This window comes from Alligator mississippiensis, chromosome 3 (assembly GCF_030867095.1).
Source record: "Alligator mississippiensis isolate rAllMis1 chromosome 3, rAllMis1, whole genome shotgun sequence".
Taxonomy (NCBI): domain Eukaryota; kingdom Metazoa; phylum Chordata; order Crocodylia; family Alligatoridae; genus Alligator; species Alligator mississippiensis.
This window is the reverse complement of record NC_081826.1, coordinates 290,938,009-291,051,737: the sequence shown is the minus strand read 5'-3', so window position 1 is coordinate 291,051,737 and position 113,729 is coordinate 290,938,009. Positions and strand designations below refer to the sequence as shown.

Genomic DNA, 113,729 nt, shown 5'->3' with positions numbered 1-113,729 from the left:
AAATAAATGACATGCCATCTAGTGGAGGCAGAAGATGACTCTAGCTCTGCAAAGTCTACTACATCAGTAGCAAGATGTCAGGCCAACTTCTCCTGGATCCCCTCTGCAAAGCTGTTCTCGCTGCTGCACATCCCTATTGCCCATGTTGCATTGCTTCAACGTAAAGATCCAGACTGCAGAGCTCCATATAAGAGCCAAGGTAGTATGTGTAATTGGGCTTCTCCACATGGCTCAGAGAAGCCAATATAACCCTTAAAGCAAGGATAATGCTGAGTGGCCCACTGCACCATGCATTATCCAAACCAGGAAAGAACCTGGCCCACAACCTCGAACCATGTAAAGCAACTCAAAGCTGGAGTATTCTCTCTGTTTAATCACAAGCAAAAGTGTGAAGATATCTATGCATAATCGATCTGGGGATATATTGTATGGCAACCTCCATTTTGGATTAGGACATCTATTCATACTATGTGCTGACCTTGCATCTACCTATGCCCATGGTAGCACATTATGATGATATGTAGGAACGGTGCTTGATAATCAGAGGAATGACTGTGATTGAGAAACATTCATAGAGCGATCTAGGGCCACTGACTTTGTTTCTCATCTATTGCTCCAAGCATAGGGAGCAATGGATTTGCTACAGAGGGCTGGCAGCTGTAGATCTACCGTTTCTCTGCCTGGCCCTATGTCCAACTGAAACGGGAATTAAAGAGCCAAGGGCAATCTGAAGTGGGAAAACCCTTGCCACAGGCAAGAAGACCAGGATGGAGAGAGAGAAGCAAGAGGGACTCTGCCTACCTTGACACACTGACAAGGCCTCAGACCCACCAAAGGGGTTAAATCAGACTAAGGGTAACACGGGTGATTCAGGACTTCTGTCATTTTGCAACGATCTGTAGCTCACTAGTGCTTTTTAAGAGAAAAGTGACCATGAGAAAGATATGCCTTTGCTAAGCACATGTTTTTTGCCTGCCTTCCAGGTTGTCCTTGAGGAGTTTAACCTAGAAGCCCAGAGTAACCACAGCCCAAGAAAGCAAGCAGGATGGTTGGGAAGCCTGAGACTGTCCAAGGGTCTGAGGCAGCTAGACTTCAAAATCCTACATCTCAAAGTCAGAGCTCCAGCAAGAGCCCTGAGCCTGGCAGTGTGCCCAAAAGACGACTGGAAGACTGGCCTGGCTTAGAAATGCATGGGTCCTGGCCACTACTGCCCTTACAATAGATGTCTGATGGACCAGAAGAGGGTCAGGCCAGGTTATAACAGTCCAGCCCTCCTACCACCGACATATTGGAGGGGTTTTTTGCTATAAACTACAATAAGGAGGATTGTGATTATAGATTGATCACATGCTGTAACCTACTGGGTGATCAGCTGTGTGCTTGTGAGCAGAATTCGATTAGAAAGGAAAAGAAATACCGCAGACCACGTGGGCAGTGATCTCTATTAGCACACCGCTGAGAGTTTTGGAGCAAACAGGTAAAGTACCATTTACCGTGGTAAAGTACCATTTAGATTGAATCAACCCCTAGTGACAACCCTCCAAACTTCTTCACGTGGTTTAATTCTACTCACAGGCTTTCAGGCAAAGGGATAAGAACTAGCATTTGAATCCTCCCTTATTAAGGAAAAACTTTACCTTAAATCTCACTAGCGTCAAGACCATTAATTGACTCCAAGAGGCTTTGAAAAGGGATGCTGCCTTCAGGCATGCTTTATTGTAAGACTATTTGCATTTAGTAAGAGTTTCATGAATGGTATTTTAGATTTATGGTTTCACTTGGAATCAATGAAGAAGATGGCAGGAGTGTGTAGCTCCAAGCCACCTTTTCTTATGCACTAGTATATAATTAAGGAACAATTTTAGTACACTATAACAATACATGATTCATTTTCTTGATATTCACTTAATTGTGAGTTACATTAAAGCTCAGGTATCAGTCATCCTTCTCCCCAGAGTTTGCATTTATAAATATAGCAAAATATAGATACTATTCACTGCACAAGTACAACTCACTGAGTGCAGGAGCCGGCCTGCTTTACCTATGGGATGAAGTTCTACTTAATGAACATAATTGGAAATTAAAGTCCCTAGGTGTCGCATTAAAAAAAAATCTATTAAAAGTTACAGCTGCATAACCTAATTAAGGCTTAATTTTCATGGCACTATTTATATATGCCCAATTAGGGTTATTTTTTGGGCTATGTCTGAGTTTCCATTTAAAAAAACCACCCATCCAGCTTCTCTCCTCCTTACATTCCCAATATTAATGTACTCTGAGTTTCTGTGTAGTCTACACAGCATGGCTCAAAGCTCAAAGTCAGTAACGGAGCTGACACTGGCATCCATGGGCTCTGAATCAGGCCTTTATTAAGCTCTCTGTGGGCGCATCTACACGTTCATTAATGAGTCGTAGTTACTGCGCATTTAGTTTAGTGCTTCCTTAATGAAGTACTAACTGAACGATCAGTACCTACTGTGCACTATTGTGGGGACACAGTTTTTTGTGACAGTTACTGTGCCTAATAGCCTAATAACACAGTGCAGTAGCTTCTCAGCACGGTTTTTGACCAGCGCGCTGCTGTGAAGTGTTATTAGGCTACCGCACAGTAAGCGTCTCATGTAGACGCGCCCTGTGGTGACGAACACCCTTATAGCATAATAACTCCTTTGACTCCTAATCTGTAGTGAAGTAAGTGAGAAGAAAATCAAGCACTGGATTTCCAAAATAATGTACAAATACCATATTTACTGGGATACAAGATGACGCTGATTATAAAATGACCACCCCTGCCCAAGAATTAGACTCTATATATGGAAAATGTATAAATTTGATATAATTTTCCAGGTATAGAATCTAATTATTGGAGGTCTGTCTTGAGTTTGTCCTCCTCCTACTGCTACAGCAAGGAAAATACATCTGGGTGGTCAGGTAGCCCCTGGGCCTTCTACCCCCTAACTTCTTCCTTTTGCAGTCCCTTTCCCCCTTCCTTACTGTCACACGGGTCTGCTTTATGAGTCAGAAGGTGCATCTACACATGCAATGCAATAAACTTTGATGCTTATTGCACGGATTCACAGAAGTTTAAGGTTGGAAGGGATGTCGTGAGATCATCGGTTCCAGCCCCCCTGCTCTGGGCAGAAAATACTGATGGGGTCAAATAACCCCAGCAAGGTGTGCGTTCAGTCTCCTTTTGAAGATCTCCAGGGTAGGTGCCTGCACCAGCCCTGTTGGGAGTCTACTGCTCCTGGGCACATGTTGACATGTGCATCCCAGACCGCAGCATGTTGAGCTAGGTCAAAGCAGCCCCAGCTGGCAGCCCAGGGCTGCTCCCCCAAGCTCAATGTGCTGTGGAGGGGCTGGCTGGGGCACAAGCGTACTTCAGCCTTGGGATAGCCAGCAGGCAGCCCTAACACTGAAGCACCCTCATGTTCCAGCCAGCTAGGGCAGCGTCTACACATGCGCTGCTGTGGAGCATTTTTCTCCGCAGCAGGATAGTACTTGTATTTACAACTTGTATTACAAGTACTACCCTGCTGTGGAGGAAATTAGTTTACTCCAGCCTAATAGGGGCACATGTCTAGACATGCTACGTTTACTGCGCAACTAATTAGTCTACTGCGCAGTACATGCCTTATGTAGACACGCCCAGAGACACCATCTTTCCATAGAGGAATAATCTGTCTTGCTTCTACAACATTGTCTTTTGTTCTGTCAAGTAACCGATAGGATGTGAAATGTTTATTTGTGACAAATGATATACAGCATTTAAAGGAGCTATCATGGATGACAATTTGCTTTCTAAATAATTGTCATGCTTCAGAAATGAGATTAAATAAATAGCACTGAATTACATGGCAAAAGAAGGGAAGAGGCTATTCAGAGAAAAGCACCTAACCAGGGTATAACTTTGAAATGAGGAAAAATGCTTACTATGGACAAAATTCCAATTAATGGTCTGGGTAATAGAGAAAAATATAGAAATACATTCCTTGGAATGAGTGAAACATAAAAAACTTCCGATTAAGAAAAGATTTGAAAAACATTATTATACATCAATGCCATCTATTGGATACTGAAGGCAGTAGCAGAGAAACAAAGAACTAATCAGAGCACTCATATGATAAGTATCCAATAGAAAAAAGGAGCTTTCCAATACAGCCTAAATCACAATATACCAAACTAGGTTCCCCGTGGGAGATAGCAGAATTTGCCAGACCAACCTGGATAAATAACCTCTCTTGCTAAGACATGGGGTTTTGTTAAAGCTGTGAAAGATGTTGCAAAATCTAGGACGGCTACTAGTGTTTGGAGCAGCCGTGCCCAAAGATGCTCACCAATATTCTAGTTATCAGACTAAGAAGAAAGGGCCAGATTTTGTTACAAATATATTTCTCGGTTTTGTCCTCTCAGATAAGTAAACAGGAATTCCCTGGAGAGTCTGCAGTCTTTTGCTGTGGCAGCAGGGAACCATATTTTGGGTTTTCACTGACTTGTGCTATATGGATTTTTGTCCTTTATAATCCCAAACAAGTTGGCCTAAGAAATATTTAGTCATTGTAAGCAGCAGCTAGGTATTTTATATTAGTACATGCATACCAAATAGCAAGGACCATGTTCTTAAAAGCATCTGCGGAAAAGTGCATCCTTACTCCTTGGAGAAGGACTGAAAAGTGATAAAAGTATTAGAAGCACTAAAGAATTGGTAACTAACTATAAGAAGGCAAAAAGAAACCTTCAGTATTTGTATGGCTCGGTGTTATAATTGTTCTTAGTGCTGTTTCGCAATCACTTGCATAAGGATTTTGTGTTCGGTACATGCCTAGAACATTTGCTGCATCTAAACTGCTGAACCGTTGATTGTGTACTTCTGTGTTCTTGGTGAATTAATAAACGTGTTGATTAGTAAAGAACACCAAATGTCACCATGTGAAAAATAGTGTCCAAAGGAAGATTTGGTCTGAAAAGAAACGAGCAATAAAGTGAGTAAGAAAACATTCCCTGGATGAAATAAAACCTGGGGGTCCGACTCAATGATCTGGGAGTCGGACTCGATCTGGGGGTCCCTTCTGACCCTAACATCTATGAGTCTAATCCAATGCTATCCCAATACTGGCTATAGCACATACCAAAATGGGGAAATCTGGATAGATTTCAGGTTTAAAATCTAACTGACATCTCTGCAAATTCATAGGACTGTGTAACAGGGAACCCTAGCTCTGTTACTAGAAGGCAGACAGAGGGTTCAGAAAGACCCCAGATGACAGAGAAGGGGGGGGGGTGTAACAGGGAACCCTAGTCCTGCTACTAGAAGACAGGTCCACCCCTTTGAGGCCAAAACTTTCTGGGCACAGAATGTTGGTAAGGAGGGGGTTAAATACTGAGCCTGGTCAGCTGACTAGCTGAAGGGGCAGGCCAGGACTATAAAAACCCCGGGGGAGAGCAGCAGTAAGGGCTGGCAACCAAAGGGGAAAGAATGCATCTCAGAGCTCCATGAGAGGCTTGGTAAGCAGGCCAAAGGTTGGAAGAGGGGACTATGGAAGCCCTGAGAGATGGCAGCTGCCCCAGAAGCTAACAGTGGGGAGCCAAAGCACAAATCCGGCGTGAATGTAAGCTGGCATGTGGCTTTCACATTTTTTATTTTTATTTTTTAGTGGCTGTTATTACCCATTGATAGGACTGTCTATATTTCTTTTGGTTATTGAATACCCAGTGGTTTGGGTGAGGCTATTAGGGGTAGGAGGAGGCCTTGTTTTGGGGCCCACTATGGAGTGGGGACCCTGGTGCCAGCAAAGATGTGGCTTTTGGGGGTACACTGACCCCAGTGCCTGAAGGTACAATTTTAAAAGGCCAGGAAAGTCTGGTGCACCTGTGGTGCAACTTTATTTTGTTATTTGGATTCTTTTGTGGGACTGAGCAAGTCTGTTCCCTGGCCTTGAACTGGTACCACCCTGGCTGTGGGGCTGGTGGCTAGACCTCTAGGCTAGGCTCCAGATTGGAGGAGGAAAGAGGGTTAGAGTCTCGGAGTCAAACCCTGTTTGGTGGGTTTAGATGGGGAGGCCTAGCTAGAGAGACCAGGGTCAAGGCCTGTGGAGGTGAAAGACCCCAACATACAAAATACAATAGGCAGTCTCCCGCTTTCAAGAACATCAACATAATAGTTTCCATCAAGACATGGCAGGCGAGTAAAGAGCGGGACTCAAGAAACCTTAAAGGGGATTCCAAGGGTGCCTCACATAGGGCGCAGGTAATGGGGAAGATGGTGCTGGCAAAAGCAACCTGTTACAGACTGACACATGTTTATGCTTATACCTAGAAGGGTCTCTGAGCCCACCAGTGGTGAAGCCAGCCCCATGCCCAGAAAGTATATACAGCCATTCTATCTGATCAGAGCAGAGTCTCAAGAGGATGGATCTTCTTCTGTGTACAGAACTTGAAAGATTTCCAGTGCCTTTATCTTTCCAATTCAACCCCTTGAGCTCTGAGTCTCTTAGCTCTGTCCACCATGCTGCACTCCCTCTTGGGGGCAAGAGTTCTCATGGCACAAGTGTAAGGTAAAACCTCCTCTGTGTCTTGGAAGGCTCCTTTGATCCCTGTGAAGTCCTTTGATATAATTTGTGGGTCAGTCCTGCATAAATGCAACGTTCTTCACATTCTCCCCCTTTCACTTATAGGAAAACATGATTCGTCCCCGCCCCCGCCCTTGTTTAGAATTGCAATTTTCATTTAAAAATATTATTCAGACATATGTCTGGTCATGTTTTAAAAATAAATGAATACTGTGTAAATGAAACCGCAACATACACTAAAAGTATTTGCTTTGTGGAAAATGCCATTTTCTTCCCAAAAAATAAAAGAAATTAGGATAGAAAGAAATGAGTTTACAGCACTGAAGGGCATAAAGCTCAGTAGTCTCCCTGCATGTTGAGCATGGGCCTACTTGTTCAGGGGTCTCGCATGCAGTGTGTGTGGATATGCATCAGTCTTCCCTGCCCTGTGTTGCCCTGCAGTAGCCTCACCCATGCTCCCCAAGTGCTTTCCTGGCTCTGCCTGTTTCAATATATGGATTGCTTGTATGAGCTCCCTGGTGGGAGGCTGCCTTTGTAACCTAGAATTCTCCCATTAGTCTTGTCAAATTGTCCCCGCACTTCCTGGATTCAGCCCCCTTTCCTGTGTAGCTAGCAGTGACCTGGCTTACCTTTGGAGGGAGGGATTGTGCATGAAAAGTGGGGGAATTTGTTTTTTTTGATCAGTCCTAAACAGTGGGGGAAATGCATGCCCCTGTGGAGAATCGGAACAGGGCCCATGTATAATCTGAGACTCAAAACAGGGCTGGCAAGGTGGTGCTGGCTTTATGTGGATCCTCTGCAATACCATATTTAAGGGTGGCAAATGGGGGCCAGTCCCAAGTGCCAATTTAGAAGGGGCTGTAGAATAGCAGACCTTCCTGGGGAGTCCACACCGCAGCAGCTGCCTAGTTGCCAGGGTCTTTGAGTCTCCACAGTAGATACAACTGATAATGCCTCCCCCCACCCTCCACCACTGGCCCCCTCCCTCTCCTCAGCTCTGATCCCTTCCCAGGGCACAAAACTTGCTAGTCATGCCTCTGTAACCTCCATAGAGCTGGGAATTACATCCACTGGGGGAGGACTTGGACCCCACCTACTTATTTCCTCCGAGGAAGACTCTAAATATGTGGGACATGAAAAAGCAGGAAGAAGCACATCATGTACTGGGCTTGTCAGGGGTATATTGATTCTGATCATTTTGGGTCATTTGCTTGCATTTGTATTGACGTTTGTGCGTGTGTGTTCCAGCCCTCCAGAAGGCATCCCTGCACTTAGTGCACGCAGCGGCAGAACATAACTAGCAACCTCTCCTGGATGTGACTGAAAAAATCAGTATTGTAACGTGCCAGAAAAAAAATCAGTGGGTAGTTTATATTGGATTCAAGAATGGAGTATCACTTGGAAACAGGAAATAAGATGTGGGTTATGTATCCTCAAGGGACATCTGTGAGGAATATTCAGCTGTGATTAACGTGACAGCATCTTTGCAGCGCTCGTTGGGCTGGCAGTGAAAACAGAAAACAAAACAAAAAAAGCCCAAAATAATACCGACAACTCTAGGGAGTCCAGTCAAGCCCGGGATGTGTGTGGTATCACTAGCATTAGACTTTTCAGTTATTTATTTTTCATTACACAGTCATCTTACATCATGACTTCTGCCTTTCCTACGTCTGTTTGAATGCCACATACTTCTGTCATCACCTTAAATTATCACTGAAGTCAACCAAGCGCTGAGAGATTCTCAGTTGGTAGGATTGCCTTATTACACTCAGCAATGCTTTTACCTATTTCTTTAGTGGGAGATGGCCAAGGCCCACAAGACAGTCCAATACTTAACTCCTGTTGGCTTTTATGAACGTGTAGATCTGCATCCATCCTGCAGTACTTGTGTCTCCTGTTTACATTCCCCTTAATTTTTGTACTTTCACCCACACAGATCAATTTGACTTTAAAATGCAGGCATAGCAACATTTTGAAAATTAATTCCTAGACTGTTGGGAGTTGATTAACATTTTAGAAATCCTTTATGCTAATGTAGATCAATAGCTCTTGAAGGTCTGAATAAGCAGATCAGAAAGTGCCAGGCATGAGCTGCTGGAGTTTCAGTAAGAGCAGATCAGCAGCAACCCAACTCAACCCAAATGGACAGGCAGCCATGTCCTTATCTAATTGTGATCATGCATTTACCCTCAGGGAGTAGCCTATCATGCCAGATTTCCTCTCCTTCTGTTACTCACTATATCTTCCTTTATTGGCTTTTCAAATCCCCAATCCAACCTTCACCAGTGCACCACGAGTACCTTCCACTAATGTCACGATCCAGTGCCCTCCTGACATGAAATGTTGTCCAGCCCCAGAACACGTACCCCTTGCCTTGACCACTGCACCTGTAGTGGTAGCCCCCTCCCGGCTGAGGATTCAGCAAGGGGCAAACAGAGTTACGTGGCTGTGATCCTGGTCTGTGGAAATCACTGGGAGCTTCACCACTGTCTCTGTATGAGTTAATATGAACGAGGAGCTGTCCTGCATTGTCTTCTGCCTTCCTTCAGACTAACGCACCAACTACCTCTCTCCCCTGTCTAATACCACAGTTCTCAACTATTTAGACTCTCCTTGTTAGACTCGAGGCATTCCTTGGAAAATGCCACCTCTTAGTTAAAAGTAAAAGAGCCACTCTACTGTTGAAAAGAATTCAGAAAGACCACAACCGGTCAGAAAGTTTTTAACACTATAGATTCCTATTTGAAAACCCTAGGTTTAATCTTGTGAATCATGTTTGCATATCTAACCGTATTAACAGTGCATGGCACCCTTGAATGTATCCTGGCACCCTCGTTGAGAATCACTGATCTAATAGCTACAGGCTTGGGCCTGTGCTGTTCAGGCCTCTCTCGTTTACGATTTCCTGCCTTACTGGATCTACATTATCTGACCTATTTCTTTAGGATCTTTTCATCTGCATGTGACAGCAACAGCTGTTTCTGTTGGTGCAAGCCTGCCTCTTTGAGTTATATCTCTGCTGAGTACTGGCTCCACACATGTCATCAGTGCACTGGATACCACTGCATCCAGTCAAGTCTGCTGTAGCAGCACATCTAATATTGGGCTATTTTCACTTTAAAAGGAGGTGTGTAGCCCCTGCTGGAGGCAATTTCATCCCCCTAAAATGTAAACAAATGTCTATGTCAATTCAGCCTTACATAAGGCTACATTTTGAAAGGCAAGACAGGAGATATTTTAAACTAAATTTTATTTTATGTATTTTTTATTTAGGGTTTGATCCTGCAAAGAATTACACGAATAATCTTATTCAGCCATTGACTCCATGACTACTCATGTAAATATAATTTATACATGTAAGTTAGTGTTGCCAAGGTCTGGACCTTAGACTGTAAGCAATACAGGGCAGACATTGTCCTCGATTCTTTTCCTAATACAATGCTTAGCAGCTATGATCCTGTTTGGATACTCTGGGCTTCTTGGTAATTTAATGATATGACAAGTGGATGATGATACCTGGAGAAGGCTGCCTGTTTCACCAACTCTCCCATAACATTTTGTATTGAAAACCAGCTTTGAACTTTTAAAACTAAATTGGTAAAGCACTAGCAAAGATACAATACTGGTATGAACACAACCATGCTGCTACAATGATGAGATCAAGCCAAGTTCCATTAAAACCTACCCACCCATTTTCCTAGTGTGGTTAAGGCACACAAAGGAGGGACATGGCTATTATCATATCCAGCTGCCTTTGACACTGCAGCCCAAATAACCAGGTATGTATTTACAGATGGGTCAACTGGATACTTATGTTAGAATGACTCCAGATCAGGGCTTGAATTCACATGTTTTCAGCCACCACAAGACACTATAAACACTCTGTCATCATGTCTCTTAAGATGGGATGCATGTTACACAGCACTTTTTCCACCTCTGTGGGCCCAGCTGAAAAGGTCACTCTGTTGCCCTGTGGGGTCAGGCCAACTCTCAGGATCTCAATATTGCGCTGTTAGACAGGAGGGTGCAACACAATTGCACATATACAAACACACATCAATGAGGTGCATACACACGTACACACACTCTACCAACTCAGGCACATACACATCCAAACCAGCCTAGGCACATGCATACCTATCACCAATTCAAGCACATACACTATATATGCCAAAAGGTAGACAAAAATCAATTGTCCAAAGCCGCACACTCAGTACACATACACAGATCACTGATTTGTATATCATGCACATAATGAAATATATACACACACACTCACCAGTTCATACACATACAACCCACTACACATACACACAGGTAAGTTCCTAACTTGGATGGTACGGTATGTATGTGTGTGCTTGGGATACCTGGAGGAAGGTTAAGGTGAGAGAGAGAGTTAAAGTGTAGGGAGTGAAAGTCACCAGAACTGGGATTAGAACCAGTGGACTAGAGAGAAGCTGGCTGGGGAACTGAGGCTTGGGGGTTACTTAAGGTCAAGTGGCCCCAGGGTTACTCAAGCTTATTGGTGCAAGGAAAAATGTCTGGTGGCAAGGAGGAGATGGCCAGGAAAGAAACTGAGGCAGAAACCTGGGAGCTTGGGTCTGGAAACTGACACTGACAGCTGAGAGATGGGGGGGTGTGGAACAGATAAGTGGTGGCAAGGAGGAAACAGTCAGGAACAGACAAAAACCCAACTCAGGGTTTCAAAATAAGAAGTTTATTAAACAGACAACACACTACACAGCCCCATGAAGTTATTGGTTCTCACACACACACACACACACACACACACACACACACACACACACTGGCAGCAGGAGAAAGAGACTCAGAGGAAGGGTTGGAGTCCAGGTAGGGAAGAGAAGCAGAGTCCAAGTCCTTGGTTGATGAGAGGATGGGGGTGATAGCTACCTATCCAGGCTGGAAAGGGGTCTTTGTCCAGTAGGTGGGGGTCACTGGCAGGGCCTCTGGGTGGATAGGTGGTGTGGCGTGGTGCTGGTCCAGATGAAGAGGGTGTCCCAAGAAGTCAGTCTTCACTACCCCTTTTATGGGCAGACTACCTCTGATCTCCTATGGGGAGGGCCTGTCCAGGCAATGTCAGTCCTGTCCCAGAGGGCTCCAGGTGTTCTTCCTGAGCATGTGCAGCCTTGGCACAATGGTGGGCTGCCTCATCTTTTGTTTCTTGAATGCTGAGGGCGGTTTCAAGGGCTGGGTGTTGGTCCAGGTATTGGTGTTGATGGTTCAGTCATTCAGAGGGAGCTATTTTTAGACCTACTGCCATTGTCTCTCAAGCACCTTCATTCATCCCCATTCATTCAGGAACCAAGTTACATAGGAAGGGTAGTATGAGTCATAGGTTACACAACAGGGCCTGGGAAATAAGATGGTAACTTGACAAACAAAATGGAAACTTGACATGATTAATGCTAACTTACATATTTAGGCCTAAAACAGTAATCACACAATAGAAAAGCAGTGAAATATCAATACAAACATAATAATTATCACTTATAAAACAGTGGATATCTATATCAAAATAGCAGGGCACTTATTTGCAAAGAGAGGAGAGAAAAATAAAACATACTACCTAAAATAAAATGTTAAAGCTTATCTTACATCTTAGCTTACTTATACTTATCTATATGGAATAGAGAGGGAGAGAAAAAGTCAGAAATGGTTGGGGAATGGGAGGGAATACATTTTAAAAGAAAAAAAAAAAAGAAAAACTGGGGGTTTTGCTACAATTTAATCTCTGATTTACAACTTTAAAAATCGCCAACCCAAACCTTAGGTATCCCATTTTGTTTGAAACACCCCACCACCAGTTTCTGGAATTTACAGTGTAATGAAATCCGTTGTCGAATTACCCAGGCAGGACAAACACTGCCCCTCAGACTCCAACTTCACTATCATGGGTTATCATGCAGCTCATGAAAATGCATCCCCCCTATAAGCTCTTATAAAAGGATGGGCTTTGCTGGACACCAAGAAGCTCGAATTATGCATTTCTTTCCTTGTCTTTGTCTCCCATTAAGTACTATGGATCAGCAGGAGGTGGCCAAAACGGATTGTAAAGTCCTCATAGTGACACTGCAGGAGTTTTTGGATCTTCCCCTCTAGTAGAGAGAACAACAAAAAGGAAGGGCGCGCATTTACCCAGCACATCAGAACTAGGGGGCTCTGTGAGGAATGTTATTCCAGAACTAACGGGCACAAGAACGGATAGGTCTGGAGAGCACTTCTCCTGCTGTGATATTTGGCAGTGCCCTTCTGTCTATCCACAGAGCAAAGCTTTGGAATTGCTTCCTACCTCAAAAGGTATAGAGGGCTTATTGTGGGGACAGCAAAGTGTTATTGCGTTATGGATTTTACACAGAATTATGCTACCATCTTTTCTTGCATGCAACTTGCATTACTTGTTTGCACCCTGGCTCAAACCCATGAGAGCTCAAGCCAAGGAAGTCCATGTCCGTGTATTGCTGTACATGTTACACCCTACACAACAGCATCTACGGGGCAGTTCCTTGTAGGCAGACTGGTGTATCATAGATTTTTCTATTGGCATATATAATGGAGCCTTTCTTTGAATTGGGCTGTGGTGTATTACGGGAAAACTTGTCTTTCCTTGACAGGCACAAGAGCAATATGATTTTAACTCACCATCATGTGAAGCTCTTCCATCTCTACAAGCTTCTCACTATGAGCTGCTCATACCACTTGGCCAAGTCATGGATCTATTAGAGGCATTGCTGCTGATTGGATGCATCTACAGAAGAGCATAAACTTTTGACCTGCAGAGATGCTTGATGGCTTTTCAGGCCTTATTGAATTTGGAGGGTTGATGAACTTGAAGGAGGACAATGCATTTGTGGCAGATTAAGCAGACATGATCATAGAATCATAGAAAAACAGGGCTGAAGGCATCCCAGAAGGACCTCTAGTCCAGCCCCCTGATCAAAGCAGGATGGACCCCATCTAAACCAACTCAGTCAAAAGTTTACCCTACTAGCAGTTGCTGATGAGGATTCTTGCAACTTCTGCACAGTTCGCATGTGTACAACCGCAGTTCTGGAGCACCACATGATACAATCACAATGCTTTCTATGAACTTGCAGGCCTAGGATGCAGCCTGGGAGTGGGCTCCAGAACATCTGCATGAGCCAGATGCCTTTCAGGGAGCTCTGTGAGGAGTTTGCCCTGATCCACCAGAGCTATCCTGGTGCAGAACTAAGTTGCTATCACTGGATGAAGCTTTTCAATACCATTCTTTATGTGCCTTACCAGAGGTGGTGGGCATAAGAAATATTCCTGGAATAAAAGCTGGCTTTCTGAGAATGGGGACACTGATGGACCACCTATTCCCTATAGTCTGCCATCTGGTTCTGCCAGTCTTGGTGAACTACAAGGTAAGCTTATAAACATCAATGTGAGGAGAAGAGGGAGAGTGTGTGATGCCAAGGTATTGAGAAGACTCTAGACATTTAGACAAATTGAGCTCTCATTCCCCCAATCACATTGTTTTAAATAGTGTGCTGGTGCCCTGATATTTTGAGGGACTCCACCTCCTCGTTTCTGCTGTGGCTCATGAAACTGCACCTTTCCCAGGGCCCTGAGAAAACACTTACATACTTCCCAGGTGCAGGATGGTGCTAGAGTGCACCTTTGGTGGGCTGGAGGCAAGATCATGCAGCCAAATTTGCAACGTGTGACACTGGGATTGGGGACTGGGGATGGAGGATGGGGCCGGGATTGATCGATCGGTTGATTGTTGGCTATGTTAGGATTAAAAGGCTAGGGGACTACATTTCAACCTGGAAATCTGTTTTCAAAATATGTTGTGCTCATTTGTTCAACAAATGGACATACTACAAGATGCAAGAAGAAAGGATTTAAAGGTGATTAAGAACCCCTGGATGTAAAGGCACTGATTTTCCTCTGGGGGCTCTCAGTCCTTTCTGTTCACTTTCCTGACAACACTAGATCTGGAAAGCAGAAGCACCATCCCAAATACTCAGGGTATGGTGACACTATGGCCACTGCTGTGGCTAGTGTAGGCCTAGCAGAGCTAGCTTTATATATAGTAGCTAAATTTGGGTGCTGCTGGGAGTGTAACCTGAGCTCAGCCCAAGTATTCAGTCAGCTTCCCTAGCAGGTTTTGCAGCCTGCTCTGAGCTCCCTGTCACTGCAGCTTCAAAGGAGCGAGCTGGGCTGCCTACACAGACTGTAAGCACAGAGTGACTGAAAAGCAGACGATACCCGAGGAGCAGCCTTTATCCTTCACAGAAGCAGAGAAAGTCCTGCAAGAGATACAAAACAATGAACATGAATATGAAAGCAAGAAAGGGCTTGTTCTTGTGACTCACCATCTCCCTCCCCCCCCTTTGGCATTTACTCTTTTTTTTCCATCTCTCTCAGGTCCACGTGCAATAAACTGGCTTAAAGGCTTAGAGTCCTTTCCAGGCTATTGGAAACTTTTCTTCTAATGGACTTTGTTTTTCCTCCTCTGTGGGAGAGTGGAAGCCAGTTGTGACAAGTGCAGTTCTAGCTGTGTTGGAAGAGGAAGGTGGCAAGATCATGGCTTAGTGTCATCTCACAGCCTGACCTCCCTCAATTGACACTGCCTTACCTCCAGCTTGTGTGCACTTTGCCCTGGTTTGTGGTCTCTATGAACTCAAAGGAATGCAACTTCTCTGTAGTTTGCTAATGAAGATGTAGTCTCTATTGCCTCGGGGACCTGACCTGAGATCAGGAGGTGGTCTTGGACTTGGTGATAAGAGTTGAAGACAGTGAAGAGGCTGGAGTCTAGAGCTAATAGAGGCCTAATACACATAGAAAGCGATAGCCATATTCTGTACAAGCTATAGCCTTTCCCCTTAATCTACCTCTGTTCGAGATAATAAACATTTTGATCCAGAGATGGTCAAAGAATATACGTTAGGGTCCTTGAGACTCATCTGCCCTCCCCCAACAGGTTTCCTGAGGTCCTATTTACAGCTCTTGCTCCAAGCGCAATGCTCAGGGGTACCTCCGTCCTTGGCTGTGAAGTCTAATGCCATGTCCTTTCCTTCCAGCTAGTTAAATACATATATCCTATTCCCTCATAAACAGACTTGACCTTTTCTATGCTGTGACAGCATGTCCATAACAGAGCAAAAATGTCAGAAGGCTTAATGATGGTCCTTAGTTCACATTAAAATAATACAATTCATGTTCTGTTTTCTTCATGGCATGAAGCAGGAAAACTTCATTTTTCCTTCCTCCCTTTCTATTACCCCTGCATTACTGTTCTAATCTCTATAATTACTACTTCAACTGAATAAACATTTTTCAGTGAACATTTAAATCTACCAACTTACCTGGTGTACTCCCTCTGGAAGACTCGGGAACCCTTTTCTTATCAAAACCGGTCCACTTATATCCTAGGAGGGTTTGTCTCTGGAGAACACAGGGCACAAACAGAAGTGCAGCTTCCTGCTGTAACTCATGGCGCTTCACAGAAAGAGCCATGAGTTACAGCAATCCCACCAACCCAACAGATGCTTGCTGTTGAGTCCTGGGGGTTGGGGTATCCAGCTGCAATTTGGAGTCACTGTGTGTCTGCAGACACTCTCCCCTAGCCCTGCCTCTGCCTTCCCCACTCCTGGCCCTGGCACTGTCTTCAGAATTGGGGGCAGGAAGGAGGGACTGGAAGGAGCTCAGTCTGGGTTTTTTTCAGCCGGTGCTGCAGGGTGGGGCAGGTGGATTGGAAGTAGTTGGGGATGGTCCTGCTTTGAGCAGGGAGTTGGACTAGATGACCTCCTGAGGTCCCTTTCAACCCTCATTTTCTATGATTCTATGAACTGTCTGGTCCTTTCTCTATAGACCTGGGAGAGGGGCAACTCTAGCATGCTGTTTTTCCAACAACTTACACACCTCCTCTCTCCAGCCTCCCTTTCTGGGAGCCTTTTATTTCCTGTGGCCAGCCAATTATCCATACCAGCTGGCCAGTCCTCCTAAGCAGGCTTGCAATCACCTTGCTTGCCCATAGCTGGGCTGCAGCTTCTGAGGCTTGCTGCCTGCTACACCTGGCTACATCACCACAGCCTTTGGGCTCCCCAGATTTTTCATCACCATACCTCATAAGGTAGGGAAGCATTTTTGTCTCCATTGTACAAAGGGCGAAATATGTCAGAGAGACTTAGTAGCTTAAGGTCACGCAGAAAGTCTGAGATTCATTTTCCAAGGCTAAGTCCAGTGCCTTAACCAACCTTCATCTCAAAATGGGTTTGTGTCATCCATGTTCACATCCATTTTGTATTTGCTTTGGGCAAACAAAGCACTGTTCACTACTGGGCACAAACGTTCACAGAACATGGGTTTCAGAAGTACATGGGTAGAGTTGGCAGAATGTACATTTTTAGAGCTGGACTTTTCAGAAGCTGTGTTTTTGAGCCAGACTCCAATTCTATCAAGTCAGTAACAACCAAACTCACATTGATCTCAACAAGAACAAAGTCTAGTCAACAAGGAGAACGTGCTCCTGAAAATCCCTCATCTTACTTCTGTGTGCAAGAGTCAGGGTTAGAAGTTCTTGCACATTCATCCAATCAGGAAACAGAACCAGTATTGTACAATATCCTCAACCAACCACAGTAAGTCACAATAATATTTGCAGAGAACTGTTTGCAGCCAGTCCACAGTTAAAAAAAAAATACCCCAAGAAATTAATTATTTTTTGATTTACAGAATTGTAGGGGGTTTATTTTGTTGGCTGAGATATTCTGCTCAATGACACCCATGTAAATCCCAAATTACACCTGAACTGGAGTTCAATGCATCGGTTCACTCCAGATTTACATGGATGGCACAGAGAGCAGAATCGAGCTCAACAGGTCTCAGCCCCTCAATGAGAGCAAGGGTACATGTGGGAATGGACCAAGCAAAAATAAAACTTGACATTTGCAGAACCCTGAGCAGTGGAGCATGCCATCAGCCCTGGTCACCACTGCTTCTTCTCATATACTGTTTTTTTCTTGTTAAAGAATCTGTCTTCCTCTTCTGAACACCAATAACCTCCACAGACCCGGGATCTGATTATCTGCTCCCCGAGTCTACCCAGTACAATGATAAGGAGTGCTGCTTTTTCTGTACCCAACACAGGATAAACCAGTTTCATACTCTTTCATGAGTCCTGATGCCTCCGTTTTTCCACAGAGCAAGCTGCATTTTGCTCTAATGTTGCTGTAAATTCAGAATAAATCAGTGGAACCACTTCATTTTCACACCACCTTAACTGAGAGTCAAGATGAAATGCAAACTCAGGCACAAGACTTAAGCATCACTGAAGTATCACAAAAGCCCCTAAAGTGAGGCCTGAGTGGTGGACAGGCTTTGTGCTTGGTCATTTGCACAGGCATGAATTTTATTCCTCAAAAGTGCAACTCTGTGAAGTTTGCTGAAGTTTATTTTCCAGAGGAAAGAGCAAAGAAAGAGGCATCATGGGCACTATAAAAAATACACTTACAAAAAAAAGGAGCAAGAGGAATGACTAGCAACTTGTAGGGCAATTTTTGTAATGCTGTACAAGTCAAAAGACATGGCAAAATTAACAAGTGGAGCCTGCTAATTTAGAGAATATTCTACAGACTCACATGGTCTTGTGCAAGGTCTGTTTTCCTTCAAAGCTTCATATAAGCTATGAAGGAACATTTCATATTTACAAAATGTACGAAGCCATAAAGGAAAATAAATCTAATTTATGATGGTATTTATAGAATCACTTCTGAACACCAGGCATGCAGCATGCACACATTCAAATCTGAGAGCCGTGTATGCAGCAGGCATTAAGAAAAAAAAGCTGGTTTTCTTAAAAGGCCATCAACTCTTTAGAAACAGCTCTCTGTGACAGATGCAGTGGGATTATAAATAATAAATGGAATTGTGACTCATACTTTGTCATTTCCAAAACCTTTTGCTTAAGAATTTTATCTTAGAAAACTAGCTTGGTACCTGACTGTAAAATATGGGCTTAAATGACTCAAGTGGCACACTGGCTTTGCCCTAGACCTCCGCACGTGGCTGAATTTCGGCCCAAGTACAAGAATTTAGATGACTGTTGTATAATCCTTCAGTGTAACAATCCCCTGCAGTGTCAGGCACAATCACGACAGCCAGTGAGGGATTTACTTTATATCGAGTATCTTAGGGGTTAGGGTCACGGGCCAATGGGAGGGGACAAATACAAGTACATAGGCATCCAAAGTATAACAACATACACTTCGAGGGCAAACGAACAGGTAGTGGTCCATACTGCTGGGGTACATACATTCAGCACACAGAGCCCCTGCCCACCTCTGGGGATGCCCCCAAGAACCAGCCTTTAGTCCAGAGTCGCTCTGTGCAGGTCCGTAGGTCCCGTGCAGTCAGTCTGTGGTTCATCTGTGCTGTGCAGAGGTTTCTCTCCCCTCCAGTTCAGCCCAGGGCAGCTCCAGCAGCTCTGGTACATATCCAGCCCGGACTCAGAGAGCTCCCCAGCCTCTTCCTGCTGCCCCCAAGGTCTTCCAAGATTTGCAGTCCAGGAGCAGGGCTCCGCACATTTCTCATCACTTCCTGCTTCCAGGTGCCTCTGGGATTTGTACTCTTTGGTTGGTCAGCACGCCTCCACAAGGTTGCTCCCCTTCTGTCACACACTCATATCACATTTTCGGTGCACACAATGCATTACATTACACGATGCATACATTACATTGCCCCCCCCTCTTTAAATGGATGCACCCCCACATCCTACTTGGGTCATGTCATGTAGTCACTAAGCCTGGGGGGTCTCCACTCCTGTGGTCTGCCTGGGCATTCAGGAGCAGGAGCACCCACTGGCTCTAGTGGGTTGTGGGCACTTTTGGTCATACCCAGGTCTGACCTTCCCCACTCCCCACCCACTCCTCTTCACTATCATCATCCCCTGCAGGCCGCGGGTCCCACCCAACCGTCTCTGACCTAGGAGCACCCTCTGGCAGCATGCCATTGGATGTATTTGGGGCTGTATTGGTGATGGTTTGATTAGGAGGCCTCTGGTAGTGGCTTGGTGGCAGGCGTCTTGGTTGTTGATGAACAGGCCTTCCTAGCCCCCTTGTTAGGTCCAGGGTCTCTGTTCCATGTGCATGTATAGGGTTTCATCCAATTATAGTGCACTACCAATGTTTGTCTGCTGGTCCTGTTCGCCAGCTCACATAGCACCGCTGACAATTTCTTGACAACTCTATAGGGGCCATCGAACTTCTTGCAGAGCTTCCAGCGCTGACCCCGCCGCCTTGGTTGGTTCCATACCCACACCAGCTCCCCTGGCTCGCACATCTGGCCTGAGGTCATAGTGCTCTCTTTGCCTTTGTGTAGCTGTAGCCTGATGTGTCCTGACAGCGTGGCTAATGGAGCTGAGGTACCCTGCCACTTTTGTAACGTCTTCCAAAGGATTGTTGAATTCTTCCAACACATTTGTCCTGGAGACAACATCAACAGGCAGACAAATCTCCCACCCAAACAACACCACGTACGGTGTGTACCCTGTGGACGACTGCTCTGGTAGGCCATCATGACATATGGGAGTATCTCATCCCATGTCGTCTGGTTATCTTGAATCAGAAAGGATAGCATGCCAACTAGCGTGCGGTTGAACCTCTCCACTAGTCCATCAGACCGGGGGTGATAGGGAGTGGTGTGGGTTTTAGTAATCTCTAAAAGGTCGCATATGTGATGGAATAGTTCCCACCAGGAGCCCCAATTCCTTGTTAGGCTTAGGTTCAAACAAACGCTCCTTCCTCCTCCCTCTGGCACCATCTCTTCAATATGCCCATGATCATCATTTCACTTCTAGGAGGTACTGTCCAACTCCCCTCCACTACCATTTCACACACTTCAGTTTGACTATGTGTAGTGGACAGGGGAAAACATCGTCCCAGCAAGGAACAGGAACAGTCAGCAAAGTTTATGGTGACTTGGAACTGTTTTAGGAGATCAGTTCCCAACAAGGCGTCTTGCCTGGCATCTTTCAATACAAGGAATGTGCATGGAAGCTGCAGGTCTTGGGAGCAGATGGTCATACCCCACTCCTCCAGGATTGGGAGTGTTTCCCCAGTGGCTAGCTTGACTACTAGGCTACAGGGTCGTAGGTCCCTTTTTGTCCCAGTTCTAGCTTGTGCCCATACTTGGCCATGTGCAAGGGATACCTGGCACCTGAAATTATGATAAATTGGCAAGGGACCTTTCCTAGCTTTCCTTCCAGGTAATACCCCAAACCTGCAGACCCAACGACTACTAGACCCTCCTGTGGGCCTCGGGGGGTATCAGCAGTGGATGGGCACTTAAACACTGCCTGCCTCAGTTTCCCTACCTGGGACGTCACCTTTTCTCAGGACAGTCCCTCCAGAAATGGTCACGGCCATCACAGTGCCAGCACCCACCAGCAGTCTCTTGTTGTAACCCCAACGGCCGTGGTCTAGGCGGTCCCCCACTGCCACGTCTGTTTGGGCCCCGACTTTCCAGAGGTTGGTGGAGTTTGTCCCTTCCACCCTTAAGTTTCTGCATAGTCTCCATTATTGCTTGCAGGACTGACAGTTCTGGGGTCAGGGTGTGCACTGCTGGCTCCTCTTCTTTAGTATGTACATGTACTCTGGCCTCATTTTCTTTGGGGCTTGGGCCTCACATCTGCCCTTGCCAGCTCCAAGTTAGTAGCAAGGTGTATGGCTGCCTCCAGGCTCTTGGGTCTTCCCAGCCAAAGCTGAGCCTTTATCTCCCCACTGCAAGTGTGTTCGATGAAATGGTCCCAGGCCAGTATGTCATGTATGTCTGAGCTAAACTGTGGAAGGCCTTGATAGCTAATTGTCTGAGCACTAAGCCAAAGTCCTGGACCGACTCATTGGGTGCCCTTACTCGTGTACTGAAAGCCATACTAGCCCAGCCAGGATCTGCAGCTGGTTCAAAAGCTTCCCTGAGGGCCTCTATTAAGCATTCGTGGTCCTGCTTGGTTTCACTGACGAGCCGCTAGCAGACAACAGCCCCAGCCTTCCCTGTAAGTAGCAGACCTAGGAAGTCTAGCTTGCCAGCCTCATCCCATTCATTTACCTGAGCTGCCAGTTCAAATTGTGTATGCTAGATGTCCCACTGTTGTTGTTCCCCACTATAGGGTACAGGATTGAATATGAGCCTTCAACCAGGAGATGGGGCTTCTGTGTCTCCCTTCCCCGCGTGGGGCACTCCTCCCACTCCCCCTGCTCAAAGCCCACACAATGACAAAACTATGCACTCAATACAACAGTTTGCCCGGTGCCTTATGGCCTGTGACCACCGCTGCCACCAGTGTAATAAACCCCTGCAGTGTCAGGCACAATCACTACAGCCAAATTTACTTTATATCAAGCGTCTTAGGGGTTAGAGTCACAAGCCAACAGGCCAACGGGAAGGGACAAATACAAGTACATAGGCATTAGGCCTGTGCGAAGCAGCATTTGCTTTGGATTCAGCTGATCTGGAGGGACAAGGATTCAATTCGGTGATTTGAATCACTGTCCTGATTCAATTCGGATTTGGAGATTTGGCGCCAGTTGGGAGATTCAGCCATAGACTATAATGGGGAATCACTAAAATACCTATAACTTTGCCATTTTTTCTGCAGATTCAGATGAAAACAGCAGGGATGGTCACCTCTTCTGAGGGCACGAAGCCTGCCAAGTTTCAAGGAGATAGGTTCAGGGGTTTCTGTGAAAGTGCATCTCAAACTGTTGAAAGCAAAATTTGCATCACTTGCGTGTGTTAAGGCAGAGCGGGATGAAAACAGCAGGGATGGTAGCCCTTTGTGCAGGCATGAGGCCTGCCAGGCTTCGGGCAGAGTGGTGCAGGGGTTTCTGTGAAAGTGCACCGCAAGTTTCAGAAAGCAAATTAAAAAAGCAAACAGGTGCGAAGCGAGGAGGGTGGCACTCACTCCGTCTGTACCTGGAGCTTGGGGAACCCCAGCAGCGGGAGGTTCACTTTCAAGAACGCCAGCTGCTCCACCAAAGCAGGATCCAAGCAGGTGCGGTGGGGTCTCACAACATCCCCAGCAATGCTGAACACCCTCTCGCTCGGCACGCTGGCCGGTGGACAGGACAGGTGTTCGCGGGCAACCGTGGCCAGATCCGGCCACATCTGGCTGCGGGTTGCCCAATAGGCCAAGGGGTCACAGTCCAGCGGCTCCACGTCCTCATCGAGATAGATAGTCACCGAGGCCGCCGCGCTGCCTGCCTGATGGTGGGGTCTGGTGCCTCTGGACCCCAGCATTGAAGCCACCCCCTTGGCCCACATTGGCAGCGGCTGTGGTGAAGAAGATTGGCTGGTGGTTGGAGCGCTGGCATGGGAAAGTGGATCCCCCTCTTCCACGTCCCCCTGCCTCTGCTTTTCTGCCTCCCTGACTCTGTTCACCAGCACCTCCGTCCAGTGATCGAGGGTTTGGCTGCTGCAAACGCTCCCCTTCACCCTTGGGTCACACATGGCGGCCAGCACGTGGACCGTACTGGACCGCAAGGGATCCAGCCGTCGCCTGATGCCCTCCTTCATCCGCCTCACCAGTGCCTGCACGTCTGGGGAAAGCGGCCTGCCCCAGCCAGGAACATTGATCCCCTGGAACTTCTCCATTCGATTCTCAAGCTCCTTCACTACAGGGATCACCTGGCTAAGGAGGGCATCTCCAGTGCTGAGGCTCTCGGTGGCCTCGAGGAACGGTTTGAGGACCAGCAAGATCTGGGAGATGGTATCCCACTCCGTTTTGTTAAGGGGGCCACTGATCCCAATCTCCTCAAGCAAGGCCATTTCATGGATGGCCTTCTGTTGCTCCACCAGCCTTTCCAGCATCATGTATGTGGAGCTCCACCGAGCCTCCACATCCAGCATGATTTTGTGCTGCGGGATGCTCAGCTCTGCCTGTTTTTCCTGCAGCATCTTGCCCCCCTTGATGCTCTGGTGGAAGTAGCCTGCCACCTTCCTGCATTTGGAAATAAGCTTGCTGGTGGTGCTGGCGCTGTCACCGGCACCCCTGTCCCCCTCCAAGGCGTCCCTGACTATGAGGTGGAACCTGTGTGCCACACAACAGATGCCAACAAAGTTGGCATCACGCACCGCCTTGACCATATTGGCCCCATTGTCGGTAACCATGAACCCACGGGTGAGCTCGCCCTGCCCAATGAGCCACCCCTGCACCATGCGGTTCATGGCCCCCACGATCTCCCTTGCTGTGTGGGACTCATCCAGCACCTCCGCTTGAAGGAGAGCCCATCGACGCCCTGCCTGATCGCACCAGTGCCCTGTGAGGGAAAGGTAGGCATGATCTCCACCCCAGCTGCTCCAGATGTCCGAGGTGAAGTGCAAGGTTACCTGCGGACCTGCCTTGCGCAGCTCCTCCTTCAAGTACTCCCTGCATGCCTCATACATGGAGGGCACCACCGTCCTGCTGAAAGTAGTGCATGTGGGCACTTGGTACGATGGGGCCATGAGCGCCATGAGCTGCCTAAACCCTGGACGTTCAACAAAGGAGAAGGGCTGGCCATCCAGAGCGAGCATCTCCCCAATGCTCTGGGTGAGCTCGCTCGCCTTGGGAATGCGCCCCGCTGTGTGCCCGCCTTTCCCCCACCGCTCCAGGGTGGCCAGCCTGTGCTTCTTGGGGACGGGGGCTTTGGAGCAAGAGGGGGACTTCTTTTTGGGCACATTCCCACTAGCGCCAGGCTGAGGAGGAACAAGGGCAAGGGGGTGCTTCCTCTTGAGATGCAGCAGCATTGCCGTAGTGGCAAAGTGTTTCACTTCCTTGCCCCGGCTGATCTGCCTTTGGCAGTGCTGGCAGGTAGCATACCTGGGATCCTCTCCCACCTCAAAATGATCCCACACTACACTACCCCCTCTCAGCCTTTTCCATATGTGAAAGATCACCCCATCCCCCTCCTTCTTCTCAGTTTTTGTTTGCTGCATGCCTTCCGAATCTCCAGATCTCTCCGAATCTCTCCACATTGATTCGGAGGCTTCTGATTTGATCTGGACCTTTTGATAGGTCTCCGGATTCAATTCGGATTCAGACATTTGGCCGCCAAATCGGGCCGAATCTCCTCCTAATCAAATCAGCTACTGAAGCTTCGCACAGCCCTAATAGACACCCAAAGTATAACAACATACACTTCGAGGGCAAACGAACAGGTAGTGGTCCGTACCGCTGGGGTACATACATTCAGCACACATTCAGTCCCCTGCCCACCTCTGGGGATACCCCCAGGAACCAGCCTTTAGTCCAGAGTCGCTCTGTGCAGGTCTGTAGGTCGGGGATCGTGTGCAGTCGGTTTGTGGTTCATCTGTGCTGTGCTGAGGTTTCTCTCCCCTCCAGTTCAGCCCCCGGCAGCAGCATCACCCCCAGGAGTCCTTGCATGTAGCCAGCCCGGACTCAGAGATCCCCCGCCTCTTCCTGCTGCCCCCACGGTCTTCTGAAATTTGCAGTCCAGCAACAGGGCTCTGCACATTTCTCGTCACTTCCACTTCCTGCTTCCAGGTGTCTCTGGGATTTGTATTTCTTGGTCGGTCAGCACGCCTGCACAAGGCTGCTCCCCTTCTGTCATACACTCATACCGCATTTTCGGTGCACACAATGCATTGCATTACACAGTGCATACATTACATCAGTATAGAGCAACAGTGCTCTTCCTCGCTGCTGTGACATGACCAGGTTGATTAAAGGAAGCTGCTTGGTGTCTGTTCACGACACTGCAATCGGGAAAGTAAGCTTTCATGCAAAGAGAGTTTGTCATCAAAGCGCACGATCAGATTTCCTGCTGTGCAGGGAGGTGGGATGAATATGTAAGGGATGTAAGTCATGGATGCTGAATGGCAACAACCCCTTCGTCTTCTTCTGCAGCTGAAGGACTTTGGTCAGTCAAACGGGTTTGTTGGTGGTTTCAGTTGCAGTGAGCCAGGAGATCAGAGAGCACTGTGCTTACCTTAAGGAGACAGTATTAAGGGCACAAAAACACATACTCCTGATGTGCAGGGAAGAGACAGGAAGAGGTTATTTAGCGAAAGAGTTAATTCTTCTATGACTTGGAACTTCAAAAAGAAATCTTACAAAAAATGGAAACTTGGCCTTATTGCCAAGAACAAGAATAGAATACAAGGCACAAATTGAGAGACAGCTATCAAGAGACATAAAAGGCAACAAAAGGCATATAATTAGGGATCTACCTAAATCATGCTGGAAGTGTGCTGCGCAGCAGCTTGTTTAATCTTGCTGTCTTCACTGCATACCCTCCCACCACCGCTGACTGGCAGAGGGGTCCCGGTAACCCCATCCATTGCTCCTGATTAGCCAGGAGGCAAAAACCATGGCATATTTAAAACCATGGTTTTTGGCTCCCAGCTGATCAGGGACAAGCAGCAGGGATCCTGGGGTCCCTTGGCCAATTAGCAGAGAGAGAGGTGGGGTGCACGGTGAAAAGAGCAAGATTAAAGGAGCTGCTGTGCAGTGCACTTCCAGCGTGATTTAGGTAGATGCCTACATTAATATGTAGCATATAATGAATATATTAGAAATGAGAGGACAACCAAGGAAATTAAAGTCCCTTATTAAAGGGGAGAAAGGTGCCAATAATGGATAAATGAAGAGAAGACTGAAGTGTTCAATGCCTTGTTACATCAATCTTCATAAGATCAACACCCTGATCACAGTTAGCAGCAAGCACAGGGAGGCAGACAGTCAGTCTCGAGTAGGGAATGAACAGGTTAGATATTATTCATATAAACCAAGTGTTTTCAATTCAGCAAGCTCTGATGAGATTCATCCTAAGGTACTCAAAGAATCGGCAAAAGCCATGGCAGAGCCATCAGCTATTATCTTTGAGACTCCAGTAAAGTCCCAGAAAACTTGAAAAGAGCAAACAGAGTGCCCATCTTCATTAAAAGTGTAAAAGGAGGATTTGGGGAATTACAGACTGACCAGTTCTCTGTTGATAGTGGAGAATCAAAGAATCGATTTGTAAGCATCTAGAGCTGGGTTCAGCAACCTACTGCTGCCTCTGGCCTGAGGAGGACCAAGCTGCGTTAATTCAGCCTGCTGTTAGGGAAAGGTTGCCAACCCCTGATCTAGGGAATACAAGGGTAAAAAGGAACAGCCACAACAGATTTAAAAGAGGTCGTGTTTAATCAACCTCATTTTCTACTATGCCAAGGTGATGGGCTATGAGAATATGGGGAGAGCAGTTGATGCAATATGTCTCAACTTTAACAAGACTTTTAAGTGTGGCAGGGCAGTGGGGACCTGGGAGCAGGCAGCTTTCTGCACCCCCCGCTGCGCCCTGTGCACCGGGTTGCAGCTCTCCTTTGCAGAAGTGGTGAGGGCAGCGCAGTGGGGAGCATTGCCGGTATGTGCTGCCTCCCCGGAGCCGGGAGGCAGCTGGGGCTGGGGTGGAGAAGCAGATGTTTGCAGCTGGCCCAGGTTCTGGGTAGCTACTGACAGCCACAGAGCATGGGATGGGGTGCAGGGGCTTTGAGTAGGGGGCAAGGGGCAGCAGGGTTGAGCGGCAAGGGCTTTGGCTGGGAGGCAAAGGTCATGAGCAGGGCTGGGGGGCAGGGCTTTGGGTGGGGGGCAAGGGGCACAAGCAGGGCATCCTGCCATGTACCCCCTGCCCTTATTTTGTTTTTCTGCCATGCCGGCACTCCAGCACCTTCAAAGGTAGGCATTGTGGAGTTTTTCAGCACTCCAGCCAAAAAACATTGCCTACCCTGATGTAGACGCTAAGAGGTTTACTGTGGAGCTAATTAGGCAACTCTACAGTAAACGTCTCATATAGATGTGCCCACAAAGACCTAGAAAAGTTGGGAAAAAAATAGGGTAACATTCAGTAAGGACAAGAGCAGCTCTATTCGGAACAATCAAATATACAAATGCAAGATGGAAAATGACTGATTAGGCTGAAATACCATATGAAAGCATGTGGGTTTACAATGGACCACAGGATCATAGGAAAATAAGGCTGGAAGAAACCCTATGAGGTGATCTAGTCCTGCCTGCTGCTTAAGACAAAATAATTCCCAACTATACCATCACAGCCAAGTGTCTATCTAATCTGCTCTTGAAAATTTCCAGGGATGGAAATGCCACAACTTCTGTATGTAGCTGGTTCCAGTGCTTGACTGTCCTCATAGTCGGAAAGTTCTTTCTAATCTCAAACCTAAATTTTCATCGCTGCGGTTTGAGGCTATTGCTCCTAATCCTGTCCCCTTTAGACATAGAGACATGTCCATCTCCATCCTCCTTGCACTTGCCCCTCAGGTGTCTGAAGACTGTTATCAAATCTCCCCTCAGTCTTCTCTTCTCCAGATTAAATAACTCTAGTTCTTTCAGTCTTTCCTCTTGAGCCACGCTTCATAGACCTCTAATCATATTTCATTGCTCTCCACTGGACTTCTTCCAAACTATCCACATCCTTCTTGAAATGTGGGGCCTAAAATTGGACACACAACTCCAGGTGAGGCCTCACAATGCCAAATAAAGCAGAATCACTTCCTTTAATTTGCAAGTGACCCTCCTGTTACTACAACGCAGTATTCTGTTGGCTTTTTTGTTGCAACAAGAGCTCACTGTTGGCTCATATTCAGCTTATGGTCTACTGTAACCCCCAGGTCTTTTTCTGCAGAATTTTTACCTAGCCAATCATTCCTCAGCCTGTGTTTGTACATACAAATATCCCATCCCAAGTTCAGGACTTTGCACTTGTCCTTGTTGAATCTCATCTGATTGATTGCAAACCAGTCTATTTAGGTCATTCAGGATCATAGTCCTATTTTCCAGAACACCTGTAACTCCACTCAAGTTGATGTCATCTGCCAAGTTACTGAGCGTGCACTCAATCCCATCATCCAAATCATTAATAAAGGTATTAAACAAAACCAGACCCATTAAATAAACCTCTGGGGAACCCAGCTCTTCCCATCTAGACATTGAGCTGTTGATTACCAATCATTGAGCATGCTGATTCAACTAGTTATGTATCTATCTTACAGTACTTTTGCCTAGGCTGCATCTCTTTAGCTTGTCAATGAGAATATCATGGGAGAAAGTGTCAAAAGCCTTGCTAAAGTCAAGGTATAACACATCCATTTCTGAATGAACGACTCAGTAATGTAATATTATTGCAAATTAAATAATAAGCGAATAGCATCCTGGGGCGTATTAAAAGGACTGACGTGCAAATCAGGGGAAGCAATTCTGCCATTCCATTCAATTCAGCACTGGAGAAGCCTCATCTGTAGCATCATGTCCAGTTTTGGGCACCACATCTCAAGAAGCATGTGGACGGGTTGGTAAGAGCACAGGGAAGAAGAGAGGTATTAATAAAATGACATATAGAGATAAGTTGAAAGGACTGAGATAATTTTGTCAAGAGATGACCGAGGGCAACTTAGTAACAGTTTTAAAAGACAAAAACGGGTTGTTCTAAGGAGGATAGCAATCGTCAACCATTTCCCCGCGTCTGTAAGGGACAAGCCCAGTAGGAAAGTGTTAAATGTGTGCAAGGGAGATTTAAGTTGGCTATTAAGACCTTCCTAAGTATGAGAGTGATTAAGCACAGGAACAGATTAGCTAGTGAGGTTGTGGACATGCTCCCAGGTGGAGAGGTCATTTTAATCATGAACGACTGGTGCCTCCCAAGACTTGTTGGCAGGGGGCACAATTTTTGGACGGCAGCGTCAGCGGAGTCAGTGGCAAGTGGTGACCGCCCGCAGAAGCTGGTGTCGGTGGCCAAGGGTTGTGAGCAGCGATCAGTGACCACCTGCAGAAGCTGGCTGTAGTGTTGGCAGTGGGGGGTGGTGAGCAGTGGCGGCCTGCAGAGCTGGAGTCGGCCAATCTCAGGAGGGGCTTGTGGCCACCCATGCCCCCCCCTACGAGTTGCCTATGATTTTAATTACAGCAGGTTTCAGGAGCCGCTCTAATTAAAAATGCCCGCAGTGTCTTGTGTATTCAGCGTCCCACATTTTCAAAATGATGGTGGGGCACTTTAATTAAAGCTCATTTGACATGTTTTAGTTAAAGCACTCCACTGCCGTTTTGAAATGTGGGACACTGAATACATGAGACACTGCAGCATGCACTTTTAATCAGAACGCAGCGGAGCACGTGTAAAAGTGCCCTCCATTACTACTTTTAAGTGCAGATTAGACAAAAACGTGTCTGCAATGAGCAGGGAATTAGACTAGGTGACCTTCTGAAGAGCCCTTCCAGTCCTATTTTTCTAAGGACGCTAGATTCCATAATGCACTGGATACTGTATTCTTCTTTTCCTATCTTACATTTCTGGTGTAATATTGCTTTGCAGTTTTCAGTCAGCTGTCATATTTCACCCCACTGGCTGCAATATTTCAGGATTAGGTAAAGAGCTTCAGGCACATTGTGCTTCACAGCTGAATTCATTAACATACGTAAAAGGATATTTGTGGATGAAAGAATACATTAACAACTGTAAAGTGCTGCTAGTATTTTAGCATCTTTAATAAAATAAAACAATCGTTCAAAAGCAATAGGGACCTAAAGGGAAACTGAACTTATTTAACCTACTTTAAGATTTTTTTTTAACTAACTGACAGCTATGGTCTCTAGAGTCCAAATATCTGTTCAAAGCAAGCAAATAGATCAAATCCACCACTATACCACCTAAGTTTAAAGAAAGCCTCATTTCACTGTATTTGCTGGATCAAAGCAATGCAGTATCAAAGCAATGTTTTTATCTCCCCCTGCAGGTTGTACTGCACCAGTCAACTAACATTTTTCCAAGAATTGAAACTGCTGGGAAGCCACTAATATATATATATATATATAGAGAGAGAGAGAGAGAGAGAGAGAGAGAGAGAGAGAGAATGAAATGCTGCATCTAAAATTCTTGTTAAAGGCCATTTGGATTACATGGCTATGACCTACTTGCATGGTATAAAAATCTTTGCAGCAGGCTCTGGCTTTTAGTTCTATATTAGATCTATTGTGCCAACAAAGCACAATGATAGAGGTACCTTGGTGTTATTATAATATAAGTGAAAAATAGCAACTCCTCCAGAGAACAGCTACAACAGTTGAGGGCTGGGGAGGTGTAGAGCACAGAATAATCAGGAAGCCTCAGGTCACGGCTTGTAGGTTTCCAACTTGTTGCTGACACTAGATGCTGCCTGTTGCTTGACAGCTGCTCTTCCATTACCCTTTTTTTCCACCTCCTCTCCAGCTTTTACCTACAACATCATCTATCCCCTGCTCACATTGCTGGCCCCCTCCAAAAACCCCACACTCATTTCACTTGGATTGTTCTCTTATTTTGTGAAAAGTACAAACTTTAAACATGCCACAGAATTTGTGATGCAAAACTCTAAAACTCTTGGTTCAGAGATGATACCTTTTATTAGGCCAACTAAAAAACTGCAAAAAAGAAATTATCTTTCTTTGCAAGCTTTTGGGAACACATGCCCTTCTTCAGGCGCAGGGAAACTAAAGGTGGTAAAAAGTCCCCATGGGTAGAAAATAAACTTCATTTTGCACAGAGGACGCTGAAGGTGGACGTCTGTTCTTCTGGGTCCAGGAGAGTCCCTTTGTGCAGGTTGCTCAGTTTTGTGCAGATAAGGCAGGATTTCTTCCCTGGTGGTGTCAGACAGCAGAAAGGCAGGGAGGTGTAGAAATCCTTCTTTGTTGTTTAGCAATTAAGTTTATAATTCCAAAATGGGCTAAAATTCAGCATCTTCCATGTTCCAGGGGTGTATTTGGTAACTGTGTTGGTCTAATAAAAGGTATCATCTCTGAACTAAGAGTTTTAGAGTTTTGCATTTATTTTTGTCCCAGACCAACACAGCTACCAAATACATCACCAGATTTGTGAGAATTTTCTTGAGATCCTGGAGAAATTTTGTGAAAACACCTGAAACTTTCATAACTTTTTAAAAGAAGAGACATGGACGCTCCTCATCCTCCACCTCCCCTCCAAATTCAGATCCTTAAACAACTGAGCATTTATAGGTGATCCCCAGCACTAACACGCTTCCCAAAGCAGGGAAACGCACATGAATTTCAGACAATAGAGATCTGGGATTGTCTCAGTAACTGAGTAAATCAAGACTGAGTTGCATATAGCAGGGGCGGGCAATTATTTCAGGCGGAGGGCCACTTACTGAGTTTTGGCAAGCCATCAAGGGCTGCATGACAGGCAGCCAGGGACAGATAAATATTAATTTTCTAAATTTTTTAGGGGCCCCGCGAGCCAGATAGAATGGCCTGGTGGGCTGCATGTTAACCACCCCTGATATGGAGGCATCTATTTTTTCATCATTTAATCGGAGCACATCTTTCAAGGCAGGTGGAGCAACAATTAGCACTGAGCATCGAAATTTGCGTCGTCCAGTTCTCATTCTAAGCACAACAGCTTTTAAACAAAAGTTTTAGCCAAAATGGCTTCTCATTGAAAAAAAAAATCATTTTAAAAAGATGTTCTAAATGTCTTCAAGTTTTGGTAATGACATATTTCAACAACCTTTTTTAATACAAAGATTTTGATAAAAAATCAGGTTTACTTCCAGAGAGAGAGAGAGAGAGAGAGAGAGAGAGAGAGAGAGAAGGAGATTCTGTTCAGAAGAGTTGGGAGTGGAAGGAAAGTCAGGATTAGCAATATATATATATATATATACACACATACATACACACTAGCAATATATATTCACATTAGCAAATTATATTATGCTTCCCTGCTTTATGAAGCATTTATATATATATATATATATATATATATATATATATATATATAGCTAATCCTGACTTTCCTTCTACCCCATCTCTATTCTGAACAGAATAATGTACTTTGGGGAAGGGAAGGGGTTGTTTGTTTTATACACTTCCCTAGTCTTGGCAACTACGGTCTTCTAACCATTTGTTCTGCTCACTTAAGATCATAAAAGAAGGGTACAAATTTACACCAAAATTTGCATCGTGTAAATTCACTACAGCAGGGCTTGACCTGTTTGCACAGCCCCTTGCACGAAGGAGTCGTGATCCGCAATCTGGATTCCTGGGCAAAATAATGGATTCTAACAATAAATGACTGATAACAAACATTATTACCTATATAATGACAGGTAATGCATGAAACATGAGACTGCATTATTGTCTACTAGCAAATAATAACAGCATGGGATGTTAATATAATCCCAATATAATGCAGGATCCTTTGTAATAGACAGGACACGTGTTGATCCCACATAATAGAACAGATATTCATTCTTTTACAGTGTATTATGTTAATATCATCCATCCTTATACGTCCCTCCTATCCATCCTAGCACAGTATCCTGATGCTCTGTTGGACCCATCTAAAATAACCCGAGGCTGAGGATCCCCCCACCCCTGCAATGGACGCGACCGCCTTGGGCACTAGATGGCGCAGTGCGGGGCCAGGGGGTACCACACGCTAGGCACGGCGGGGGTGCCCCCGGCTCCCCACCATAGACACGCGCGGAGCAGGAGCGCCGTCCTGCGCGGGAAGTGGGCACTCTAGCCCACCGCCAGCTCCTCTCTGTGCTCTCGCCCTATCTCGCCGGCTCTGGCCTCGTTCCAGTCCTCCTTGGTCTCGGCGGAGGCGGCGGCGGCGCTTGGGGGAGGGGGCGCAGGCAGCATCCAGAGCCATCCGCCACGATGGTGAGTGCTCCCCGCGGGAAAAGCCCCGATGCCCGCAGGGGAACGTCCCCGCTGCCAGGCCGGGCGGGTATTGATGGAGCAGCCCCGCTGCTGCCGCCGCCCCGCACCCGGGACGCGGAGGCAGGGCTCTGCCCCTGGCTGGGGGCGGCCGCCATCTTGCTGGTGGGGGCTGTCAAGGGGGCAGCTCCAGCTGGGGGAGGGGCTGCCCCTACCACCCCCCCCACCTGGAGGGGGGCTGCTCCGTGCCCTCCCTTGCCTGGGGCTGCCCCCCCAATGGGGCATGGAGCAAACCCTGCTGCTTGGGGGGGCATTCCCCCTTCCCCCCCCAATACAGGGCTCAGCTGCCTGAAGCCCCTCCTGACAGCCTCTCTCTGCTTTTCCCCTTGTCCCCAAGGCACCAGAGGGGGACGCCGTCCAGGGGGGCGGCTGCGGATCAGGACAGGACTCTCTGCATCGCCTTGACGGGTGCATTTCTCGCTCTGCCCTTGACCCCAGTGTGGGGCAGGGTGGGAGAAGCAAAGCAGGCTGCCCACAATTATGGGGGCTTATTTTGGGGGCAAAGTTGTCACCGCCGGTTTGGCTCGGGAGAGTGGTTCGCTAGAAACACGGCTGGGTATTTTTCCCTCCCCCCCCCCCCCCTTTTTTTTTTTTTTGGCAAGGCTGCCCCACACTTTAAATAGCAGCAGCTGTAATGGTGTCTCATCCCCACCGAGTCTTGTTATTGCGGTGGAGCGGAGCACGGCCGCACGTGAACGCCACCACGGTTTTTTGCTCTTTTCAGAGAGCAAATAACGTTAGGGTTAGGACCGGTCAGTTCAGCGCCTTGGGTGGGAGGGAGGGGGTGTTATTGATATTTTTACCTGGGTGATGTGTCTAGATCAGGTATTGGCTTAGAGGCACAATCTCTAGTATTGTGTGTATCTGACTGGAAGACTGTCCTCCCCGATGCGGGGGGATTTGAGTGCTTGCAAGAGAAGGGGAGGGAGGTCTCGGCTCCCTCCGTGCAGGTGTTGCTGGGAGCGCTGCAGTGTGTGCTGCCATGATGTCATGTCGTTGTCGTGTGCTGCTATGATGTCATGTCGTTGTCGAGCCCATTGTCTAACAGAGGTGGGCATGAAATTTGTGGGTCCCTTGGTGTGAGTGCTTTTGTGTGTCGTTGTGGAAGGTAGAAGCAGCCCTTTATTTCAGAGCAGGTTTCATCACTTCCATCTTTCACATGCTGTTTCACGTATGTACACACACACAAGGGCCCTCCGTTTCTTGGCAAAGCGGGACCTAAATTTTGCAATACTCATGTAGCATGCTAGAAATTCTGGAACAGATTTGTTTAACATGGATTCTAAAAATCCCTTTCTAATTAATTGCGTATAAACAATGCCTTTTATACTGTCTCTGCTTTTTTGGTTTTTATTTATGAAGTGAGGCTGGCGGTTTTGGCTGTTGGGTTGTAATTCAGGCTTTTGCAATGTGAGAAGCAATGTGGATAAATATGTCACCTGACTGTTCTTTTTAAAAATGGGTTGGTAAGGCAGTGGTTAGGATTCATATTTAAACTGAGCTCTTCCTGTTTTGAATTGAAGCAGGTCATCATAATAAGGAACTTGTTGCCTTCATTTTGATGAGATTAAAGTTTAGCTGAGAAAAAGAACTGGCATATTTAAGATGCTTCAGGGTGCTGGATTCAGTCACAGCGTTAACGGTATAGAAAACAGATGGGGAATAAAGGGGCTTCTAGAGGAGCCTTGAAGAAACCCAGTGCTGGCTATTAGCTTTTTCCATGTCCTGGAAGTACGTGTGTACTGCTTTATTTTGCTTTATCTTGCAAATGACATAATAAGCAGGCCAAGCTACTTAGGTCACTCCCAATTGCTTGGTAAGGTGGACTCATTTAAACAAATGTTTTAACAAAGGCATAGGACCTTGCATTTATCTAAAAACAAATCATGGAGGTCATGCTTCCAAGGTGAGAGGCTGTGTCATGGCATGCAGTGACACTGAAAAGAGGCTGGGGATAACAGCAGATAAGCAGTTGAATATGAACTTCCAGTGGGATGCTGTAGACCGTGGTTCTCAACCTTTTTAGACTCAAGGCACCCCTCAGAAATGCCACCTCAGTCTTCAGAGAAAAATAATAGAGACATTAATCTCTTGCAAAGAACTCAGAAAGCACATAAAAGGTCAGAATGCTTTTAACATGTAGCTTCCTATTTGAATTTTCAGGGTTTATCGTGTGAATCATATTTGCACATGTAACAGTGCTGACATTGGGTGGCAACCCACAGCACCCTTGAGAGGATCTCAAGGCACCCCAGGGTCCCACAGCACCCTAGTTGAGAATAACTGTTGGGAGAGAAAGCAAGAGCTTGTGGCAGGCTTATCTTGGAACTCTTTCTTGTATAATCTGTTGCTGTACTTCCATTAGAGAAGGGGAGATCAAAGAAATGTGCTTTGCACTTAGAGCTGAAGGTAGCAAGTTTAGGTGGTCCTTGGTTCCTGGAAGAGTTTTACACCATCCTGGCCTGGCCTGGGGGAAAGTTCTGCCTCTTGCCTAGACACGTTCTCCCCGATCATACAAGAATCCTTTTCTGGCACAAGGGAGCTGTGTTGTCGACATGGTTTTCTACCTTGAGCTTCAGGCGCTTCTAGACACCCTGGGCCCAACCTGCAGAACACCTCAAAGATAAGGATTGAAACCTTGAACTTTATATTCAGCCGCTGTAGCAAACAAAAGATTGGCTACCACAAGCACACCAAGTCTGTGTTGCTGAGACATGCTTCAGATTTCTGAACTAGTTGGAGGATCCTGAGTACTGAAGGCTTCATGCCAAATACTCTGCATTTCTATGGCATTAAAGGCATCGATAACCTAGGGCAGTTGGCCTTTTGGGTGCGTGGTGCTGGACCAGTCAGTGGGCCAGGCCCCTTATGGGGTCCATACATGGGGTTGGGGTCCCAGGCACCCAGATTGAGCCCTGAACTACCTATGCCCAGATTGGGCCTTGTGCAATGTAGCAACAGAGGTGTGGTCACCGCTTCCCCACCACCAAATTTTTAGACCTGTGGGGAGGGGAGCCCAGCGGGCTGAATGAGACAGCTCCGCAGGCCTGTTCTGGCCTGTGGGGTGAGCACCCCTGACCTAGTCGTCGTTCTCTTCTAGGATGAGATGGAGTCTTAAGAACCAGAGATGGTGGAAAGCAGGTGTTGCTTTGCGAGAGCTTAATCAGGGAGGTATCTAGGAATACTCCTGAGATATAGACTGAATTGATCACTCATGTATGCTTTCCACCAAAGGAAACTGCTCTTTGTTGGGATCTCTTCAAAATGCTTTCTTCTGCCTTGGTCAGGTTCATCTTGAGCCAGCTGTTCTTCATCCCTAAGCTGATTTTTGTCACAACTTGGCAGTAATGATACAATCCTGTGTGACCCATGGGTGTATAAGCAGTCTGTGGAGTGTCACCTCCCCAAACCCGTGTGCAGCTTAGTTGAGACCCTTCTTAGAATACTCTGTCCAGTTTGAATAAGGGATGTGAAAGGTTAAACAATTAATCATTTAACTGATATAAACCGAGTGATAATGAGGCAGCATACTGGTTATTGTTTAGCTCTGTGTGACCCAGTCTGGCAGGAAAGGAGGGGAAGGAAAGATGCAAGGTGCCCCAGCAGGCAGGCAGGAGGGAGGAAGAGGAGAGGGGAGGGGAGGGGAACTAGTACCCATAGCCTAAGAAAAAAACAACAGGCAACCTAATGACTGTTCAATTAAGCAATTAGCTGCTCCTTCACAGCAGGTGCTCTCTCCCTCCCAGAGCAAGGGCTGTGTTGTCTGCCTGGGCTTGTCACCCCTTCTTCCCCCTTTCTACCCCCTCTCAAAAGGGTCCCAGGAGCTGCTCCCAGCAGCAACCCCATCTGAGCCAGTGTGTTATTGGTTAACTATTTAACCAATATAATTAGAGGAGGTTAAACAATTATTTTTTAAATGGTATTTATATCCCTAATTTGAATGTTGGACAATTATAGAGCTCAGAGGAGAGCAAGAAAGATTTGAGTTACGGGAAATGTTCCTTACAGTGAGGGTCTAACTAGTTTATCCAAGAGAAGGCTAAGAAGTGGCTTGATCAGGGCCCACCGATACCTGCATGGTGGGGAACAGGGGAGAGACAAAGTTTGGACTCTGAAGTTAGCCAGGCTTTAGATGGGGGTGGGCAAAATCCAGCTGGCCCGCCAGCTGATTTGATACAGCCCACAGGCAGGCACCCACCAATTAATTGTATCCGCCCCGCTGGGGGCCAACCCTGCTGTGCTGTGCATGGGGCCAAGTACCACCTGCTCATGCCTAGGACAGCATGTGCTGCGCTCCCAGCCCCGGCCAGCAGGCACAGGGAACTGCTGGGCTCCCCAAGCCTCCAGCAACTCTTCCTGTCCCTGTTGTAGTGCTCTGGGCAGCAGATAGGGAGGGGAAGCTACAGCATTGAGGGGAGTAGGGTGGGCTCTGCCTGCAGCTCACTTTGGTCCTGCTTGTGCATGGCTCAGCAGAGGAGTATGGGGATGGGGGGCATGAAGAAGCTTGGCTGCTCACAAAGGCGGGCACTGGACAGGCAGGTGGGGTGGGAGCAGCAGCAGGATCCAGCGTGCACTTGGTGAAGCACCATTGAGCAGGCATGTAGGATGGAAGCAGGAGCCAGCGTAGGCTTAGCTGCAGCCCCGCTGGGCAGGTGTGGGACGGAGAGCTGGTGGTGCCAGGCTTGGCTCCCTGTCCCCCCTCCACTCTCCTAGGGGCTTCTCTTGCTGCCCGCTGGTGGCAGCTGCTTTCCTGCCCTTTGCAGCATGCTACCAGCGAGGTAGGCAATGCTGATCCCTCTCCCCACCATCCACAAAGAACAGGCAGGAGGAAGCCCCCCACACATGCACACCCAACCTACCCTCACCACGCACGCACCCCACTCCCCAGCTATACTCCCCCATACATCCACAACCACTATATCCACACCCCACACACCTATACTTCCCCACACATGCACCCACACCCCCTTGCACATCCCACCCCACCATACACACACATCCAGCAGTCCTACACATCCCATGCACTTCCACACATACACCCTACCATACCCACACACACACATCCCCAAGTACATAAAACCCCCACACAGATCCGCACATACACCCACACCCCACATCCCAGCCCAACCATACCCACAAACATCCAAGTCCCCCGTACCCACAACCACATATCCCACACCGCTCCACACACTACACCCACACCATACCCACGCGCACACCCAGCAGTACCACACACCCACCCAGAGGCAACCTGAGCAGGGTGTGGGGCCTAGGGCAAATCAGCCTGTGTGGGTCCACCCCCAGATACGAGGAAGCCAGCGGTGGATTTGGCAGTGGGGGTGGGATGGGTGCCAAGCAGCTGGACGTGAAGCCCGCAGCATTGCAGAGTTGCTGCAGCCGCTCCACCCAGCTCCATGGCGCTCAGGGTGGTTGCCTCGATTCGCCCCCCCACAGGGATGGCCCTGCACACATCCTTCCACACCCCTTCCACACCTGCATACACCCATACCCCACATACACACCTCCCACCCACCCACACCCCCCACGCATCTCCCTACCCCTCCACACACAATATACAAGCACCACCCCTGCCCTGCAAAGGAGTACTTCTTGGGCAAGGGGAAAGACTTCTGGTGGCAAAAGTCGGTGGCTAGGTTGCAGGGCTTCCGATCACAAGGTGGTGACCAGGGGGCGGGGCTACCCTTGCGGCCCTCAGTGCCTCACCAAAACTCATTAAGCAGCCCTCCAGCCAAAATAATTGCCCACCCCTGCTTTAGACAGAAGTAAAGGACAATTTTTTAAAAAATTAACCTCAGCATTCATCAAGTTTCCATTACTTGAAGTCATTTTGAAAGATACCCATTTTGATAGGGAGGTATGCTATAGCTAAAAGTAATTCATGAGACTGCTGCAGAATTTACTACGTTTTTGGTCCTGTAGTAGGCAGCAGCATGGGCTAGATGAGCGGTGGCCTGTCTCTTTTGGCAAGCATGCCACAAGTTATGTCCAAAATATGGGGCAGTGTCACTGATAATCAGGCGCCACCGCTGCCCAGCACCACAGAATCCCGGTATCACCAGGACACGGCAACACTGCCTTTGGTGTCTCCTGCAGGGCCAAACTGACCCCCAGTCCCCTTCCTCTCTCTGAGTATTGTCGCAACTCACGATGCTGGCACCCAACTCGGTGGCATCCCTTTGGAAGGGGAGTTGGGGGTGGAACTGCCCATGCCACATTTTGGTGAAAATCAGCTTTCACTAAGCTTGAAACTAATCCTTGTCACTGTTTGTTCCCTTTAAACAATTGTATACATCTTTTTTTAATTCTGAAAGTTTATATCAGTATCTACAAAGTTGCAGCTCATTGCTAACACAATTCTTGTGGTCAAATTACTCTTTAAGCTATATTTGCTACTTTTCCACTTCTCTCACTTTAAACATTTTCAGGATATTACATTCAGTGTTGTGTTAAGTCGTTTTTGGAAAGCATGTTTGATAACCTAGAATTTTATACTTCCCTGGAGATGCTGGAAAAAAGGCCCGTCTCCCCAGAAACATTCAGAATACCCAAATTTAGTTGTCTGAACCTGTACTTAGATTGCCTTAAGAGTGCTCTACAACAGATCCTCTGCTCCTTTCTCTCTATAGGCCTTGTTCCACATGTCCTGTCTGGTACATCTGACTTTATTGATGTAACATGAATGACAGAAGTTTTGGGGCCCAGTTCACTCAGAATTTGTTACCTCTGAGCAATGTAGACCTGGCTGCAGCCACCTTTATGTATCATAATTAAGGAGGTCACAATTTCAGTTTCTTTAAAAGAAAAAAGAAAAAAAAGCTCTAGACCAGTTTTAAGAGAAAATGGTGTTATCAGTTGTGGTTATATTGTCATATCTATTGCAGCTGTTCTATAGAGTTAAAAACACAGCCATGTGTTTATCAGTTTGTTTTTACTTTAAGTTTTCAAAGAATTTGAGAGCACTGAGGGCAGCATGCCCAGAAGCCTTCCTTTCATTCCCTCTGCATGTGGAGCAGCAGGAGCTAGAAAGGTTGTTTTATTTATCTATGTATTTGATTTATATGCCAGCCTTCTCAAAAAGGCTCAGGGCAGGTTGCAATAAAAGACAAAAACACAGAGGAAAAAAAGTACAGCAAAATGATCCCTCTGCCTATTCAGAAGCAGTTCACCCCTCTGCCCCTTCTGCTTCTCCTTGCCGTAGTTTAAGATTGGCATCCTTTCATCTGCGAGAGATGGTGGATATTGCATTCCTGTGATGAAGATGCTTTGCAGTGTCTCATGTGACTGAATAGGTTGATCCGAGATTTGTATGATCTATGGCAGTGCTTGCAACTGTGTGTTGTGGTTGGGTGATTCAGGAGCTCCTTGCTTCTTGCGGACTCTCTTCTCTTCAAGCTGTTGCACTGTAAGGCCTTGGTGGAGATGGTGATGCCACTTCTTCCAATCACTTGTCATGGTTTCCCATTGGTCAGGATCAGTTCCAGATTTTTTGCCTGTCGAAGTCTTGCTTTGGTGCTCTCAGTTGGCTTCTTGTTGTGTTCTGGATAGGCTGTGTTTCTGATGTTGATGAGAGGTAATAGTTCTTCTGTATTTTCTTCAAACTAGTCCATATTGCACAGTATCTTGCTCAAATGGAGTTTTAGCTAGAGGAAATTGGGGAAGGTTAAAGAACTGCAATCCATAAAACAGCTAAAGCTACATTTGGGGAAAAGAGACTGTCTAATTTAGACTGGTTTGAGGAAAATGCCTTTGTTTGTACAGGACACAAAGGAAGGGGTGACAGACATACAGCCCTCAGGCTAGATCCCGCATGTCGAGCTGTTGATCTGGCCCATGGGTTCTGGACTGACCCTACATGCTGCATGGAGCACACACCAGTTCTGGCCCCATGTACTGCACACAGCACAGAAGATCAGTCCAGGGTACATGCTGGCTCCAGTGCTGGTCCAGATTGGAGCACAAGTCCGCAGTGCAGGAGGTCAATTCTGACCTGGTCCATGGACTGGCCTCATGGGCCAGATGAGTCTGACTCCACCACACTAAGGAAATCTTCAGCCTCCTGGGTCATGTTCCCAGGCAGCACCAAACAGCCTACACACAGTCAAGTCAGGGCTTTTCATTTCTGTCCTGTTTCATCTGCTTGTAATTGCAACAGAGGGATCTGTCCACATAGTGGGTCCAGTGGCTGCTGCCCCCTTTCCTCAGGGGAAGTAGCAACCAGGTAGAGCCCTCAGCTTGCTGATATCTGCAGCCACTCAGGTCTAACTCTTGGCCTGTGAGACACCCCCATGGCACACTTACCACAGCAGTAGCATCCAGGTGGCCAGTCTGCTTGGGAATTGGCCAGCACCATGCAACCGAAAGAGGGCCTGCAGAGTGCTCTGGCCCTGGAGGACTCCTGGGATAAAATGAACTCCTTGGCGGCAGCAGAGGGGAGGGAGAAAGAGGGCACACGGGGAGTGCAACCTGAAACCCTCTCCACGGCTGGAGCGGGACCAGCACACCCCCACGGGGGTGGCCAGGCTGCAGGAGTCCTGGTTGCCGTGGGATCCCTCCTGCAGAGACGGGAAGCATACTTACCTGTGGCATCACAGCAGGGAAGCTTTCCAGGGCCAGGAGGCCCCACCAGAAAAGGAGACACTGCAGGCGACCAAGCACCCATAATAGAGAGCAGGTATTGGTACAGAAGCCATGGTGGGTGAACTCACCAGTGTAGACTCGACCTAGCCTCTGCTCATGCACTACGATGCTAAAAGGTATTGTGAGGGCAGGTGCGATGGGAGGAGGCCAGCCCGAGAGGGACTGGTATAGCCTGCCAGGGATGAAAACCTGTCCAGTGCCCCTGTAGCCTGCTGCATTTGAGCAGGCATAGACCCAAAATCTGCTCCTAGGGCAGCAATGGTCACGGAGGACCCTAGGGAGCATGAAGGGGCATTGCCTGAAGTACTGGGGTATGTGGCCGGGAGCCAGCAGGCCTAGAACCCCAGCTCACCTGGGGAATACCCACAAAGGGGAAGGCAGCAGGGGCCAGGTGAAGCCCATCTCGCTGAACGCAGAACATTGAAGTAAAGTGTTGGGTGTGGGCAGTATTGATGCCCTGCTTGCCCACACCACGTACATGTGTTTAGTTTCCTTATTAAGTTGTGTATTTGTCAGCCAAGAAAGCCTCAGCACACTCCCATGGGGACTGTGCAGGCAGGCGTGCCAGGAGAACGGGCAGCACCAGCAGCCCATCACAGACATCACCGAGACCAGAGTGGACCACCTTAGTGGAAAGGGTTGAGGTGTAGGGGTGGCGGAGCCTCATAGAAGACGTATTGGCTGAGCCACCTGGGGCCACTAAGCAGCACCTCCATCTAATCTCATATAACATCAAGTTGTGGGTGGCGAATAGGCCTCCGGGTGGCACCCAGGTGGGCAGGGCACTTGGGCCTGCCACAGCCTGCTTCTCCACTCTGGTGACTTCAGATTTACACTAGTTCTGCTCTGGTGCAGCAAATCAGAGGATCAGGCCCTGGATTATCTTCACAATTTTTTGTACTTCTCTTGGCTGTGGATTTCTTTTATCCTCCCAGCCATGCTCTGCTGCCCCTTGCACTGCTGTTTTCTGTTTCCCTCTCCTTTACTTCCTCCCTTCATTCTCACATCAACTGTTGTGTTCCCTCACAAGTAAAAATGCAATGCAGATGATTAAAAAACAAAAAAGCAAGTAAAGCCTTTGAGCTAGCAATCCATGTTGGTAGGCTGCAACTAAAATATAATAATAACAAAGTTAGAAATACAAGATGCTTCAAATCTGCAGAATGCAATTCTTGATACGTTACAACCCCTTTATTTAGCTTCAGCACCTTTTACAGGGGCATCCAGTTCTGAGAAAAAGAGAAACGAGAACTTCAATGCTTTTCAAGCTGATGCCAAGAATTCAACTAAAACAGTTATATGGACAGACTTGAGTTAAAGCCAGGCTAGAGAGAAGCTAATGTAACTTTGACTTACGGGTTGGAGAATAATACTAATATACTGTATGTGTGTGCCTACACAAAAATAATTACTTTTAATGAGCATTATATTTGTTTGAGCAAAACCACTGTTTTTTTTGAGAAAGTAAACAATGGTAAAATTGAACTGAAATAGAGATTGGTGTATTATATAAAGCACTTGGAATATTTTACTCAGGCATCTAAAGGTGATGAAGATTGGTTAAGTCCCCACAAACAGGCATACTCAGCACCTTTTCTGTACTATCCTCACAATGTGTTAAGTGTTTTAAAAGATGACAGGAGACAGCTTCCTTCTCTGAAAAGCTTCAGGATTTTGTTTGTACTAGAAACGTTTGCTGGTTCAGTACTGTTAGTTGGGGATGGGATGGGTGTCCCGTCCTTTCTCTACCAGCAGAACTCCAGCTTGTACTTAAACTAAAAGCATTTGTAAGTTGGTGTAGTTTTCGCTTGAGCGGTTGATACAAGCTGTACCGGCAAAGAGCTGATCTTGGGGGTAGATTGACCTAGATTAATATACACCTGGTCTGGATTCCTCTTGCGTAGAGGAGTAGGATTATATTCTTAAAATCACATCTCTTAAAGTTCAGTTGTGTTTTTAAATACATTTCTACACATGAATGTTGCACCTTAATTCCATTTTTCCTGAATCAAAGTTATCATGTAAAAAGCCAACTGTTTCTAGCCTTCAAGTTTCCAGTAATCTTCAAATCATAAACTGAGGTTAGACTAGAGCGGTGATATCCAGCAGTAATTCAAAGAAGTTATGAATTGCCCTATTTACTTCTTATATTTGACTCTGAAGACTACCGGAAAATATTTGAAATGCCAGCATTACAGTTGAGGCAAGAGTCTGCTGTGGTTCAGTGGTAGAATCCTTGTCTACCACACAGGAGACCTAGGTTTGATTTCCAGACACTTATACAACTACAGCCATGGAGGCACCAAACGTCTGGACTCAGTCTGGTCTTTGGTTTCTGTCTCAGTGGCCTAAAGGGAGGATGGAAGGTCTGGGCAGCCTCCACTCCTCCAAAAATTCCTGCCTAGGCATATGCATCAAAGGTCTGAGTAGCCCTCATGCATACACCATGATCCAGGAAGATCAATGGTTGCTACCATAATTGAGGCTGGCAAATTTTTTGGTATGTACATACATAATTTGCTTCATAAAGCACCGAGGTTTGGAGTAAAACTAACACTGGTGCCCTTATTTCCTTTTTCCCCTCAGGTGAACTTTACAGTAGACCAGATCCGAGCGATCATGGACAAAAAGTCCAATATCAGGAACATGTCTGTGATTGCTCATGTCGATCATGGCAAATCAACACTGACAGACTCTTTGGTATGTAAAGCAGGTATCATTGCCTCAGCCAGAGCAGGGGAAACACGATTCACAGACACACGGAAAGATGAACAGGAAAGATGCATCACAATCAAGTCTACGTAAGTATCAGGAAGTGATCTTTACATTTTAAATCCGAGCCCTGTATTCCAGTGCTGCAAATTTGTCTCGTTGAAACCTCTGTATATTAGAGCTATTTTTATAAGAATGCTTGGCATATAAAATAATGTGACTGTCCAGAAAATTAGCAGCCACGGCTGGATGCAGATCATATCTCCATATTTTGCTTAAACACAGCAAAGATTTATTTTCTGAATTTCTTATCTACCAATAAATGAAAGTTATAGTCATTGCAGTTGATAGGGCTAGCGATGTCATTAACCAAAGCCATTTTGCATCAAAGCCAGGATTTTTTATATTCTAGATGGAGATGTGTCCTTCGTGAACTGTTTCTGTCCTGTACTTTGCTGAGTCTCTAACCACAGTAGCTTTTATTTTTTAAATGAAATTAAAAAAGAACCAATTATGCTTTTTTTTTTTTTTTTTGGAAACATACCGAGTTTATTATTGTAAACACATTTAAAATGAAACCCCTTCATTGACATTTCATTTTTCAAAATATTTTGCCATTTTTTTCTTTGCTCTTGCAATTTAATTGGAAATATATCCTTAAACCAAAAGCCATCATTTTAAGGTGAACTGTTTTATATGACACTTTTTAGTTGTGGATACAATTAGCCACAATAATTTTGTTATTACAAAATGCTCTTTCAATACTCTTCAGTATCACTGTTCATCTTCTGAGTGACAGGCAGCTGTGTCTTTCTCTTTGGCCACATGCTTGTACTTTGCAGTGAGCAGTATCGTGCACAGAGTAGTTCCTTTGATTGTAACAGAATTATTTGCAGCGTAAGCTACTACTCGGTGAGCAAGGGTGGCAGAATACCAGGATTAGTATCCCTACCTATGATATTTGCAGACTCAGCTGTGACCTCATCCGTGCAGGTTAACAGCTTGAAAAGACACTTGTAGAGTCATGGCTCAAATCACTGGCTACACTGATTCTAGCATGACTTCTGTTCTACTGTGTTGATCTCATAAAAATAGAATTTGATTATAGGAAAGGAAAGTACTGGTTTCTAAGAATTTTATAAGCCAAAGAAATAATCTTCACTGCTTTCATTTTCCTTTAAGTACATCATGGTGTGGATGTTAATGATCCCTTGTAACAGATGAGCTGCAAATGGCTACATAAAGTGGATTTATAATAAAATTTCTTCTTTTATAGGGCAATTTCCCTGTACTACGAACTTTCAGAAAATGACTTGGCCTTTATCAAGCAGTCCAAAGATGGTTCGGGTTTTCTTATTAATTTAATTGATTCTCCTGGACATGTAGATTTCTCCTCTGAAGTGACAGCAGCTCTTCGTGTCACTGATGGTGCCCTTGTAGTAGTTGACTGTGTTTCAGGTAAGCGTGTTTTTATGAGAGAGACTTTGCTGTATACTTTCTAAGAAACTGAATAACTTGGTGGCAGGATAATGGCAACTTAAATACAATGGGTTTTTATAGTAAACATTTAGAGTGAACTGGGTTGTAATTGAATGGGTGGTTGTAGCCTGTTCTGTTCACATCCCCAAAGGTGAAATCCACCCCATATGTGTAGAGCCTGCGGGTGGAGTGCAGGGTAGGACAGGCGATCAAATCCATCCTTCACTCCAGAATCAACGTACGAAACTGCTACACAGACTCTTCCCCTTTCCACTATTACATCTGATATTCCAGCCGTTGAACTGCAGCTCCTGTTCCAGTTTGCCCATGCCGGTTTCATGGAGCCCTGAGGCTACGGAAGAATTCTCAGCTTGGCTTCCCTGGCTAGTTTATCTAGCACAGTGGCTTCAGTTAACTGAAGAACGTGAACCACTAACACTTTTTTTTTTTTTTAAATAGGGGTGTGTGTTCAAACTGAGACTGTTCTGCGTCAGGCAATTGCTGAGCGTATCAAGCCAGTACTGATGATGAACAAGATGGATCGGGCTTTGTTGGAGTTGCAGCTAGAGCCTGAGGAACTTTATCAGACCTTCCAGCGGATTGTGGAAAACGTCAATGTCATAATTTCTACCTATGGAGAGGGAGAAACTGGACCAATGGGTAATATTATGGTAAAGAAAACTTAAGTTTTGCTTTGAACGGCATTAAGTAACTAGATCTTGTCACAGGTGTATCTGAGAATGTCAGCTGTTCTAAAATGGATCTTTCTTCAAGACTGACTAGCCTAGAAAAGAAACTACGTTGCGTTGTTCATACGTGCAGCATATCAGGAAAGGTAGAGCAACGGGAGACCAGGCAACCAATTAGGAAAGGAAGCAACTAGAAGACAGAAGTGAAGGGGAAAGAAAAGTAGCAGAAGGGAGCCAGAGATGGAACAAAGGGAAAGTGCACTGTGCAGAAGAGAGGACAAAGGCAGATGCTTCTACATGCAACTTATGCTTTCAAAATGTTGTGGATTTGAAAATATTTGTATCGCTATCTCTTCTGCAGCTGAGTGGAAGGTATAGTCCTGAGGTCATGCCAGAAACCAGGAGTTAAGAAACTACTTTTCCTGACTCTGCTCTTAATTCATGTATGGTCTTGTGAGGATAACAGTACTTCTACGTGACAGATTCTGTAGAAGTTTTGTGGTGATAATATAGCTCTGTGAGACTGTTGGGTGGAGTATGGTAGAATTTTGGAGCATCTCTTATGGTGCATGATTAGTTCTATGCAGTTAGGTCATTGGGAGATAGTGTGTCAATGGTCTTATCCTAAATGTTTATGAATCTTCCATGAAATAGCTAACCAGAGAAGCCAAGCTGGGAATTCTTATGTAACCTCAGGCCTCCATGGACAAGTTATTTCATCTTTCACGGAATAGCTAGACACAGAAAGAGGAAATAACTTGACAAGATCACAAGCAGTCAATATGAAAGAGCTTAAAATATAGTAGTCGCCAACAATCCCTTCTTCTAAGTGTAATTCCCTGTTTGTTTCTGTGGCAACTGTACTTCCAACCTCTGCTTCACTGTTCTAATTGGAAACTACTGCTCTAACAGAGAAACTGCACTGTCACAGGCATATAATCAGTTTTATACATTAACTGCAAGATATACTGATTCCCCATAGCCACATTTTCAAATCTGCCTGCCTAAAGTTTGACCTGGGAATCGATATCTAGTTTTTGCTTTGTCTGTCAGCTGTGGTTGCATTCTAGGCTGTGCACATTGAGGTTATTGAGGCTGAGGATACTTGAATCAGCCCACTTTGAGACATGCGCTGAACTTCAGGCACCCAGGTTTCAGTTCCCAGGGGAACTTCAAAACCAAAAAATCCCAGAAATTCATGGAAATATTTGGAAGGTCTTTAAATGAGATTTTCTATAAGCGTGTTGGTAAAACATAGGTAAGATCTTTTTTTGTTTGTTATTAAGGATCTTGCCATTGGAGAAAATGGAATTCTTTAGATTAAGTTCCACCAAAATATGTCTTGTCAGGTCTCCATAATATTAGAAAATAGTTCTGGTAACCTCCCTCTCACTGCATGCCGCTGAAAACAGATCATATGCTTAATCAGTGTCTTGTAAAATGCATTCACTTTCATTCTGGGTTTTTAGATTGATCCAGTTATCGGCACTGTTGGGTTTGGCTCTGGTCTGCATGGCTGGGCATTTACCCTGAAGCAGTTTGCCGAGATGTATGTGGCCAAATTTGCTGCCAAAGGTGAAAAAGCCCAACTGGCTCCAGCTGAGCGTTCAAAGAAAGTAGAAGATATGATGAAAAAACTCTGGGGAGACAAGTGAGTGATGAAACATATATAGGTATATCCTTAGAAGCCACAGTGATGCACCATTCAGAAGTATCATAGTGATGTATTGGTGATATATTGAATGCATGTGTCCCTACAAATTGCAGTCCATTCTTTTACAGAGAGTTTAAGTGGCAGCGTGGAGATCTAGATGTAGGGGAAGGGGGCAGCACAGCATGGGCAGAGCCTTTGCTAGCAGCTCCCCCATGCCTTTCCTTTGGAGGCCAGGTTCTTGCCCAGGATGGAGGTGGGTGAAGCAGAAAAAGCTGTGCTGGGAGCTGAGGCAGATGCAGTCTCAGCCTGCTTGATGTCCTGTGCAGAAGCCCCAGCATGGGCCTCTAAGGGCTCCTGAATCCCGGGTGGGCAGCAAGGCATCCCACTCCTGAAGGGCTGCATTGCTCAGCCAGCAAACCCATCCCGAGGGAGAGGCGTAGGGGAGCTGCTAGCAAAGGCCCTGCAGGGAGTCGCAGGGGGGCCTGTCTCTTGTGCTTTGATAGGAGCCCTCTCACCTCCTGCCCCCTCTGCCGTACACCAACAGGGACCGCTGCTGCCGGAACTGCCGCTCCATCTCCAGTGTCTGCACCTTGCAGAACAGCACCCGCTGCATCATCGTCTTGGCTGTGCTCAGTGGCAGCGCAAGGCCCCACAGGCTTGGCTTCAGCCTGCGCAGTCACAAAGTGTTAAGGCACCTTATGGTGTCTACACATGGTGCCTTAACTAATCGTGCCTAAATTTGATATTTGCTTCATGCAGGTATTAAGTTTATGCATCATTAGCCTAAAATTGCCATTTTTAAGGCACGTTAAGGGTGCACACGTGTAGACCTGTGCCGTTAAGGTGCATTAGCCATTTTTAAGGCACATAAAGTCACCATGTGTAGATGCGCCTGCTTAGAGAGACTGGATTATCAGAAATTTAGCATGGAATGTTCCTTGTATTGCACTAGGTGAGCAAAATTAATATGCAACAATATAAAGATTATGAGATGATCAACAGGTGATTGGACCTAGTTGGATTGGATAGTTGTCCAGTTGAATTCTGTGGATTTTAAATCATATCCTGGAGAAGGAAGAATTCACATATGCACAGATTCATTATAATGACATGGTTTGGTGTAACTAAATATTAGCAAATGATCAGCAGATGGATTAAAGCTTGAAAAGAGATCTTGAGGAGAAAGCTGATTTGGGACCTAGGGACTGCCTGTTTAAACTAAGGCACTCCTGTGCAACTATGGAATCCCAAGTGTAGGTGCTTGGGGAGCTTTAGAGAAGCTGGAGTGGTTCTTCCAAGAATCACAAAAGGAGTTATAGACCCTCAGGTGGAACTTGGGAGTTCTTGTCATCAAATTTTTAGCTTAACCCACTCAGGCTGGCTAAAGGCACAAACCTAAACTCAGTACTTAGGGGTCTGATACAGAACAAATATTTGCTTGCTGTGCTCTTAAATCCAAAAGAACAAACTTCTCCATATGGATATAACAGTTCTGGAATAATTAACGTAACTAGCTGGGACCCTCCTAGCTATTCACTTTTTTGACAGCGCACATTAAGCATGGAACTTTCTCTGAAAGACTCTACAGTCAGCAGAAATCCAGAAAAGTTTACAAACTGGATGAGCATCAGCTTTTTTGTTAAACGTATTCTTTCATAGTTCAAATTAAATAAGTAAAATACTTTAAACTTCCTCTTTAGGTATTTTGACCCAGCATCTGGAAAATTCAGCAAATCTGCCACCAGTCCAGATGGAAAGAAATTGCCACGAACATTTTGCCAGCTCATTTTGGATCCCATCTTCAAGGTAAGACCAAGTTTTTTCAGCTAGAAGAGTGTTTTCAGGGATTTCCCCAGTTTTAATTAGAAAGAGGCTAAAACTTTAAACTTGGGTTCCAAATGAGGAATCTGTTACATCTACAATATATGAAGTGTCATTGTGTCATTATTGACACACAACATGCAGCAGCATATTTGAGCACAATTAAAATGTATAACAGTAAATAAAAACCATCATTTTGACAAACTGTTCTCTAGATCTTTGACGCTATTATGAGCTTTAAGAAGGAAGAAACAGCCAAGCTGATCGAGAAACTCGACATCAAGTTAGATGCAGAAGATAGAGACAAAGAGGGCAAACCACTCCTTAAGGTATTCTACAGTGCTCTAATCTAGTTGTTCAATTTGGCCTTCCACTATCCGGATTTTAATTGGTGTTAATGAAATAGGAACATTTTTGTGCTGTTTCCCATCTGGTTTCACTATCAAGCATTTCACTGGAGCATTTCATGCCTCTCATAAGGACCTATTGTTTATCAGTTACAAAAGTTGGAATGTATAGGTTGGTCACGGGGCTAAAGGAAAGCTTATGACATCTAGCACGTTATAGCTTATTGTAAACTGTTTGGAAGTTTGAGCCTAGAGATATGGGAATAGTACTTTAGTCTGCAACACAAAAATAGCATGTTTTTAGAAAGGAGAGAACTTCGCACGCTCAAGTTGAGCAAAAACCAACAAGCATTTAAATCCTGCTAATGTGGCACTAGCACAAAAGATTGTGTGTGTGTGTGAATATATATGCTGCTGTGGGAATTACAGTTTCAGCGTGGTCTCAGGATGCTTCGACATGTGGAATGTGCAGACTAGTGCCACTGATCTGTGGGAGACTTTCTAGAAAAGCAGGATCAGAATCCATGGTTCCCCTTCACCCAGTTGAGCCATCCTCCCATAGCTTCCCCTCCTGGATGCCTAGTGTGCCAGCTTCAAGAGGAGAGCTAGAAAGGAGGCAATGTCTACACCATAGCTTGAGGGGAAGTAGGCGACAGATTCAGATCCCCTCTGGGTGAGGGAGGGCCTAGGGCCTGCATCTCTTGCTGCCTGGACAGGTGCCCTAACAGTTTAAGCTATTGGGCTAAAAGGGGGAGGGTCCTCCATAGCTTTGGGGAATTGAAATTGGGCAAAGGTGCCAAGAATTGCAGTGCTGTGGTTACAGAATACCACTTGGGTACATAAAGGTCAGATGGACCCTCGGTGCCTACTGTTAAGTTAGTCTCATCAAACATTAAAACTGACATTTCTCTTCACAGCTTCAAGAGTTTAATTTTAAAAAGTAGCTTCCGACTGAAATGTAGCTCACCAGCTTGAAAAAACTGAGTTTTTAGAACGTTCCCTTTGCGTGATTCCAGGGCACGGGTCACTGGAACCAAAAGGGAGCCAGTTAGTCTGTGAGCTTTTTGGTGATGCCAAAAGAGTATTTGATTTAGTCATGCTGGTTTTTACTTCAGTTGGACAGTGTATATTTCTGGGGTCAGCCAAGTACCTCAAACTCGGTTTCAGTTCTGATTCAGTATTTGGGATTCCCAGGCTGTAATGCGTCGCTGGCTGCCTGCTGGAGATGCCTTACTTCAGATGATCACCATACACCTGCCTTCCCCTGTAACTGCACAGAAATATCGCTGTGAACTTCTGTATGAGGGGCCGCCTGATGATGAAGCTGCGATGGGTAAGCAAGCAGCTCTCCTTGTGGAGTTAGGTTGCTAATTCAGTGGTTGTAGAAAATATGAATGTCCATTATTACACATGCTAAAGTAAAAGTGACCAGCTTACAAGCTGCTTAGAACAGACTGAGGTTTTGTGACTGCATTGGGCTGGCATTTTCCTGACTTTCTTGGTTTTATTACTGTGTCTGTGCAATGTCTAGGGCTCATAGGATCCCCATGTGGATGAGGCACCTCGGCCTTTCCCAGTACAAATGTGTGATAGCTGTTCCATGTTGTCAGTGCTGCTCAGTGTCCATGCATGTGCCAGATGTCCTGCCACATGAAACTTGATGCTATCCAATTCACTTTCAAAGAGACTTGGGGTGATGTGCAGTGACCTTTGGAGGGACAGCACATGGAAATGAAAGAGGAATTGTATGACCCTAGATCTTCCTGCTGTATTTACGATAGCCTAATAGGGAATTCTGTTGACCCGCTTCAACTATTGCAGGTGTCAAGTGAAGTCACAGCAGCCGTATTGCATGGTTTGTGTCTGTTCACACTGCTGCTTCAGTTCCAGACCATTCTCATGTGGAGTCTCACGATATGTTATCTTGTTCAAAGTCTAAATGAAGTCACCAGAGAATGGGTCGGTAAAGTGCAGGTATCTCCAGTGTCTGAGGCAAATGATACCATTTCCAAGCTATCCAAATGCTTTGTTCAGATCTACAACTGGCCAAGGCAAAATTTGGAAAAGACAAGCTATGCTTGTAGGGAGAGCAAAACCCTTTGAAGAATGTATCGCCTTTGGGATATTGTCCTTCATTGAATGCATCTTCAGCCTTATTGATACCTAAATCTCTTACTACGTGTTAGAAACCTAAATAGCTGTGGATCCAAAAAAGCCATCTAAAATTGGCAAGAAGATGGTGCTTCCTTCTGACAGATTTAGCTTAGATTTAGCCACAGGGATGCATGTATTTGCAAGGGCTGGACCTGATTAGAAATTCTTTGCTCCTAGGCCTTAAACCTAGGTTTCAAGCGGTTCAAATCACAACAGATCATCTGCTTAGTTGCATAGTTCCCTGAGCAGATATCACTTTAGTGTCCTCTAATTTTTCAGGTTGGATTGGAATGTAGGGCCAGAACTTACATTTTTTGTCGTCTTTAAAGTTTATGTGGAAACGAGCTAAGTTCCCAGAGGGGACTCTGTGATTGGCTTTTCATGCCAGCTGCACTCTAATGAAACAACCCACTGAGTAAGCCATGTGCGTGCAGGAGGCAGATTTACTGGTGAATCTTGCATTTATGAAGCTAGATTGTGGAAGAGATGAGAATGACAAGATCCCTTGTATCTCTCACGCATACTTTAACAACCCTTGCAGCAGCAGGACACTGGCCACCATTAACCCCCTAATTTACCTGTGGTGTTCGGGTGTTATGCCTTGTGGTTGTGTGTCTAGTTTTACTAATAGGTTAGACAGGGATTTGTATGGGAAGGTTTGGATGGGTATGATCCTGCCTCAGGCAGCAGTTGGACTAGATGACTTTCAGAGATCCCTTTTAGCCCTGCTTTTCTGTGATTCTTTGACAGGAGCTACCATAATTCTTATAACCTAATCAGCCCCAACCCTCTGCCACACACACAGGCCCCAGTCTGTCCCCTGCTGTTAAGAAGGGGGCTGGGGGGACAATAATATAATTCAGGGCTGTCCAGCTGGCAGCCCCGAGCTGTATGCAGCCCATAGGCCCCAACAGCTGCCTCTAGCTGACATGTGGTGGGGAAGGACCCCAGGGGTCTGCATGCCACTTGTGCAGCCTGCACAGCAGGACCACATGCTGCTACTGCAGCCTGCGTGACAGGCAGGGAAGGATCAGTCTGTGCGGTGTGGGGGGATCCCAGGAGGGTTGCTCCCACAGTGTGCAGCCTGTGAGGGATATGCCCCAGAGGCTGCACGCAAGCACCACATGCAGTCACTAGCTATTCCAGAGTTGGACAGCCTGATGTATTTAATAATACTAAATAAACTTAATCTTGGAAGGCACTTGTATTTCAGAGTGAGAGGACCCGTAAAAAACCTGGTCCAAAGATGTAAGAGGGGAAGGAAATGCTCAGCTAAGTGTTAGCTCTTGTCTTGAAGCCTTAAGGAAAATGCATTGTTTTACTGCAGGTGTCAAAAACTGTGATCCTAAGGGCCCTTTGATGATGTACATCTCCAAAATGGTCCCCACAACTGATAAGGGACGTTTCTATGCCTTCGGACGTGTCTTTTCTGGTGTCGTTTCCACTGGACAGAAGGTTCGAATCATGGGCCCAAACTACACGCCAGGCAAGAAGGAAGATCTTTACCTAAAACCTATTCAAAGGTAGATGCAATTAGTTTGCTTCTTTTGCAGAATGCATGCAACAAATTAATTATTTGCAGTCTGTTTTGGGAAACCTAATACAAGGATCGTTTCCTTTGTCTGTCTGTCTGTCTGCTTTTTTTTTAAGACCTCTTTATAATTTTTGGGCTTATATAACAAAATTAAAAAGCCAGAGGGAAGGCAATTATAGAAACTACCTTTGTATAAAAAGGCTTAGTTTTTGGAAATACTGAGGATAAATCAAATATTCAAGGACTGTTGCTCATCCTCTGTCTTTATAGAACCATTTTGATGATGGGTCGTTATGTTGAGCCCATTGAGGATGTACCTTGTGGCAACATTGTTGGTCTAGTTGGTGTTGACCAGTTTTTGGTGAAGACGGGTACCATTACCACGTTTGAACATGCACACAACATGAGAGTGATGAAATTTAGTGTTAGTCCAGTTGTACGTGTTGCTGTTGAAGCAAAAAACCCTGCTGATCTGCCAAAACTAGTTGAAGGTCTAAAGCGGCTGGCCAAGTCTGATCCTATGGTTCAGGTGAGTGTTAGCTGTAAGTTTTAGATTTGGAATGTATTGGTGTGCAGTGACATTTTCTGAGGGACGAGACACTCTCAAAGAGCTTTCATGACCTAGTATGTAGGATCTGCAGCCATACACTTTTGTGCTGTAAGCATGTGATAGAGTACAAGTCAATAGAGATTAGTCTAGCTAAAACTGGAAGCATCTCAGGAAAGCCCTAGAGGTATCACTTCTGTTTCTATGTTCTCACAGAAACAGTGCTCCAGCATGATTGGAGATATTATTGCTCAGGTGAGGCTGCAAAACTGAGGCCCCTACTACTTAGCATTCATTGTACATCTTCCAACAGCATGGGTTTTGTTAGCTGTAGCCTCCTAGCTAAATTGCAGATAGCTGTTGTCCTGCCTAACTTGCTATGCAGCTTCAATGTGATGAAGCATTCTTCACTTCTCATCCTAAATTACTTTCGTAGTGTTTCCTGTATGATGTTTAAATCAGTTGCAACATTTCATTTAAAATGCTCTACATTCTGCTGGTGGGAAAGCATTTTATAAACATATATATATATATATATAAAAAAAGGCACTGCATTAATGTTAAGAAGATACTTCATTAATCTTCTCAGCAATAGGTATCACTAACAATTTTGGAAAAATATACCTGTACATTACTGATTAGTCTATAATAAAGTATTTACTACTGTTGCTTAACAAGTGTTTCTTGTTCTAGTGTATTATTGAAGAATCTGGTGAGCACATCATTGCTGGAGCTGGTGAGCTACACCTGGAAATTTGCCTTAAAGATTTGGAAGAAGATCATGCTTGTATTCCCATCAAGGTATGTTAGCATATGAGCAAACATAAAGTACAGACTTTTTCAAAGACAAAAGGGCTCCTAACGTAGGCACTGTCTTCAAAAACCTTCATTTGCACTAACACTTCAGTTGGCAGTGGGAAATTAAGTTATTTGTTTTTTGGGTTTTCTTTTTTTTCCACTGGATATTTTCTGTAAAACAGACTTGGGAGGATAATGATCATACCTGTAAATACACTGCCATTCTTCCGTTTGTCTGACATCAGGGAACACTTGCATGAGTGAAACTGGGTTTAAAACTTCCTAAGGAGAGGAAACGAGCAACGTTGGTTATCCAAAGGGGAAACAGGCATTTTCATATCTGTACTATCACACTAGACTTCTTTTATAATCTTAGCATAAAATGTCATGCTCGCTATTAATTTATTGGGCTTTATTTGCCACCTCACAGAAATCGGACCCAGTTGTATCATATCGTGAGACGGTCAGCGAGGAGTCAACCCAGATGTGTTTATCTAAATCCCCTAATAAACACAACAGGCTGTATATGAAGGCCCGGCCCTTCCCCGATGGTCTGGCAGAGGACGTAGACAAAGGAGATGTTGCTGCCCGTCAAGAGCTGAAGCTGCGCGCACGTTACCTGGCAGAGAAATATGAGTGGGATGTGTCTGAGGCCCGCAAGATCTGGTGCTTCGGACCTGATGGAACAGGCCCAAATATCTTAGTTGACATCACCAAGGGTGTCCAGTATCTGAATGAAATCAAAGACAGCGTTGTCGCTGGCTTCCAGTGGGCCACAAAGGAAGTAAGTGTAACAGTAGCTTAGCTGTTTTGTGTATTATCCAAACTTATTTTATCTAAGTGTTATGAAGTTATCCTGTGCCGGCATGATATTCAACAGATACTTAAAATTTGCTGTCTTGGACATTGGTTCCAGTACATCTTTCTGATTCTCCTGATGCTCTTACAACTTCTGTTTGAAATCCAGTGTTTTCATTTCTTCAGCCTAACTGCTTATTACAAACATGAGTCCTCATGATTCTAATTTTAAGGCCAGCATCTCATTGGAAGCACATTGTCAAATATAGTACCAACAGATTCTTCACATCTGCAAACACTTTCCAAGTAGTAAAATGTTTCCATACCAAATCCACCATTTTCTTCTTCTTTCAATCCTGTAAAAGGCCATCAACTCTCTTGCAGGGCGTGTTGTGCGAGGAGAACATGAGAGGCGTTCGTTTTGATATCCATGATGTTACTCTGCATGCCGATGCTATTCACCGTGGTGGCGGGCAAATAATTCCTACTGCCAGGAGGGTCTTGTATGCATCTGCTCTTACAGCGCAGCCCAGGCTTATGGAACCCATCTATCTGGTAGAGATCCAGGTATGCCACAGAATCACCGGACTGGAGACAGAAGGGGGGGAGATGTTGTATTGTTTCTAGGAAATGACTGTTGTAATCGTATGTAATTTTGAGTGTTTATAGTTTTGAGTTGTACAATTCTGAAACGGGGAGAAATTGAACAGCAGTGGCTAGACGCAGCGGGATGAATTCACCGTTCTTTGTAAACTGTCCATGCATCTCATGGAAACCAAAACTGTCCTGCTTTGCCTTTCCATGCTCTTATCACTGTGGCTGTGCATGGGGAACCTGGAATAAGCAGCAAATGACTCTTTGAAAACAGGATTTGCATGTAGATATCCCAAGTACCAGAAAGGGGATAGAAACAAGAACAATCGAGGAGGCTCTGCATTACTAAATACATCTCTGTAGACTTAGGCAGACAAGGTTCCTTGGGTGAATTTGATATCTTTTATTAGACCAACCCAAATAGTTGGAGAAAAGTTATTAAGCAAGCTTTCAGGTTCAAAACCCCAATTAGACCAACACGGCTACAACCTAAACATCTCTATAGACTTAGCTTTTTTTTTTTATTATTTAAGTTTTGACCTGTCGGAACAGTAATCCCTTCCCTACCCCCAGTCAAGAAAATTCAAGCCACTTAGTTTAGTGAATGAAATTTTTGTATACAAGAGATTCTTGTTAGTTTTAAAAGTATCCATCTCTTGCTAGAGTGGTCAGTACACATACCATTTAAGGAAAGAAGGTGCACTTCATCCTGGCTGTACTTCAGAAATGTATTCTAGTTATTTATTTTTTTTAAATCAGAAATCTCTTAAGTCCGCATCTTACATCAGCTTTTTGCTCCTCTGTTTACCACACTAAAGTCAATGTCTTGCAATGTAGAATTTAGTCCTCTTGGGCCTGTTACTGAAAAACATTTTTTTTATAGCATCCCTAACGGTATCTTTATATGTGTAAAAACAGAGTGCTTCCACCTCCGGTAAAGTACGATGTTAGGCTGTACAAATGGTGGAGCCTTGCATACCGAAGTAGCTTGCCTTGTTGCCAAGATATGGAGGCTTCTTGTTTTCCATAGGCAGAAAGACAGTTAAAGTACTTTGAGCTTGTCACCTCTGGGCACCATTGTACAGATATGCTATAATCCAGTCTGTCCAAGGTCCCAGATTTACCACCTCTGACTGGTGCTGAGGCTGGTGATTGATGCACTTTTCAGGAAGTATCTTGGAGAGACTGGATGGAAGAGGGAGACGGATCCAGTGGGGACCATTAGGTGTGATTTGTCTGGTTTTTTTTGCCATTGCTGTACTTAATGTCAAGCAGTTGTTGCATGCATGTAACTTTGTAACAATTCTCTTCGTAGTGCCCAGAACAAGTGGTTGGCGGGATCTATGGTGTGTTGAACAGGAAACGGGGTCACGTCTTTGAAGAATCCCAAGTGGCAGGAACCCCAATGTTTGTGGTCAAGGCTTATCTACCTGTAAATGAGTCTTTTGGTAAGATGGTCCTGTTCTCTCTGTAAGCATGCCTGGCTGATAGGTGTGGCATCCCACGATTAACTGGCATTAATCAAATGGGAAATCTCACATTTTCAGTCACTTTCCTGCATTTTCTGCTTTATCAGTTCATTGCCTCAAAAGTAGTAGTTCCCCTTTTCCCCAAGTCTGACAGGAAGGCAGCCCGCTCCAGCAGGCATCAAGTCCTCTTTGGCACCACTTGCTGATGTGCAACAACTTCTCCCCAGTTCAAAAGTGTTTCATGTTTACCAGGACGGTCATTCAAAATCTAAGCCCCCTCTACACATGCAGGTAAAGGCATGATAGGATCTAATGCACAATCCACACAATAGTGCCTTCTTTGCACGGCAGGAGGTGTGATTGTGGGATCTCAAATCAGATCCCGTCATGCCTTACTGCCAAAGCAGCAAGCTTCTGCAGCTGAGCCCCCGTCAACTGATAGGACTCCCAGCCACAGGGGTCCCTGGCCACAAGTTCAATTAATAGCATGTTAGGAAGCAGCTACAAAGTTATTACACAATTTGTGGAGTAATTTTGTAGCTTCTTCCTCTTTCTGTCACCTCATAAACTGATTGAATGTGTGGCCAGGCAACCACTTAAGAGTGTGATTAACTGGTTAATCACACCTTGAGTGTAATATGTAGATGGGGCCTAAGTATGCTTACTAAAAATGTGAGCTGAGGCCCCTTCTATTCCACAGCAAGCTGGACCTTGAAAGGATTCTAGTTTCTGTGGTTCTGGATTAGAAATCCTATATATATATATATTTATTTATTTATTTTTAATTTAAAAACTGAAGGGACCGACTCTCAACTAAGTTAACTTCATTGGAGTTAGAAACTCACTGGAGCTGGTAAAGTGAATATGCCAAAAACTGATGTTTCCTAGTGACACGGTGTGAGCTGATGTTCTTAAATACTGAAATCTCTCTTAATGTGGCTGAATACACTTGGGCTGTTGAGGAAGCAGCAGCACTTGGTGACAAGGGGCAAATGCTGAATGAGCTAGTTGTCCTTTAGTCAACACACTTGAGATTTGTATCCTTTAAGTACAGAGAAGTGCCTGGGATGCGCGTGTTGTGGAAACCTCATCCTTGAAAGCTTTTAAGATCAGTTTAGATAGGGCTGATCCTGCCTTGAGCAGGAGGTTGGACTAAGCCTCATGAGGTCTCTTCCAGCTCTAATTTCCTGTGACAGATGCAGCGAGAGAGAGTGAGTTTTGTGTTTCTGATATGTTCCTTTCCAGCAGACAGTTATAACAGCAAAGTCTGATGCTGTTAGACCAACATAAAAGGATTTTTGGCTAGTACAGGTTACTGTCTTGGAGAACCTGGTATAGGCTGTAATGGCAAGTTATTTTGCTTGTGTAAACTGCATCTCTCTCTGGGTTCAAGAGATTCCTGACATAGCTGCACCAACCAGGCCTGTAGAAATAGCCGTATCCTCTTCCCAAGGTGCCAGGACCCACTGTCGCTTAGCTGCAGCTGTTTAAAACAGTGTGATCACAGCAGAGTTAGGTTAATGTCATGTTGGGTTAAGTTGCAGGGCAAACAGGCACAGTAGATGTCAGAAAGGAAAGGCCAAACTAGGACTGTTCTGTTCTCTTCTAAGACATTTGTGACCTGGTTTTGGTCCTACCACTTTCCAGTGGGGCACCAGAAGGAAAGAATAGATGGTGTTGAGAGCAGGGGAGATGATCTGCTTAATTCTGCGAGTCTTCATTTACCTGCAGTTGATATGCTAAGAGAGCATTCAGCAGTGGACCATGTCATGATAAAATGTAACCGACTAACTTAACTAACCGTTTTGGCTCTTCTGGGTCCTGCCGCATGCCCAGGTTTGGATTAATTTAGCCTCTTGGCCTCTAAACAGCTAAAAATTTCATTGCTCAATGTAGTGGTTGCAAAAACTATGGGGATTCAGAACCTCTACAAAGATAACAAAGAAAGTATTTTCCAAGTAACTTGACTCTCTCTTCCATCCTTCACCAGGTTTCACTGCTGACTTGAGATCTAACACTGGTGGTCAGGCTTTCCCCCAGTGTGTCTTTGATCATTGGCAGATTCTGCCTGGAGATCCTTACGATATAAATTCTCGTCCTTGTCAAGTTGTGGCTGAAACACGCAAGCGCAAAGGCTTGAAGGAGGGTATCCCACCTCTGGACAACTTCTTAGATAAGTTGTAACCACATCCTCCACTCGTCATATGTTACAATGCCTGGCTTCATATTACATTTCCTCATGAAACCAGGAGGGAAGTGGGAAGCTTGAGACCACCACATTGAATACAAACACAAGCCAACACATTGCAATTATGTCATGATCACCTACTAAAGAAAGTAAATAAAATAAGTGTTCAGTTGACTGACTTCTGAGGTTATTCTTGCTTGCAACTCTTACAGTTATTTACAAGTTGGATAAAACATGTAGGAATTACTTGCCTAAAGATTTGTACATTGTACTCTTTCCTAGTTGCTTTCCAGGTAAGAGGGCTGTTATGTCCATTTGACATGATACAGGAATTCCTGCAGAATGGTTCATTTGGATTTTGCCTAGCATCACATTTAGTTTCCCTCTTCAAAAAGGCATGTTCCAGACTTGTGATAAGTGTGCCTGGAAGCCAAGGACTAGATTCAGAAGGGGTTTTTTTTAAGGTGGTGGCATTCACAATGCAGGTAGGCATTTGTAACTCCCAACTAGCTGGATGTCTAAATTCCTGGTGCTGGGCCCTGCTTCCTCCAAGTGGGATTCAGACTAACTGGCAGGCAGCCTGTTGTGCATCCCTCCCACAGAATCCAAGATAGTAACCCCTTATGCCATATAGCCCCCCTGTGGGAGACCAACTCAAGTCTCTCCTCTGCCTGACTGGATTTGAATGCTGGTCTTCCACCTCAGAGGGCCCTACCTGCTCGGTTGTCAAGCTACCCATGTCAGGTGTCTTCTGAAGCAGTTTTAGTTCCCCCCCCCCCCAAGAGAACATACCAACTCTCTAGCCTGGTGGTTAAAGCACTTGCTTGGGACATGGGAAGTTAGGTTTCTTGTTCCAAAGAATTGTTATACAGGAGAGGCTGAAAAATTCTCCTACTCCTCTGAATACAAAAATGAACCAATTGCTTGAGTGCACATGGCTGGTAGGATTTGAATTGAGGTTTCCTGCATTCTGGGTGGGAGTACCTCCTGTGGGCAGGCCTAGATGGCTCCCTGCACAGCCCCGGCTTCCATGGATCCTGTTGTTTTAAGTACTCTTCTATTTCTGTATTTGTGTTTACTACCTTGATGCTGTGAATTTGTTGATTAACTTTGTGGATGGAAGGAAAAAGTCTTTATTTAACTTGCTGTCCTAATCTGCCAGCCTTGTCTGTTTGTACCCTCCTGGGTAATATAACAACCGAACCTGGTAAAGGTGTGTCTGGTTATGCTCAAGGCACAAAACAGGGTAAGTCTAGCATGGGAGCTTACTGGAAGAGGAGAAGTGCAGTAGACATCTTAATGCTGTGGAGAACAGAGCCTTTCTATGAAATCAGTTAGTGGTGCACTGTGCAACAGCTGGTCTTTCCTTAAGGATGAACTTCTTGCCCCTCATCTGGTTTTGCCAGTTCAGCATGCTGCTCTAGCTTGTGCATCTCCAGGAGGGGGGAAGAATTGTGGACCCTTCCTCTCAGTTGTGACATTTCTTCATAAGTGGGAACGATTCAGAAAAATACTGGCTGTCCTTTCAGGAACATGCAAGGGCAAAGGATGCTGCAGGCAGGGAAGGAAGCTTGCAAGACCCATTAGGACAGCCTGATACATGGTACAATTCCCCATGTGTGGGTAGAACTATCATGGGGCTGTTATTCCACAAGTACCAAATGCTGCTCCAACCAACCATGGCTGTAATACCTTATACATGAGGTTACACACATTATTGACCTGCATGAGCAGCTTGCCTCAGCACTTTGTACAACTACACAAACCAGAGGTGGGGTATTATGGCTACCCGGAAACCAGCTACCTCACCCTGCTAGAGGTCCAGGGGCAATCAGGCTGGTGTGGTAAGCCAACTGCTGGGCAGTTCTCTTACAACCAAGAACTTAATGTAGGGGACCCCTGCCAAAAAAAGTACATGACTTAAAAGGTACCTTTTACCGCTGGCTAGAGGTAGTGCTTCCCTCCATCCCATAGACTTCAGTAGTACACAGTTCACTTAGTACTGCCTAGCTGATGCTTCAAATTTTGAACCAGGGACCAGTTTCCTGGTAACTATTTTGCTGCCAAAATGGGCATGTACTGAGGAGAAGGAAAGCTTCCCACTTAACAGCTGGGCTCTATGTTGAGCCAAGTACCATGGGCTCTTCAGTTGTTTAGGGAAAACCAACACCCCTTCCTACCTGGCAGCTCATTTCAAATAAGGACTTCAGCAGTAACATGGCGGTAAGTGAAGCACACAAACTTCCTGTGCAGCAAGAGACTTACATGCAACAAACCCTCTCCCAGAAAACACCAAGTTGGAAATTTATCTCCAGCTGCATTGATCTGGGCTGCTTGATAGGAGGGAAGCACTGAGCACTCAGAACAGCACAAGTACTAGAAAAAGGAACAGTCTCTTCCTCCAAGCCAAGCAGATACACCCACCTGGGCCAGCACAGCATTTGGCCCATGTCAGTTTGTAAGTACTAAGCTAGTGACACCATTTCATCATGAACTTCTACAGCAATGATTAAGTAACCCTGGTTTTCCTTAAGAGGTGCCAACTGTTGAAGCATGGATTAAATATCAGCTAACGCAATTGTGCTGGTTTTCCTTCAGTTCATTAGGAAATCAGTACTGAGGAGCAACTAGTCGCCTACAAACAAACAACAAGCAGCATGGCTTTATTAAGCATAAATCATGCTGGGGGGGGGGGAAAAAAAAGCTTGATCACTGACAGGTACAAAACTAGAAGACGAAGGGGGGAAAAAAATAGTGGCTGCTCTATTAAGACATAAGCTGAACAAGAGCTGAAAGATCATACAAAGAAAAAGTCTCAGCACTGCAGAAAACATGGAGGTAAGATTGCTGGAGGGCTCTACAATGAGCTCTCTCTGTATACTTGGTTCAGATAACTGCCATGCGTATGCCTACAACTGTGGAAGGCAAGCATCTCCCCCACTTAGGGAAAAGAGAAAGTTGGGGAAAAAGGCAGAAAACTTAACAAGATTAAATGACGAGTGAAAACTGGTTGCTACCTGAAGAATTTTAAATACAGATACTCGTGAAGCATAACACTTGGCAAAGAAGTCATGTCAAGATATGCAGAAGATACAGCAATGCCGTGATTCCAGTTCTGAAGCAAAAGCACTTCCTCATTCCTTTCTTGGTCTCATGACATCTGCATGCAGCAGTGTGAATACTGTGTACACTTCTGGCAGCTACACAAATGAAGCAGCACAGGGGAAACATCGAACTTATGGGAGAGGGGATGGAAAAGGGTTCATTTAAAATCTAATCAGAAAATCTTTAGATGGACCAGCCAAACTACTGGGAGCATGTACAATTAGATCTCATATATAAATATATATATATTTTGGTTTTGCAGGGACAGTAAGTGCCTACAATCATTTGAGGATGCAATTACAGGAGTCTGGACAACTAGCAACACAGCAATGGACAGACAACAATTACTTTCCCACAGTGTGGGAAACCATGCAGCAACCCTAAAAAGGGAAGGCTCATTAGTCATTTAAGCACACCAATAAAGTCAACCTTGGGCAACATACAGGCTCGAGAATGATCCTCCACTGGACAAAGAAAGATAAAAAAATTAAAGTAGTTTCTTGGCAACTGTAAGAGCTGCACAGAAAGGCTTGCGGCTCAGTTTGACCATCTGTTCTGGTTAGGTAGTTATAGAAAGAAAACAAGGAGTTAGTTGTTTGAACAAGCACTTGTGTTTCACCTGATACAAGAGGTCTAACCAGAAATTAAGGTCTACAGCCAGGTTCTGCATAGTAATGCTTTTACACTATGAACTGACAACGCACAGAGAGAGATGTGTGGATGATGCAGGATTTGCATAGTTTTCTTTTTCTCTAAAAATCCACTAGGAAGAGGAAGTAGTCACAGCTTATGAATGCAAACAAAATCCTAAGTAAACAACATGAAGTCAGGAGAAAAAAAACAAACCACCAAACAATTCACAGAAGTATTTTCCAGGGTGAGGAAGAGGTAGGGAACAACCTAAACAAATATAAACACAAGTCATGGCTATTTCACAAAGCTTCATTCTCTCAAATGAAGTTTATTACAGGCCCCAGTGAAGGATTAAAAGTTCGGCAATGCATACTTCTGCACCTTGTTCTTGTATCCGGGATAAATATATGCTCTTGTCATCCTAGAGCGGTTAAGTGCCATTATTTAAAAAAAAAAAAAAAGTTCTCTTTTTACATTATTGCTGTGTATTACAACAAAAAATACAAAACCACTTGTGGAATCCATCTGGCAACAAAACCAAGCGTTTCCCCAGAACAAGCTGGACAGCGTAGCGGGCCTGTTCTGAATGGGTCTCTTTTTATTCCAAGTTTCTCTCTTACGAGTGGGGGAAAAAACAAAAAGATTCTAATCATTTCAGTTCCTACTGTCACTGTAGTTAATTTAATCTCCGCTTTTAGAAAGCAACAGAATCCATCTGTCTTTCAATAAATATCAAAATAACTTCCGAGATGCTGAAGTTGCGTGTCTCGGTTATGGTGAGCAGCTCTGTGCTATTGCTTCTCCAGTTTCTTGCTGCCCAGGGTTTCAGTCTAACGAGATGATGTCGGGAATTGTGCTTCCACTACTAGTTATGACTCCGGTCTCGTTCCTGCTTGAAGAACTAACGTGAGTGCTGCTCTCGTGGTGGCTGGTTGAGGTGATGATGCTGCCAGGGGTGTTGCTTGTTAATGTTGAGGTGAGACTATCCAAAAACATAGGAGCACAGTACTGCTTGAAACAAACAATGATGCCGATAAGGAAGAGACTAGCTGCACAAGGGAAACGTATGCGCTGAAGATACATTTCCCTTATAAACAGTAAGCAAGCTACAACAACCTCACTGCAACAACACATGATGCACAGTAAGAATCGGAGGTCTGCAAGCCAGTATGCAAGCAAACCAAAAATAAACAACATCACAGTGCAGACCCTGCTCATTCACTTGAGAGGGCCAGGCTGGTTCAAATATCACTTAAAGATGCTGGATATTTGGCACTATATTGGGAAATACGGAGGTGTGAAATAAAGGTCTTGTGTTGCTACAAAAAAAAAAAAATCTGTCATTTGTGGGAGGTCTGCTCCACAACTTGCAGCCCCCTCACATACACACAGCACCTTCCATCTTCTGTGACACCAGAAACACTGCAAAATTCAGCATGGACAAAGCTCACTCTCTTCCACTCGCATGCAGCCAGAGTAGCCATGTAACAGTATACAGCACTGCTAGCAGTTCAAACAGGTTCTACTGCAAGCGTTGGGAACATTTTGGGCAGGTTCTTATGAGCAAGGGGGAAAAAGGGCCATAAGCGATCTACTAGGAAGCATCCTCCCTTACAAGCAGGGTATTCATAACTGCCCATCATGGAGCATTCTGTATTTTTCTCAGAAAGATGCAAGTAGGCACGGTCTGAGATGGGATTGGTTGTATGGCACCTCCTATGCACCTGGCTAGTCCTGATGACTTGATTTTTAAGCAAGCAACCATGAAATACAAGAACTAAAAAAGTTTAAGAAATGCCAATGTAGTCTAGAAACATACCTGTGGATCGACTGGAATTAGTGAAAGAAAATCCAGACCTAGAAAGATAAGAATAAAATTAATTCCCATCTCTTCCATGAGCTAAGCGTTTTGGTATAGCTTTAAAAAGAGTATTTTAAAGAGTATGCGTTAGCTATAAAGCACTTAGTGCAGGATAAATGTGACACTAATTTCAACCAACTACATGAAAGGGGCAAGGGAGGTGGGGGAAGTTATCTAGTACAAGTGGAGCTTCATTAAATGAAAGGGAGATGATGAGGTGTTCATTGGAAATTTTGGGATAATTTTATTTAAATGTGGTTGCTTAAACGGAACTATTGGTCCAAAACGCTAGTTTCACTGGATGTTGTACCGGACTTGGCCAAAATGGGACTTGGAGTGAGTTCTCTATTAGAGATCCTCAAATGAGACAAGGCAACTACATGCACAAGTCCAGAAGCAAGCAGCAACTCTCTTCCTTTACCAGCAACAGCCAGCAAGGACACATTTCTAAAAGTCATCCCCGTTTTGTGTCTAGACAAATGAAAAGAATGGACAAGCCACTGTGAGCAGTTCAAACAATAAACTTTAGTCCCTGCTCTTGGAGCTCTCTCATCTTTTGCACTGGGGTATAGAAACTTCCTAATGCTCCTAGCCACAAACCAATCTTGACACAGGTGAGAGCTGGACAGGGAAAAAAAAACAACCAAAAAACAAAAACCATTCATGATATACATGCCCCAGAGACCATAGCACATAGTGCTCCAGCTCCAACAGTGATGTTAGCAAATGACTTCCCAGAATAAATAATAAGCAGGAATTGAAGAAAATCAAAAAAAGTGAAAAAGGAATCTTTTATTTAAGAAAAAAAAAAAAAAGCTTGGGAGCTGCAGTTTGGCCACTGTTTTACATCTCAATAATTTTGACAGAAAGAGCTCAAGCACTGAAGTGTAGCAGCCTGATACTAGAGAGACTTCAGTCTTCCAGTTCTGAAAACCTTGGCCTTGCCTTTCTCAGTTCACCAGAAAGAAGTGGCAAGTGGAATGGGCAACAGCAAAACCCACGCTCCATCTCTCCCACTGACCCTTGCCCTCCAGCCAGTTCTGGGTAGCGGTCCCTTTCCTCTGGCAAACACTTGCAGGAGACCCCTATGGACATAAGGGATCCATTTGGATAAGTGTGCTAGAACTCCAGCTCCTCCTCAATTCTCTCCATAAGGCTTCAGTTCATGGTAAGGTATGACTAACCTCTGAACTGTCCAGTCTAGAAAGACATTGGTTTTTCTTAAAAGTAGCAATAAAGGAACCAGAGAGCAGTGAAATGAGGGGAACGAGATGTACCCCACTGCCATCATCAAGGTGGTGCTGAAAGAGAGAGGGGGAGAAGCCACAGATGTCACAGGGGGGAAAGACAGCTTGGGGATGGGGGTGTTCAACAGAAACTGATCCAGGTTTGAAGCCTGCTGTCAACCACTGTTTTTCTAGGCTCTGTATACAATGCAGTAGGTAGAAGAGTTCCCAGAGTCCCCACAAACAGCTTTTTTTGTTAACAGCCAGGGTAGAAAATACCAGCGTTCCCACCTTTTGTTTGCTAGTTAGCAGCAGGGTTGAAGACTACATCATAGGCATTTAGGGTATGTCTAGGTAAAGAAAGGCGATAGAGGTCAGCTTACACATTGTAGCTCACCTTAACCTTTTTCCTAGTCTAGAAATTACCACTAGGACCAACCTCAACCAGCTCAAAATTAAAATAAAAGGTGTTTGTCCTACTCTAGCAATAGGCTTAGCTTAGCACACAAAAGTTAGCTGCTGTATGGTTGCAAATTAAGATGCACACTCTTCCTGCTGTACTTTCCAGAAGTACGTTAAAAATCAGATGACTTGCTCATCTCATTGCGAACCCTCTTCCAGCCAACTTGCATAGACTGCAGCGGTCGATTTGAACTTCAACGTTTCAGAAGCTCGAGTCGGAATCTGAGCTTGGACACACAGCCTAGAAACTTTCCTGCGCTGTTCCGATTTTAAAATGGCTTTAGTGCAGTGCTCAGTTTAGTCTGAGTCCGCATGGCAAAACTGTATCTGTTCATACTGATGCCCCACCAATTAATAAAACTACCAGAAAAGGTTAAAAATAACCATCACCTACCTGGCAAGTCTGATGAAATACTTGATATTGGTGGGTGGTGGAATGGTACTGAGTAGTCTGTTAATGATGGAGGAATAGCAGCAGGGTCAACCGTTGTCACACTGGGCACTCTTACAGTAGATGGTTGATACATGAGAACCCTGTTTTAAACAGCATGGGAAATTACAAACAACCTGGCTGTTAGTTAATGGGAGAGAAAATTATGCACCACAGTGCACTCTCATTCACAAGGTCACTATGTTACGTTACAACACAACTAGAGTGTGGCTACTCACTACACAGTACTCCACTCTAATCTCCTCTTTCATAACAGTCTTCATTATAACATGAACGTATCTTGTCTCTCAACAGCAGCTGTGACATAAGAGCAAGTTGGCATTAAAACAAAGGACAGTGCTGGAGTCATTTATAACACTCTACCATCCAGGAAAGAAATGGATATTTGTGTGTAAAAGTTAACAGAATACTCTGGAAATTACGGGCTGAAAGCTGAAGCCAGGAAGCTTGCACATGATTAAGCTTCCCCACATATTGCTTCTTCTATGCAGACTTCTACTTCTAGCATCAGAGGTGGTTATCATCTGCATTATTTGCTCTCACTAGAGCAGAGATAACCAATATGCATCTGACAGCAAGCCCATTTTTACTTGCAACTTAAAGCCAGAGTTAAATTCTGCTCTCCAGAGGTGCAATACAAGTACAGTAACCTACTGGGCCAACTATCCACCTGAATATTTGAGTAAGATCTTTTGGCCCCTTCAAGTCGGTGGCAAAAACTTCTACACAAAACTTATACCTGGGACATATATTACTACACTAAAAAAAAAAAAAGAGAGTCATGCCCCAAAAGACTAGCATTTGTTGTTCAAAAACCACAACAAATTTAATATTCTGGTGCCCGGCAAGCGGGCAGGAGGAATGCCTCCTAACAACGTACAACGGACATGAATCCTAGGAGCCATGTGGCACCAGCTATGGCATTATGGAAGGGAAATCACCGCTATCATCTTAAGTCTTATTTTCTAGTGAAAGTGATGTTTACAACTCTTTTCAGCTGGAATCAGTAATGTGAGAAGATGCCTGCTGATAAGATTCCTCCACTGTTCAAGTGATGGCATTGGGAAGCGGGGGGGCGTCACTTTTGAGAATTGTTTAAGACAAATTATCTGAGCTACAGACTTGCCAAAGAGCAACCCCACATCTTAATGGCTGTGGAGACCGCAGGGCTTGCTTAGCACTGCCACCAACTGAAGAAGGGAAAAAGGTAGTAGTAGTTGTTGTTATCTGGGGAATAGAGGTGACAATATCTTTTTTTTTTTTTTTTTTAAGACATGAACCACTACACCATGACTCACATTTTAGGAAACAGTTTTAAGTAGTTAGGCTTTGGGATTCACCAACTCTCTGTAGTCCGCGGGTGGAACAAATAACCAATTTTAACAACGGTCAGCCTAGCAAACCACCTCTATGTTTAGCTGGCAGACTGGAGGTTTCCCAGGCTCTCAAGGGAGTCTCAGAGAAAGGTTTTGGAGGAAAGCTGTAATGGGAGACAGCTGCTGAATCATGTAGATATGGAAGGGACGCAGGAGGAAGAGACATTGCTAAAGAAGCTAGTTCATGTTGCTGGAAGTTAGGAGTTCTGAATCGGGATAAAAGGAGACCAACTAGATCTGATCTGGGGCAAGCCGGACTTCTGCTAATGCCTAACAAGAACAGATCAAAATGCATGCTCTATGTCATTCCACCTTAGCCAGTACAATTCCACCAGGGATAAATATGGCCCACCTGTTTCTAGCAAGATGACTTCTTGCCTCCTCTAGCCTTAACTCCCAATCTCTCTTCTGTTACTCTACTGAATATTTGGTGCATTTCTTGGCCTCTTCTGACAGGGAATTCTTGTTTAAGTTCAGTTGTCTGCAAACTTTGCAAGGAAAAATCTAGATGTTTGTACATAGTAAAAGCCCTTCCCTTCCAGGGTTGGCAGAATGGACTTCAGCAGAGTGAGGTAGCAGAAAAGGATTTGGGGAGGCAGGGGATACCAGCACCCCTTCCCCACCCCCCCTTGCTAGTTTGCCATACATTTTCAAATCTTAAGTAGAAGCTAGTTTAGCAAGAATGCATTAGCATTTTGCACCGGGATGGTCCCTCAGCTCCTGTACCATGAGGAGAACCCTTGTTATTGCATCAGCTTATCAATTGCCTTTTCTTGGGAGGTCATTCCTGGAAACAGAGCAACAGTCAGTGCAAGTCTGTGACGTAAAACTATTTAATTACACTTCGCCTGTACAAAGATACTGTATTAATACAGCCTTCAGCAAGAAAAGGCCTAACAATTCTCCTGTGAAGTTTGGAACGCCATTCACAAGAGATTACAGCTTCATCCACATTTCAGTTCATATGAGACATTACAGAATAACAACTAACTTTAAAATTAACAAACCCTTTGGTCGGGCTTCCTTGCGTTTCAGACATAAATATGCACTTCCTTTTGGCAGGAGGATCTTCCTCTTCATCGGAAGAGCTTTCTATCGTCAAGTCAATAACATCAACTTTCTTCTTATTTGTCTCATTGGCCACGGTCACAGAACATGGTTTGCTGACAACACTGGAACCTGGAGGACAAAAAATAAGAAGCATGGCTGTTCAGAAAGTTGCAGATATCAGCAGCTACTATTTGCAGCATGTGCAACACCTCAAAATTTAATTTCGCTGGCTTGCCTGACTACTACATAGGGAGTAGTTATCGGGACCCTGCTTTCCGAGATCAAAGATGAGGAATCACAGAAATTAAAATCAGAAACCTGAGTCATCTAGAGCAGCTCTGTGTTCCAGTTCCCAAAACAATCATGCAAAATGGTGGGCTTTTTTCTTTCAAAGAAGCAGGTGTCCATTTAAAATGTAAATGGGTAAAGAATTAGTTTGGGTGTTAGTAGTACCCTAGCACTTCTGCATCCTAAGAGTCTAAGACATGACAGCAGCTATTTTTATCTGTTTGCCATTCAGTACTCTAACAGACATACTTTCTATTTTGGTGCACGGTGGACTGGATACTTTCAGAGCTTCCTTCTTAGGCCTCATAGGGCACCAGGAACCATCCTCTTGGAATTTAATCTCATCCACATCAGAGCATTCATTAAGTATTTCCATAAAGAGCCTGGAAAATAAAGACAAGCTGCTTTAGTTTTGTTCTTAGTCTCAAGCCAAGTGAGAAGATGCAGCTGATGGAATTTGATCTGCATCAAACAAGCTAGAGAGAGAAGTCGAGTCTACCACGGGGTATTACAGCAACATTCTAATAACGTTTAAGGTCCCAATTCATTCTCTAGGGATTTCAAGTCTGTAAAGAAAACTGCAGTCCTTTGTAAAGAAAACTGGACCTTGAAGGGGAATAGTGAGGACTAGAGATAAAAAGCATAGTTTTGTATTAAGCACTTTCAAAATATTTTAGGGTCTGATTTGAAAAGATGGTTTCAAAGTACAGCTTGCTAATTTTCTTTCACGTGCTAAAGGATGCACTGCCTTCCCTCTCAAGTCTAAATGATGTTTCAGAGCTCAGGCAAACAGTCTGTGCGCTTTATGAAGGAATTACTAACAATGATTTCTGTTATGAAGGTCCGCTTAGATTAGTATCTACGAATATTTAAGGAAATAATTTGGAAGTCAGGTGGTCAAAACTTATTACCTAAATCTTAAGTCTCAATGTTAAAAGATAGCATAGGTTTTTGTGCTTTAGTTAGGTTTTCCTTAACTGCTGTATTTAGTTAAAAACTAAAAGTTTCAAAAGACACACACACTTACCCATCTAATATCAGACTCTCATAAGCTGCCTTTTTATCACAAACAGGACAAATCCAGGTGGGTTTCTTCTCATTCATTTGTAGATAAAGAGCAGCATCAAAACACTGCAGGTGTGTGCAGGTCACAGCACGACATGGGATTGTCAATCTCATCTTTCCCAGCTGCAGGAGATGCATTGGAAGTGAGCATCAGAACCAAAAGGCAGGAGGGAAGCTCCCGTCTTTCAGAGATAAGTGAGATCAAACACGTATCAGTATGGTGAGAATGGTCTCCTACTGGTAAGCAAGCGCCCAATACAAAGGTCTTGTAATGCTCAAGTCAATAGCATGTGTGTACAGAAAGGGTAATGGGATCATGCTGCCCATGTGGAGTCATCATCATTCAGGTGTCAAAACCCAGCAGAGATTTTTTAAAGTGGTGTCAGTTTCCTGCTGCTGGGCCCACTTTTCCCTAATTAAATAACGGGAACACTATTTCCATCATCATTTCTATTTTGTACCTCTTAGTTAAGGATCTTAAAATACTTGGTGAATCCTGACCAGCTAAGCCTCAGCTCTGGACTGGTGTTACACTCACTTTATAGGAGTGAACAGAACTACAGAGCAGAGGTAAGTTATTAGCCATGTTAGTCTCAAGTCATGCAAAAGATACATCTCTAAAGGTGCCACTCTGCCCTACCTGGTTCAAAGAGTCATGAGCTGTCAGAGGCAACAACCTATTTCAGCAGATGCTGGGAACAGAGTGGCAGACAGTTTAAATAGAAGGGAAGGGGCAAGGGAGAGGATGCTGCTGAAGAAAGAGAGTAAGTAGAGGCAGTTAACACCTGGAGGGACACAAAAGCAAACAGCTAATCCAGATAATGGAATAAGAATCTCTATTCCTTTTTAAACCAAGGCTGCAGTTAAATGGCAAGATGAAACCCAATCTGTGATCCCAAAAATTGTGCCTCCTGCCAAGCCACACGTGCAAGGCAGGACATGCAGTTTTGGGATCGGAGAATCAGATCCCAATCAAGTCCTACATACCAGTGATCCTGGCTCCCTCTGCACCAGCAAAAAGGTGCCCAACAATTTGAGCACTGGGTGTCTCTGGGGACCTACCAAGCCAGAGCTCCTAGTGTCAGCTGACAATCAGCAGATTTTTGGCTGGATCAGGACTTAAATTGGCCACAGCACAGTCCTTGCCAGCCAACTATCAGCTTATCAGACACTTTTGCCAGGGCAGAGGGAGCCAGGGCCCAACTCAAGCCCTGGTGCGATCCCAGAACCACCCAACAATCCGCCAAGGTTAGTGTTCTGCCACAGACTTTCAGACGTTTCTGGAGTTGATGTCAGATCCGTGTCCATTCATTCTTTTACCCAAAGCTTGCTCCCTCTGGCCAATGTTGATGGTACCCATCTTTTGCCTACACATGATGGCAGACCAGGCAAGTGACTGTCATAGTCAAAAACCAAGTGTAAACCAAACCCAAGAACTTTGGCTCACGAAGGCATTTTGTTTTGGCTTGTCCCAGAAGCAGTCAGGGTTTGGATACCTTCACAAAAGACGTGGCAGCATGGTATATAATAGGCAAGGACACCAGATGTTTAAATCACACATCTGCCATTTACCTGCTTCAGGATTGTAAGCAAGCAAATTTTGATTTTCAATAGGTCAGTTTCACTCTCTAAAGGAGAGGATGAAACAATACTAACCCTCCATTTGGAAGGGCTTGAGACGCACAGGTGAACAAGAGCCAAGTATTATTTTATACTGCACTTGATGGTCATCACATTTTTATGCTCCAGCTTGTTGAATGTTGCTAGTATTTATCCACAGTAAGTGCCTTTTAAATCTCTAAACAATAAAAGCCATTAAAATAATTCGCAACATAGATCCTTTCATGATGTGCACCATAGAGTTCAAAGTTGCACAAAAAAAACAAATAAGTCTTCAGAAACAAAAACTGTGCATATATAATTCCTTCAACTTTACTTACAGGACACATCAGAGATACCCGCAGACTGGTTGTGGCAATTTCACTATCAGGATCTGCAGTAAGTTTTTCTTTAACTATTAAAAAAAATAAAATAAAGTGTCATACACAGACACCTACGTTATTAAAACACTATCTGATGCTTGTATGTGTAGTTTTCCACATGCCGCCATCTGAAGTGAGAAATTGTGAAGATCTGCTTGCAGCAGGTACCAAATGAGTACTAGTTTCTTAATTTAAAAACTCAATCCTGCAAATGTTCGCAATCCAAGTATTTACTACCAGCAGGAACAGCTCCACTGACTAGCCACAGTAGGTAGCACTCATTTGAAGAGCATACTAATAGACAATCATTGATCCTTCTGGATATGTGAGAGGTCGCCAGGACTTTAGATGTGTACATCTAGGCAGGAGTAAGGAGAGGAGGCTGCCCAGACCTTCCATCCCCTCTTTAGAGCATTGAAACAGGCCAAAGGCCAGACCAAGCCCAGACATTCAGTGCCTCAATGGTTGTAGTTATATACTCGTCTAGGAACGGAACCTGGGTCTCTTGTGTGGCAGACAACAATTCTACCACTGACCCACGCCAATGGGTTAAGGAGCAGACCCTAAATAAATACAAGGGGGGGGACACGGGGGGCAGAAGCACAACAAATACCTCATGCTGCCCCGAAGAATTGTGTCAAACAATAATTCCAAAAAGCAACTTTTCTTTAACACACAAAGGGCTGAAGACATCCCATGCACATGGAGAGCCCAAATGGACGCTGCATCTGAGAGCCCCCACAGCGAAGGAGCTACTAACATTTTTGGGAAAGATCTCAACAGCAACCAGGTGGGCTGGATGGAAGCACAGCAGTTGGGCAATGCAAAATATCCAAGTAACAGCACTGCAAATTACTCTGGGGATCCAGTGCTTCCACTCAATGCTGCAAATCTTTTTACCATTTCTAAACAGCTACCTAACCAAGCCCTATCACCCCCCAAAAAGTAGAAAAATTCATATAAAACTTACTTAGCGCTCGGGAATGATCTGGGTTTCTGATACCTTTCATTTTTAACCTCTGCAACAGCATGGCTGATGTAAGCTGACGAACAAGGTATACAGACATAGAGTAGTTCTGCAAAAGGGTGAAAAGTGACAAGCTGAAACAACCTGATGGCATTCAATACTGACACATGTAAGGTACTCCACCTTGGGGAAAAAACAAACAAACCCGCAGCATGCTTATAGGCTCGGCAGTGCTACACTCACTAGCACCAAGGCCGAAAGACTCGGGGTCATGACTGACCACAAGATGAACATAAGCCACCAACGCGATGTCGCAGCTGGTAAAGCAAACCAGACTCTGGCTTGCATCCATAGATGCTTCAAGTAAATCTCAGGATGTCATCCTCCTGCTGTACTCGGCCTTGGTGAGGCTGCAGCTGGAGTACTGCATCCAATTCTGGGCTCCACAACTCAGGAAGGATGTCAAGAAGCTTGAGAGAGTCCAGAGGAGAGCCATGCACATGATCAGAGGGCAAGAGAACAGGCCTTATGAAGAGAGGCTGAGAGCCATAGGACTCTTCAGCCCAGAAAAAACACAGGCTCAGGGGTGACCTGGTGGCTGCCTATAAGTGCATCAGGATCTGGGGGAATGTCTGTTCTCCAGAGCACCCCAAAGAATGACAAGGACCAACAGTCACAAACTCCTCCAAGAAGACTGTTTTAGGTTGGACAAGAAAAAACTTCTTTACTGTCTGAACCCCCAAGGCCTGGAACAGGCTCCCTCCAGAGGTGGTGCAAGCACCTACTCCGGACTCTTTTAAGAAATGTTTGGATGCTTATCTTGCTGGGATCCTTTGACCCCAGCCGACTTCCTGCCCCTGGGGCAGGGGGCTTGGCCTTGATGATCTCCTGAGGTCCCTTCTGGCCCTAACATCTATGAAGTCTATGAAACGTTCGGCTTTTACTTAATGCAACAACACACTTTACAATACATAGATTTCATAGACGTTAGGGCCGGAAGGGACCTCAGGAGATCATCAAGGCCAAGCCCCCTGCCCCAGGGGCAGGAAGTCGGCTGGGGTCAAAGGATCCCAGCAAGATAAGCATCCAAACATTTCTTAAAAGAGTCCGGAGTAGGTGCTTGCACCACCTCTGGAGGGAGCCTGTTCCAGGCCTTGGGGGCTCGGACCGTAAGAGTATTAGGCCATTTAAAACAAACTACTGGAATTATACTGCACTTATTATAATAAATTAAAAATCACACTGTCAAATAATTTCTAATCTGCTTAAGCTGGGCAAAAAAATCCCACTGGTCACCAAAAATGCTGGCACTGCAACATTTAAAGCCACTGAAATCATGTTGCTAGACGGGGAATTTGGCTATCATCTCAAGTTCTGCAAATCTCAACTTCTTAGTAGGAAACTTAAAAACAAACAAACAAAAAACCCTTACATTGCCATAACTTGTATTGATCTGTCCAAAAGCACGCTTCTCCTAAATATAGCAATTGGTGGATAGGTGAAAGTAATAGCATTTTCTATAAACTACTTCCTTTTAGAGGGCTCCCAAAATGACACTAATATTCAAAGCATCCTTCAGTAGAGATAAAGGGTGGTCAGGAGGGGACTTCCTGTTACTATTTGCTAGTAGTAAAATGGACATTAAAGAGACCATTTATGTTGTGTACTCCATTTCCAATCCAGTGGAGGACAATACAAGACAATTCAGAGATGTCTGGGTTGGAAGGGACCTTAGTAGATCGAGTCCAACCCCCTGCCACGGGCAGGAAAGAGCGCTGGGGTCAGACGACCCTAGCCAGGTGCATGTCTAGCCTCCTCTTCAAAACCCCCAAGGTACGGGAGAGCACCACTTCCCTTGGAAGCCTCCCCTTGAAGCCAGGTTCTGGCAGCCCTTGCAGACCAAAAGCATATCTTAAATAAATGACAAATTACAGTCTGGTGTACTGGTTTGATACAGTCATCATGACTGTTGCTGGCAGATAGTTCAGGAAATCTCATTCATAATGCACTGACAATATTGCCTTCATCAAATCCCATTAGAAAAGCTTATTAGGTATGATTTATTTACTGAGATGCACTGTAGCAAACTCATTAAGTGCAGCATGGTTTTCAACATACTGTATATTCATAGTAAGTACTCTGTACCATACAATCCTAGTGTGAAAAAAAATAATTGGGCACTATGCACAAGTTGGATTCCACCATTTTACATGAAAAAAAGTGATTTCTCCACCTAAAAGTTCTCAATATTTTTTCATAGTACTGTCTAACTTTTCTCCATCCAAACTGCCTAGATTTCCTCATCATACTTAGGGTTCCCTAAGCTAAGCATCAATCCTTCCTCCATATCCATGTCCTGCCAACATTCAGTGGCATATTACCTCACTTAGTTTTCACTTAGCCAAGCTAAACAGTGTGTACCTCTAAATTTTTCTTCAAAACTAAACACTACACACTTTAGGCCTTTAACTAATTTCTGATCTCTCCTCCAAACATCTCCCAATTTGTCAGCATATTTCTGATAAGAGCACAAAAAAAAAAAAAAAAATGAGAATAGTATTTCAGACACAGTTGTTTTTGTGTCTAGTTCAAAAGAAATACCAGACCCTCATCACTTATCTCCTGTAGGTATGCAGTTGCAAAAGGTCCCTATTTATTTAGTTCTGCTCACTGCATTCTTCCCCTCATCACTGATGGCACAAAGGCATTAGGAAAAATTGTGATCATGGAGGAGATGCTCTTTGACAATACAAACCACTGCTAAGAAGGGTTTTTGAGTTTTATAGCAGAGATCTTGAATCAGCCAACATATCCAGGGCTCAAGTCCTGCAAGACGTTAAGGGGCTGAAAGGGACCTTACAAGATCATCAGGTCCAACCCCTCTGCATTTGCGCAGGAAAGACTGCTGGAGTCAGATGACCCCAGCAAGGTAGGCATCAAGACACTTTTTGAAGGTGCTGAATACTGACTTTCGTGGGCCTGGCAGATGTTCACTTGATGGCGTGATGGGATTGGATCCCTCATCCCAACAACTGGGCCTCCTGCTATGCCTTATGTGCTTTGTTGGGACTGGGGATTAGATCTCTATCACACTGCCTGCATCACCCAGCACAGCTGGCTTTTAGGCATCCCTGGTACATGGCAACCAAGGTTGGGGAGAGGCTACCTAATCCTGGTGTCCCCGTGGTTGGGATGTCTAAAGTGCCTTGCTCCCCAGGACTCATCATGACCCAGCATTTTAAAAAAAGTACCCTGCCCTGCAAGGCCTGCAGGACAAATCAAGGAAGAAAAGACTGCTTGGCACAGGGGTTGCCAACTTGGAGAGGGAGCTCCTCTGCTTCCTCACCCCCAGGGAACCTTGCAACCTGCTCCCTCAGAAGCCTATTTTCATCATCAGGACAGGGGCTGTCCCAGCCCCGATACTGATCCCCATCCCAATGACTGTCAGCACATGGGGCATGCTACACATTTTATTCCATTTAAGTAGGAGCCACAAAGATGGTTCACATGGTTTGTGGAACATCTCTGTAGCCGATTTGCCACGATGGTACCGTAAGTCAGCCACACATGTAGCACTTACTATTTATGGTGCGATTAACATGTTATATTTTAAAGGTGCAATTCGCATGTGCCTGGGCCTCAGCCAGCAAAACACTTAAACACATGCTTAAAATTGCAGTCTATAAGTTGTCAGTGTAGACCTTAAATGCTGGCAAATGTGAGATCTTGCAGGATGGAACTTGGGAACCACTACAGCAGAAACGGGATTGACATGTTCAAGCAACCCCATAAAACAAAAGTAGAACCCATGACTTGCTTACTCAAATCTGGACACCTAGGAGACAAGGGGGGGGAACAAAAAAAACCAAACAAACTGTTTCTCCATTACCTTTCTTGTCAAAAAAACAGATTTAAGAGTGGCCAATTATCCTTCCAGACACCACTATTCTCGCTTTCTTCTTTGATTAAAGACCCACTTTTCTTTTTACTTAATTCATCCACAAGGTCTCTTTCCAAGAGATTCTCTTTTGACCTCTCTGACTAATATGAACTCTTAACTGTTTTTATAAGTCAAGCATTTGTCTATACCCAAAGGGTGCCTACCATTGGATACCGTCTGCCCCCTTTCTTCCCTGCAATTTGTTATTCAAAGTGCATTATCTTTCCACCAGAAGCTACAAAAGCTTTGGAGATAAATCAAAAGCATGTGCTACACACATTTATATATCTCCTTTTTTTACCCCGTTTCATCTTTGACGCACCTGTACTTAAAATCCCCATATCACTTAGCAAGTTACAAGGTCAGCTCCACTTGCAACAAAGGGATATGCTGCTCCTTACAATCTTACGCATACACATGCAGAGCTTCAGCAACAAATGGTCCCGCTGTTTTATTTTTTATTTACAAGAACAGCTGGAAAGTCTGCACCAATTTTCTTATATAAAATTATTCTTTTGGGTCAAGTGAAGTTGTTTGGAAAGGAACATACAAAACAAACAAACCCCAAAACACAACCTAGAACTCTTGGTTCTTTGGAAAGAAACAGCGTTCAGGACAAAAAACTAAAATCTGGAAATAAATGCAAGTCTCCCTCCACATTCATACAGCCAAAGGAGAACTGGTCCTTTTCAAAAGGCTGATCCTCCTCCAGTTGATTTCTGCATTCTGAATGCTGCAGAGCATTTGCTTTAATCGCACAACTATACACCAGGCTGAGAAACTAGTGCCCCTTTCACCAATTTGTTGTCTGTGGCTTAAGTATCTGTTTTGCTTTGGGTCATACCTTTAGAACAAACCAATTCCAAAAGAAGCAGATGTGTAAGAAAGTTTAGGTCAACGCTGATGCCCAATACATCAGGAATTTTGTCAGAAACTTCCATGGGACTTTCATGTCTTTGATTTCGTAAAGGTGTAGGGTAGAGATGCACCAATATATCGGTCATATATCAAATCAGCACCAATAAAAGGAAAATTAGTATTAAATTGGCCATCAGCTTTTTTTTGGCCAGTGTAGCTGATAAGGTCACCAATAAATGCTATGTGCCTGCATGCAGCTGCAGCATGCACATGGCCAGGAACGCAGCCCAGCAGCTTGGAGAGCAATGTCCTACCAGTAAGTCGGGGGGGGGGGGGGGGGGGGGGGGGAGGGAGTGGCAGATTGTGGCCCTCACAGAAGAGGAGGGAGTGGGGCAATGGCAGGGGCTGCCCAGCCAGCCTGGTGAATGGGATCCCAGGGCAGGGGAACAGAGCTGCAGGTGGTTCCCTACCACTGCATGCACCCCGGGGTGGGGGGGCCAGCCAAGGGGTCATGTACCAGATTTGTGTATGGGGTGATGGCAGGCTGCCTACAGCAGGCTCAGGGGCTGCACACCAGCCTCTTCCTGGCAGGCAGGGGGCGGGAAGGGAAGGGGAAGGGAATGGGTCAGGGCAGGTGGCGGTAGTGCTGGGAGGGATGGTTACAGGGAATTTTGGGGTGGCTGTAGCCCCACCAAGTGCCACCCCTCCTCAGGGCACTCAGCCCCCCCACCAATCCTCCCCAGCGCTGTCCCTGCTCAGGGCACTCTGCTCTGCTTCCGTTCCCTTGGGAGCCCTCCATTGCAGGGCAGGCAGGGGGCGTGTGGCCAATGGGGGGCTCCTGAGGGAACCGCAGCACAGCCGAGTGCCCTGAGCAGGGGTAGCGCTGGGGGTGGGGGGGGGGGGGGGGGTTATAGCCACTCCAACATTCCCATAGCCACCCCTCCCAGCACCACCACTGCCCTCCCCACACAGCTAAGCCTGTCCTACTCCCAGCCCCAGCCCAGGCCCCCTGCCGGGAAGAGGCTGGCACAGCCCTGGTTCAGAGCCCATAGCAGGCAGCTTAGCTTCACCCTGCACACAAGTCCAAGGGGTGTGCCCCACATGCCTCTCCCAGGAGTGTGCGTGGCAGCGGGGAGCCACTGCTGCCTGCACTTCCCCCACCAGATGAGCCACCTGTGGCTTCATCCTATGCCCCACCGTGGGGCCCCATTCGCCAGCCTGGCTGGGCAGCAGCTGCCCCTGCCTGCCTGCCTGCCTGCCTGCCTGCCTGCCTGCCCGCCCTGCCCTGCCCCCCCCGACTTACTTGTAGAACGCTGCTCTCCAAGCTGTCCGACTGCATTCCTCTAAATCGGTTATCAGATCGGTATCGATTAATCAATATGACTAGTTAATAATTGGCTATCAGTACCAGTCAAGAAAATCTTTATTGGAGCACCCCTGATGCAGGGAACTTCTCTAAGTAGCATTTCTGGCAAACTGTTTAAAGCTTCTAGATGGCACAGATGGGAAGACAGAATGAAGGAGCATGAGAAGTATCTTGGTTAGCACATGTCTTGATAGCAACAATGAAGATGAAAAAAGGAATACTACTCACCAAAGATACCTCAAAACACTCGCCACATGCTACTACGAGCTCAGAACTCACCTTTCCAATTTCAGATGCCCAAGAAATGGAAATCTGATTTGGCACTGCTGACGATAAGCGAACTAGAGATGTAATATTCAAGGGTCGCCCAGGTCGCTTCTGTTCAATCCCATTCTTGGGTGGTGGAGCATATCCCTGCAGTAGGAAGGCATGGAGAAGAGGAGGGGGAAATGTTTCTGTGAAGTTTTGTGAGCTCTTCTTACTAAGTCTGCCCAACTCAGGTCAAAAAAATACACACACAGATGTGCAAGATGAGTGCAAGGTTTGGGAAAAGCTTCTACGTGGAGTCAAGGATATGAAAGTTTGTATTACCTGAAAATATCCTTTTTCTAGTAGAAATATCTGCAGATCCATTATAATGGTCTTATTTCTGCTTGTGGCTCCTTGAAGGCAGAAACCAGACCTGTCAATCAAGACAGGCTAACATGGGGCACAACCCTGAAGACCCAGCCAGCCAGAGATACTTCCCAAAGCAGCTTCATAGAGCTAGACTTTAAGGTTTAATTCAGAGGTTGTTAGACTGGGGAGAAGAGGGGAGTGAAATCAAATGGCTATTCCCTACTGCAGTACAAACTCCAAATTCCAACCAAACTACTGAGAATCTCCAAAAAAAGTGCCCACAAACAACAGGAAGGAAGCATGAGTTTTGTCCCTTTTGCTCAGAGGGTTGGATCGAAATTTTCTTTCTGGTGTGAAAAATCTAAGTAAGAAATCCTCCTGTTATTCTAGGCAGGGAAACCCTGTAGATCCATTACTATAGGATGTCAAAAGCAGGAAGGGAAAATTCAAAGGAAGGAGATTTCTCCCCTCCCTACTTTTCCAGATAAAGCAAAATTACTGGGGGTTGGGGTGAGAAGATTTGTTATGCACATTCTCCTCTCCAGCAGCAGAGGACAGAGGAAGCCCACACATTTTGTTGTAAAGATGAATATTAAAACCACAAAAAGCTTACAAATCTGCATTTCTCTTCCTATGTTGGACATGAACCTTTAAGGTAATGGCTCCAAAATGAATGAACCTGAAAGTTGCAGTGACAAAGAATCTCTGAGAGCTTCAGAAACATACAAGTTTAGTCATCTCAGAACTGAAGCCATTGCAGCAGCTGGTATGTTTTATTTGCTAAATATTTATGGTGGAGAGTTTAGACCGGAACTAGGATTTCTCTAAGCTAGATGCTGCATTCACTGTTCATTTTTAGAGCTCTCTGATCATCAAGTACATATCCTGCGCTAGATTTAAAACGTTTTGTATAAAAGGAAACCTAGTTTCTTTTAGGAATAAAGCTGCATTAAGTTTTACCACAATTTTGCTCTGGTAAGCAGTATACTACTTCTATGGTCTACCTGTGGTTTTAGCTAGCTGGGTCACAAGCCACCTGGAGGCATGACTGACCTCCACCATGAGTCTGGTAACCCCAAGCATTTTTGGATCCTCTTCTACCAACTTGCTCTGTTCCTTGGGTTGTTTCCTGTGAGGTCTGCCATGAGCTGCTGCATTGGCTACAGCAACTCCCAGAAGGCCTCAATATTAAAACAGGTTCCTCCCCCCCCCCCCAAAAATCTCACTGCAGAGACCCAAAGCTAAATACCACCTCAGAAATACATGGATACAAATAACCAAGAAGTATTCTTTTTATCCAGCTTGTTTTGTTCCCCTGCCTGTCTGAGCTAAGAGTCTGGGAAAGCCTTCCCGAGATGGCTGGCAGCGGTCTATAAAAAGCCTGAAGACTGAACAAGTCATTTATGTGGCCACTCCCAGCCCGCCTTGATGACAGACCTGGTCTCTGCCTCTAAAAGAGGGAGCTGCAAACAGAACAGAAGTAAGACTCACTGTACAAAGACCTTCCCCAAGGTGAATACTGGCTTTGTAAAATTTTATTTTTGCTTCTCCTTCTGCATATTCCCATCGCAGACCCAGTATCAGCTACTGTATGATGGACATCTTGGCAAAAATATGGCCACAGACCAAGACCTGTTGTACTAGGCACAGTATATACAGCACACAATGCCTGTACTGGCTCCAGGGTACAATTTAAGACCAGAGGCAATAGACAGGAGAGTGCAAGGGAGCGAGAGAATTATTCAGTAGGACAAGCAGTAACAACACAAATCAGCAGCTGAATGGTTGTTAGGTTTCTGGTAGCCATTGTGACAAGAGTTTTAAGAACAGCAAGGCAGCCATTATAGGCCAGTTGGAGTCTTGAATGAAGGGCCTTGAAGATGAAGATTAATTCCTTAATTTGATGCAATGGAGAAGAGGGAAAGGGGCGAAAAGGGGATTAACACAATGGGCTAGGAAAATTATTTCTGCAGCAGCTTTTGGGATGGGCAGGGCAAGACTGCATTTGTCCACTGTAGACAGAAGGAGGTTACAGAAACTGAGAGGTGACAAAATGAGAATTCAAACAAATTTTAGCTGCTTGGAGGGTTAGAGGCCATACCCAAAGATGCTGCATAGAAAGAGTCCGCAAGTTTTAGAAAACAGCCTGGACGTGAGGACCTATTAGTTTAGTCTAGTCAGAGTCCAGGAGGCAGCTCAGGTAACAGGCAAGATGGTGAGACTGTTAACACTGATGGAGAAAGGAAGTAGTGGGGAGGGCTAGGGGGGGTAAGGGAACTCTGAGAAGACTAAAATATAGCTTTTGCTTTATCTTGGGTTTCAGCTGATGACAAATATTCACATGATATTTTAGAAAGAAAGGTCAAGATTTCAGTTTGAACAGAAGGTGATAGATTTGCAAGTTATGAGCAGAGGTAGTAGCTGAATTTGTGCTTGCAGATCAGATCCAAGATAACATGCAGAAGCAGAAGAGAAGGCATGTCTCCCCCCATCCCCAAGCCCTATGGAGTTCCTACAGAAAGCTGGCAGATGCTTGAAGAAGAAACAGCAGAGGGCAGAATCACAGACAAGAAGATTTCAAGAGACGAAGCAACGTCAACTGTGAAAGAAGCCAAAAGGTTGAGGAAAATGAGCATGGAGTATTAATCCATTTTCATCCTCACCCTAAATACTGCTCATCAGCCCAGGCAGATGCAAACAGCTGAAGTTTTGCAGCAAGCTAGCATCTGTGCAAGAGATATTCATGCACAGCAGGATGAGCTCAAGCCAAACCCCAAGCAGAAAACCTACGCTGAACGGGCCACAAACCACCAAACCAAATTCAAAATGTACAAGTCTGCACATACTATACACAAGGAGGTTTCCTACAGTCACAGTGTCAGCATTTTCAAATGTTTATGCTGCAACTGGCAGAAAGTTATTTAAACACTCATGCAATGCTTTCAGCATGCAGCAGGCTAAATAATGATTTTTTCTTTTGTCTTAATAGTCAGTGCCTTCAAATACCCAATTTATGTACATACCTTCAGCAACTGCTTGTGTAAATTAGGCATGAAATAACGTGTGTGCTCTTGAAATGCCAAGCCCTTTGTTTTTATCCATCTCTTTAGACTTTAAGCAAACTAATGTACCAGCAAAAACTATTCACTTACCGGCAACGGAAACAACTTTCCATTTACTTTAATGCACAAACTATTGGGATAGTTATCTTCTTGAGGGCAGCTAGTCTCTGCTAGACACAACCTATTTCCAGAAAAAAAAAAAAAAGTTTTAAATAGCATTATACTTGAAACAACATACATTTGTTATCATTTGGATTAAAATATAGTTATGGAAAAATTCCAATACAACAAAAATTCTGAATCACCTCAGCTGAACTTGGACTGTGTAATCCCTCCGGCCCCCAGGCAGAAAGTCTCTGTTGGAAGAGGAGTAAGAGAGAGCCTTCAATTAGAGGGAGAAATCTTACATTTCATTTGTCACTAAAAACGAAGGATGCCTGCCCTATTAATCTTAAATTACTTTCAAGACTCAAATTTTCTCACAATCAAAACTATCAGGAATAAAAGAACAAAGCACTTGTAACCAATACTAGCTACTTACACTAAATAAAATATAAGCTAAGCTGCATAGAGAAGCATTGTTTAGTAATAAGGGGGAAAAAAAAACGCCTGATTTGTAAACTGAGCATTTAAATCCTCTTAGTTCATCTCGGCTATAGTCAGTGCTATGCAATTAGCAACCCTGAAACTAGCCAGGTCCTGCCACCTTCAAGGCTGCTATTAGGGGCAAGGTCTTCTGAGTACCAAGATAAGAATCCTTAATGAGGTGCAAACAGCTGTACTGGGGCTGTTTCTGCAGCATAGCACCCTCAATTTAAGCAACACCTCCACTATGGAAGGCACTGGGATCTGGCCAACGTCATCTAAACCAGGGGTTCCCAAACTGTGGTATGCATGCGTACCCCCAGATGTATGCAAGGTCTCTGGTTGGCAAGTGGGAGAAATTATTATAATGAAAATTAAACCAGCCATTACACAATAACTGGCATTTAAGGGGTTAAAATATGAAACATGCTGGTAGGGGTATGCAGGCAGCTGGTAAATCTGGAAGGGGTATGCAATAAGAAAAAGTTTGGGAATGTCAGACCTGAACTATTTTAAATGGTTGTATGTGTTACTCATGGGCATCGTAAGTGGCTTATACAGGCCTTCAGCATGGTTCCTCCACTGAGGCCATTTTATAGCTCGTGAGAAGTCTGACGCCAGTAAAGGAAACAAGCCCCCAGACTGTCAACAATGACAGGAACAACATCCCACCTAAGCAAAGAGAAAATACAAGCTACCAGCCTCCAAGTATTCATGACAAATATTTAGTTTCAGATGATTAGGTCCATCTTATCCAATGCTATAGTGATGCAGGCTTTTCCTGCATTAAACACAACTTTGTACAAAGAGTAGTTTCAGTGGTTTCAAATAACGGACCTAGTCCATCTTGCTTAGGAGAGTGTTGTGCAAGCCAAGTAGTTGAGAAAGGTTTTTATCACAAATTCCCCTGAAATTCTGCAAATCATCTACTGCACAATTACAAAAAAAACCCCCTAAAAGAACTAAAACCCAACAACCCACATACATACCATGCACTCTCCTCTTACCTGGAAATGCAGATTTCTCTGACCTGCTGAGGTGTTAGAGCAAAAATAAAAAACTTTTCTTGGAACCTCTGAATACTGCTCTGTACTGAAAGAGAAGAAATGCAAAACAAAATTTAAACAGGATGGTCCACTACCAAAAGTCTAAATAGCAGCAAGGGCAGTAGAGTAGCACCCTGCGGTGTTCTTCTGGGACAAAGGACTAGGACACTTAAAAAGATCACAGTGTTTTTACCAGTGAAGAAGCAAGGGTATGATGCACTCAACTATGTGCAGATGGCTTAAAACATTAAACTAAGCTCGAGACAACTCCTATATGGGCAATCCAGTTCCACTCTACATACATTCCCGAATAGGTCAGTGAACACACAATTGTGAGTGGGGCCTCTCTGCCACTTTCTAAGACTTTGCCTTACAGCTAAAATGAAGGAGTGCTATAAAAGTTTGTGTGTTAATGGTGTTTCAGGGATTCAGGCAGAGTGAAACAGAATTGCATTTATGTACCATGCAGATGCCCTATTACACAGAGTAGGATCAGGCCCTTCATACTAAAGCAGGTGAATTTTTCCTATTTTTACAACTGTGACTCAGTACATTTTAAATCTTAAAGTTCAGAACAGATTACACAGTTAGTGTTCCAGGACTCTGGCTTTGCGTGGTCTCTTGATGGCTTGCAGAACAGCAAAGATGCATTTCCACAGTTTCTTGTAAAATGGAATTAAAGTATAACTGCCCTCTGAAGGGCTTCAAAAAGAGATGAACTGCTGGTGGCCAGATGGAGAGTAATGATTCACTGGAAAACTCTGATGCTAGCAGCAGCTGAAGGAAGTTACACTCCTCAAGAATTTCAGCCTTTCATGCTAGAGAAAGCCAGATGGACTAAATATGTCTATGGAGAGCATTAGGAACACTGGAGGTTGAGACAGCAAGGGGCGGCAGGGGAAGGGGAAGAGAGAAGAAACAGACAGTCTGAAACGCACATCCCACAGGATGGCCACCCAAGCAGCTCCAGAACGGCACCATATACACCATGCATCCCAAAGTGGGTGCCACGTGGCCTGGGACTGCACTCTATGCGACACCCACTTCAGCCACTCCAGGATCTGTACTGCATGTGGCGGAGGTCCCACAATGGCTGCACCAGCCACCAGATTAGGTATGCTGGGGGTGGGGGAGGAAAAGGGGAATGGAAGGGGGTTCATGGGCTAGATACAGCCTATGGGTCAGCCCTGAGCCACAGGCATGTCATGCCGTGTGTGGGTCTGATCAGACCCAGGGACACCACTGGGGTCAGACAGCAGGGCTCTGCAAGCCATGTGTTTGATGCACTTGGTCTAGAGGGAGACTCATCTTGGAGATCTCTTGAAAACCCTTCCAGCCCTCCAACTCTGGGTCCTTCTCCTGCACAGGCTCTCCCAGGCCTCCTTGCACTGTGTCATCTTACCTGGGGGGGGGGGGGGGAAAATGGAGGGAAGCAGGAAACTAAAGAGAGACTGTGGCAGGAGTTGCAGGGCAGGGCAGGGCAGGGCAGGAACACCCTGGCACAAGTCCATGGGCTACCAGGTGACTCCTTGCAAGCTGCATGCAGCCCATGAAATCAGAAAGCCTCGGTAAGTTGTCAGGGTTCTTCTGTTTGTCATTTGCTTACCAATCCCCCCTGGGACTCGGACAATACATGGATATGTGAAGCTTGTAACAAGTTGTGTCACTCCCCAGGAGTGACAAGAAATAACGGTGACAAGCTGGCAGAGGGTAGATTTAGACCAGATATCAGGAGGCGCTACTGCACTGTCAGGGTGGCTAGGATCTGGAACCAACTTCCAAGAGAAGTGGTGCTCGCTCCTACCCTGGGGGTCTTTAAGAGGAGGCTAGATGAACCCCTTGCTGGGGTCGTTTGACCCCAGTACTCTTTCCTGCCATGGCAGGGGGTTGGACTTGATCTACTCAGGTCCCTTCCAATCCTACCAACTATTAAACTATGAACTCCTGAATTGGGCTTGTCAGCCACAAGTGGATTCATCAGGCACCTGACAGGACCTCTTACACATGAACCACAATCCAGAGGATTGAGAGTTGCCTGTATACCAATCCCCGCTTCAAGCATGCACACGTGAACACAGACGGAACAGGTAGCCAGCTTGGGCTGCAGCCACATCACCGTGCTCTGCCCCACTGCCCCTTCAGGACACACAACTTCTCATATCTGAATTTGGGTGTCTGAAGATAAGGATGAGATCAGTTAAGGTCTCCACGTATTCCCAGAACAAGTGCTCCTGTCACCAAGAGACAAGCCATATTTCAAAGTGCACATTTTGTAAGAAGCCCTCTGTTGCATGCAGAACCCCACCATGCAACCTTAACTGCCTTCATGGGGATGACAGCACACCCCCTACTCCAAAAAAACAGTATTTCCCAAAACAACAGGACTAATAAGAAGTTCTCTTACACACTGCTGGCATCTAGCTGTGAGTTGTGGAGATGGAAAGAATAAAGTGTAAATGTGTCCAGCAAGATATCAACCTGCAGTCATTTTTCTCCAACTCCTGTACGGGATACACTCCTGCTGGGCTGTGCAAGCAGGGTTTCAGACCCAGCAGGGGTGTTGCACATCAGGTAACAGAGAGAGGAAGGTAGTACTGTTACAGTCCATGTTTCTCTTGTCTCTCTCATGGCAGAGCAGTGTTGATGTTTTCTTGTGTGTGAAATGGCATCAATGCAGCACCACATCAGCCCCAGATATTTCAAAATATGAAAGCGATTTAGAATCCTGCCAGTAGGAGGATTTGGCTGAAGCACATACTAGATATGAACAGTAATTAGAGCACTGGGTCTCTTACAGGTTAGTAACTAAAACAGGTTCCTAGTGGGGAGGAACTGGCCACCAGATTTCTCCAAACCAAAGCAGAGATTTCTTTTTTGCTAACGATACACATTTAATAAACAGTTCTCTCCTCTCCATCAGTTTGCCAATTTATGCAGATATATTTGCCACTCTCGTTTATAAGATGAGCCTGGACTGTAAATACTCTTAGAATCTGAAGTATGAGCAAATATCACTATAGGCTTTATTTGGACCACAAGGGTAAAGAGGGGGTTACTGTCCCATAAAAAAAGGTGTTTTGATGACTTGAGATGGTATTTGATATAGTATTGAAAAACGGGCGGGGGGGGGGGGGGAACAAAAAACGTCAGCTAGAAACAAAACGTCAACCCACAAAAGCATGATACCCACCAGAGAGAAGATGGAGAAAGATTTAGTTTGAGGCTACAACTTTTAATCCAGCAGTGCTTTCAGATTTTGGCCTACTTCTCAACATGGGATTACCCACATGCCGCTGCTCCCTGATTTAAAATCGGATCAAGTCTATCCTTGTTACCTCTACTTCTAGTGTAATTACTTCAGGCCCCTTTGCCATTTGGTTCTATAATTTTAAAATGTAATCAGTTAAGTGGATCAGCTGCATTTATGAATAAATACCTCCTAAACACATGAACAGTGTTTTTTGTTTGACTGGATTAGAAGGTGTACACTCAAAAAAGTTACTCCAGGAAGTCTGTACTGGGCTACAAAGAAACAGCCCTAAGCAAACAAATATTTTATACTGTAACAGAAACGCCTTCATGGAACTTCAAAAATATCACGACGAGCCTTGCATCTGATGAGTTCAGCCATAGTGAGAACTGGCACAATAACCACAACGCTACTTCTACTACAAGTGTTTGTGCACTTATTCACCTCGCTGCAAATCAAGATCTAGATCATTCAAGAAGTTAACCTAAGGTTAAACGTGCTTTGGACAGCAGTGCAGGGGGTGAAAGTGGAGAAATCAGAAAATGGGTACACTGCGTGCACATCAAGGTTACACCCACCAACTGGAAAGAAATGGTTTAGAGTACCCGATTAACAGTAATCCAATAAAACATGCTGGTATATAACAGGTGGACTGCATTTACATCCTTGGGTAAAGTGATTCTATATCCACTTACAGTATTTTTTCTTTTTTTTTTTTTTTTTTTTTTTTTCCAAGCCTTGTCAATTAAACAGTACTTAAGAATTAGACAGGCAGTTATTCCTGCTGGGCAACAAGCATTTACCTTCACTTAAAATTAAGTTAAGACATGTTGGCACAGTCTAAAAAACAGCTTCTCTTGTGGCATACACAAAGTCCAAACTGAGGTCAGGGGGTAGAGGAGGATCACGTGCTGTTTGAGAAAGTACCAAAAAGGTGGGTTTTAGGGAATGAGGAAGGGGAAGGAAAGAAAAGAGACAGTGATGATTGCAAGCAAGTGCAAGGTAACATACAGCTTTGGAAACAAGAATCTAAAAATTTGATACAAGTTGAATCAACATTGGAAAAAATAAAGGAACACACTATAAAAAAAATCTGGCTATTTAAGGGGGATAAGTAATTCGAAGTCTTAGTTAAACACACAACGTTACTCAGTACTTGATGTCAATGACAGGTTGGAGGTGAACAAGTCACAACCAGCATTCAACTTGTACATGGTATACCACTGTAAAACCAAACATTTTATATGTGCTTTAGTTGTGATGTTAGAACAAGGACAGACTTGACATACTCTTTACTGTACACAAAAGCTACTTAACTGTAACCTCCTTGTAAGAAAGTTAATTTGCCAATTTTGACAAGTTCCTCCTGACCCTGTAGTACAATTGGTTCTTCTCCACATGGATTAAAAGTTACTTCCCCAACTGATAAAAGTTGCCCCTTCTTCCCCCACAGCACATTATACTGATCACAAGAAACATTTGGTTAGAAAGGTCAGGTTGGAAGCAATTTATTGAATCTTTTGAGGCAGGGGAAAAAAAGTCGCATATTAGTGCTTCTGAAGTGCCAGTTATGACAATTTACAAAATGCCACGCAGAATTTTGCATCCTTACAAATGGAAACGTTTGCCTCTCCACAGGCATCTGACTTGCAAAGTGAACTATTTGAAGGCTTGCATGTTTATGGATCAGGTGCAATGATGAAAATGGTGGCTGCTAAAACGAGTATTTGTAAAACAGTACTATGGGGCGCTTAATTTAAAACTAAACACTTACCCAAACTTGTAGGTTTGATGAGGACATCGAGCACATCATAAAAAGGGAGGGTTTTTAGCTGAACATCAGGATGGACAGGTGGAGCTGGAGGTGACGGCTGCTGCATCTCAAAGTGAGGTTTAGTGTCTTGAAGGAGGACAGAACCAACAGGTGATGAAGGGGACTGAGGGGTGACCGAAGTCGAAGGTAGCGGATGGATTCCAGCAACAGCCAAGTCGGGTTCTACTGGTGAAGAACTACTGTCCAAGTTGAAAACTGAAGGTTTTAGAGCTGACAAGTCAGTCAGACTTTCAATTGTCCTCGGGTACCGACGCCTGTAGAGTTCTCGGATTTTAAGCTGAACTGCTGGGCTGCAGCCACTCTTCAGCAAGTGCAGTGCCCTCATCAGGAGGTCATGTTTCCGTCCACTCTTATTACGTCCTGCAAAGCCCAATAGCACTTGTAGTTCAGATACCCGAAAACTTGATACCATATTCTGGAAAGAGGAGAAACAAGTCAGTGCAGTACTCCTGACATAAAATACGCAGCTGCATACGATACATGTAAGTTTCAGATATGAAATTCAAGTTTCGTATTTACTCTTTCAGAATTGGTAATGTTTCCATCCTTCCCTCCCCTCAGCATGCCTCTGCCTCAAGTATTTTATCAATTTGAGTAGCCTCCTGCCAATCCAACTAGACAAATGCTTCCCATAGTGGGAGTGCACCAAGGACTACCTGGTGAGAAAGCAAAGTGTGAGCTTCAGCTGCACTCCAAAAAAAAGTCTCATTTTTCCTTTAAAAGCATCTCTAGCTTGTCTTTCAAACAACCCTTGGAAAAAAAAAAAAAAAAAGTGACCCAAGCAAACCATGCTGCTGTATGTACCTGGAGCTAGAAGGAAACCTGAAATGCCAGCTCCGATAAATGAACTGCTCCATTTATTTCTACAGATGGTAGCTCAGATGATGGCAATGACTATAAAACAACATCAGTGATGGTTTTGTTGCTCAAAGCACTTTAAAAGCTGGGAAGCATTACCACATTTTGAAGATTTACCCAACTGACTCTGAATATCTATTTACTTTGGGTGGGTCTTTAAACACACAGTAGGCTTTATTCTTTGAAAGGGAAGCTCAACTTTCAAGCATGGGGGAAGCCCCCACCGAGGCTGTCATCTTAATAAGCATGCAACTTGTCACGTCAATATTGTAACGCTCAACATTAGTGGATTTTGGAGAGTAAGAGTAAATGCAAGGACAATCAGTGCTCATCCAATAATAATTTTTTCCAGGGTTTTCTTTAAAATGTTTCCACTACTTTGAGTGCCTGCCACAAAATACTTCCTACACAGTGGGTACATCTACACGAGATGCACAGTAGAATTAGTCTACTGTGTATTTAGCATTAGCAGAGTTTTTGCCTGCCATGTTAACATGCAGTAGATTTAGTCTACCGTGCATTAGCATCACAAAAAAGTGTACGCCAGCACTAATATGCAGTAGCCCCTATTACAGTGCACTAAGTTAACTACCTATTATTACAAGTACTAAATGTAATGTGTCATAATTACAGCTCATTAATGAATATGTAGACACACCCAGTATTTTATTACAAACTCACTAATCCTCAACATTTTCTAGAATATGAGATCAGGCAAAAGAAACGCTAACATCTTCATGTGACATACCTGAAGAAGTCCCTACGCCTCTTATTATCATGATGAAGTAAAACAACTGAAAGATAGCATGATTTCAGTTCATTTAACTCTGTGAAAGCAAGCCCTCTGTCTAGACCTGTATATTCTCATTGTCAGCTTCTCATGTTTGTGTGGGACTCTTCTGTAGCAACAGGATTGTGTATAAAAAAAAAGAGGAATGAGGCTGCAAACCAGCAAAACCTGGATAGTCACTTGATCTGAATTCACCAAAGCAACCCCCGCTTCTGACACATACACACCCACCCACCCCCCTGCCCCCCTGACTTGAAGTTTATTTTACTTCAAAGAAAAGTTAAGTCAAATTTCATCCTTTTTAAAACAGACTCAAGACCACAAAAGCAAACATTTAGAAACTGGTGTTAGAGCTCCTTTACTCTTGGTTCCCTACCAAACTCTTCAGTGAGCTGCATCCCACACCCAGACAATGAGCTCTCCTGGACAAGCAGGACAAGGGGACGCACATGGAAACACCTTGGAAGTCTTTCTTTCTACCTTGCTATGGCTTCCTACAATCACCAAACTGTAGCGCTGAACACCCATCATTTTCAGTAACCCCAACTGAAGATTTAGGTTTGCATCACCTCTGAGTCAACCCATGTGTTTTTATTTTCCCTTTTACCATTATTTTCCCTTTTACCATTAACCACTCAAACTCAGTTTTGTCCATGAATATTCACAAGTTATACATCTCTAGTGGAATGTGCATTTTCCCAGACCAGCTGTGCTCAACCTTTTGGTACCATGGGCCAGAGTGAGAAAAGGTTCACCTGCGGGTAAGATCAAGCTCCATGCACTAGGCACTACTCCCTTCCACCCTCCTGTTGCAGGATCAGTCCCCAAGGGGCTGGCACAGTCCCCTCCTGCCCAAGTATGCTGGGATTGGATTCTGGGGGCCCAGCACCACCCCCTGCTCACACAAATTGGCCTGCAGGGGCCTGAAACCACCCCCTTCCACCCCAGCACACCAGGACTGAGTACCAAAGGCTTGGTACTGCCCCCTCCCTCAAAACTCCTACACACCAGGACTGGGCCCTGGCACCACCCTGGCTGGCCCAGCACATTAGGACTGGGCACCCTATCCTGCATGCAGGGCCTGGGGCTCCCCATACGTCTGGAAGTCTGGCAGTTGGAGAGGTGCCACCATGATCCTGGGCTCCCCCTACACCAGCAAGGAGGACATGATGGGGATGCAATCCCTGATCCCAAAGCCACGTGTTCTGCCACGCACGTGTGGCTTGGAAAGAGGTGCATTCATTGGGATTGAGGACAGATGTGGGGTGGAAAATTTCAGTGCTTTAATTTTTCTGTGGGAAATTTTCCATTTCTAAAAATTCATTGTTTTATAAAAATTCATTAGTAACAATGAATGGATGCCAATACAATATTAGGCAAGCTTGAAAGTTTCAAAAGTTGTAATTAATGTTTTTCAGGTGATTAACCCTAGGAAGTGAGAGAGAGAGAGAGAGTACATATATGGTTTTACTGATTTATAAATAGGAGGGTAAATACACTCACATAAAAATCCAAACCAAAAATCAAGTTATGAATTCACCTAGTTGGCTGTGCAAGTCAAATCAAAAGCAGAGCATGGCATGTCATGCACAGTTCTTTGGGTATGCTGAAATTAGTGTTTCAACAGTTTTCAGTGCCTTTTTTTTTTTTCTTAAATGTAAACAATGTAAGAGAAGTGCATGCTATTGTGTATTGTCTTTACATTTTTATTGGGATACTTGTAAAAATAATTTCTTTCCACATAAAGCTTTGAATTTGTTTGAACATAAAACATTTAAGCCACAGTAAGTGCGCTGTATTTAAATTGTTTTCCTAATCAAATTTTTCAGTTCAAATACTTGTTTATTGGGACATAAAATTAACATGGGGGTACTTTTTCAGTTTTGTTTACCAAAAGTAAGTCAAATAAACATGCTAAAAATCGGATCACGCTCTATTTAGGGCATTGGAAAATTTTCCAATTCAATATTTTCCGGAAAACCCACATCTCTGCTTGGGGACCATCACACCTTTAAACAAATGTTTGTCACCAGCCTGAGTATTTGGAAAGTAATTCAGCATATGGAAAGGTCTTGGGCATTTGTGACATCTTACTGATGGGAATTTCCCACTAACCATAAGGCCAAGAGAAGTTAACAAAAGGGAACATGAGATCACAATGATTTGGACACAACAACATTTGAAGACTTCCTTGCTTTCCTCAAAATAGTGAGCCCTGTGACTAGCACGTTTTCTGCCATTTTGTCCAAAATAGATAGATACTTCAGAGTTGTTTAAGTCTGTAATCAACCTGCTAATTTTAGAGTTGTTATCGGTTGATCTCAGAAGTCCAAGATGGCAAACACCTCTGATCTAATACCACACTGTTTGGTACCAACTTTAAAAACAAGCAAGAGATTTCACTTTGTCAACACTTTTCAGAAGGCTGGAAAACACTGACAGAAGGTTTCAAAACGTTTCTGCTGCCCTTCTAACCCTTTGGAAATCAATATTCATCATTTTGGAATCAGTTTAGATCAGCTCACCATGTATTAGGGAAGTATTTGATTTTATTCCAAAAAATGAAGTTTCCTTAGCCAGCAATGCTACTTTGTAAGTGGTTTATAATACTACTTCCACATGCCTCTTTCCCACCATCATCATGAGGTTCCCAGCTCTTGATATCCAATTTGCTGTTACTTTACAGTCACCATTCAATATAAAAATCTCTGTTCCAATTGGCTGCCAGCTGTTATCAGCCTTGGCACAAATACTGTATGATTTCCAAAATGCTATTACCCCTCCATAAAAAAAAAAATAAATAAATATGTGGCTACTATAAACCTATCTGCTCCGACTTTGTTCCATTTTCAAAAAGGTCACTTCAGCTTCTCACTCCCTTCACCTAATGCCAAAAAGCTCCAAGATGCATGTGGAGGCAAAAAAAAGTGCATGACCAGCAGGGAAGGAAGGAGAAGAGGCAGCAAAAAGGCAGAAAAGGACCTTGGGAGTCATTATTGATTCCAAGATGAACATGGGCCGCTAATGTGGGGATGCAAATCAGGAAGGCTAACCACACCTTGTCATGCATCCATAGATGCATCATGAGCAGGTCCAAAGAGGTGATCCTTCCCCTCCATGCAACACTGGTCAGGCCGCAGTTGGAGTACTGTGTCCAGTTCTGTGCGCTGCACTTCAGGAAGGATGTGGACAGCACGGAGAGGGTCCAGAGGAGGGCCCCTCGCATCACCAGGGGACAGCAGGGCAGGCCCTACAAGGGGAGGCTACAGGACCTGAACCTGTTCAGCCTCCACAAGAGAAGGCTGAGAGGGGATCTGGTGGCCATCTACAAACTGGCCAAGGGGGACCAGCAGGCAATGGGAGAGTCCCTGTTCCCCCAAGCACTACTGGGAGTAAAGGAACAACGGCCATAAATTGGCAGAGAGTAGATTCAGGCTAGATATCAGGAGGCACTACTTCACCATCAGGGTAGCTAGGATCTGGAACCAACTTCCAAGGGAAGTGGTGCACTCTTCTACCCTGGGGGTCTTCAAAAGGAGGCTAGACAATCACCTAGCTGGGGTCATTTGACGGCAGCATCCTTTTCTGCCCATGGCAGGGGGTTGGACTTGATGATCTGCTCAGGTCCCTTCTAACCCTACCAGCTATGAAACTATCAAGAGGGGGAGAGGGAACAAAAACAAGAAGGGCTGCAAAAAAAATGTTTTAAATAATCTTAAAGAGTCCTTCCAATCATTTCCTTTTTTCAAGCCCAATCATGTTCAGTTGGTTAATTACTGGCTTAAAAGATAATGTTGGTGTTTTATAGAAATGGAAAAACTCTCTTTAACAGCCTACAAATATTGCAGGTAAAAATCTATTTTTCCCCTGAGAAAACAAAAATGTAGACAGGCAACAGGATTTTTAATACATTAATACACATCCCTCACACACTTCCCCCCTCACTTTTTTGCAGGTACCTGGAGATAACCAGCCAGAAATCTGATACAAGAGCCAAGTTCTTTATTTTATATGCAGTGAATGAAACTTGTTTTGCTAGTACTCATGATGGATTTTACAGACGCTAATAGGATTTAAACCAAGAGTTCAATTCCTGCTATAAAGGGTTAAAGAAATATGCTATTTTGAAGTACATTCCCATTTCCCTAATGTGCATTCCTGAAAGTTAATCAAGTAGAAAACTTAGTCAATCATGCCTAAAACAGTTTAATATGGACATTTTACAAGCTGGCGTTTTGATCAACTAAAAATCTATTATCATAGCACAAGTTGTGTACTGGTTTCAATATCAGTCAGAAGGGTTTTAAATGGAGTGTCGGTGAGTCTCCATTAAAAATATTTCCACATAGAAAATACATAATTTTCCACTGATGCAGAAATCCTTTGTTTGCTTTCCGAATGAAAATCTTGTTAAAAAAAAAAAAGAGCCACCAAGAATATTACTGGAAGCAATTAGAACAGCCATATGATGTTTTCCACTTACAGCTGATTTCACATTCCCTGCAAGGCAACAGCAGTTGTGCATGTGAGCGAGAAATGCGGACCCTTACTCCATAGCTTTTGCTCCTTTCCTACATCTAGTGATAGGATTTGAAGTTGTTTCAGTGGATACATGCACACGTCCCAAGAGTTTGCAGCAAGGTAAACACCTGCTCAGGAGCATCTATTTCCAGGACCCTCCCTTAAAACAGTTGTTTCCAATAAAGCTTTCCAAGGCATTTTCACTTTCAGCTGTTTTCTAAGCTACAGACTACTCATCACATCATACCACCGACTTGAAATGGGCTATTCATGATTTCTCTCTAATTTTCACTTTCATAGAAATAAAGCATACTATTTTTAAAATACGAGTATACTATTAAGTAAAAATACTATAAAACATACTATATCACCACCTTTTTAACCAAGACTATAACATTTGGTTTTTTAAGATTTCAACATGGATTTAAAGTTTGACGAAACAAAATCATAGCTTGGAAGAGATTTAAATTTTGTACAACTCCCCTCCCCCTTTCCTTCTTTGAAGGAAATTAAATGAGGTTTTGTTGGACCATGTCTAAGTTTAAACCTGGGGACTTAGAATGTTTCTTTGTGCTTTGCAGCTCAAATGTGTTTGCAGAACAAAATTTTGAAAGTACAGTAAAAACCTCATTAATTAGATTATCTAATAGTTCAAAGTGTTGGATACCTCAAAGCTATTGTCACTTCCCAGCTGAAAGGACAAGTTTTTGTATGCCTCATGATGCAGATAATTCAAAATACAGCTACTTTGAAATTTGAAGACACTTCCTGGTCTATAAACCCATCAAAACTTGTTTACTTCTAAGTGATACAGTATAGATAACACTGCAATGCGAGTCTGCAGAGACGGAATTATTACATGTCTTCCCTAGCACATGGCCTTGCACGCTGTGCATAGCAAGTCCCCACCACTGCTTGATAAATGTGCCGGTAATCCTACGTTGCTAGTACTGCATGCACCTACTGCTTGGAGTTGTGTGCAAGCCCAGCAGGTGTGAGCATTATGGCAAACAAAAGGAAGTACAATGAGTTAACAAATTTTCCAGAAGTTGAAAGTGATATATGAAGTAGATAAGTGAAATCCAGAACAGAAATTGCTAAGGAATATGGTTTTCCTCCTACACTTTTGACCCGTTTGAAGAATTGGGATTCTATAAAGGAGATAATAGAAAGACATGAAAAAAAGGACAAAGAAGAGTCTGAGGCGCAAAGCATTCAGATTTAGAAAAAGAATTGTCCAAGTGGTTTTGTGATACAAGGGAGAACAATATCTAGGCTGTCAGTTAAAGAAAGAGCAGATGAAATTGTGCTGAAGCTAGGAATTGAGTTTCAGTGTTGTAATAGTTGGCTCCAGAGAGTCCAGCATTGTCACAGCATCCTTTCACTTTGTGAAAGTGATGAAGTGGTGAAGTATATTCCATCAATGTTGTGGCTGCAGAAAATTGGCATGAAAGCACAAAGGCAATATTGGATGAATACATGCTAAAGGATACATTTTGTTTTTTTAAATAACCTGTAGCCCGATAGGGCACTGGCACTTAAGGGAGAAAAGTGTTGTGGTGGGAGGAAAAGAGAAGGAAGAAAAGAAGGGCTCGCTGTACTGTTCTGCTGCAACACTAATGGTAGTGAGAAGCTACAGCCGCTAGTGGTGGTAAAGTAGGAAATTCCCCAGTGTATAAAAGGGGCGAAACACTTGCCATGCTTGTACAGGACCAACAAATACAGAGACAGCAATTAAGTTGTTTCGAGAGTGGCTGCTCCAATTTGAGCAATGGCATGCCGAATTTGAAATGTACTTCTCATTGATAAGTGTGTGCCCCACAATTGGGAAGGATTAGGTCTGAAGCATGTGCAGTATGCCCTTTCCCAGCACGTGCTATGAGCCACATGCAGCCCCCAGATCAGGGAATTATACACCACATTAGGATGGCGTACCACAAACAACTGGCACGTTATCTGCTGCAGGAGGCTTCCAGGAGTGCAAGAGATCTGCGGAACATCTGACTCTACGAGAAACAGCATCATAGCTTGGGATAAAGTTCTGCCCTATGTCATCATGAACTGCTTTGTGGAGGGCGGCTTTGGGACCAAGGCTACCAAATAAATTGAATTTGAGCAAGGTGATCCTGACTGGGCTGAGCTCCAGGGAAAAATGAATTGCCTCACCAATTTCCAGGACCTTGATCCAATGTCAAGGAGACCAAGACAACTGGGGATCTTGTTCTGCTGCTGCCTTCATCCACCTTCACAATTGTTGAGATTCTAAAATTTTCTTCTGCCTACTCCACTGTTGAGGACTTGTAGATCCATAGCTGGGGGCTGGGCAGGTTTATTATAGTAGCGACCTGTACCCAATGTGTCACAGCACTGCCAAAAGATATACTTGGCTTTTCAGGAGGGAAAAGCATTGCCATCTGCTGTCCTCACTACATCCGGTGGTGCTGCTGCTGGGTCCATGACTGCTTATTAGACAGATTTACCCCTGCTTACTTCACAGCTAACCTTCCCTGAAGGTCATCCCACTATCCGTCACCTGTGGACACACTGGGTAGCAGCACAACTCTGCCCCATAGTATATGAACAAGCATGTGTGCTATGGAAGGAGGCATATACAGTGCTCACAATCCTCAATTCTGTGCTGAAAGACCATGTTCCTGTCATGGATGAGGGATTAACAAAGGCTGGGGTGGAGGAATATCAACAAATTTGTCTATGACCAACAATATGACAGTCAAGCAGACCACAATTAGCTTTCTTTAAGAAACTGTTGGAAAGATTATACAGGTACTGTACAGCTGTTTTGTATAATAAATACAGGGTACTGTAATACTGTAGTTTGGATCATTCAAACCTGTTAAGTTTCAAAGTTGGTGTTTTTTTTGGTCTTCTGTGTTTCAAATTAACAATTTACTATAGTGCCAGTGAATTGGGACTGGAATGCTTTATCCTTAAGACAAAAAAAAACCCCAAAGTTGTTCTTACTTAGGTTCACAAGCAGATTTTTTCTTCTAAGACTTAAACCTTAAGTTTAGTAAACTAACTCAGTTCTTATAAGCAGAGATTGAAGTTTTCAAAGTAATCTAGAAAATGTAAATACCTTCCATTGAAGTTAATGAAAGGCACATATCTGAATCCATGGCTCAGCCGAAAGGTACTTGGGATTCACACCCATGCTGCCAAGACACTTTATAGAGCTTTTTACTCAAAGATCTCAAAAGGCCTCCATGGGCAATGAGATAAGTTATTTTCCTCAAGCATCTCATCAAAACTGTGACAAATCCAGGAAAGTGAACCTTGCTTTCAGGTCCCAGCCTCTTGCTCTAGTCACTACATGCCTTTAATAGAACTATTTGAGCAAAACTGAAAGCCAGTTACGTGCACTGAACTGGAAATGCAACTGATACCGTCACATCACCTGAGTCTCCAGCCCTAGCAACAAAGAAGAAAGGAACAAAGCAATTTATATTCAAGAATAAAGTGCATAAACTCAATATTGGGTGGGGGGGGGTTGTTTTGTTGGTTTTTTTTGTTTGTTTGTTTTTAAACAGCTGCACACACCCAAGCACGAGGTACTAGACAGCATAATATTAGCTTGTGCGTCCAATATTTCATGCTTAGTCTAAAAATTTGGCTCCTTGGTAACCAGCTGGTGAACAAGCAGAGCATCTCCATGTTTTTCCACCATTTACTTCATACTAACTTTCCACTTTCTCTTCTCCCAATCACAAATACACCTTCCCTTAAACTACAGTTTGTGTGAATTACTTGAAATTTTCTTAGACATCTAGAAAAAGTTCCAAGGATTTCAACAGGGTTTATGCATGTAAGAATTAAGGCCCAAGTTGAGGTGTATGGCAGTCTATTAACAATTTTAGTTATTTTATAAAATATAATGAAGGAAGTGTTCCCTCCAGTGTAAAAAAACCTCTATCAGTTACAGATTTTAGGTTCTTGTCCAGTCTTGACTGCATTCCACTGCTTAAAACGTATCCCCAGAACGACACGTGGGATTTGAGCAAGCCATCGTGAAAAACTCCTTGACAAATGTAACATATACATAAATGATATAACCTAAAATAGGGCAAGGTGAAGTTTATTAACATGCATTTTGTTGCACAAGAACTTCTTTCCCTTGACCAGCAATACAAAACTCAAGCTTGAAAATGCATTTTAATTATACTTGATGATATTTAACTGTGCAAGGGCAACTGGTTTTAATCTTATACTTGAAAACACAGCAGATATTACACAGTTAGGCAATGGCGTAATGTATTGTAAAACTACAGGGAATTTCTCTGTACAGAGACACTTCCCATATTCATTTTTTTGCTCTAGTTCCTAACATTAAGCACACAGTCTGTATGTTGAACAGGCAAGGATTTCTTTGTGATACTGTTTACTGGACCAACTGTATAGCTGGGAGAGAAGTCAGACAAGCTTCCCTTCTTCAGGTCTCAAAGGAAAACGGACACCGACATGTTGAACACACTGTAAGTATACTACACAAATCGCAATACACATACAGGCAGGAAGCATTCTTCTCATTTTACACATATGGAAAAGTGGAAATGAAAAAAGCAGAGCAAGTCTATGGCTACATATGGATTCTACTGCAAATTTAAACATTTCCACAAGTTGAGAGGCTGAAATTCCCAAAATTATGCTCACTCCTCTGGACCATGCAGTCACCTGAGCATGATGCTACAAGTTTCCTGTTCTGCTCAGCAGCTGGATGCATGTCAGCAAGAGTTAGCTTGCCAAAAAGGCAGATGTATTTATTAAAATTAAATGGTACTTTTCATTGCTTATACGCTCGAACAAAACCTGATATGAATTTTAACTTATTTTTAAGTACAGGAAATGTGCACCCACTTCAATCTTTTTGTCAGTACCTTCCTCTTTCCTTCCAAATGGCTATGAAACAGATCTCCACTATCATACCCAATTTGTTTCCCATTATAAAAAGGAATGGCCATGTATACTTTTATTTGCCAAAAATATCTCTAGTTTCCACATAATGAAAGTTTTATTCATTACCTCAAAACACAATTGATTAGACATAACTTACTACACTGTGTCAGACTGCTTAAGCCCCGCTTTGCATATATTTTATATTAACAGGCCTACAAACTGGACCCAAGGCTCTTAAGACCTTCAAATGAAAGGCAAGTCTGAAAGTTGTATGTTTAAAATAAAATAAAAAAAAAAAAAATTAAAAAGAAGAATACAGTGAATGCTGCTTAAATCAGCCTAAATATGAAGACAACAGGCTGCTAGAAATATAGGAATACAATGATGCAATACATCCAAATGATCAGAATTTCTCATCTTTGCAGAACTTCAAGGTCTGTAGGAGATAACTTTTTTTTTTTTTTGGCAGTAACTCTTCTTACTGTTCTTGCCTAGAGAAATATTCGCATCTTTGGTGCATTTATACAGATAAAGAGAATTGAATTTCAGATGCTGAATAGAAAACTTGAACACATCCCTCCATATCTTTTGAAAAAAAAAGACAAGGATTCCTACAGATCTCTTGGTTTTCCTTTATAAAAAAAGGAAGATTTCTTTCCCAGCTACTGTCTCTGTCCATGGTTCTCTCACAACTATTTAACTAAACCTGCCTTCAGTCAAGGGGGTGTGTACATTTTATATTTTAAACATCTGAAGGCAGGTTGGGTTGAAAGACCATTTATCCTTTTTTTTTTTTTTTTAATATATATATAACATTTATTTATATACAAATAAAATGTTCTTTCAGTAAATACATATAAATGCTCTTTCAGCCCGAAGAGGAGCATGCTGTCTCCTCCAAACACCCACCTACCCACCCTCTGGTTTACTAGGAATCATTTTCTCATCAACTCTTATTGCTTCCCACCATGAAAAAAGGAAGTAACCTATAATTTACAAATAATGTAATCCCAGCCTTGGTCTCTACTGGATTATTTCTGTACCCAATTACAAATAATACAAAACTGAATTGGATCACACAGCCCTCCGATAAGACACAGAATCTACCAATACTTTTTTTTTTTTTTTTAAATACAGTTAGTTGCACATAAATATTGCTTTAAATAAATTAAATGATGTCCCTAAAACAAAGATTCCAGTTCAACTATTTATCCATACTTCTCTATGGCATTAACATGCTTTCTACACATCTTTCTGCACTTGGTGAGCTACAAAGAGACACAAAATAAAGGAAGACAGCAGCACAACCAGACAGACTGTAGAAGGAAACTTAAGTAAAACCTCCCCATCTATACATATATGGGAAAAGAAAAAATTCCCCACCAGATGGGATCAAGGGGGAAAAAAAAAATCAAGCGTTAAAGCCCACTGTCTGGTAAAAAAACTAAGGAATGTCTACCTCTGTGCCAGACATTTTATTCATGTCCATTCCACCAAGATCGTAATCGACGAGTGGTTTGGAAAGGAACTTAACTACCTTGTACTGACTCTCTTTTTTTTTTTTTTTTTTTTTAAAGCAATGCCTATTTTATCATACCATCATTTCTATTATGACTGGCTGATGACTGCAAACCAAAGGATGGAGGCTGCTAGTTGAGACAGTCTGTATAGACCAGCAGTGCTTAACCTTTTGTTGTTACAGGCTGGGTAAGTGGTGCAAAGCTAGTCCACAGGCTAGTTTAGGACCCACACCACCAAGTGAATTGAGGCCCTGTGCTGCTTCCAGCTGGCCCCTGGCTGCCTGGATCAGACCCAGGCCACCTTCGCACTCTGATCTACCATGCAATCTGGCCAACAGGGCCAGAAGTTTGGCAGCACGGGAGCAACAATTGCTGCTGCTGCTTCCCAAATGCTGGATTTGCAGACCCATAGGGAGCCTGTGGGCTGGGGGTTGAGCCCCCCGGTACAGATCATAACTTTACTTCTGTGGATTTTCGTAGCCCTAGGAAATACGACTAGAACAGCGCCAGCTCAAAAACGAAATAAGAAACACTTCTGGGTGACAGGTCAAAGTGGGTTCAGGCTTTAGGAGCCTTTGGCTTCATCTGTGCTCAAGTTTTATCTACGCAGTTGTATCATTTCATATATCACTGCATACACCATCATTACGTGTGTGTATGTGTACGCACACGTCTATGTAGATAGAGTGGTGTAGGCTGTAGACGTGTTGGTCTAAAGACAAGCAAACAAGGTCTAATAAAAGATATCAGATTCACCCAAAGAACCTTGTCTGCCTATGTACACACACATATACATAAATATAATACTGGTGTATGCAGTGATATATGAAGTGATACAACTGCATAGCTAACTGCAATATAAACAGCATCTCCATTAGGAGCTTGCAGCGATGCCAACCCAGACAAACCCGACTATAACCTTGGGAGCGCAGGGCTGGAGCTCCCAATGCCGCACGCAACCAAAAAAAATGGAGACATTTAACAACACCCCTCCCTCCCCCCCACTCAATACTGACTTATTGTCCCCCATGAATACCAAACTCGGCTCTTCCCCTAGGCTGCACCTCTGCCAGCGTCCTCCTCCCAGCCCCAAGAGCGCTCGCTGCCCAGCAAAACGCTCCAGCCGAAGTCCCGACGGACGGCGGGAGCAGGAGCACAGACACGACCGCTCTGCAAACTGCCTTCCTATTTTCTGCGCAGAACGAAGCCCACAGCAAAGAGAGACTTCCTCGGGGCTTCAAAACCCCCCTCTCGCACGCTCATTTCCACTGAAGTCACGGGGATCCCCCCCCCCCCCGGTACAGCAGCTCTGCAGGCCTGCTGCTCAGACAGCATCCTCCTACGTGAGATATGCTCACACAGGCTTTGAGGGAAGAAAAAATAAATAAATAAATAAATAAATAAATAAATAAATAAATAAATTGGAAAAGGAGAGAGATCTTCCCGAAATTGGGCTTTACATAACCCAGAAGGACCAGAGAGAGGCACGGACACGCTCCAGCCCAAAAGCAACCGAGGTGACCACGGAGATGCTGCCGGAAACCAGTCAGCCAGAGGTCAGGCACGAAAAGACCAGTCCAGCCTCGCCGCGCCTCCCCGCACAGGACACGAGCAGGTGAACCTCGGCGACCCCAACATGACTCTGGCTCAAAGCGGACTTGCAGGAAAAACAAGTGAGGGCGCCCCCCAAATCCCGCAGCAGGGGGTCAGGGGAACGCCTCTCTGGAAGGCAAGGGCTGGGGCACAGGCCTCGCCCGACGCAAGCTTTGTCTCCCCAGGCCCGGGCAGGGCAGGGCACGCATCGCAGGGACGGAGGGGTTTAAAATGTCGGGAAATGGAGGGGAGGCACGACAAATAAATAAATAAAGGGGCAGATTCCGGGCGTGGAAAGGGAGCGGGACCTGGAAGCGGAGGGGCAGGGGCGGCACAAAGGCGCAGACGCGCAGCGGCGGTGGGAGCACTGACAGACGCACAGACCGGCGCCGCCAGCCCGCGGGATGCCCCGGCCGCCCAGGGCGAGGGCAAGGGCGAGGGGTCGCGTCCTCCCCGCCCGCTCGCGGCCTCCGCTCCGCACCGCGGGCCGCAGTTCAGGCACAGGGACGGGGGAGGGAGCAGGAGCGGGGGCCTCACCCGCAGCTCCTCGAAATCCGCCATTTTCTACCCGCCGCCGCCGCCGCTGCCGGGCCCCGCCGCCGCCGCCACCATCCTGCACCGCCGCCGCCGCGGCCCCGGCACGTGACGGGGGAGCCCGGGGGGGGAGGGGGGAGGCAGAGAAAGCCCCGCCCCCGCCCCCCCCCGGCCCCGCCCCCACAATGCCATCCGGCCCCGGGGCACGCCGCGCCCTTCGCCCGCCCCGGCAGCGGGCGCGCCCACAGTCGTCACCCTGTCACCCGCCCTCCCCGGCACGGCGCACGGCAGCCCTCGCCCGGTGCCCTGCCCTGCCCCGCCCGGCCCGGCGAGTGCTCCTCCGACCAGCCCGCACCCTGCTGGGATTCAAGGCGCCCTGCATCACCTCTGCGAATTGAGCAGCGCCCGGTTTCAAACACCTGAGCGCGTGCATCGCAGTGCTCTTACCTCCTTGCAGAGGGGCTGCCAGCCAGGGTCGGGGATCCTTCAGGCAGGGCCTGGCTTTATCCATTCATCTCACCTCGCTGCACCCTTCACAGGAGCCGGCAGCACCCCAGGGTGCCCTGGCAGAGGAGTGCCGTGCTAGCCTCCACTCCTGGCAGCCCCAGGCACACTTACAGGCAAGTTTGGTAATCCAATCCTACAGGCAAACTTTTAGTATTAGGTCCCCCTTCACCAGAGAGATTATTAATAATAGTAGAACAATAGAAAACAATTGCAACTTTCAGGCCCCCTTTCTGTCCTGGCTGCAGGCAGCCGCCTGGCGTGTCCGGCCCTGGTACCAACCTATTGTTGAGCCTGGGCGAGCGCTTCGATTACGGAGCAGCAGGTCGGAGGGCAGGGGATGATAGGGTCATCTTATAAAGGAAACCGTGACCACGTCTGCATGTTATACGGAGCCTGATCGGTCAGGCTCTCTCCAAAGGACCAAAATGGGGCCCTTAGGGAAAGCGAGGTGGGGGATTACCAGTTCCTGCACCCCAACCTGGTTTAGGTTGGAGACGGCTGTCAAACTTCTCTCAGCCCTGAGGTTTTTGTAGGCCCGCACCAAAGCGGAGCCGTGACAAAGACGAGGGTTGCTAGCCCTCCAAGACTGCCCTGGAACCCCCAGGAATTGGATCTACGCCTCCAGGAGACTGCTGGGAGTCACCCAGGAAATAAGTGATAGGGCATTCATTAAAATTAATATTAAAAGTTGAATCTGATTTATACAGTAGCCCAGTGGGTTTCTAAAGCGTAACAGTAGTGTGCATTTCCCTTCCTGACCAAGTCTATACACCGTAATCCGTAACATATATGCAAGCAGGCACGTTCGCGTCATCTCTTTAGTTGACTAACTACATACACTGCGTAGTGTATTAATGTCGGTACGTCGTGTGATGAAACCTCCTGGAATAGAGTCAAACAGAGTTGGCAATGCTATCAAAGACCAAGGCACCTACAGAACGCAAGTGTCTCTGGGTTTAGGCAGAAACAGAGTAGAGGTTTCCAGGACAGTAATTGCAGTCTTAAATGCAATTCAGGTGCTCATGTTCAACTGCAAGGAGAAATGTTATTTTCAGGATCTGGACCTACATAACTGCCCACGGTCTCAGGAAGGCAGTGCCAGAGCTGGTGTTAGACGGGGGGGGGGGGGGGGGGAAGAAAAAAAAAAAAAAGACATTATTATTTCATATAGCACTGTGTCTTTCAACTGATGCATAGTTGTTTTTCAACCAAGTAATAATATTTCATTAATGTGAGAAGATAAAACAGCAAACATCCCTGCTTCCATGGTTGGAGTGTAATATTTAAAAGCTGGACTTATCAAACAATGCTACAGCAATCTTCGTTTTATCTATTTAACCAGGTGCATTTTCACTGCAGAACAAATAATGATAGTGTCACACGTTTTATTAATAAAAAATGAAGCAAAAATGTCACTGGAGGTAAACTTTAAAACTAGATAATGGGTTTCATGCTGCAAGGGAAATGCTGAGACATTTACAGAAAAAAAACAAATGTTGAGGTGGAAAAAAAACAAATGTGGAAGTGCAGCTGAGAAGTGTATTTTCAAAAGCAGCCAGAGGTAATTACCTAGTCACAACATTCACTTTCATTGCCAATAGTGCTGTTAAACCAAACAACCAATTTATTAAAATAGGAAGCAAAGACAGATCCCACAAACAGCTAACAGGCAAATTATCCAGCCATGCATAACAATCTACCAGGACATCAGCCGCCTTCCTGATCCATCACTCCAGGCCAGCCTTGCAGGTAGGCAGGCATGGTTGGAGGGGAGCCTCACATACACGTAAGTGAGCAGCTCATGTTCAGAGCAGGGCTCTCCCCCTACCCCACCCAATTCCTGTTCCAGGCAGGAGGAGCACTGCCCAGCCCAGCCTACCACCTGTCTCCAGTCACTGCTCAGAAGAAGCCAAGCTAGGCATGTGCCAGTGGGATGGCACCTGCTTTGCTCCCAGGTGGTAGCCACAGTACACTAATTGCCTGATGCACCATGCCACTCTGCCTCCCTGCCAGACTGCACCCCACACCCTTGCCCTTTTGCCTCTGCCTGCAGCAGCACCACCGACTAGGGGGCAGAAGCTGGGGAAATACAAGCTTGCCTAGAGCACCATATTCCCCAAGGCCAGCCCTGTATCACTCCCACGCTCCAGAACTTTAAATATGCTCACCTCATATGTTGGGTTTTTTGGCAGCTTCTTCCATTTCTTCTTGTGGATTCTCCTCCTCCTGTAGGTCTTGCGTGCACCCCGAGGAACATCTCTTACATGGTTGACCCTCTCTGTTTTCATAGACCTTGCAATGAAGGGTTCACAGCAGGAGGAGAAAGGTGCCAGCACCCAAGAACTCTCTCATTTTGAGGTAGCCACTTAGTGCCCTTTACTGACAGATGGGCAACACCTGCAGAATTGGTTTTTTTTGTGTTTTTTTTTTAGTACAACTTTTTCAAAGCAAAAAGCTGAGCTTATTTAAGCAGTGTGCCTGTAGAAGTAGGCTTGTTACCAGAAAAATGCTAGTTTCCTTAAGTCTCTAATAATTTAAGGCAGCACTCAACCTTTTTATTTATTTATTCATTTTTTAAACAGTGCCCTTCATTAGACTCCAGGCACTCATCAGAAAGTGCCAGCTCTTAGTTTTCACTTGTTTTTTGACTATAGAAAAAAGACTATTTGTCTACTGTAAAGGGCTCAAAAAATCTCACAACAGGTCAGACTTTTTTTTAACACTGGATTTCTGTTTGAAGTCTCTGTGTTTATATTGTGAAGCATAATTGCACATCTAATAGTGCTAACATTGCATGGTACTTCACAGCAACCTTGAAAGCATCTCAAAGCACCCTGGGCTGCTGCAATACCCTGGTTGAGAATTGCTGTTCTAAGAACTTAAGCCATATCTGCGTGTATACTGTGGACTGTTCCACAGCCTTATTGTCAAAGAAAACCCTGATATGTAACAGTATAAATAAGCCTTGTGTAATGCCTACAAACCAGGGTCAAAACCTTATCTCAGATCATCAGAAACAACAAGATGCATTAGTCTAAAGCAACAGCTTTCAAACTTTTTTTAGGTCCCCTCCATAACCTTTGTGAACTGAGCAGCACCCCTTCTCAATAACTAGCTTATCACAGCTTACCTCCTTGCAGAGGGACCAAGAGCACAGGCTAGGAAGTGGCAAAATAGAAGGGCTCTGAGCCTGCCCTTATCTACTTTTCTCTTCACACCTGAAGCCTGATCCTGCCCTTATTTGCTTATCTTCTCACACCTGCAGCATCTATCAAAGGACTTTGTAGTATTGTGGTTGAAAATCACTAGTCTGAAGTTAGACAGAAGATAGGACAAGGTGGCACTTTAGAAACAAACTGATTGAGAGAGGCATGAATTTTGTAAGCAATAACCTACCTAATCAGATGCTAGGAATACCCTTGTGCCTATCTGATGAAGTAGGTTGTTGCCTACAAAAGCTCATACTTCTGAGGCATTTTGAGTGCTTTGTAGTCCCATGTTCTACCCAGATAGTCAAAACTCTATAGCTGGTCCTAGCATTTCAACAAATTAGATTCCTCCATGATCCCATTTTGGCTTCTTCAGATTAACTAGTGTATGGAGGATGAATGTTAACAAGCAGCCATGGCGGCTAAATGGAGCACTCAAACGGGGGAGTTCATATGTGCTGTTTAACATAAAGGCTTGAAGCTGCAAGCTCTGGGTCAGATCTTCATTACCTTGCAGAGCCATTGAAACAATGAAAGTGAGAGGAGAATTGTAATGAGGTAGCTCTTAACACCCACTTTAGTCAGTATTAGAACCAGGTTTTTAAAAGTACTTGGGCATCTAACCGCCATTGATTCCAAATAGTACCTTTGAACATCAAAGTCTTAATTATTGCACAAGGTGTTATGCCATGGGTAATCTGGCTCATGGGTTATATTGTCAGTTTGTGCTTTGGCTGAAACAAATTTTGTTTCTGTTATTTGTAGCAGAAGAAAGCTTTTGATTTTTGTTGGATATACATTCATTTGCAAAGATGCCTTATTCCTGGCATGACAGACCCTTGTGCCGAGTAGAACAGCAACACTTGGACATGGAAAAGAAATATAAGGGGATGGACCTGCATTAAGTTGAAATCAAAGGGTAGTAGCTGTTACCTTCTAATTATTACCTGTGGAAAAGCTAAGAACAATACTGAATCTGTCCAATGCCTATTTTGTACTCTGCTGTGCTTTGATAATGAAATAGAATAGAATAATTTTACTTTCCTGTCCCCATGAACCAGCGCACAGCTGCAAAGTTTTGGGTGCAAACAGCAAGAGAATATTTAAATCTAAGTAATAATATGGTTTAGCTGGTGATTACTAATTGTACACAAACCATTCTTTTAAACAGCTTGGTTTGTTTTCTCTAACGCAACCTGGATTTAAGGCCAAAGGAAGACATACCTATTTATTCAATTTATCCAATAAAACATATATATGTGTAATCTGGGCCAAGTTAAGTTACTGTTGAGTATTAAACTTTTGTCTTGTGTTTGATTTTAATCTTTAAACCTTCACATTGATGCACACTAGGTAATAAGTCTGTTGCCTTTTTCATTGTCTCTAGTGGGTTATGGAATAGAGAAAATCCCACACAATTTACTGATTCGTTTTGATGCACTGGCTGGGGGAGTAGTTAACTGATTGCACGATTTCACAATGTTTACACACTTAATTTATACAACACAGTTTTATTTTAAAACTCTTTGCTACGTATATAACACTGCTTGGCTTTAAGAAACACCACAAACATTAAAAACACAATAATTACATATATCAGAAACAATGCTCCGAATGCACTTCCTTCCCAAACAATACTATAAGAATTAGTGTTACAAAAACAACTACAATTACAACTAAAAGTTAAATTTGAATCAATACTATTATTTTTCATATTATACTTACAATCCTAGAATTCCGAGAAGCCAAATACCAAAATATGGTTTCATTCCTCAGTAGTACGATTTAATGGGTTGGCCTCAGTAGTACGGTTCAATGGAATGGGCTCGCCTCAGCAATACAATTCAATAGGCTGGCCTCAATACTGATAGGACTAAGTCCCCTTCTTTCAGTCCTTTTTGGGTGCTCTGCAGCTTTAGCGTGAACTAAGAGATTCGTGTTCACGGAGAGGTTAGTTCAGGTGATCAGTCTGACCCGGGCTACACTTGCGATTCTTCCTTCATTGTTCTACAAGTATAGTCACCTCCAAATTGGGACAGTAAGTTACAGTTTTTATTGAGTGAGGTGCCATCAGTGGGCTCCTCCTACTCAATCTGTCATTACCCCCAAATTTGGGCTCGGATCTTACTCAGCAGATTCTTTTGCCTTTGTTGAGCATTTTAAATTACCTTTGGGAAACTTCCATATCACTGCAAATGCCCTTTTCTTACCAATCTGGTCAAAAGGCCTTAGGGTTTGATCTCTCGGAATTCAGGATATTTGCTCTCTTTGTAAAAGACTTCTAAAAGATTCAAATTAAGACTTTAAGCAAAGTCAGGACCTTTTGCACGTAGTCCCAAAACAATTAACTAGATAAGGAGATAAATCTTATCTTCTTCCTGAAACTGGCTAATGGGCAACCTTTACAAACATTCAAACTATTTCTTTCAATATGACATTCATATGTACACAGCTGTTTAATGGTAAATAGAAATTTCTTTGCTTAATATTAGTGTTTATGAGGTCCTAATTAAGCTTCCAAGTTCACTTTACTTGAACTTAGATGAGAGAACATGTTGACTTGAGTGGAATCATATTTTTAACCAGTTAACTGGTTAAACTGCTTTGTACTTGTGGCTGGTCCACTCTATTTGCTTGAATTGAGTTACATTTTTCCTATGGCTACATTAACGAGGCAGCAATACATTAATGTGCTGTTTACCTTTTCTTCTCATGAGGAAAAAAATAGAAGTTTAAATCAAACATACGTGTGCTTGCTTAAACTAAGCAGTTCTCTTAAAGCCGATGGGGCTGTTCTTGTGTTTGAGTACATGTACATGTGTCTGCTCGAATCAGGCAGCCAGGGTTCTTCGGGTAAATCCAATCTCTTTTATTAGACCAACTCAAATGCTTGAATTTAATAGTTTAAAGAAATCAGAATTTGTAGAATAAAATGAAAATTGTTGAAGACTAAAAGAGTTGCTTGGCTGACTCCAGATTTATTTTTTTAGGGGAGGGAAAGTATGGGTTGCTGGAGAGCACTTAGCAGTATATTTTAAACTGCACATAATATTACCTAGTAGCAACAGAAAGAAAGTCTGTCTAGAAAGAAGAAAATGCTGTGGTTTTACAACATTGGCCTTATCAGGCCCTGCTGATGACCACAAACTAACTTGAATGCTCTCTGATTTCCTTTCCAAGAGGTTTACTTCTTGGTTGCCTATATAGGATTCAAATCTTTATTAACATATTTGCTTTTACATGGTGCTGAGACCCTGCTCAGTGCATACTACTTACACATTCAAAATTGCAAACTGCAAAATGTCATGTTGCCAGATGTAGCTCAACCAAAAGGACTGCATTATTTTTCATGGGAAGTAGATCTAGATTCCCCCAACCTTTGGGCTGAGACCCACTATGAACCGTTCCAGCCCCAAAGCAAACTTTTTTCAGAAATGAACAAGCATCTGCAAATGTGAAGACCTGACATCATCTTGCAATTGTATGAACAGGTTTTGAACCTTC

The 113,729-nt window shown here is 44.5% G+C and overlaps 3 protein-coding genes across 17 annotated transcripts; 1 reads left to right on the top strand and 2 right to left on the bottom strand.

Moving 5' to 3' along the window:
- Positions 1-11,264: 11,264 nt before the first annotated feature.
- On the bottom strand, positions 11,265-25,044 carry LOC109285256 (zinc finger BED domain-containing protein 4-like). The gene is made up of 2 exons (XM_059725300.1): positions 18,900-25,044; positions 11,265-14,866 (listed from the first exon to the last, which is right to left on the bottom strand). Exon 1 carries the CDS (start codon positions 24,636-24,638, stop codon positions 22,515-22,517), a length of 2,124 nt encoding a protein of 707 aa, XP_059581283.1. The 5' UTR covers positions 24,639-25,044; the 3' UTR covers positions 11,265-14,866; positions 18,900-22,514.
- An 8,028-nt stretch (positions 25,045-33,072) lies between these two features.
- On the top strand, positions 33,073-60,931 carry LOC102563707 (elongation factor 2). The gene is made up of 15 exons (XM_014593942.3): positions 33,073-33,258; positions 44,560-44,774; positions 45,962-46,143; positions 46,624-46,835; positions 48,323-48,504; positions 50,208-50,313; positions 50,544-50,657; positions 51,870-52,008; positions 54,157-54,352; positions 54,634-54,892; positions 55,604-55,711; positions 56,139-56,492; positions 56,891-57,073; positions 58,416-58,548; positions 60,560-60,931. Exons 1-15 carry the CDS (start codon positions 33,256-33,258, stop codon positions 60,751-60,753), a joined length of 2,580 nt encoding a protein of 859 aa, XP_014449428.1. The 5' UTR covers positions 33,073-33,255; the 3' UTR covers positions 60,754-60,931.
- On the bottom strand, positions 40,958-110,219 carry PIAS2 (protein inhibitor of activated STAT 2). 15 transcript variants are annotated; one of them, XM_019495878.2, is made up of 16 exons: positions 110,147-110,219; positions 109,185-109,413; positions 91,723-92,197; positions 86,660-86,744; positions 85,373-85,423; positions 85,158-85,248; positions 81,667-81,801; positions 75,227-75,332; positions 74,215-74,288; positions 72,237-72,397; positions 71,459-71,592; positions 70,879-71,050; positions 68,439-68,578; positions 66,315-66,352; positions 55,914-55,990; positions 40,958-40,976 (listed from the first exon to the last, which is right to left on the bottom strand). In XM_019495878.2, exons 2-16 carry the CDS (start codon positions 109,302-109,304, stop codon positions 40,973-40,975), a joined length of 1,863 nt encoding a protein of 620 aa, XP_019351423.1. In that variant the 5' UTR covers positions 109,305-109,413; positions 110,147-110,219; the 3' UTR covers positions 40,958-40,972. The 15 variants fall into 15 exon arrangements, 13 of the variants coding, with proteins under 13 accessions (XP_019351423.1, XP_059581278.1, XP_059581277.1 ...); XM_059725295.1 differs by lacking the exon at positions 40,958-40,976 and having other exon boundaries at positions 55,465-55,990; XM_059725294.1 differs by lacking the exons at positions 40,958-40,976; positions 55,914-55,990 and adding an exon at positions 64,791-65,506 and having other exon boundaries at positions 110,147-110,218.
- Positions 110,220-113,729: the final 3,510 nt, after the last annotated feature.

Coding starts and splice junctions, on each gene's coding strand:
- LOC109285256 (XM_059725300.1), bottom strand. CDS start 24,638: ATGTCTGAATCCGAATTGAATCCGGAGACCTATCAAAAGGTCCAGATC.
- LOC102563707 (XM_014593942.3), top strand. Junction 46,144..46,623: donor AGTAGTTGACTGTGTTTCAG/GTAAGCGTGTTT, acceptor TTTTTTAAATAG/GGGTGTGTGTTCAAACTGAG. Junction 52,009..54,156: donor TGATGATGAAGCTGCGATGG/GTAAGCAAGCAG, acceptor GTTTTACTGCAG/GTGTCAAAAACTGTGATCCT.
- PIAS2 (XM_059725294.1), bottom strand. CDS start 109,304: ATGAAAACAGAGAGGGTCAACCATGTAAGAGATGTTCCTCGGGGTGCA. Junction 75,333..81,666: donor GGGCATCTGAAATTGGAAAG/GTGAGTTCTGAG, acceptor ACCCTTTTGCAG/AACTACTCTATGTCTGTATA. Junction 65,507..66,314: donor TAATTCCAGTCGATCCACAG/GTATGTTTCTAG, acceptor GTTTGTTTCAAG/CAGTACTGTGCTCCTATGTT.